The 144,179-nt window shown below is 40.6% G+C and overlaps 3 protein-coding genes and 2 non-coding genes across 11 annotated transcripts; 3 read left to right on the forward strand and 2 right to left on the reverse strand.

Annotated features, from left to right (window-relative positions):
- Nucleotides 1–20,077: 20,077 nt before the first annotated feature.
- NDUFS1 (NADH:ubiquinone oxidoreductase core subunit S1) lies at nucleotides 20,078–49,728 on the reverse strand. 5 transcript variants are annotated; one of them, XM_007089956.3, is made up of 19 exons: nucleotides 49,632–49,728; nucleotides 45,246–45,310; nucleotides 44,631–44,722; nucleotides 42,823–42,930; nucleotides 42,065–42,141; nucleotides 40,915–40,996; nucleotides 40,693–40,823; nucleotides 40,066–40,251; nucleotides 38,126–38,260; nucleotides 37,336–37,450; nucleotides 36,195–36,340; nucleotides 35,361–35,489; nucleotides 34,267–34,396; nucleotides 31,619–31,779; nucleotides 26,654–26,808; nucleotides 24,526–24,701; nucleotides 23,838–23,972; nucleotides 23,664–23,736; nucleotides 20,078–21,837 (listed from the first exon to the last, which is right to left on the reverse strand). In XM_007089956.3, the coding sequence occupies exons 2-19, from the start codon at nucleotides 45,304–45,306 to the stop codon at nucleotides 21,746–21,748; spliced, it is 2,184 nt and encodes a 727-aa protein (XP_007090018.1). In that variant the 5' UTR covers nucleotides 45,307–45,310; nucleotides 49,632–49,728; the 3' UTR covers nucleotides 20,078–21,745. The 5 variants fall into 5 exon arrangements, with proteins under 5 accessions (XP_007090018.1, XP_007090019.1, XP_007090021.1 ...); XM_007089957.3 differs by having other exon boundaries at nucleotides 49,548–49,728; XM_007089959.3 differs by having other exon boundaries at nucleotides 49,474–49,728.
- Nucleotides 49,729–50,024: 296 nt separating this feature from the next.
- On the forward strand, nucleotides 50,025–52,881 carry EEF1B2 (eukaryotic translation elongation factor 1 beta 2). The gene is made up of 6 exons (XM_007089955.3): nucleotides 50,025–50,384; nucleotides 50,835–50,957; nucleotides 51,599–51,725; nucleotides 51,981–52,047; nucleotides 52,450–52,575; nucleotides 52,683–52,881. Exons 1-6 carry the CDS (start codon nucleotides 50,305–50,307, stop codon nucleotides 52,835–52,837), a joined length of 678 nt encoding a protein of 225 aa, XP_007090017.2. The 5' UTR covers nucleotides 50,025–50,304; the 3' UTR covers nucleotides 52,838–52,881.
- LOC122241752 lies at nucleotides 51,823–51,900 on the forward strand. Its single transcript, XR_006221975.1, has one exon. It is a non-coding gene; the product is annotated as a small nucleolar RNA SNORD51 (small nucleolar RNA).
- On the forward strand, nucleotides 52,189–52,321 carry LOC122241755. The gene has a single exon (XR_006221978.1). It is a non-coding gene; the product is annotated as a small nucleolar RNA SNORA41 (small nucleolar RNA).
- A 7,301-nt stretch (nucleotides 52,882–60,182) lies between the features above and the next one.
- Nucleotides 60,183–94,008, reverse strand: CMKLR2 (chemerin chemokine-like receptor 2). 3 transcript variants are annotated; one of them, XM_015541011.2, is made up of 4 exons: nucleotides 90,284–90,435; nucleotides 85,751–85,828; nucleotides 72,695–72,764; nucleotides 60,183–63,445 (listed from the first exon to the last, which is right to left on the reverse strand). In XM_015541011.2, exon 4 carries the CDS (start codon nucleotides 63,413–63,415, stop codon nucleotides 62,348–62,350), a length of 1,068 nt encoding a protein of 355 aa, XP_015396497.2. In that variant the 5' UTR covers nucleotides 63,416–63,445; nucleotides 72,695–72,764; nucleotides 85,751–85,828; nucleotides 90,284–90,435; the 3' UTR covers nucleotides 60,183–62,347. The 3 variants fall into 3 exon arrangements, with proteins under 3 accessions (XP_015396497.2, XP_007090014.2, XP_042851093.1); XM_007089952.3 differs by lacking the exons at nucleotides 85,751–85,828; nucleotides 90,284–90,435 and adding an exon at nucleotides 93,969–94,008; XM_042995159.1 differs by lacking the exons at nucleotides 72,695–72,764; nucleotides 85,751–85,828; nucleotides 90,284–90,435 and adding an exon at nucleotides 65,706–65,828.
- Nucleotides 94,009–144,179: the final 50,171 nt, after the last annotated feature.

Consider the following 144,179-nt stretch of genomic DNA (forward strand, 5'->3'; position numbering starts at 1 on the left):
CCCTTAAATTTATTTTTCTTTATTCATTTTTAAAGTAGGCTTCATACCCAATGTAGGGCTTGAACTCATGACCCTGAGATCTACTGACTGAGCCAACCAGGCACCCCTCCTTTTTTTTTTTTTTAACCTTTTTTGTTCACTAAGCGTCTAGAAAAGTGCCTGGCACAAAATTTGCACCATAAATATTTATTAACTTAATAGTTTAGATTTTGAATTCTTAAATAGTACAATGTCTTCAAGACTATTACATAATTAAGATATGGCTATTTGAGGGCACCTGGGTGGCTCAGTCGGTTAAGCATCCAACATCAGCTCAGGTCATGATCTCGCGGTTCACAAGTTTGAGTTGACAGCCCAGAGCCTAGAGCCTGCTTCAGATTCCGTGTCTCCTTCTTTCTCTGCCCCTCCCCTGTTCGTGCTCTGTCTCTGTCTCTCTCAAAAATGAACATAAAAAAACATTTTTTTAAAGATATGGCTATTTTATAGGTTGAATGAGAAGAGTTCTGAGGAAGCAAATGTGGACTTTCAATCTCACTAAGAGTCCCAAGGTGATTAGTAAAATATCTGTACAATTCTAATGATGCCAATATATTCCAATTGTCCATATTATAGTGTAGGCTAAAAAATCTGGGAGCAGTGGAAAGTATGCTACTTTTTTCTATTGGCTTATTTCTCTTGTACATTTTTTATTGCCAAAAAAAACTTTAAATGTATGCATACTCTATTTTTAAATGATTAATGCCACATCATATTGAAAACTCTACAGGTTAAAAAGTAATATAAAAGATCACCTGAAATAAAAACAAACATACAAGAGAAGAAAAATATGGTTTTATGGGGCACCTGAGTGGCGTAGTTGGTTAAGTGTCCGACTCTTGATCTCAACTCAAGTCATGATCTCACAGTTTGTGAGTTCGGGCCGCACATCGGGCTCTGCACTGATGCTGTGGAGCCTGCTTGGGATTCTGTCTCTCCTTCTCTCTGACCCTCCCCTGCTTGTGCTCTCTTTCTCTCTCAAAATGAATAAATAAATAAATCATTTTTAAAAAAAGAAAAATATAGTTTTAGTTACAGCCTTTTGTATGGAAACTCTGTAGCATACTTGAGGAAAGATCTTTAAGTATTCCCTTCCCCCATTTTGTAGGACATAATCAATTATTCCATCTGCTCTTCTGGGTAACTTAGCATCTGCTAATTGACTAACATTCTTCCCTGAGTTTCCTGTAGTCATAGATGGTTCTAGAACATAAAAACAAAAGATATCTAAGAATAGCTTTCATAATACAAGTTTCCTTTAAATTATAGAGGAAAAAGGGAGGGGGTGGAGGGATGGGTTAAATAGGTGATGGGGATTAAGGAGTGCACTTGACGTGGGGAGCACAGGGTGATATATGGAATTGTTGAATCACGATATTATACACCTGAAACTAATATGATACTGTATGTTAACTAACTGGAGTTTAAATAAAAACTTTAAAAATAAATAAATAAATAATAAAGTATAGAGGGGGGAAAAAAAGAATCAATATTGACCAACTGGGAAGAACTAAATAAATATTTACATAGTCATAAATCATTTTAGTTTTCCCAGAGATTTTATGATGTTTTAAAGTATTAATATATAAAGCAGAAGCAATTAAGCAATTTAATACCAACAGAATTTATACTTCAGATGGGGGAAGAATGGATCATCTCAGTTTGTGGTCAGATACACAGATGCTTCCTGTTACTCTGTCCAGAACGATGTTAACATTAACCTCGGAGGAGGCCGTTAAGCCAGTCTTGAGCTGGAAATGGTAAGCATTGTGTTTCTCTCTATGGAGGAAGGAGGGAAGAATTATGTTACCTAAAATGTACAAGCAGCAAAGTTAGAGTACTTTATACAGTTATCACTGATGATGTGATAAAGCATCATTCAATCCACACCATATGTGTCCATCTCTCTGAAATAAAGCTGACAAAAAATTATAGGGGAAGAGACTCATGATACCATACTTAGAAAGCTCATGTAGGGGCACCTTGGTGAAGCAGTCAGTTAAGCGACTAACTCTTGGTTTCGGCTCAGGTCATGATCTCATGGTTCATAAGTTTGAGCCCCGGGTCCTCTGCACTGACAGGGCAAAGCCTGTTTGTGATTCTCTCTCTCTCTCCTCCTCTCTCTCCCCACCCTCCCCCTGCTCATGCTTGCTCTCTCGAATTAAATAAACTTTGAAAAAAAAAAAGAAAGCTCTTGTAAATACTCCATGTAGTCCATTTGTCCTTTTTTTTTTTTTTTTTTTCCTATTAGAAGGGGGTTTCTATCTTGTCTGAATCAAACTGTTTGAATGGTGTGTTACTGAATTATTTTTTGGTTGCCTCTCTTTATCCTGACTTGAATTCAGAAAATTTCTGAAATGTTCATTCTTTTAAACCGTAAAAGGATTTTGTGTATTTGTTGTTTATGCCAACTCTTTAATTTGAAATAAAAAGAAAATTCAAAGAGCAAAGCAATAACCGCAAAAAGCCTCCACAATGTACTAAGTTGTCCAGATTTTCATTTTTGGATTATATCCATTCATAGTATTTGCTTTCATTAATCTGTATCAGCACATCAAAATCATTACAATGTTAAAGCACACTAAGTCTTCCAAAACATACCAACTCTTCCAAAATTAAGCTTTCTTAAAGGAAAATAGAACTACTAAAAAACAAACAGTAAGCGACTATTTCAGCTAAGAATCTGTTATTTATTTTTTTTTAAGTTTATTTTGAGAGAGAGAGAGAACATGAGCGGGAGAGGGGCAGGGAGAGACAGAGAATGCCAAGAGGACTTCATCATGACCTGAGCTAAACCAAGAGTCAGACACTTAACTGACTAAGCCACCCAGGCGCCCCTCAGCTAAGAATCCTAAAGTACCACTACAAACTCACTGTTTGTAACAACTGGAGAAACCAAGTTCTAGCAAGTGATTTGTTTCCGGTTACATAGCCTAGCCAGTTCTAGAGAGAAATGACTGTGTTTTGTTGTAGTTTTTGTTGTTAACTGCAGATTTCACCAGTTTACCACTAAAGTCCTTTTTCCACTCCAGACACTCAGTCTTTCCTTGTCTCTCATGATCTCAACTGTCTTGAAGAGTACTAGTCAGGCATTTTGTAGAATCTCTCTCCATTTGGGTTCCTCTTATGTTTTCCCATGATTAGATGAGTTAATTTATTTTAGGCAAGAAAATCTCGTATGCGATGTGTCCTTTTCAGAGCACCCTATTGGGGCATGATGTTGAGATATGTTATGGTTGCCTGTATAGTTTTCTTCCGCTGCCAGAGTAAATCACCACAGACCCAGTGCGGTAAGACACCACCCGCTTATTATCTCATGGATTCTGGAGGTGAGAAGTCCAGGCAAGTTGAAGCTGGGCTTCCTGCTCGGGGTCTCACAAGGCCGAAACTGAGGTGTCAGATGGCTGCATTCGCATGTGGAGCTCGTATCCTTCTTCCCAGTTCATGCAGGTTGTTGGCAGAATTCAGCTTCTTGGTTATAGAACTGACCTGTCTTCTGGCTATCTGGCAGCCAGGGATCACTTTCAGTTCCTAGAGGCCACTCTCAAGTTCTAGTTGTGTGGTGCCTCCACCTACAATGGCAGCAGGAACACCTCCCAGACAATCCCTCTCACACCTCGAATCTCTGACTTCTAGGCCAAGATTTAAAAGACTCAGAAAGGGGCACCTGGCTGGATCAGTTGGGAGAGCATGAGACTCTTGATCTCCGAATTATAGGTTTGAGCCCCATGTTGGATATAGAGATTACTTAAAAATAAAATCTTACAAAAAATAAATAAGTAAAATAAAAGGCACATATGATTAGGTCAGGCCCCAACCCATCATCTCCCTTTCTTAAAGTCAACAGTGTCACATAATATAACCTCATTACAGGATTTAAATCCATTATATTCACAGCCTGGAGGCAAGGCATATATATCAAAGGTAGCAAGGACAGAGGAAGTGAGCAGACATCTTAAAATTCTGCCCGACACACTAGTGATTATTGATCTTGATTACTTGGTTAAGCTTCTTCTAGATTTCTCCACTGTAAAGTTATAATTATATTAAAAAAATTGTAATTTAAATATATCATGGGAGGGGCACGTGGGTGGCTTGGTCGTTTAAGCATCCAACTTCCACTCAGGTCATGATCTTATGCTTTGTGAGTTTGAGCCCTGTGTTGGGCTCTGTGCTGACAGCTCAGAGCCTGGAGCCTGTTTCAGATTCTGTGTCTCCCTTTCTCTCTGCCCCTCCCCTGCTCATGCTCTGTCTTTCTCTGTCTCAAAAATAAATAAAAAACAAAAAATTTAAAAAATAAATAAATAAGACTTAAAAAAATTTTTTTAATGTTATGGGAGACATACTTTGAACTATGTAAATATTCTGCTTTTCCTCAAACTTTCTCACATTAATTTTTTCCCCCACATTAACATTCTTCAATGGAATTGTCCACTCTCCTCCATTTATGTATTTATGTATGTATTTATTTTATTATGGACTCATGCATATATATTTATACTTAATTTGGGGAGTTATAATCCAAATTATCATTATTTTGTTGTTCAACTTCCAGCTTTAGCCATTGATACCTTTTTCAGGTAGTGTCTGTACCCTTTTGACATACCCTCAATCTTTTTTGAGCACTTCTTCACTTTCTGATACCAAAAGATGCTCTAGATTCAATTATATTTTTTCCTACCCCAGCCCTGGAATAAATCACTCTTCCAAGGATAACTCCAGTTTTGTTTTGTTCATTTTTTCATTTCATTTATTTTTAAAGTAGATTCTATACCCAACATGGGGCTCGAACTTATGCCCTAAGATCAAGAGTTGCCTGCTCTACTGACTCAGCCAGCCAGACACCCTAAGATAACTCCAGTTTTAATCCAAGAGAACTAGAAGTAAATTTCAGTTTGTACTGACTACAAATTAGTGTCTCCATAAATTAGGTGCAGATTAATGAATGTATAATAGAAACTTGCTGTCCTAACAAAGTGCCACAAATTTAGTGGCTTACAAAAACATGGTTTAGGGTCACCTGGGTTGCTCAGTCAGTTAAGTGTCTGACTCTTGATTTCAGCTCAGGTCATAATCTCATGGTTTGTGAGATCAAGCCCCACATTGGGCTCAGCACGGAGAGCATGGAGCCTGCTTGGGATTCTCTCTTTCTTCTCTGTCTTGCTCTCTTTTTCCCTCCCCCTCCTTTCTCTCTCCCTCTCTCAAAAAATAAACTTAAAAAAATACAATAAAATGAAAACAACATAGATTTTTAACTTACAGTTCTGTGGCTCAGAAGTCCAAAATGGGTTTTACAGGGCTGAAATTAAGCTATCAGCAAGGTTGCATTTCTCTGGAGGCTCCAGGGGATACAATCTGTTTCCTTGCCTTTTCCAGCTTCTAGAAGCTACCTGAATTCCTTGACTCATGATCTCTTCCTATATCTTTAGAACCAACAGCACAGTGTCTTCCAGTCTCCTCTGTCTCTTGTCCTTCCTCCTGTCTCGCTGTATTAGGATCCTTCTGATTACATTGGGCCCCCACTCAGATAATTCAGAATAATCTCCCCATCTCAAGATCCTTAACTTAATCATACTTACAAAATTGATTTTGCCATGCAAGGTAACATATTCATATGTTCAGGAAATTAAGACACAGACATTTTGGGAGCCATCATTCAGCCTACCACATGAATATATTTAGACTAATTAATATATATGGACTAATGGGACAATCAGGCCACATAAATCAAGCAAAAGGGAAATATCTCTTTAATAACAGGTCCCTTTTTATTTTTTCATAGCTCAGTAAGTCACTTTTTTAAAAATTGCAGTACAGGGGAGTCTGGGTGGCTCAGTTGGTTAAGCATCCGATTTCAGCTCAGGTCAAGATCTCACGGTTTGTGAGTTCAAGCTCCGCATTGGGCTCCATGCCAACAGCGCAGAACCCGGAGCCTGCTTTGGATTCTGTGTCTCCCTCTCTGTCTGCCCCTCCCCCACTCACACTGTCTCTCTCTTTCTCTCTCTCTCTCTCTCTCTCTCTCTCTCTAAAAAAAAATAAACACGTTAAGAAAAAGTACGAAAACACAAAATAAAATGTATTTAAAATTTTTTTTCAATAAAAAGTAAAAATTGCAATATGTTTGTAAATATGTCTAAATCCTTCATAAAAGTAAATGTCGGTAATCTTCCATTGGTAGGACATTGGTTTTGATTTGTCCTCCAGCAGGAGTGAAGAACTCTTGCTGATCCATCTATCTGTCTTCCTCCTCCATTTGCCACCAAGAGCACAGAATTTTACAGGATCACACGCAGTTGTAAAAGCAATGATTATAATTTCCTATGATGCATTACTCTGTGGACCAAAGAGCTTGATTCATATAACCTGTATGCACTTTGCTGGTTGGGAATTACATTGCTGGAACTAAATGGAAAAAAAAAAAAAATTAAACACTCTCTTCATACTCTTGGCTTTGTGAATTTACTTTTTATTCATTTATTTATTGAGCTAATGTTTGAATGCCTGACTGTGCAAGGCACTGCAATAGGTACTGGTGATGACTACTACTGGGCATGTAATAAATCATGATTCAAAATAGGGGATATTGCTTTTAGTAGCTAAACCTCAGGGAGTAATCCAGGTATCCAAAATTTATATACTTATTTTCTGTCTGGAAGTTACTTCTAAAGACAAGGTTTCCCCATTCTTATTACTTTCAACTGACTAGAAATAAAATTTTTGATATAAAGCATTATGTGGAAAAAGCCATAAGGCTTTCTACTCTAGTCCTAAACTATAGATGGGTTGCACTAAATCACAGACTTCTAAACACACATTTTTAAAAAAGTAATCTCTACACCCAATGTGGGGCTCAACTCACAATCCCAATATCAAGAGTTGGATGCTCTACCAAACTGAGCCAGCTAGGCATCCCTAAGTATACATTTTCATTCTTTCTTTTTAAAGGATGAAATAACAACTAACACTTACTAAGCACTACTCTTGCTTAGTGCTTTATATATATTATTTAGTTAACTCTACGAGGCAGGTGTAATTATCCTTGTCATTTCCATTTCAATAGGTAATAGTAATAGAAATGACATAGCTGATAAGTGGTCAAGCCAGGATTCAAATCTGGGCAATTAACTGATTCCAGAACTTTCTTTCTTAACACACAAATCAGCGTGTACATTGAAAAAAAAATTTTTTTAACATTTATTCATTTTTTGAGAGACAGAGAGAGACAGAGTGCGTGCAGGGGAGGAGCAAGAGAGAGGGAGACACAAAATCTGAAGCAGGCTCCAGGCTTAGCTGTCAGCACAGAGCCTGACGCAGGGCTCAAACTCACGAGCCATGAGATCATTAGCTGAGCTAAGTCGGAGCTTAACCAACTGAGCCAACCAGGTACCCCACAAATTAGTGTGTACATTATCACATAGTGCTGCCACCCAGTAAATAGTGTTGGATATAATGACTGCCCCAAAAAGAGTGAGCAGAAATTTTAGAAACAGCTTCAATGCTGCAAACGCTTAGTAAATCAAAGTCTTGTTGAGTACACACGCAATAACTAGAACTTAAGTTCATCATTGAGTTCGTTGTCTATTTGATAGCATGACTCAGAAAATATAGGTCCCAGCACAGTTATTCAGAATAAAGTAGAACTTCATACTAGTATCTGTTTTGCATTGGCAATTACTTTCCCATAACTGAGGAGGACTGCTGTCGAGTTGGGTATTTGTTGATTTATTTGTTATGATTTATTCAAACATTTATTTGAATGCTTGTGTCCCTTCAAAAATTTTATGTTGAAATCCTAATGCCCAGTGTAATGATTTTAGGAGGTGGGACCTTTGGAAGGCGCTTCAGTCATGAGGATGGGGCTTTCATGGATGGGATAAGTGCTTTTATGAAAGAGACCTCAGGAGCCCTGTGCTCCCTTCTACCTTGTGAGGCACCATAGGAGGTGGCAGTCTGCAACCTGGAAAGGGCCTTCACCAGAACCTAACCATGCTGGCACCCTGATGGTGGACTTCCAGGCCCTGGAACTGTGAAAAATAAATTTGTTCATGAGCTACCCAGTCCGTGGTATTTTTTTATAGCAACCCCAACAGACTAAAACAATATTATTTTTCCAGTTCTTGGGAAAATCCTGAAACTCTTGAGTATAAAAATTTTGGCTGCTTAGTGATAAATTCTTTAAAAATATTCTAATCTGGGGCACCTGGGTGGCTTAGTTGGTTAAGTGTCTCAGGTCACGAGCTCACGGTTCATGAGTTGGAACCCGTGTTGGGCTCTGTGCTGACAGCTCAGAGCCTGGAACCTGCTTCAGATTCTGTGTCTCCCCTCTCTCTCTGCCACTCCCCTCCCTTGCATTCTGTCTCTCTCTCTCTCAAAAATAAGTAAATGTTAAAAATTTTATATATATATATATATATATATATATATATATATATATATATATTCTATCTATCCCTAATTAGAAAGAATGTTTTTCATGTTTATTTCTACATTTGAGTACATACATGTGTCATTCATAGAAAGGTATAGTTTTCTATTCCAAAACACCTAAGTGTAAAATATTTTCATATTAGGAGTCTGGGTGGCTCAGTCAGTTAAGTATCCGACCCCGGATTTTAGCTCAGGTCATGATCGTACAATCATGAGGCTGAAATTGGGCTCTGCACTGGGCATGGAGGCCAAGATTCTCTTTCTCCCTCTGCCCTTCCCCTGTTCATACATGTGCTAAAAATAAATAAATAATATTTCCATGTTGAAGTTCGTAGATATTTCCTTAGTTAAAAAAATATATAAATCTAGGGGTGCCTAGCTGGCTCAGTCAATAGAGCAAGCAACTCTTGATCTCAGGGTCGTGAGTTTGAGCCCCAGTTGGGCATAGAGCTTACTTAAAAAAATGAAATAAATACACACACACACACACACACACACACACACACACACACACAAGTTGGAAAAGGGGGAAAATGGATTCAATTTATATCCACATTTGTACAAATATTTGAAATATGGATACACTCAACAAGAAAGAACATTATTCAAGATAATTGAAAGTTTTAGAATAAAATAGAAGATGAAATTTATAAAAAGTGACTTATATAGTCCAGTAAAATACACATAATCTAAGATATAATTTGAAAGTTTTGTCAGCATATATATGACTACATATGACTAATTTCTACTAGATTGCTAATCACTTGGAAGTGATTCACAAATAGGGTTGTCTATCAATAAATTTAAAGAAATGGAAGATAGTATCCTGAAGGACCAATAAATTATACAGCATAAGGGTTACTAGTTAATAAATGGATTATTTTTCTACATTTTTCTATTTTCCAAATTTATAGAGAGGCAGTTACTCAACATTTGACAACCTAGATAACTTCAGACTCTGCTCTGGGTGATTTGCTTATTAGTTTACCCAAGACCAAAATTTAAGACCTTAAGCCATATTATGAACATAGTTCTCTTAAAGAAGACATAGATATTCATTATTTAGGGGAAAAACAAAGTGCTAAAAATTCTTTTCTTTTTTTTTTTTTTTTTAAAGGACGTTTGTATTAGCTTTGGAAAATTGATGACCAGCATTGGAAACCAATGCTGTTTATTTCTTTAGGGTTAGGAACCCTAACCCTAGGTTCAGTCGGTTAAGCATCCAACTCTTAGTTTTGGTTCAGGTCATGATCTCACAACGAGCTCCATGTCAGGCTCTGCACTGACAACAGGAAGCCTACTTGAGATTCTCCCCCTTCCTCTCTCTCTGCTCCTACCCTGCTAGCTTGCTCTCTTCCTCAAAATAAATAAACTTAAAAAAAGAAAGAAAACTTTGTTCATTAATTTATCCATAAAATATTTATAGTAAGCCTACCTGCTAAAAGTATACTAAGACTTATACAGATGGTCACACACAATAAATGGTTGAGAAATTATTGTCTCTGCCCGAGTTTCTAATGCACATGTATGAGTGAAGCACATGTATGCATTTAGTGACCCAAAAGATACCAGATCTCAATTTCCTAATGGGCCCTATAGTTCTCTCCCCTGGTTCCTAGATGGGTATCCCTCCATTATAAGTGTTCTTAATGATACATATGAACAATGTATACATTCATATTTGTGTCTCTAAACCCATACGTGGGAGATAAAGTAAGTAGTACTTAATGTCCCCGTTTTACAGATTAAAAAAAAAAATCAAAGACCTTGTCATTTAATTCAATCACTGAACTACCAAGACCCAGGCCCCAGTCTAGGGCTCTTAGGCTTGCAATTTACTTGTGTGCACTCCTAATCAAATAACAGCAATGATAGGAGGAAAGGACCACTTAGATAATCGCTCCCTCAGATAAAGGACTAAGATGACTTTCTAGTACTTCTGCTAGTAAATTTTTATTTTACTTTCTATTTTATTTTTTAATAAGATTTATTTTATTTACTTATTTTTAAATTGTTTATTTTTGAGAGAGAGAGAGAGAGCAAGCAGGGGAGGAGCAGAGATAGGAAGACAGAGGATCCAAAGTGGGTGCTATGCTGATAGCAGGGAGCCCGATGTGGGGCTCCAACTCATGACAAGATCACTAACCTGAGCTGAAGTCAGATGCTCAACCAACTGAGCCACCCAGATGTCCTGCTAGTAAAAATTCAAATACCGTAAGAGGACAGCATGTTGCCTCTGATAAAAATGCTGCCTCCCCCAAACAAATGATACATTTGGAGGAGAAACTTTTCCTGTTCAAATAAAAGTGTGTTGCTCTTTGACCTCATAATGTCATTTCAAGGAATTTGTCCTTACTGATATACTTAGAAAATGGGGCACCTGGGTGGCTCAGTCAGTTGAGCATCTACCTCTTAATTTCAGCTCAGGTCATGATCCCAAGGTTGAGGGATCAAGCCTCACATCAGGTTCCATGCTGAGCATGGAGCCTGCTTGGGATTCTCTCTTTCTCTCCCTCTATCCCTCTCCTGTAGTCGTGCCCTCTCTCTCTCAAAAAAAAAAAAAAAAAAAAAAAAAAAGTAAATATTTATGTACTAGGGTATTCGTTACTGCATTATCTATATTAAAAAAAAATCTAAAGGAATCTAGAGAAAGGCCTAAATATCCCATCAACAGGGAAGAAGTATAGCATAGTGGTTAAGAATTGCCTAGATTCCAATCCCATCTGCACAATTTACTAGCTATGTGATCATGGACAAATTACCCCACTGTGCTTTTGGTTTACCAAAAGCTAATAATAGAATTTACTTCATTGGGCTATGATATTTAGAACAGTGCCTAACCCACAGTACGTGCTCAATACATTTTAGCTATCATTATGGATAGGAATTGGGATAAATTTTGGTAGAGGCACACAATGGAAGACTAAGTAACTAGTAAACTAGTAAAGAGAACCCTATATACTCTACTTAACCAGAAAGCAATCTCTGCCGACTTAGTCTCCCTCCAATGCCTAAGAAAAAAATTTAGCTAAACTTAAGTTGGCTAAACTTAGCACATATATACTGAAGAACAAAGAGTAAATTCTTTGAACTCTGGTGGAAAAAGCATTTGGGGGTTTTGGAGAAGGAAGGTGAGAAGCTTTGGAGAAACTGGAGTGTGAGGAGAGAAGAGGGTAGTCAACACTTTTGATGCATTAGCTTTGTGAGTGGGTTCAGGAGAGAAAAGCGACCAGGAAAAGAACTAGGGGCCTTATTAGAAATTGAGATTGGTATCTTTTTGGTCACTAATTGCATCCATGTGCTTTACCGCATCAGAAACTCTTAGCAGAGACAATAATTTCTCAACTGTTTATTGTGTGTAATCGTGCTGAGTCAGAGAGTGAGTCAATGCAGCTCTCTGGGAGGGAGGTACTCACATGGGAAAAGGAATGACCTCTTCTGGGCAGATAGGCCAGTTTAGGAAAATTCCTTGCCCATGCCCTAATCATTGTATCTTGGTGCCCGGGAAAAATTACCTATTATTCCCAAGAATGAGCAGTTGAGTTGTTCTACTCAACCTTGAGGATCAGGCATAATAACTCAAGTTAACATCAGATGTTCACATATACAGAGCACGTTGGGTACTGCCCAGGGAATAAAATTGAATAGGCACAGTTCTTGCCTAGTAACCTTAATTGTCAAGCTATTAAGGATATTAGCAGGTGACTGTTAAAAGCACAGAAGCTCCTAATAATCTCTTTAGTAGTTCACCTGGCAGAAAAGTTTCCTACCCCTCTTAGGGTGTTTTTCATTTTCCTTGTTAAAATTGCTTTTCTTGGGGCACCTCTGTGCTGACAGCTTAAAGCCTGGAGCCTGCTTCAGATCCTCTGTCTCCCTCTCTCTGCCCCTCCCCTGCTTGCACTCTGTCTCTCTCTCTCTCAAAAATAAATAAACATTAAAAAAATTTTAATTGCTTTTCTTGCACAGGAACTTAATGAACTAAACCATAAAACATGAATGGAAGAACTAATTCTCATCAAAAAGTTCACAGTAGAATAAGATGTGGATTCTTAAGACTCAAATATATTATTGAAAATGATTACGTATCTCTTTTCTGGCCATCAATAGGTTTATACAGGGCACCGCATGTTCCTAAAACCATTCCCTTACAAGATATTTGTCCTAATATTCCAGTTTCAGATGAGGGTTTTACCAAAGGGCAATACATTTTCTATACCGAGTCACAGTGAAGGAAAGATGCAGAGTACAGGGGAGGACAATGATAAATTGGAACTGGTAGAAAATGCATCTCAAGTATAAGTGGGAACGACATGAGAGGGAAATAATAGGTAAGAACACTTGAGGCAAACCACTAGAGATAGAGTGAAAGGAATATGGAACACATCTCATCTCCTATGGAACAAAAGGTTTAAAGGGAGATGGACACACACATTGGCTGGTAAAGTGGATAAAGGAGAGGGCATAGGTCACAAGAGTGAGGACACACACAAGAGTTACTGAGGAATAACCCCAAATTCCCAAGGGAATGCTGCTGCCCAGGGATACACTACCCTTCCTTATCATTCCCTCCGGGTTTGCAGGTACAAAACAAGCCCCAACCCATCAAGAGGTGTGGCTGTTTAGTTCCTGCTTCTAAGTAAATAATACATTTCCACTTCATGCTTTATGGGAATTGTAGTTTGAGATTTGGGGAGCTAAAGGAAGGCATATGTTATCTTATTACTTAACTTTATCCACATAATGTTGCCCTTCAGATAGAGACCAGGTTGCTTCCAGTCTTTTTTTTTTTTTTTTTAATGTTTATTTTTGAAAGACAGAGAGAGTACGAGTGGAAGAGGGGTAGAGAGGGAGACACAGAATCCAAAGCAGGCTCCAGGCTCTGAGCTGTCAGCACAGAACCCGACTGGGGGCTCGAACCCATGAACCATGAGATCATGACCTGAGCCAAGTCAGACACTTAACCAACTGAGCCACCCAGGCGCCCCAGGTTGCTTCCAGTCTTAAAAAAAGAAACGAAACAGGCAAAAAATGTGTGGCCCTTATTCTTCTTGACAGGGGAAAAGGAGATTAATGAAATTTAGTCATGCTTTACTGCTCCTTTTAGATTTCTAACATTATCCCAGGCCTTTCCAGCAGCAAAGTAGATGCTTCTATTCTAGAACAATGGGGTGAGGTCACCCTATCCCTAGGAATACGAGGAAAATCCCAAAATCTTGGAAGAGTTTAAAGATCTCAGTATGCTCAGTTCCTGTCCTAGTTTGCCTTTGTGATTACAAAACTTTCTTTTTTGGGGGTGTCTGGGTGGCTCAGTCAGTTAAGCATTTAACTTTGGCTCAGATCATGATCTCATGGCTCCTGGGTTCAAGCCCTGTGTCGGGCTCTGTGCTGACAGCTCAGAGCCTGGATGCTGCTTCAGATTCTGCCGCCCTCTTTCTCTGCCCTCCCTGTCTCATGCTCTGTCTCTCTCAAAAATTATAAATAAACATTAAAAAAAAAAATTAAAAACCCAACTTTCTTTTTTTAATTCAGAAAAAAATTAATATACAGTAGACTGTTGGCAGGGAGGTTACTTATCCTGCTGAATAATGTAGTAAATCCTTTAAATGGAAATGGAATGGAAGTCCCTAGAAAACTACAGTTCGGGGTCCACTGTGGTGCTCAAACTGTGATACTAAATATGTCACCTGAGGAACACTACTTCGTTTGGACCTAGTACTTACCAATCTATAGCACCCCAGCCTGGACAATCTGCAAGCAACCTAACAAAGACTCATTTCCTCCTATAAATAACCTTAAGCCCACAAAGAACATTTCAGTTACATATGCCAAGGATCCTGAGCTATATTTAAAAGCTTAAAGAATTTGAGCCAAAGGGAAGGGCCTCAATGCTATCTAGTATATAACAAGACACTTACCAACTCTGTAATGGATACAAAAGTACTAGAGTTGTGTATGTAGTAAGTAATTAGAAAATAGTTATGGATTAATTGATATATTATAGAAACTTCATTTTATAGTTGTTAATGGTCTCTGGCTTTCCTTCTCTCTCTCTCTATTTCTCTCTTCACTGCTGTGGTACAGACTCAGGACCTATGGCAGGAACTAATTGTCCCTCAATATTCACCCTTGTGGCAGTTTTAATTCTTTGACACTCCTCCCATGGGATGTATGTTTCCTCCTCCTGAATCTGGGTGCACTCTAAGACTGTGGACAGTGGAAGTGATGCTATAGAACTTCCAAGGGTAAGTCATAAAAAACCTTGCGGCTTCCTCATTGGTCTCCAGGAATGCTCTTGCTCTTGGAGCCCTGAACACTCTACGATTATCCTGAGACTGTCATGCTAAATAGGCCACAAGAGATGCTCTTGAAGACAATCCCATCTGAAACTGTCCTTCTAGCATTCCAGCCCAGGAGCCAAACTTGTGAGTGAAGACACTATCTGGGAACGGAGTCTTCCCGCCACAGGTGCTCCAGCCCCAAGCTGTTTCAGTCATCTTGTAGAATTCCATTCATCCAGCTGAGGATCCAGCCTTATGGAACACAGATCGATCACCCCATCTCTACTGTGCCCTTTCTGTACTTTGCACTCATGGAGTCATCTCATAAGCATAGTAAGATAGTTGTTGTTTTATATAATTAAGTTTTAGGGTAGTTTGTTACACAGCAAAAAATAACTAGAACACCATCTCTTAGAATCTTTGTTTTAGGGCACCTGGATGGCTCAGTTGGTTAAGTGTCTGACACTTGATTTGGGCTCAGGTCATGATCTCATGGTTTGTGGGACTGAGCCCCACATTGGGCTCCATGCTGACAGCATGGGGCCTGCTTAGGATTCTCTCTCTCTGCCCCTCTCCTGATCCTGCTTGCTCTCTCTCTCTCTCTCTCAAAACTAACTAAATTGGAATCTGTTTTAGTTAGGTAGATGGCTTTAGTTGGGTATATTTCCCAGCCTCCTCTCTTGCAGATGAATGTGGCTATTAAGTCTTACCTATAATATATGAGTGGAAATGATGCAATTTCTACGTCAAGTCAATAAAATGTTAAAAGGCAGGGTGCCTGGGTGACTCAGTCGGTTGAGTAGCCAACTCTTGATTTAGCTCAGATCATGATCCCAGGGTTGTGGGATCCAGCCCCACATCAGGCTCCACGCTGAGCGTGGGGTCTGCCTGAGACTTTCTCTCTTTCTTCCCTTCTTTCCAATTTACGCACTCTCTCTCTAAAAAATAAAGTAATAAAATAAAATAAAATAAAACTCCACTTCCTCTCTCTCATCCATCCATGTCTTGCTGGCTGAAACAGTGATAATTGGAGCAGCTATCTAGGATACATAGATATTCCGGATGGCTATCATAGACTGGATTCCCCACGTAGCAGACTCTGAGAAGAGTTTAGTGTACAGAATATTTATTTAATTTTTTTTAACGTTTATTTATTATTGAGAGACAGAGAGACACAGAGCATGAGCAGGGGAGGGGTAGAGAGAGGAGGAGACACAGAATTCAAAGCAGGTTCCAGGCTCTCAGCTGTCAGCACAGAGCCCAACACGGGGCTCAAACCCACAAACTGTGAGATCGTGACCTGAGCCGAAGTCTGTTGCCCAACCAACTGAGCCACCCAGGCACCCCAGTGTACAGAATATTTATTAAGGAGTTCCCTGAAGGTCAACACCTGTTAAGGAGGGAAAGAAAACAGGAATGGGCAGAGGGAAAGGCTGAGCTGTAGTGCAAGCCCAATGACAATCTCATCCAAACCCACAAAGAGCTCAGAAGCTAAGATATAAGAAAGCCCTTTAGAGTTGTCCTCCAGTGGATCTAGAAGGTCAGGCCTTTACACTCCCACATGGGTCAGTCATTGTATGTGAGTCATCCTACCATATGCTTTTGCTAGGTTATAATTACAGCATATTAGTGATCTATTATTACATAACAAAATAACCCAAAACTTAGTGGCTAAAAACAACAAACACTTAGTACCTCAGTTTCTGTGTGTCGGGAATCTGGAAGTCTATGGGTTATAGCCATCTCAACTGGGGGCCAAAGGATTCAGCTTACTCAAGTGGTTGCTGAATCCTTAGCTGATGACTGCTGGTTTCTTAGCACATGGTCCTTTTCATAGGCTGCCTATGTGTCCTCTCAACACGGTAGGTGGTGATCTGAGAGGGAGAGAATAAGAGAACACCCAAGATGAAAGCCAGTCTTTTAAAAACCTAATCTCAGCAGGGACATCCCTAATGATTACAAGTGAATCAGTAAATCCAGCCCACACTTAAGGAGAGGGGATTACATAAGGACATATGGGCATGAATCCCAACAGGCAGGGATGGTGGGGGTCATTTTCAAGGCTGCCTACCACACATAACATGCGCATAATTTTGTATCCTATTTTTAGTTGTCATCGACTTTGATGTTTTGTTTCACTACATATTCATTTAAAAAAAACCTTTTTTTTAATGTTTATTTTTGAGAGATACACTGCGAGCAGGGTAGGGACAGAGAGAGGGGAGACACAGAATTCAAAGCAGGCTCCAGGCTCTGAGCTGTTAGCACAGAGCCCAACGTGGGGCTTGAACTCGTGAACCACAAGATCATGATCTGAGCTGCAGTTGATACTTAACTGACTGAGCTACCCAGGTGCTGCTACATATTCTTCATTTAAATAAGAGTGTTGGGGTACCTGGGTGGCTCAGTTTGTTAAGCACCCGACTTCGGCTCAGGTCATGATCACACAGCTTGTGGGTTTGAGCCCCATGTCAGGTTCTGTGCTGACAGCTCAGAGCCTGGAGCCTGCTTCAGATTCTGTGTTTCTCTTTCTCTCTGCCCCTCCCTCACTTGCACTCTTGTCTCTCAAAAAATGAATGTTAAAAAAAAAATAGTAAAAAAACCAGCTGTTTCTAATTAAAAAACCTGCCTCTAATTTGTCCTTAATTCTCTATTTCCACAATTACAAAATGCATATGTAATACTAGATTTCTTTCTATAGTCCTTTCCAGATCCAAAATTATATGCTTCTAAATAAATGTTATTCATCTTGTGATCTCTTTACATACCAATTCAAATTAAATATTATAAACTAATGACTAGTCGTAAACCACACATTTGCCATGTTTTTCAATACCAACATATGCTTTGTAGTGTAAGTTATTTTTGAAATATTAAGATGTCAAAGATCTTGAATATCAGTCATAGGTAAATCAATCTTCAAAGTTTTTCAATGGTAAAATTCACAAATACTTTAAGCAAAAGGTATTTGTTTCCAAGATCCTTGTTCTCTTAAAATCTAGACCTGAGATCTAGTCATAGTGTTCTCATTAACATGGTCTCTTAGGCTAAATTAAACAAAATAAAGTACTATGCAATTAAGATATTTTAAAATATTCGTTATTAAAAAATTATTAGGGAGTTACTAGCGATCTTCATCATTATTAAAAGGTGGCCATTTTTGTCTCTCTATATTTTTTTCCAATAGATCTTTATCAGATTTTTTCCCACTCGTTTCCAAAAGTTGAGTCAATCACTAACAAGGTCTAGGCATGCTAAGACACGACTAGCCTCACCAAATGTCCTAAAAAAATAGCCTGTAATATTAATGTGTATCATAATTTCTATTTGAACCCTCATTTTCACAGCCATACAAGACCTTTGCTACCAACAGATTTGTAGTATTACCAGGGACATCTTAACAGTAGTCATGACATGTTAACATTAAAAACAAACAAACAAAAAAAAAACCACCTCTTAGCACTGCTTTCTTTTCTCATGTGTTGAATAGTGGCAGTGCAATTGGTTAGAGTAACAATAAGGCTGAGTTTATATTAGCTAGAAGTTTATGTTGGCAAAAGGATCCACTCACCTCCTTTGTGCACATCAATAGCTCTGACCCTCTATTACCTATCTATCTTACTACCCTTACTTTACTAGCAAGTATTTTCCCCCTCTTCTGATAGCATTGTTTTTATGGTTTTGCTCTTAGAAGTAATCTAAGGGTTAGAACGCAACACTCAGTAAATCTTTCTACTTGACTGGTAAAAGTTCTATCAAAATAAGCAGAGTTCTACATAATCAATTTCACAACCTTGGTGGACGGTCTGTAGTAGCAGTGTTTTGTTGATTAGGTTGACCTTGGATAAGTCAATTTAATTCCTTGGAGCCTTAGGAAAGGAATGCATTTCTTTAGAAAAATGTAAGCTGGAGGTTATATTAGGCATGACTTTCATAATCAATAGTTTGAGTTTTTCACTTGATTCATTTAGAATGGAACTTTTAATTTTAGGATAAAGAACTTCCATGGGGGTGCCTGGCTGGCTCAGTCAGTAGAGTGACTCCTGAACTCTTGTGAGTTCAAGCCCCATGTTGGGCAGGGCACAGAGTTTAAAAAAAAAAAAAGAAGGTTCACTGCAACCTCCTGAAACTGAGCAAAATTTTGAGTACACGTTTTCCTCTAATAATGGTCTTCAGTTATTGAGCACATTGAACATTTACTGTGTGTCAGGAAGAAAGCTAAGAGTTTCCTAGGTTTTCTGACCTACTCCTCAAAACAACTCTTTGAGGTCAGAAGTAAATACAATTATTCGATTTTTATCCCCGTTTTACAAACGAACAATATTAAAATTTTTCTAAATACCTTTCCAAAGTTGAACTAGATCTGTCAGACCTGGCAAGAAGTGGTGTTTAAACAACTCAGCAACAAACAATAATGATTGTATACTGAGTATTATTAAGAAGGCATAATACTTTTTATTAACGTATTTGTTATAATACAATTCACAATAAATTTGGGGAGCATTCTGTATGGAGCTTAGGCATTAAGATTCTTCTTGTACGTGTACTCAATTTTCATACTGTCCAAAAGGTTTACATTTGAGGCAACATGGGACAATAAAAATATCTCGAATTTAAACTCCCTTACCTTTAGTCTGTAACTCTGTAGCTTTAGGCAAGTTACTTCATATTTCCTGGGTCTCAAACCTATTAGTTGCAGGTTTTTTTGTGAAATGAGACATAACGTACTTCAAGCTTTAGTGATACATATTTAGAAGGTCCTCTTTTTTTTTTTTTTTAATTTTTTTTTTTTTTAACGTTTATTTATTTTTGAGACAGAGAGAGACAGAGCATGAACAGGGGAGGGGCAGAGAAAGAGGGAGACACAGAATCAGAAGCAGGCTCCAGGCTCTGAGCCATCAGCCCAGAGCCCAACGTGGGGCTCGAACTCACGGACCACGAGATCGTGACCTGAGCTGAAGTCGGACGCCCAACCGACTGAGCCACCCAGGCGCCCCTAGAAGGTCCTCTTTAAATGATATTACTTTTCCCATTGCTTCTTAGCTTCCCTTTTGGCTAAGATCAAGTGTAAATGAGTATCATTCTTCCTGGATATTTTCAGACTGGTTTCTTCACCCAAAGGGACTTGGCCCTGACCCTTTGTAGACCTTCTCACTGCTGACCCTTTCATTACTTAGAATCATAATTCCATCAGCCAGGTTAGTCTCACCTATATATATTTCTTTTCTATCTGGGAGCTCTTCTTCAGAAAGTCTTTTTTTTCCCTAGCAACCACCCTTAATGTTTATGTCCGCAATAACCTTACTATTAAGCATTACACGATTAATAGGCACTCATCAGACAGACTTGCATGTTTACTTTATGTAAAAACAAGCCAATTTTACAGAGCACTACTTACCCCAGACAGAGTATTCTTTAAAGAATTACAAGTTCAACACGCACTGCCTAGATGGCAGCCCAAGGATTCTGGACCAATTTGGTTATATGTCACCTCTTCTCCACTTGAACACAATGTTCCCTCACCAACAAGCCTATGAAATCTACTAACATTCACTGAAAAGTACTGTGTAAAATACAAAACAGCATATGCCACATATGCCCCCTCGAGGTCAGCTACAGTGCTAAGGGGACAGAAAGGTTGTGCTGAATTCAAAGGCTTTAAGCAAGAATTTGTATAATTTCAGGCAACTTAGAATTTTAAGTACTTTAAGCAAAATACATTTCTTAATGTTTTACTAAAGAAGATAAACAGTTCTGAAAAAGCTCTTACAAGGTGACACATTTTGTACAATTTTTAAAGATAAAGTATCGATGACATATTATTATTTTAAAAATCTTATTGTATCAAGAATATTGCATCCTATAATTGGGCTAAGTCTTTAGTGAAAATAGGAATAAGGATTATAAAACAAAAGGATTCTGACCACAGATTGTGAAAAAAATTTAATAAATTAGATTATCTCCTAGGTTAATTGTAAAATTTTTACTTACTTTTTAACAATGAAAATTATGAAAGCTGTCAGGTTTTCTTCTATTATTAGAATAATTTAGTTCATTTAAGACTACAGATGGTGTTAATATAATGAATATGGAACTTCAATAAAGACCTAAATTATATCTCTTCACTCCTTCACTCTAGTGGTGTATATGTGTGTATAATCTCTTACACAAAGAAAAATGTCACATAAATCACCGTGACACAGAAACAGATTCAAGAGAAAACAGAAAAATGGACTATATATTAAGCTTCTCAATGCTAATTCTTAGAAGTAATAACCTATAGGATCTGTATTAATGGGAGGCAATTATGTGTAGCAGGAAAGAACAATGGGCTTTGGAGTCAGAACTAAGCTTGAGTCCTCGACTTTGCTGTGACATTGGGCAAGCTACCAAATACCCCTAGGCTTCAGTTTCCTCATCTGTAAAATGAGAGAACACTATCTCAGTGAGTTGTAGCAAGGACAAAACAAGACAATACACATAAAACCAGAGTGCTTAGCATACAGAAAAAGCTGAATAATCATGATCTACCATTATTATGATTAATTATAATTATTCAAATACATATCTGATGTAGGATTATATTATATATATATTTTCTATTTACCCAGCTTGACAGAATGCTTAGATCATTAGCACTAGAAAACAGTGGCTCCTAATGGAAGGACCATTTTACAAACATAAACGATCAATGAAAATAAACAAAAACTCCTATTTTAAGGATTTTCTTTATATGTGTCACAAAGATTACCAATGCTTTTATGTGAAAGAGCATCTGTAAATATGTTCATTAAACTATTTAACAATGTTTACATACAACACATAAATGTTTTTGAAACCTCAAAATTCACTAATAACCGCAATATCATTTTCAAATAAGCATGGTACAATCTTAAATATTACATCATTCAGATTATTTTTTAAACAGATAAACCTGTAGGAGATCACTCCAACATAATTGTCCATTAATTATTTGTAACAAAACAGGGTTCCTAGTAGATGTTTCAGCAAATGGATGGCTCCTCTACTGCTTGGGCACCTTCTGTGACAGCTTTGACACATTTGGCCATTGTCTGTGAGGCTCTGCTAATTGAGTCTGAAAGATATTTTAAAAAGTGCATTTTGATAATACAATTTTTAAAAAAGCACACAGTAAAACTTTCTTGTTGCACATATTCAGGAACAACAAAAAAAGACTATAAAACCCTATTGAACTATATGTAATGTGAGAGCAACAAATTCAGAAGTCCCTTATTAGCTAATAAATGTTTTTAACAATTACTCCTAGGAATGATTAAATACTTATATATAAACAGCCATGGAGTGTCTGCGTGGCTCAGTCAGTTAAGTGTCCAACTCTTGATTTTGGCTCAGGTCATAATTTCACGGGTTCATGGGATCCAGCCCCACCATGTCAGGTTCTGTGCTGCCAGCACAAATTGGTATTCATTCTTTCCCTCTCTCTTTCTACTTGTGCATGCTCTCTCTCTCTCAAAATAAGTAAACTTAAAATAATAATAATTATATACACTCATACAATGTGCTAGTATGCAACATTAAAAATATTGTAGAAAATTATTAAAGACAGGTAAAACATGTACAAAATACTATTATTGAAAAAAAGTTTATAAAATAGTATGTATACTAAAATCCACTGAATTGTACACTTTATGAGTGAATGTCATGGTATGTGGATGATATTTCAATAAAGCTGTCAACCCCCCTCCCCCCCCATAAATGAATAATCATATCTTTTGTTTAAATAAATATATGTGTATATCCCTGGATGCCTGACAAAATGTTAAAAAAATAAATATAGTTATTTTTCTGGATAGTGGGATCATAGTAATTGTTTGCTCTTTGGGCTTAAGTATGTATTCTATAACAAACATAACTAAAAAACAATTAACAATAATCTTAGATACAAACTTAAAAAATTAAAAAATACACTATCTGCTTTGATAGAAAATTATTTAAAATCATTTTTAAATTACCTCATAACACAGATATTATATCAGGTGTTATTTTATACCAAATGGAAGATTTGCAGTAAATAAGTTTCAGTAAGTCTGCATTCCTTAAAAACATTCCTAACAATATACATCAGAAGCACTGGTTTTTTTTGTTTGTTTTATTTATTTTTTTATTTTACTTTTGAGAGAGAGAGAGAGACAGCGTGAGCAGGGGCGGTGCAGAGACAGTGGGAGACACAGAATCTGAAGCAGGTTCCAGGCTCTGAGCTGTCAGTCCAGAGCCCGATGCGGGGCTCGAACTCACGAACCATGAGATCACGACCTGAGCCCAACTCAGATGCTTAACCAACTAAGCCACCCTAGAAGCACTGTTTAACATGAGTCACATTCAATGTTTTGATATTTCTACTGTATTTCTCAGAAAAACCTTAGCAATTCTGGCTGTCACTTACAAAAATGCTTCCTAAATTAGTATACAATGATTTTATACACAACAGTAAAATTTTATATTGAAAACATGCTTACATTTCAAAAAAAAAAAAAAAGAGAGAGCGTAAAATCAGATGATACAAATTACATTACTTCTGATGTTTGAAAATTTTCAAAGATTAAATAAAAATATCAAATATTCTTAATAACAGGTTGGAATCTTTTTTTTTTTTTTTGGCATTTATTTATTTTTGAGAGAAACAGACGGAGAGATTGAGCGGGAGAGGGGCAGAGAAAGGGAGACAGAGGATATGAAGTAGGCTCCGCACTATGAGCACAGAGCCCAATATGGGGTTCGAGCTCATGAACCATAAGATCATGACCTAAGCCAAAATCAAGTCAGCCGCTTAACAAACTAAGCCACCCAGGCACCCGAAGACGTTGGAATCACGATGCTAAATTAGGTGATCTTCTACCTTCCCACCTTCTATATTTGGCAGGCATGCTGACAAATGCATACCTGTCATGTAGAAGTCTTTTATTGTTAGCTGAGGTGGAACAAGCGGATCAGCAAGAAGTTGCTGGTTCACTAGCTACAACAACAAGAACAAAAAAGCATGAGATCAATAATAGAATTGAAAACTAACACCAGAGGATACACTAGTATGAAAACTGCATACAGGCAAGTTTTTACCTTGGAGAGCTCATTTGCTTGCTGGAAATAATTGGCTCCTTCGACATCATCATATCGGACAAGATTAGGAGAGACTTCCTCCAATCTGTTCCTTACTTGATCCAGAGTATCATATGGAAGAGTCATACCTGCAATCTATACATATCAGGTCCCCAAAATTGACACAAAGCTTTAGTACTTAAAAATTCAAATCATACATAATTGCAACTATAGTGAAATAATGTTGTACCAATGAAAATTCTATTGGCGTTCATTAGCATGTATATTGTGGTTAAGTGGAGAACACAATGGTCAAAAATTTTAATTCATAAACAGCTATCAGTATGTAATTTCTCTTTAGAAATTAGACTGATTATGAAATAAATCATTAAAGAGATAATGGTATGCTAAATCTGAATGCTTTTGCTAACCTGATACTGATCATAAACAAAATCTACAGACAACTGTGTATAATTTTAAATCTCATGATGCCTTTTTTCTTTTTTACAATAAAAAGAGTTAAAAGCAGTATTTTTAGGCAAAAAATAAGCCAAAAATAAAAACACCAATATCAAATTCCCATTTTCTGAACATATTTTTCCAACAGAGATTATTCAAATCATCTCTGCACTTCAGACTTGGATCCGCTTTGTCTTTGACAAGCTAACAAGTCAAACTTCCCATTAGCAACATCACTAAGAACAAATACCTCAGAGAGGGCTCTTATAATTTTCCAGTCTTCTCTTGCCAAGCCAGGAGGTGTCACTGCTACTCTTGTCTGCTGAGCTCGGCCTTCAGTATTGACATAAGTGGCTGACTTTTCTGTGTAAGCAGCGCCTGGGAGAATAACATCAGCTATTGGAGCTCCAACGTCTCCATGATGTCCTGTGAAAAGACGGAAAATACAAACCATATTTTAGCAAAAAATTGATTAGGTACCATACATGAACCCAGAAGATACCCTTTTGTAAATCCCATTAAGAATTTAAAGTGTTAAAAAACAAAAAATAATTACAAAATTGTTTACCAAATTACAATATACAAAACAATATAAAAATTTTTTGGAATAAAAAGCCCACATTTCAACTCCCTTCCCAAAGAAATTACTGATAAGCATTTGCTATGTATCTTCCCACATAATTTTTTGCAAATACAGAAATACACATAATACCGCACATATATGGGCAACTAGCTATATTATTTCTCTTGATAATTACAAACTAGAAATGCTCAGGTATATGTAAGTGAAATTTGGTAAAGTAGATGGAAATGGTGGAGGAACAAAAATGTAGGACAGGAATGACAGTGATAATACTAAAAACACAATAAACAGAAAACTATACAAAATAGCTTGCTGAAAAACTGAAATAGTATAATGAAAGTTTTAATAGTTTAACAAAACTGTAAGAAAAAAGAACTTGAGTTAAACGAAATATATAAAATATTTAGTCTCATTTTTGTACATACATAGAAAAATACATGAAGCACACATTTCAAAACCATCATCAATGATTATCTCTGGATAGGATTAGGAGATGGATGTAATTTATGTATGTTGCTTTAATTTTAACAAACAAATAATACAAAACATTATATAATGCTTTTTACGTGCCATTGGCAATAAAAAGCCTATTAATAAATTTATGGTGTTTGTGTAAAATGAAGTAGAGAGTTATGTAATACTTTTCCCTGTAAAATATCCAGGAACACTCTGGACTCCATCTATTCCAGGGAAACTTGATTACATTTATGAGTAAGAGTTCAAGAAAATGAGTCAAATACAAAGAAGCCAAAGGAGTACTGTCAAATATATTTCATTAAATGTTCTGTAACATAACACTCATGATTTTTTAAACTTTTTATACTGTTTATATAAAAGTGCTTTCCTCTAATTATATAATAATGGTAAACATTCTTTGAAAAGCAGAATTTTAGTGCTACATAATATTTCACTGTATAAATAAACCATAATTTAACCATTCCTGTTACTGAAACATTTAGGCTTCTTTTAATTTTTTGTTATTAGGTATCATCAGGTAGTAATTTTTTTTAATTTTTTTAAATATTTGTTTATTTTTGAGAGAGAGAGAGAGACAGACAGACAGAGAGAGACAGAGTGAGAACAGGGGAGGGGCAGAGAGAGAGGGAGACACAGAATCCAAAGCAGGCTCCAGGCTCTGAGCTATCCGCATAGAGCCCAATGCAGGGCTTGAACTCATGGAGTGCAAGATCGTGACCTGAGCTGAAGTCCGATGCTTAACCAACTGAGCCACCCAGGACCCTTAAGTAATTTTTTTTAAAGTGATCTCTACACCCAACATAGGGCTTGAACCCATGACCCTGAGATCTAGAGTCAGAAGCTCTACCGAATGAGCTGGCCAGGTGTCCCAGGTAATAATTCTTTTTTTCTCCAGGTAATAATTCTCAATTGCAGTATCAACTATGTAACTAATAAAACCTATGATTTGGTTTTTAAAAAATATTGAGGGGCGTCTAGGTGGCTCAGTCAGTTAAGCATCTGACTTCGGCTCAGGTCAAGATCTCACAGCTCATGGGTTCGAGTCCTGCATAGGGTTCTGTGCTGACAGCTCGGAGCCTGGAGCCTGCTTCGGATTCTGTGTCTCCCTCTCTCTCTGTTCTTCCCCTACTCATACTCTGTTTCTCTCTCTCTCTCAAGAATAAATAAACATTAAAAAAATATATTAAAAAAATATTGGGGCGTGTGTATGTAATTCTTGAACGGAAAATATTCAATCCACTAAATATATTGCCATACAGTTTCTAATCTACACAATATTCAATTCTCTTCTGTTTCTGGTATCACAGATGCTACTTACCTTGATAAATAATGAAACAATCCTTTGGCAAATCCTGTCGAGTGATACAACCTCCATCTGCTCCCAGGAGAAATAGCACTTTGGGAGGGCTTTTACGAATTGCTTCCACCCCAGGTTTATAGCCAAGGTCCAAAGCAGCTACTTGGCTTGCAATCCTGTAAAACAATCAGATTTTTAGCACACCTGCAGTGTTATCATTATAAAAAATCAAATGTGATTCTTGAAATGATACTTAATCTCTTTTCTATTCAATGCTGACAAAGACCTTCCCTTATTTTCTTTACCCATTTTAAATAGATGTCAAAACCAGAAACAGCAGTTTTTTACTGTTTTAAGAATGGCAAAGAAACAAGGTGCTTAGAATTATTAGAATAATTGTGGAAACATTATGCCAATTGAAATTACCCTAAAATTGGTTCTTAGTCAACACAGTAAGCCAAAAACTGTCATTAGATAAAAATTAGACGATTTTGAAAACCGAAAGGGAGAAATTAAAACACTACCCATAAGACTGTAACTTGGAGAAAACTATAATTAGTTCATGGGTGTATGTCCTTATGGAGTTCTTTCTATGAACATATACTACTCTTATAAGCAGAAAATAATCCTTTAAAGAACAAATCTGAAATAACTATACTCTGAACAACTCAGTCTTTGGTCTAATTTGCTAATGTTAACTTTCCTTCTAGAAATAGTAGCCATTCTGAGGACCTACTATATATAAAGCAGATTGGTGTTTTACCTATTTGTTGGGGGAGGAGAGCAGGTCAAACCAACTCCTACCAGATGCTACTACTCTGTCAAACTCTGACTGGATAACGTCAAAAGAATGAAACGTTTTTTAAAAAAGTGTAAGATATATATAACGAAAACTACAGAACAACTTTGAAAGAAATTAAAGACCTTACTAAATGGAAAGACATCCCATGTCCATGGATTAGGAGACTTACTACTGTTAAGACAATACTCACCAATTGAACTTATAGATTCAGTGCAATCCCTATCAAAAATCCCAGCTGAATACTTTACAGAAACTGACAAGCTGATCCTAAAATTCATATGGTTTGCAAAGGATCCAGAATAGCCAAACCTATCATGAAAGTAAACAAAGTTGGAAGACTCCTAATTCCCAATTTCAAAACTAATCCCTGTGCCCCAATAGTATTTTTTTAATGTCTTGATACTTCTCTCTCAAAGATCTGAGCAGAGACTCACATTAACTTATGACAGTCTACCTCATCCTGGAAAAACAAACTCAGTAAGCCTAAGTTTTGCCTTTGCAATAAAAGATACGTCCTAATAAACTAAAATGAACTTTCAAAAAAAAGAAATCTTTTAATAATGAAATGAAAAACAAGGTTAATAAATTAAAAATTACATCAAAGTCAGTGCTCTCTAGAATGAAAACCGACAAAATGATGGAACAAAAAAAGACATTTTCTCTAAGGGTGCCTGGGTAGGTCAGTCGGTTAAGCATCTGACTCTTGGTTTCAGCTCAGGTCATGATCTCACTGTTAGTGACTTTGAGCCTCGTGTCGGGCTCTGTGCTGGCAGTGCAGAGCCTGCTTTGGATTCTCAATCTCCCTCTTTCTACCCCTACCCCACTTGTGTTCTCTCTCTCAAAAGTAAATAAACTTTTTAAAAAATGTTTATTTATTTTTGAGAGAGAAAAAGAGCGCAAATGGGAGAGGGACAGAGAGAGAGGAGACACAGAATCCAAAACTGTCAGCACAGAGCCTGACACAGGGCTCAAACCCACAAACCCCAAGATCATGACTTGAGCTGAAGCCAGCCACTTAGCCAACTGAGCCACCGAGGTGCCCCGATAAATAAACTTTTTCTAAAAAGGCATTTTCTCTAAACCCAGAGAAAAAGGAAATGAGAAAAATTATGAGGGAAAAGAATCAAAAGTCTGAAGGTCACCAATGCATAACAAAAGAAGCTTCTGCATGAGAGCAAGTAACTAAGTAAACCAGTAACTATGATATTCCCAGGCAAAGGTAATGACAGCTGAGTGTCACCACTTATATTCTGGTAGAATTTTCTTTAACATCAAAAATAAGGAACCCTTAAAAATCAAGAACCAAAGGGCAAGCAAGCAGACACGTACACCTACACAAAGTCAGGTCATTCTCAGGGACAAAACTGAGATTACAGGAGATTCTCTTTAAAATGTTAAATGAAATGGTGAAAAATTACTGACTATTAAAGGAAAAAAGACTGTCACCTTTGTACTTAGCCAGGTGTTTATCTGTGAGAAGGAACCAGAAATACATTGTTAGACATTCAGGAATTTTTTTTAAGTTATTAATTTTGGTATCCATTCAGAAACACAAAACTGTATGAATAAGGACATGGATGCAAGGGTGAACTAAAAATAAGAAGTAAAAATTGTGACCAGAAAGGATCCAGAGGTGTTGGTTAAGTGTCCAACTTTGGCTCAGGTCATGATCACGTGGTTTTTGAGTTCGAGCCCCATGTCGGGCTCCGTGCTGACAGTTCAGAGCCTGGAGCCTGCTTCCAAATCTGTGTCTCCCTCTCTCAGCCCCTTGCCCACTCACACTCTGTCTCTCTCTTTCTCTCTCAAAAGTAAATAAACATTTAAAAAAATATATAAAATATAAAGTTTTTCAAAGTGTTTACAAGATTTGCAATGCCAAATCAAACCAATAAAGGAGAAATATAACACTGAAATTAATGTTTTAGAATGTATGAAAATACTTCTAAATGAAAACAATTTGCCTATCATATTTAAAAGTGGTTAGCTTTAATCCTTAAACAAATTTGAAAAGTAATACGTGGGGTGCCTGGGTAGCTTATAGGTTAAGTGTCTGACTCTTGATTTCAGCTTAGGTCAGGATCTCAAGGTCGTGATATCAAGCCCTGGGTTGGGCTCTGCGCTAAGTGTGGAGCCTGCTTGGGATTCTCTCTCTCTCTCACTTTCTCTGATATTGCATTATTTTTAAAGACTAGCGCCTCCCCCCAGATTTAAAAAAAAAAAAAAAAAGCTCAACATGACTCTTCATCAGGTAAATACAAATCAAAACCACAGTAAGATACCACCTCACACTTGTGAGAATGGCTAAAATTTACTACACAAAAAACAAAAGGCGTTGGAAAAGATATGCAGAAAGGGGAACGAACACTCTTGCACTGCTGGCGGTACAGCCACTCTGGATTATAGTACGGAGATCCCTCAAAAAAGCCACTCTGGAGAATAGTACGGAGATCCCTCAAAAAACTAAAAGTAAAACTACCCTACAATCTAGCAATTGCACTATTAAGCATTTACCCAAAGGATAAAAAAAAATACAGATCTGAAGAGGTACATGCACCCCAATGTTTACAGCAGTATTAACAACAATAGCAAAACTATATAGAGAGCCCAGATGTCCATCAGCTCATGAATGGATAAAGAAAATGTGGTGTCAGGGCGTCTGGGTGGCTCAGTCAGTTGAGCATCCGACTTCAGCTCAGGTCATGATCTCGCAGTTTGTGAGTTTGAGCCCCGCATCAGGCTGTGTGCTGACAGCTCAGAGCCTGGAGCCTGCTTCAGATTCTGTGTGTCTCTCTCTCTGCGCCTCCCCACTCACACTCTGTCTCTCTCTCCTTCAAAAATAAATAAACATTAAAAAAAAAAATGTTTTTAAGAAAATGTGGTGTGTGTATGTATGTGTGTATACACACACACACACAACAGAATATTACTCAGCCATCAAAAAGAATGAAATCTTGCCATTTGCAATGACATAGATAGAGCTAGAATATATTATACTAAGCCAGATAAATCAGAGAAAAACGACTATCATATGATTTCATTCATATGTGGAATTTAAGAAACAAAACAGATGAACATATGGGAAGGAGGGAGAAGAGAAGAAAGGGAAATAAACCACAAGAGACTTTTAACAATAGAGAACAAACCAAGGGTTGATGGAGGGAGGTAGGTGGGAGATGGGTTAGATGGGTGATGGGGATTAAGGAAGGTACTTGTGATGAGCACTGGGTGTTGTATGTAAACGATGAATCACTGAATTCTACTTCTGAAACCAATATTGCACTATTAACTAACTCAAATATAAATAATAAAATATAAAATGAAATGAAATGAAATGAAATATTAAACTAGGGGTGTCTGGGTGGCTCAGTCAGTTGAGCATCCGACTCATGATTCTGGCTTAAGTCATGATCCCAAGGTTCTGGGATCAAGCCCCACATCGTGTGGGGAATCAATCTCTCTCTCTCTCTCTCTGCTCCTCTCCCCTGCTCACTCTTGCTCTCTCTTAACGAAAAAAAAAAAAAAGACTAGCATCAATTTACATGTTAATAATAACGAAATAGCTAAAAATTTATACATATTCATGATATTAAACAGCCATTAAAGTTTATAAAAAATTTCTAATTACAGGAGGAAATTTTATCAGGTAATGAAAATTGATCAAAACCAGGTTACAAAACTGTATACACAATATGATTTCAACTATATAACTAGAAAAATATTTACACTGGAAAAAAAGGACCAGAAGTAGCAACAGTAATTATCTGTAAATTGTGGAATAAGGATAATTTCCATTTTTGTATACTTTGTTCTCTTTCCAACTTTCTAAAATAAATTTGCATTATTAATATAGTCAGAAAAAAAACTTTCCTTACATTGAGTTCTCATGTTTACATTTTTATCATTTAATTGAAGTCACAGGACTTGTTGCAATTATTGAACCAAGGTATACTAATAGGGTACAGATTTTCAAAATTTTGTCAGCACTGCTTTTTCAAATATTTTAAATATTATTTATTATCTCAGGTTCTTCTCACACAGAAAATAAAGGTTTTAATCTATTTTGCATCTGCTACAGATGCTGCTAAATATTAAGCTGTTTGCAAGTCTAAATGTGACAATGTAACAGAATACATGTACACAAATTACTTGAATTTTACAGTATATAAAACAATTACTCAACATACCTATGAAGGATATTCATAACTTTCCAATCACTGGTAACACCACTACTCATCCGAATCTTTTGAGCAATGTTGGAAACAGCTGCAAGAATTGCTGCCCCATCATTTCTTTGGAGTGCAGAACTGCCTAAAACCACCATTGGTTTTTTAGCTTCATGTAATACCTATTTAAAAAGAATTTTGATTAAAAAATCTAAACAATCAACTAAATCTAATCAAATTTGCATCTACGATATGTGTGTCAAGTTTTAGTTTCAATGCAGAATGCCTTTGATTTTTACTAATCAACATATAGACATACATCCAACCAGATTTAACCAAAAACATGTTGCCAATGCTACGGTGAAATGGCTAAGTGAGAATCAGATAAAACAGACTTTCTAAAACTAAGTACTGAGAATGAAAGACTTTCCCAAATATCCTTTGGTCAGAATGATTATGGGTATGTCCAAGAAAAACTGGGCAACGTCCCTACAGACATTTAGTTGGTACCATCTAAGAGGAAAAACCACACTCAAGTACCATGCTACAGTCTATCTACCCACCATGCCCCAGACAAGGAGGAAGAGGTAGGGAAAGCAACCATCACTAGGATTACAACGCAGAATAGCTAAGACTTTAAGGGCTCTGCTTCCTGAATGTCAAAACATGAAGGGAAGTGCATGCCAAAAGCAAAGGAAACAACAGATTTGGTGGAGGATAGAAAAATTAAAAGCTGAAGACTATATAGCTCACTCTCCTGTCCACCTTCTACATCATTCCTCAATGAATAAGCGGCCCAAAGCAAAGAATCAGCATGAAAATTATGCCTAACATACTAGGGGAGGACATTTATCACAAGAGGAATTTCCCAAAAAATGTGAAGTGTGCAGAGAAATAGTTTTCAATAGCCTCAAAGAAAATGAAAAACACGCTTTTTCTCGCTTGAAAAGAAAGGCTTAGAAGAGTGACAAAACAGAGAGTATTATACAATAGAAGGACATTTTGTCACAGAACTCAGGAAAGAACTGAAAGAGAAACAAATTAGCGATGAACATCATTCCAGAAACAATAAAAAACAAAATAAAACAGGACTTCAAAAATAGGGACAAGAAAGACAGGCAATACAAAATCATATAAAGCAAACTGAAAAAGAATAAAAGAACAAAGGAAAAATGACAGAAAAAGACACAAAAGGGGATCCAGTATCTGCTTTGTTGGTTCATTCTTTTTTTGTTAGCAGCACATCTTAACTAATAGAAAACAGACTTAAATCTAGTATAGAAAAAAAACATACTTATCATCTTCTGGGGCATGGAGATAGGAATTAGAAAAGAGGGACACTTTTAAGTAAGTATTTTTTTTATATTTTTGATCACTGCAGTTGTAATCATGTTTTTCCTATTCAAAACAAAGGAACTGGGCTTAGCTGCCTTGTCCCACTTGACTACACCTAAAGCTACACCATCTTGGAACGATAAGGAGAAGCGCACACGCAAACACACAAGGAAGCAAAGGCACAGAGGATAGTAAAGCAGGAAGGAATGTCCTTCCATGATGACATCCTTGGACAAACACAACATCTGTCAAACTGCCTACCCTCCAGAGCCATTACATGAAAACCAGAAACTTCTTTCATTTTTTTTAACAATCAGCACTCCACCATACACACACAAATACTAAAGTAAAAAGAACCTTGAATCTTCACAATAAAAGGTATACCATGTCCCATAAAAATGTGACAGAGAACCACCATTAAGATATTCTGGTGAAGTTATTAAATTTCAAAGATAAAGATCTAAGTATAAAGTATCAAAAAAAAAAAAAAGTTTCTATGGGCGGCTCAGTTGGTTAAGCGTCTGATGCTTGATTTTCGCTCAGGTCATGATCCCACAGTTCTTGAGATCAAGTCCCACATGGAGTTCTGCGCAAACCCCTGGTTGGGATTCTCTCTCCTTCTCTCTCTGCTCCTCCCCTGCTCAAGCTCTCTAAATAAGTACCTAGACAGTTAAAAAAAAAATTAGGACAGGGGTGGGGGGAAATATGACTGACATCACACTTCTCCACAGTAACAAAAGGCCTTGTTTATAAAGTTCACAAAGAGAAAAAAAAGAGTGTGGCTCAAGAACTCTATATCCTGCCAACGCTCTCTTCAGGAATAAAACAGACACTCCCAAGCAAGCAAGAACTCAAGGTATAGTGTACTTATGAGCCCCTCTTGGAAAAGTAAATTAAGACCTATAAATATCAGACAGCAATGAGATAAATGTAAATAAAGTGCTCAGTAGGAAAGGACTGGTGAAATTTAGAATAACTCTTGCAATAAAGAAAGATTTCCTAAAGTTTAATTGTTTCAGGTTCACTTCAATTTCTTTTCTGATAATTTCAAGTAAAATTAAACCATGGTACATAAAAACAGCATGTATAACACGATCTCGTCTTTGTTTGCCTATCCATCCATCTTGCTCTATACATGAATAGAGATGACTATGATGGTTCATCAATACTTGTTTGGGTTGGTGGAATTTGGGGTAATACTTTACTTTCTTCCATTTTCTTTTCTGTACTGGTGTAATTTTTAACAGTAATCACACATCGCTATTATAAAACAGTAACTTTTTAAACTAAAAATGCAAAATTAACAAAGGTAGGTACATATAACTTGAGAGCACCTGGCTGAACGGATGGTTACCCAAAGCAATCTCCTGAAGAATTTTGGGGGAATCTCCCAGATGGTCATATCTGTAAGTGAGATCCACTGGGCTGCCAATAAGGGCCACTTTTAAGTCATTATGAAGCCAGCTGAAATAAAAACGACAAACTTTTAGAGCTAAATTACTAAATCAGAATAGTCATCAGTCTCATCAATGCTAGGGTCTACATTTATGTTACAAATGTTAAAAACACAAAAACACTCACAGAACACTTAACCTTAACAGATACAACTTATTGTGTACCTTTCAAAATAATAATGCTGTTAAGAATACACACCAAGGTAAGTCAGTGAATTAATTTGCTGTTAGGAACCCTACGCAACCTATAAATAAAACTTTTAATTTTAGAATAAATGATTTATAATTTTTATTTTGCCTTATCACAGCAGAGCCAGTCATCTCCTAATTATCCATTAAGGCCACTTTAATATAGTTCCTGAAAATAAACTACATCATTCATATTTATTCTCTTTGATAGGCAAGTATAGAACCAGCTCTTCTAAAAATAGTTACAAATGCAGTGACCACATATTGTTTGTCTGAGACAGTGCTGGTTTTCATCTGTTACCCTGGAGTAATTAATTCCCCCTTTCACTCTCAACAGTATCACATTATAGACAAATTATACCAACCTATTTATAAATCTCTAAAATATGAAAAGATGGAGGTATTCTACAAAATACCTGGCTTTGCTCTTCAAAAAAATGTAAAAAAAAAACAAAAAAACAAACAAAAAAAACCCTGGAGAGTCATGACACTAATTGCAATGTGTGACTTAAACTGGATCCTGGGCAGGAAAAAAAAATCATTAGAAAAAATTATAAAAGAAATTATGGAAAAATTGGTGCATCTTGAATTATTTCAAAATGAGAAGATAAAGTAAAACGATCAGCAGGAGAAGAGGGAAGGAATGGACTGATTAGAAGCAGCCCTCCAATTATCTTCTGGAGTCTCATTCCGACTAACACTATTAGGAATCAGCTAAGTAGTCATTTTTCAGATGTAAAACAAATTATTATATAACCAGTTTTTAAACCCTGAATATTACTAACCTCTTTCGAATTCTAGCATTAAACAGTGGCGCCTCAAAACGCGGATTTGTACCAACCAGAAGGAGAACATCTGCCTCTTCCACACCAGCAATTGTAGTATTAAGAAGATAATTAGAACGCAAATCTGTGCTAGAAATACAAAATTAAAAATGCAGGTTTACTAATACACAATGACAATCCATGCAACATTCTCATGTCCACAAACCCAAGGTATTCCCAGACAAAAAATTCTTAGGAAGTATTTCTAAATTACATCAAAGTTTCAGATACTTATTATTGATAACTGGATTCTCTAATAGTTCCTGGCTTGACTTTGGCCTATATATGTGAAAACAAATTGGTGGTTATGATGAAGAATCCAAGCGGTCACATATCAGCCATATGTGTATTTTCTCTTTTTTAAATTTATCTTTTTAAGTAAACTCTACCACCAATGTGGGCTTGAACTCAGAACCCCAAGATTAAGAGTCACCTGCGGGGCGCCTGGGTGGCTCAGTCAGTTGAGCATCTGACTTTGGCTCTGGTCACGGTCTCAGAATTCATGGGTTCGAGGCCCGTATCAGGCTCTATACTGATGGCGCAGAGCCTGCTTGGGATTCTCTCTTCCTCTCTCTCTGATCCTCCCTGACTTGCACTTTCTCTTTAAGTAAAAAAAACTTAAAAAAAAAAAAAAAATCAGGAAAAAAAAAAAAAAGAACCACTTGCTCTACCAACTGAGCCAGCCAGGCAGGCGCCCAGATGTACTGATTTATACACAGCTTGTCACAACAACAACAACAACAACAACAACAACAACAACAACGCAAGCCTAGATGCTAGATTCATACTGCTCACCCAGCTCCTGCAGTGGGGAAGACCTCTTCAGTGCACAAGGTGTCAGAGTCCACTCTATTAAGCAAATCTTTGAGAGCTACCAGGGCTTCAGCATCCACCAAGCCACCTGCAATTGCTGCCACATCCTTGCCCTGAACACTCTGCAACTAGAAATGGACGCAAAAGGTATCACCAAAACACCTCCGTTCAGCAAAGACCACTGCTCAGAACACAAAGCAATAGTTATCTGTAAGTATAAAAAAAAAAAAGCAATGAACTTCTGACTTAAAAGGTTTACACTAATTATTAATATAAAAGTGAGAAGCAAAGGTGTAGATGAGGCTAATAATACCACCAGCTTGGAGGGAAGCTGTTTTATATCAGAAACAAAGAGGTCTCATAATGAAGTTTGGAGAATGAAGAGTGAGGAATTACAGCTAAATACAATTTCTTCTGAAGTATCCACTGTTCCCTCAAGTCCTTTGTGTATGTTGCCTTTGTCTCTGGCTAGAAAGCCATTCTCTCCACTTTTGCTCTGGCAAGTTTGCATTCATTCTTAGATTTTGCCTAAGTCACCTTACGTAGGAAGGCATCCCTGATACGCTAGTCGTGGTTAGGCACCCCTCCCACAGGCTCTCTGAGACATGATTTCCTGCACAACTAACTGCAGCAGCACATGATACCTGACTGACTCTGCATCTTTCCTGACTACAAAATTGTGGGAAGTAGGGACCATATATTAGTGGTCTCTATAGCCCTACTTCCAGCATGATATCTGGCATTTGGTTCTTTTGTTTTGTTGCATTTTTTGTTTTTTGATTTTAGAGAAGAGAGAGCAAGTGAGCACAAGTAGGGGAGAAAGGGGCAGAGGGAAAGAGAGAGAGAACCTTAAGCAGGCTCTACATTCAGAGCAGAGCCCGATGTGGGGCTCGATCCCACAACCCTGGGATCATGACCTGAGCCACAATCAAGAGTTGGATGCTCAATAAAGACTGAGCCACCCAGGCGCCCCTCTGGCATATGGTTCTTAATAAATGTTCATTAAATGGAAGGCAATCTTGGTAAAACAAAAGAAGTGAAGAGACATACATGACCCCTCTTTGTTACAAAGATGTCCCTTAAAAATTACAAATACTATTTATTCTATATTTCAATTTTTTACCATTCCAGCTACACGAGAGAGTGCATCTTCCCAGGAAGTGTAGGTTAAAAGCCCCTTTTCATTTCTGACCATTGGCTCGGTTAGTCTTTGACGTTTTAGCCCATCATAGGCAAATCTAGGTAACAGAAAATACACCATTTACGGAATCTTGCTAGAGGCAACTATAGTTTTCAAGTTTAAAATATAAAAGAAATGTTATTTAAATACAGTACTGGTTAAAGTGTCAAACAGAATAAATACCTGAATACAAATAATTACTTCAGGTCTTTTGAAGGATGAACTAATAAATTATTTTATGAACACCATCTGAAACTAAAACATCTAAAAAGTTTGGGTTCTTATGATTTGTTTTCAGCTACCTGAATACTCTTGAAATTGTAACACATAAAAATCTGACAGCTAAAGAAGCCAATCATTTAATCACTTTTTCTTTTTTTTCTCAAATCGCTTTTACTTATAAAACTTGAATACCTCCAGACATTTTATCAAAATTATCACGTGCAAGCTCTAACTTATATTTAGCTTCTTTTCTCCAATGAACAAACTGGAATAGATTAAATATATTAATCCCCTTCAATTTTTCCAACTGGGAGGAAAATGGTATTTGTCAAACTTAGTAAGAAAGCCATTGATATACCTAGGACTATTAACATTAGTTTTGTCCAGTTCTCTATACAAATAATCTAGATTAATTTACAAGAATAAAGACAGTCCCTTAAAATTAAAGTGACTATAAAATTTAGTTTAAGTCAACTGCAAAAGTGAAGGAAAACAATGTAGTAGCACATACCTGGTTTTATCAGAGATCCACTCTTCATTGATGTCCTCATGCATCCTTGGCAAAATCCGCATCACCTCTCCAGTTCTTGTGCTTACCACAATATTACTTCCAACTGCATCCATTACATCAATGGATTCCGTCTTTCTGAGAAAATAAACACCTATGTTTACCACATTTATTTTGGCAATAAGGACAAAGTTTCTGTTACCTGGTTTCTCAAAAACAAAAAAATTTACGATGACTTTCCTTTCTGAATTTCTAAAATTAATGGGACTCAGAGAAACTGCAATAAAAAAAAATACCCTCGTATTTGAATACGTCACATTAATTCCTACTGTAAAAATAAAGCTTTAATAATTGTTATCTAGGGGCACCTGGGTGCCTCAGTCAGTTAAGAGTCTGACTCTTGATTTCAGCTCAGGTCATGATCTCATGGTTCGTGGGTTTGAGCTCCGTGTTGGGCTCCGCACTGACAAAAATTTCTTAATCCGGGCTGTCAGCGTGAAGGCTGCTTGGGATTCTCCATCTCCCTCTCTCTGCCCCTCCCCCACTTGCGCTTGCATGCATGCGCACGCTCTCTCTCTCACAAAAATACACTCTCAAAGAACAAATAAATGAATAAAAATAGGAACTGTTAAATAATACAAAAGCCAATGGTAAGGGCTCCAAATGGACAAATTTGATTATCAAGATAAATAGCAAGAGAGTAAGATTTTTGGGTATGGCCAATTAAAAAGTCTGATAAATCCTCCCCACAAAAAGCAAAAATAAAGCTGGACAAAATTAACAAAAAACAACCAATTCAGCACTTTGGAAATCTTCCAAAGGCAAACACCATCATGAGAAGCTTTTATGTGGGGCAAAACTACTGAACTTCAAGCAAGAAGCATAGAAATCAGTGGTGGTGTGTCTTGGGCCTGTTCTCATCCCCTTCCTACCACCTGAACAGGAGGCTCTGCCAGGCTCAGGGAGGCTGTGGAGATGGAAGTTTCTTTTCTGCATGCATTATGGGAGTTTCAGGAAGCAAAAGAGAAAAATCCCTACTTGAACATTTCACCTATGTACTGTGCCCCATCCCCCCAATCTTTTTATATACATAAAATACATGGCTTAAAACACAGAATTTTGAGATACTCCCACATATTCTAGTGGAAGTCTAAATATGGGGGGCAATTTAATGATAGGCTTTAGAACCTTAAAAATACCCAAATTTGTTGCAACTACCTACTCCATTTCCCAGTTCAGTCAGAAGAATCAGAGATATACGCGAAAATTTATGAATAACAATTTTTATCATAGATTTACAACTATATAGAAACAAACTAAAATGTCTAATAATAGGAACTGATTAAATAAAGGATGATATAGCCACATGTCTGAAAACAATACACAGTGAGAAGAGACTATAAATTTTAAAACATCAAGACAATTTTACTCTTTGGAAGAACAAGTGAATAAAATAATTATGTGGTTAAGTACTTTGGAATCAATCTCCAAGAAAACTATAATTAATTTGCCAGATCATCCTATCCTTTAATCTATCTACTTACTTTCCATTAAGAGGGTTTTACTTAAAGCAAATACATTGGGGCGCCTGGGTGGCGCAGTCGGTTAAGCGTCCGACTTCAGCCAGGTCACGATCTCGCGGTCCCTGAGTTCGAGCCCCGCGCCAGGCTCTGGGCTGATGGCTCGGAGCGTGGAGCCTGTTTCCGATTCTGTGTCTCCCTCTCTCTCTGCCCCTCCCCCGTTCATGCTCTGTCTCTCTCTGTCTCAAAAATAAATAAACGTTTAAAAAATTTAAAAAAAAAAAAAAAAAAAAAAGCAAATACATAAAACCTTAGCAGACCAAAACAATTAGAATACAGGAAGAAAATGAATCTTAAATTTTTTTGAATACTAGCCAATTAAAGGATAAAAAACAAATTGTCAAAAATTACAACACTGAATACCTTGTTTCCCAAGGGCGGGCAGTAAAAGCATAGGGCTTCGAAGTCAGGGCACCTACAGGGCAGATATCAATGATATTTCCAGACAGTTCAGACATGAACATCTTTTCAATGTACGTGCCAACTTGCATATCATTTCCTCTGCCTGTTGTTCCCAAATCATCTACTCCTGCAATCTCACTTGCAAACCTGCAGGATAAAAATATACCATCAAATGGTAAAATCCAGCAAAATTATCTCCTTTCCTATGATCACAGTGAGATAATGATTTTCGAAACACCAAAAAGACACGAGTTTATTTTCAATGGTGAGCAAAGTCCTTGAATAAAAAATTGTTCGATGCTTGCATGTAATTTAATCACAGCATAACACAAACTGCACGAATCATAGGTATAGCTCAGCAAGTTATCAAGGAGTTAATGCTTGTATATTTTTATTTGTAAATTCCACAGAAGTTGATATTCACTGAAAGAGAACAATTCATTTTATTGGCTTATGCAGAAAACATTAAAAACATCCCTCTTCTCCTACCAAAAAAAAAGTTGCCTTTTTTCTCTAGTATTGTTATTCCACCAAATTTTGTGACTATTATCTGAATGATATTGCAGAAGACAGAAGGAAAAACATTACCTGATGCAGCGAGTACACTGTATACATCTAGTCATGATAGTCTTTACCAATGGCCCAATATTCTTGTCCTCCACAGCACGTTTCCCATCTAAAAATCTGCTCCTATCATTTCCAAACATCATGGACTGGTCCTTTAGTAGATTAGGAGAGAGTTAACATAATGCTGCTAATGAAATTAAAACCTGAGATAATCAAAAAGATTTATGAAGTTTGACAACATACCTGCAGATCACATTCACCTCCCTGGTCACAAATAGGACAGTCCAGTGGGTGATTTGCTAACAAGAACTCCATCACACCTTCTCTGTATGAAAAGTTGTAGTACACAAAATGATATAAATTTTTGGCACTCAAAATGGCTATCTAACCTTCAGGGATGTACCTTTTCATATACTATTAACTTTACTTTTATTATCAAAATACCAATGTAACCATCATTCTAGTATTAGACACATAGTCTAAAAAATGCTTATAGAAGTCCAGGAATAAAGTATCATTAAAGAATCTAGAAAATTATGACTTTTAAAAACACAAAATTACCCAAAGTCACTAAATAGTCTTCAGAAAACATTAATTCAAAACAAAATAGGGTGCCTAGATGGCTTAGTCAATCAGGTGTCCAACTTCAGTTTAGGTCATGATCTCGCAGTCTGTGGGCTCAAGCCCTGTGTTGGGCTGTGCTGACAGCTCAGAGCCTGGAGCCTGCTTCGGATTCTGTGTCTCCTTCTCTCTCTGCCCCTCCCCTGCTCACACTCTGTCTCTCTCAAAAATAAACATTAAAAAAAAATTAAGAAAAAACAAAACACCCACACAAATGCACAGCAAAAACAAATATAATCAATGCCTATATAGTAACAGTAATACTTTACTACAATAATCTCAGTTCAATAAGCCCCAGACTCACTATTCATCATAAGTTGAACAGGTTACTATATAAGAGATTCTTTTTCAAGTTTATTTATTTTGAGAGACAGCACGAGCAGGGGAGAGGCAGAGAGAGACAGGGAGAATCCCAAGCAGGCTCTTGCGCTGCCAGTGCAGAGCCCAACATGGGGCTCAATCTCATGAACTGTGAGATAATGACCTGAGCTGAAACCAAAAGTCAGACACTTAACCGACAGAGCCACGCAGGTGCTCCTAAATAAAAGCTTTTTTTTTTTTTCTTTCCCCTAAATAAGAGCTTTTAATGCTCAAAACCATAAATACCTGACTTCACCTCAACATGTACTTAATTCCACTGCTCCTAGAAGTCAAACGTGCCAACTTTTTCAAAACTTGCTACTGAATTTCCCATCTATGGGCAGGTCTAAATACTGAAATGAACAATTTTCTTCTCTAAGAAAAGTTACTATGCTAAATAACATGAAAGTACCTTGCTTTCTTAGATTTCTCTGAGTTTGTCAGGATATTCCAACCTTTCATTACTGGCATGGCACAAGCTGCCACAACCTGGAATTTCAATGGAAAAATGTCTAAGTATTTGTATTTAGTTGTAATTATAAGCAACCCAACATATAAAACATTCAGCTATACATTTGAAAATAAGCCCAGTATCTTTGAAGATTCATTTTTTTACTTTTCATAGTCACGATACGATAATCTGACACTTTACATTTCTCTATGAAAAAAAAATAAGATCTTGTACTTCTAAATTCTATCCTCCTAGTCAATGCAACTCTATATAGAGACTCTGAAACAGAACATCAAATAACTGTGTTTTGATTAGCAGGTACTACTGAATTAAAACTTAGAGGACAAAATGTCCTCTTCATTGTAATCCCTTTCTCTAGTGAAAATGGCCCGGCATGAGCCCTTCCAATGTACTGCCTGGCAATTCCACATCCTAGTTGTCACACAGCCATTTGGAAATACTACTGCCAGCTGTAAGAAGTCACCTTTAATTTCTCAATCTGTTGTAATTATATAGTGCTTGCATTTATAAAGCACTTTCACCAATGCATTTCCAATTTTGAAATGAACAGACTCAACTGCACAAAATAATAAATTTACAGATACAATTAAACAGGGCTAGGTTTCTCCACTACAACAATGATTCTAAGTAAAATTCGCTGCAAGATTTAAAGTTTTCTACCTTCTACAGCATGGTGTGGAATTTTAGGTATCAAGTACCTTAGGAGCTTTCTCAATTTCAACAAGGCACATCCTACAGTTTCCAGCAACAGACAATCTTTCATGATAACAGAATCGAGGGATCTGCATGCCAACCTTCTCACAAGCCTAGAAGACAAAGTAAAAAATTCTTGCATTAGAACAATCTGACCTCATCCTTGCTTTGCCTAAAACAGAAAAAGAAAGGCTATAACCACCTGCCTTATTACTCCTATCTATAAACATCTATACTTTTATACATTCTTCATCCCTAAAGAGACTTCCCTCCTTCTTTGCTCTTGACTCCTGCTCCTGTCTGCTCTCAAGCCTGCTCTAAGGCCTCAGCATGCCTATACCTTATGGAAAAAACTGAATAAATGAACCTCAGATTGTGCTGAAGGTCTGACTCCTCATTTCCACTCTGAACCATTGTCCATAAAGATACCCCTTCAAACTCTGTCCCCGTGGTTTCATATGTGGACTTCCCATGTACTAGATGCAGCGGGTATAGTAATAAGCAAGATCTTGTCCCAACCTTCATACCGGTTCACATTTCAAATAATTATACCCAAACCCTCATCTGGAGCCCTGACAGTTCACCACTTCTCCAAGTTTTAGACTTAAATAGTTCTGTGCATGGATACGCTCTATGGACAGCTAAAATTCAATCTATTTGTGTCCCCTATGATACATCTCCAAATAAGTTAATAAAGCCAGAAACCACAAAAATTTTTCCTGCTTTTCATTGTGCCTAAAGGCCTATCAACTCACTCTCACTGAATCTATCCTTTTATTTTCATTCCCATTGCCACTATCTATTTTAGGCCTTTAATTTTCAGTTCTACTAATGCAAGATACTCTTCCCTTGTGTCTCACACCAGTCTTGTTATTCTCCAAACTAACATCCTCTATGGTCCCTGCGATACAGCTTAACTGCCATGAAAACTACTGATAGGTCAAACTATAAGCTCTTTAGTATGACATATATCTTCTTTCATTGCTGAATCTATTATAGTAATTTGATTTCTTGTTTTCTCATCTTCTATATATACCTTATGTTCTAACAATAGCAAACTATTTAAAGCTTCTTTGTCCAAATATAAACACTTATCCTTTACAAATCTCCTCAGGGAGCGCCTTAGATATCCCTAACATCTCTATCACTTCCTATATACCTGGCAAAAATACTCTCCACTGTACCTTGAACATATACTGTTATGTATTTATTGTTTACAGGTCTATGCCTGGCAGATAGTCTAAAAATGACTGCTAAATGAATAAAGAGCATTTAGTTCTTGGTAACTTGCAGACAGAATGAAGTATCACTTCTTCAAGACCAATTTTGTTAGTTCTGAAGGAATCTGGAGAAATTATATATTTAATGCATGAATTCATTTACCTGCTTTGTAGGACACATTCTTAAAAAATATTACTAAAAATAGAGAAATCACATGAAATGAAAAGCATCAAGCAGGTTCACAACAAACAAAAATTATCTTTTCCCCAAACTTACCTAAATTAACTTGTAATTTATTTTTGGTAACTTCAAATTTTAAATGGGTATATACTTGGAAGGCAGAAGTGAAACAAAATAACTGCCATAATTCACTGAAGAAAGTCAGAAACAGATAAATGATAGCTCACTTTGAAATGCCAACATTTTAAATCCAACTTACTTTCATATAATTTTACTGTCTATAGTTCTTTTATGAGCATTTATCAAGGAATCTTAAAAATTTTTAAAGTAAATAAAGAGTGTAACAGAAATAAATTGATACAAAAAAAAACCACAACTTATACAAAAATAAAGAATTGGAACATATGCCTACTTGGAGTACGGTAGTTCCTGGTTCCACCATGACAGACTGACCATCGACAAATACTTCAATTAAGTTGCTTGCTGCTGTGGCAGTTGTTCGAACTGACCATCAAAAATATTGAGATGAGAAATAAATTAAGAGTTGAATTCATTATAGCAGAGGATAATGGGTTAACTCTAACCTACAAGTCTAAAATTTTTCCTCATTTTACACTATTCCCTTCTATTTCTCTAGATGCAAACTGTTAGAATACTGAATTAAGACAAAAACTTTTCCAAACCTGAATACCAAGGTAGAATATGGCTGCCCACTTTTAATGGTAGTTAATTTAAAATTTTTAATACCATGGAAAGTATGTTCATGGGAATACTACTTTTCAAAAGCAGGACTGCTTTTTCCGTTTTGGGACTGATAGTTCCTACTACTTTTTATTCCATGACAACTTCTATAAACTGTTTAAAGTTATATTTTTAAAATTATTCAATTTGACTAGGGTCATTTGTTTCTATTTTATTTAAAACAAATTATGTTTAGGGTCTTTTAAGAAACATTCCATAAACCAATGAATTGACAAAGACAGTAAATACAAAAATAGTACCCACAAATGCAAAAAAAAATACTCACCACATCCTTTATGAGACTTAGAAAGGCCTACTAAGGCCCTTTTTAGAGGTATCCTTAACATATTGCTAAGAATAAAACAAAGAAGAGTTATATTATCATAGGAAATAATAAAACTCTAATTACAAACTTTTGGGTAATGGTTTTTAAGTTTAATAGCACTTTACATACATTATTTCATTGAACATTCACAAGTCCTGATATTTTTCCTCAAATTCTAGAGATGAGAATACTCAGTCTGAGAGAGAGTAACTAACTGACTTGTACAATGTCAAGGAGCTAAGAGGGAATAGCTAGTAATCAAATTTACGTAAAGGGCAGTGTTGTCGTTTTTAAAGTATAAACAATCAAATGTAAAACACTACTATGTAGTAATATAAATTTTAAGAATAAGTGAGCTTATCATTAATACTATGTAAATAAGACCTTCTGCCTTCATTTCGTAGCAATACTCATTCTAACATTCCATGTTCTTTTTTTTTTTATTTATTTTTTTTAATGTTTATTTATTTTTGAGACAAAGAGAGACAGAGCATGAACAGGGGAGGGTCAGAGAGAGAGACACAGAATCCCAAGCAGGCTCCAGGCTCCGAGTTGTCAGCACAGAGCCTGACGCGGGGCTCGAACTCATGGACCGTGAGATCATGACCTGAGCCAAAGTCGGACGCCCAACCGACTAGGCCACCCAGGCGCCCCTAACTTTCCGTGTTCTAAGCAGTCATCTACTAAATGTTCCTGAGATTCTGAGATGGCTCAGAAGTCCAAGCCTTTTAAGTATCTGGAGAGCCATTTTCCGGGCTTGGTACAATTATTTTACAGATTTGCAATTATAGGTCTGTTCTACCCTCATTGGATTAATGAACTTCTTGAATCTTTGTATCTTTGGTGCCTATTTCCAAGCCTGATACACAGTAAGCTCTAAAATAGTGGTTCTCAGGGTGCCTGGGTGGCTCAATCAGTTGGACAACTGACTCTTGGTTTTGGCTCAGGTCATGACCTCATGGTTTGCAGGCTTGAGACCTGCGTGGGGCTCTGTGCTGACAGGGTGGGGCTTGCCTGGGATTCTCTCTCCCTCTCTCTCTGCCCCTCCTCTGTTCGTGCTTTCTCTCTCACAAAATAAATAAACTTTAAAAAATAAATAAATAAAGGGGCGCCTGGGTGGCTCAGTCAGTTGAGAGTCCGACTTTGGCTCAGGTCACAATCTCACGGCTTGTGAGTTCGAGCCCTGCGTCAGGCTCTGTGCTGGCTCAGAGCCTGGAGCCTGCTTCATAGTCTGGGTCTCCCTCTCTCTCTGCTCCTCCCCCACTCATGCTGTCTCTGTCTCTCAAAAATGAATAAACGTTAAAAACAATTAAAAATAAATAAATAAATAAATAAATAAATAAATAGATAGATAGATAGATAGATAGATAGATAAGAGTGCCTTGGTGGTTCAGTCAGTTGAGCATCTGAGGCTTGATTTTGACTCAGGTCATGATCTCACCGTTTGAGATCGAGCCAGGCATTGGGCTCTGTGCTGACACCTCAGAGCCTGCTTGAGATTCCCTCTCCCTCTCTCTCTGCTCCTCCCCGACTCACACTCTTTCTCTCTTTCAAAATAAATAAAAATTTAAAAACAAATAAATAAAACAGTGGTTCTCAACCAGGTACAGTTTTGCTTCCCAGGGAACATTTGGCATCATCTTTACACACTGTTGTCACAGCTGGGGGGAGGTTACTAGCATCTAGTGGGTAGAGGCCAGGGTACTACTAAACATCCTACAGTACACAGGACGGTATCCCGTAATAAATCTTTGTTGAATTACTGAAAGAAATAGGAATGAATTATATAAATAACACCCATTAAAGACATACGTAAGCAAACAGAATGTTAACTGAACTTTAGAGTTTTCATCCATTCATTTGATCATAAGGGCTTGGAACTGAACTTTTTGTCTACTCACTTGATCAAATGGGCTAAGCGTCTAAATTATAATTTTTCACTTGGAACTTCTAAAAATGGAAATTATGTGATCAGAATGTATCAATGTAGGGGCACCTGGGTGGCACAGTTGAGTGACAGACTCTTGGTTTCCGCTCAGGTCATGACCTCATGGCTCATGAGATCCAGCCCTGCCTGGAGCGCTACACTGACAGCATGGAGCCTGCTTGGGACTCTCTCTCACTCTCCCTCTCCCCACGCGCACGCACACACACACGCTCTCTCAAAATAAACTTAAAAAAAAAAAAAAGTATCAACATAATGACTTTCAAAAGTAAAGAGAGTAGAAAACAGTATGTATACATAAGTTTTAAGCATAAAATTTCACATATCTATTATAGAAGAGGTATAACAAGCTTTCTAATTCAGACTTGTTAATTCATAAAATTCATTAATTCACAACTTGTGATACTGAATTTGCAGACATGAAGGCTACCACATACCAATGAGTGATTTTTGATAAATAAGAGTTTCTGCTTAATGTACAGATCAGGAAGCAAACAATACTTCTTAGATTATGTGGTATTAGGAGTTCAGTAAATGTCAATTAGAACTAAATTCAACATAGACAGAAATAGCCACTGAAAATCAGTTTCAAAGTCCTCTTCCTTGGTACTCCCTCTCTGTACCATAGGCACACATTGTGTACATAACTTTATTATTCCACCTACTAAACTGTAGGTTAGTAATTGATTTTAGTACCTACTAAACTGTAAGCTCCTTGAAGAGGAATAGTGCAATTTGGTCATTTCCCTTTTCCGAAGACCTAGCCCTTGAAAAAATAACCATCAAATAATCTTGTCAAGTTCCAAAATGAGTAAACTGTATCTTATTAAAATGTATTGCTATATAAAGGTAAATCTGAATTTGCTGAATTAAGAGTAGTGACAGAATGAAAATCAATAATATTTCACACAACGTCAACACTTTCTTACTATTATTTTGTCTCCATACAATATAAAAGTATTGCCCACTTTAGCTAGGAAATCAAGCAGCAATAGGTGGTCTCTTGAAAATCCAGCAGGGAAGAGTGCATAGCCCCAACAAAAGACAGTTTCACAAAACTTTAATCTGTACTTTACATGTATTTATCTACCGCGCGGGAATGGAGATAATCGCCTCCAAATGGGAAAATGTTAATGACCAATCATTTCTAAAACTAGACTGGACAATTTTAGCATAGGAACAATACAATATATTCCCTACCATATAGCCTGCATCCACGCACTTCTCTCCAAGGTACTACTCTATTGGAAGCCACCATCGTCTTGCCTGAACTATTATAAAAGCCCCCCCAACAGGTCTCCTGCTTTCTACACTGTTCCTACAGCCTCTCCCGTCTTCCCACAGGCTGTGGCCTCGGACTTCAATGCATTCCTTCAGAGCTTTCTGGCCTCTCCTTGTCCTTCTAATTCGGGCTTAAAAGCCATTCTTCAGGGAGACTTTCCTTAACAGCCTGTCCTAAATTTCCCAACTACTCCCTAGTCCTATCACCCATTTTATTCTTCGTGGACTCGGTTCTAGTTCATAGCAGACGTTCGAGAACTATTTGCTAAATGAATTCTATGTCTAATCTCTGGCCGAAACTTAACTTCCACTTTCCTGGAATTAAAAAGTGCAGGTGCTCTGACAGCCTTATAGCAAACACCCTGCTTAACGATGCACACGCAACTCGGTGGAAAGAAGAACATTCCGTAAAGAAACAACTTGAAGTTTATTCAGCAGACACGATTCACGTTACATTTTCAACGCCCTCTATTCGTTCTCGAGCGGAGCTGGGGCGCGTCCACGGTCTCCCGGTACGCGCGTTAGATCCCAGGAACTTTTAAGCAACGAAGCGGTGTTATCCGCAATGCGACCTGGGGCAAAGCTTTTAAATATTTCCTAGTTTCCCCACCAGGGAAAGGGATAAAAAATGTTCCCCAACGCACTCAATGGACAAAAGCAAAAACAACAAAAAACCCCCGAGGAGTGGATGGTGGCTAAGGCAATAGCGGCCAACAACGTACTGTACCAAGTACGTGTGAACTCGGTGGGGGCAATGCTCAATCCGCGGGCCTAAGTCAAGTACATAGATCCTCTCCCGGGGAACAAAACGGCCTCGGCTCCACAAAGGGGAATGACCTGCATTTCCCTTGCACAGTGAAGGTCACCCACAAGCCTGTCTCCAGGCCAGCGCTCCCAGGGCTTCCTACTCCTCCACCAGCTTTCTGCTCCGAAAGACCAGAGACCATGGCTAACAGCCCTCACCTGCCGGCTCTCGGGGGTGCCGGAGGCGGGGAGGGACGCGGCACCCAGTCAAGGACAAGAGTAGAATGAGTCACCTGGGCCAAAGGAAACAGTCTCGTCAAGAAATCAACTCCTGTGGCAAGAGGCACCTCAGCCTTCTCACCCAAGCACGACCTCACCTTCCCCCTGGAGCCGCCGAAGCCGCTCTGCAGAACTGTCTGCACCGCACCAACCCCCTCAGAGAGACCGGCTTGCTTATTCAATATGGCGGCCTCGGCTGACCTCGCCCGCCGGGCCGGAGAACGGGAAGCCAGGAGGGACTAGAAGCCCCAGATTCGACAATTTCCCCGCTCAGGTTGAGTTCGGCAATTTCCGTCAGCTGGCCAGGGGGCGGGGCGAAGGGCCAGTCGGTTGGAAGGGGCGGGAGCGGGGGCGGGGTGGGGGTGGTACAGCTTGGAACCGCAGTTCCGCCGGAAGTAGTCAGGCTCCTGAGGCCCGGCGTTTTCGGTCACTTCCGGCACTTCAAGGGGCGGTTCCTGTAGTGTTCCGGGGCCGCGCGGTACTTATTCAAGAAACACCCTTTTGTATGAGTTTATTTCTAAACACAAAGGCCTGCTAATAGCACGTGGGCCGTTCAATTCAGAGCCACCCAGTTTTACATTGAGGATGAAGAGATTAACGTACTTTGACCTTTAACCTTCGGCCCCGTGCGGCAGAGGGAAACGCCTACGTCTCTATATAAGGCCTTTTCCGGCCTCCGGCGGCCCCTTTTCCCTTTTAGCGCTAGGCGCTCGCTCCCCGCGCTCGCGTTCTCCCCCCCGCTGCTGCCCCGTTCCGCGATCCGCTGGCGCCATGGGTTTTGGAGACCTGAAAACCCCCGCCGGCCTCCAAGTGCTCAACGACTACCTGGCGGACAAGAGCTACATCGAGGGGTGAGGACGGGCTTCGGGCTGGGGCCGGGCTCCTGCGGTCGGGCCACGTGGCGCGGCCTCTGCCGCCGCTGGGGGAAAGGCAGCGGGGCTGCGAGGGGTGAGGGATTAAACGTGTGCTTTCTTTCCGTTGACGGGGTTCAGCCGGGTTTTCCCGCGGGTTTACTCGGTTAGCGAGTGTAAGCCTGTAGGTCTGGGTTAGAGGTTACAATCTTTGAGGTCCACCAAGTAGCAGGGATTTCTCGGGATAGCGCAGAGGACCAAACACGTGGTCCCTGATCTCAGGGAGTTTACTGAAAAACCGGGCAGCTTGGGTTGCCAGGTAGCAAATGGTCCAGTTCCCAGGAATAAGTTAGACAGGGGTGGCGTTTGTCATTTATTTGCTGGCGTTGGTGTTTTTTTTTTTTTTATTTCTTTTAAAGGCGAGTGTAATTATTTTTGCGTCCGCGGCAGGTATGTGCCATCACAAGCAGACGTGGCGGTATTTGAAGCAGTCTCCGGCCCCCCACCTGCCGACCTGTATCATGCCCTACGTTGGTATAATCACATCAAGTCGTACGAAAAGGAAAAGGCCAGGTAAGATTACCTTGGTATTTGTCTGAAGAGCAGGATGCTTCCTAAACTTAAACCCAAGATTTAACACCTGACCACATGGGACCCAGGCTACTTTAGTTTTGTTGGGATATTGTGAGCTAAGTATCTTTGTGACTTGAGAAGGCCAAGAGACTGAAGTCCTCCGTTTTTTCACAGAACAGGTAGAACATGGACAACAGCAGTTCAACTTTTCCCCACACTGCCCAGACAATGTGCCTCGACCCTGACCTGGGGGGCCCACCTCTGGGGTGAGAGGGTGGCTCATTCATTCAGTACTTGGCCATTCTTCTGAAACTGCCAACAAGGGTGGAAGTTTGGGGAAGTGGACTCCAGTTCACTAAGAATGGAACTGAGCGTACTTAATGAAATCTCAAACTGAAATACTCATACTGAAAGAGTAAATCCTAGTGAGTATTGAATGTAATCACGTCTCACATGCTACTAATGTTTGTTGGGTGAGGAGGTAAAGATGCAAAAGTGTTTATCTGGGAGTGGTTAGGGGTAAATTCGTAGTACAAAAGGGTTCTATTGATAAATAGGGATGGAAACAAGTTCTGGTGTATGGTCTGAAAAAGAACATCGTACCCACCTCATCGTGATCGAACTTAAATTCTTTTTTCAAGCCTTCCAGGAGTGAAGAAGGCTTTGGGCAAGTATGGCCCTGCCAACGTGGAAGACACCACAGGAAGTGGAGCTACAGACAGTAAAGACGATGATGATATTGATCTCTTCGGTTCTGATGATGAGGAGGTATGACCTAAATGGACACGTATGTCGAGCTTAGTTGTAGGCTCTGGTGAAATTGCCTGGATTTGAATTCTGGTTTCACCACTTGGTTACCTACCTGACTTAAAAATGATGAGTAAAACCAAATCACCATCTTTCGGCTGAGCTCGTGATGGATTTGCTTTTTTCTGATGAGACTGGTCTTTGTTGTGGTGGTCCGCTCGCTTTTGAGCTGAGGAACAACCAGCTTTGTGAAATGAATTTAATTTTTCTTCATAGGAAAGTGAAGAAGCAAAGCGGCTAAGAGAGGAACGCCTTGCACAATATGAGTCAAAGAAAGCCAAAAGTAGGTCATCTTATAATCTGTGCTGCTTTAATTTTATAATAATGTGAGTAATTTCATTTGAAGCTTGCTCGCCAAAATAATTTCCTCCTTTGTTGAATAGGTCAGTATTTTGAAACCCGTGTGGGTGGCTCTTCATAAAACTTCCACAGCTACTGGTCTGCAGCCGCTCTTACGGTAGCAGTTGTGGCATTCCTCTGTGGGAAAGAAACTGTCACACAATTAAATACCTCTTTCTTAGCACGACAGAAAGTGGGCATGTGAGTGACAAACAGATGACTTCTGTGGTTTTGTTGGGCTGAGGAGATGACCCACCGGAAAACAGATGACGATTTTAAAAATGTCTTCGACTAAAATGAAAAACGTAATTGAGTGTCTGAGTGATGCTGTTTGTGCTCTTTTTAGAACCTGCGCTTGTTGCCAAGTCTTCCATCTTACTAGATGTGAAACCTTGGGACGATGAGACAGATATGGCAAAACTAGAGGAGTGCGTCCGGAGCATTCAAGCAGACGGCTTGGTTTGGGGCTCTTGTGAGTTCGGTCTTTACTTTCTGAAAATAGCATCTGGAGTTTGCATAATTACCACCTTTGTCAAAGAACAGGCCTTTTCTAAGGTTTTTTTCTTGATGCTCTTTCAGCTAAACTAGTTCCCGTGGGGTATGGAATCAAAAAACTTCAAATACAGTGTGTAGTGGAAGATGATAAAGTCGGAACAGATATGCTGGAGGAGCGGATCACTGCTTTTGAGGACTATGTGCAGTCCATGGACGTGGCTGCTTTTAATAAGATCTAACGTTCGTTGTAGACAATTGCCCTTGAATAAAAGCTTGAAGACAACTGTTGACTCTGACTCTTACATGGGGTGGTTTTTATGTTTTTCCCATTTTGAGGGAAGAAACTCCATGGATGTGTAATTCAAAAATATAAATTTGGGTCAACATTGTTAGTATTTAGCCCAAATTAGTAGAAATGGACTCGATCTTAGTATAGTTTCTGGACCCAATGCATGAGGGTACCACTTTGACCACAATATTGCAAGTTTCCTATTTGCCTTGTTTTCAAAAGAAACTCTATAAACTTCACTTGTGGAAATTTTGGATTAAGAAATTTGACGAGGGGTGCCTGGGTGGCTTAGTTGGTAGAGCGCCCAACTCTTGATTTCAGCTCAGGTTGTGATCCCAGGGTTGTGGGTTGGAGCTCCATGTTGGGCTCTGCCCTGAGCATGAAGCCTGCTTGAGATTCTCTGCCTGGGTGGCTCAGTTGGTTAAGTGTCTTCACTTGACTCAGGTCGTGATCTCATGGTTACTGAGCCCCAGTAGGGCTGTCTGCTCTCAGCATAGAGCCTGCTTTGAATCCTCTGTCTACCTCTCTCTCTGTGCCCCCCACCGCATGCTCTCTCAAAAATAAACGTTTAAAAAAGATTTTCTGCCCCTTTGCCCTGCTTGTGCATGTGTGCAGGCACTTTCTAAAATTAAAAAAAAAAGGATAAATTTTTTGCTAGATTTTTAGCCCTGCAGGTTTATAATGGTTCAGACCTTGGGTACTTTTGCAGGGAGTTAACCAAGTTAATACCCAGGCTGGTTTTCCTCAGTGGGGATGTTGGGAGTATTTTAATGTTGGCTGGAATACTTAATGAAACATTGGAGAAAAGGGAATTAAGTGTTGAGATGGACCAATGACTTCAATTGCAGACGAAGTATAGTAAAACCTTGGTTTGCGAGCTTAATTTATTCTGGAAACATGTTTACAATCCAAAGCACTTGTATGTCAAAGCAAATTTCCCTTTAAGAAATATTGGAAACTCAGATGATTCGTTCCACAACCCAAAAACATTCATGTAAAAAGGGTTACAGTACTGTAATTTAATACAAAATACAAAGAAAAATTAACTTGCATGTACCTTTGAAAACCCTCATGGCTGGTGTGAGGGAGGTGAGAGAGGAGGGTTATTGTGTAGGATGACTTTCACCATCACTAATGAATGTTGACTACAGTACAGTTTTTTTATTTTGAAAGAAGGATCAGAGCGAGAATCCCAAGCAGGCTCCCCCCCCCCCCGCCGTAAGCACGGAGCCCAGTGGGGCTCGAACTCAAAAACTGAGATCATGAGCTGAGCTGAAACCCAAGAGTCAAAACACAATTAACCCACCAAGCCACCCAGGCACCACAACTACAGTACAATGTTGAGAGACTTGTCATATACGTATTTAATGTAATTGGCAATAAGGCAGCAGAGGGTCTCTATCTGTAGGCAGCCTGACCTAGAATGAAGCAAGGCATTCCTAAGCTTACTCTTGTATGGACAAGCAAAGGACTGCCCAGAGGTAGAGGTGCTTTGAAGTGACAAAAAAATACACTAGTGCCAGACACACTTCCAATGAAAAATTGATTTCTGCCAAACACCGCAGCCTGAGAGCAAGCATCTGAGCGTGGGAGACAATCACCCACGGTCCGCAGCGAGAAAGAGAACCATTGGTTTAGTTGTGATTTGACGTTTGGCACCATATACCACTTGTATTGCAAGACCTTGCTCGTTTATCAAGTTAAAATTGAGAAATGTTTGCTCATCTTGCAGAACAAGTTACTCGCAGTACAAGGTTTTACTGTAATTTGTTGTCACCTAAGGATCTTCAAGTCGGGGGTTACTTGAGACTGAAACTTCACACAATTAACAAATTCCACTTGAAAGCAGTTATGATCGGAGATGGGGTGTGCAGTGTTACTAAAGGGACACCTGACCCCGAGGAGGGAAATCAGCTCCAGGGAAAGATTCCCAAATTTGACACAAATTAGAACAACCGTTCGTCAGGCAGATGCTGCAAGTTGAAAACAATGCCTCATTGACTGTTAAGGGAGAGCTTGTTTTAAGGGTTTTTGGCAGTGTGGTTTTTGAGTAGCAGTGTGTCTTGGGAAAGGTGTTTACAGGTAATTGATTCCCAGGCTGTGGTTCATAAGCCTGGCTTGGGTGTGGAGGTGGGGACCGAGTGGCACATTTTACTTGGATTTGGAAATATGAGAACCTGTTGGGAAGGGACTTCCATACTGCGGTCTTGCTGCAGGTAAATACTGAGATGAAGGCAGTATGTCTAAGTCCAGCATACTTGACTTCCTGGAATACCGGAAGCAGCCGCATCATAGTTTGGAATATATGCAACCTTTGGCCTTTTTTTTTTTTTTTTTTTACCGTAGTTTTTATGAAAGAGTTTAGGAATTATATCTTGAAGTCTTATTTTTGTGGTCCCTATAGACCAAAGAGATGAAATGATATGTTTGAGGTCAGAATTTTCCTAGCCAAACCAGACAGTGCTATTCTTTTCCTCTCAGTTGGACTTTCTTTATATGGGAGACCACTTGGGGCGCCTGGGTGGCTTGGTCGGTTAAGCATCCGACTTCGGCTCAGGTCATGATCTCACAGTCCATGAGTTCGAGCCCCGCGTCGGGCTCTGTGCTGACAGCTCAGAGCCTGGAGCCTGTTTCGGATTCTGTGTCTCCCTCTCTCTCTGCCCCTCCCCTGTTCATGCTCTGTCTCTCTCTGTCTCAAAAATAAATAAACGTTAAAAAAAAATTATATGGGAGACCACTTTACATGTGGGAAATTGTTTACATTCGAAAGAAAATGTATTTAATCAGTACTTCTATGTATTGATGACTACAATCTGCACTAAGCAGTATTTCTACCCTCATGAGGAATTTTCCAATTGTCAGTGTTATGAGAGCCAGCAGAGGGCAGTGCTTCATTTTCTGGAGAACCAGAGCCTGGAGATTATGGAACTGTTGCTATGGAAAGATCGAGATGTAGCAACTGGTGAATAGTAGCCCCAAATCATTCACAATCGTTGACATGTTAAAGGGATTGAGCTCAGCCAAAATGTAACATATTGATAAAAACTAATGATTAAAAATTTGGTTAAAAGTAAAAGGAGTTAGTCAATTCAAACTGCAGCTGTCTTGCAAATCTCAAAATGATAAACATGTGACTTTAAAAATCTTCACAGCCTCAAGTATTTTTATTGGTATCTTTTAATTTTTATTTTAAAAAATAGTACAGTAGCATAGTTCAGAAATCAAGGGGTTATACAGTGAAGTCTGTCTCCCTACCCCCCCACCCCCAGGCCTCCTGTTTACCTCCATAAAAGCAACCAATATCAATGTCAACAAGTCCTTAGGTCTTTCCAAAACTAGTCTGAACATAGAGTAACTGTAGCATACAATGCAAGGTGTTCTGCACCTTTTACTTTGTCCATCGAAATAGACTTGGATGTCTTGGAAATTATATCTTGGATATTCCATATTGTATTTATAAAGCTTCCTGGTTTGCTAATAGTTACATAATCCTTTGTCTCATAGCTTATTTCACTGGTCTGTTTATTGGAGCTTTCGATGGCCTTCAGTTTTCTGCTGTTGGAAGCAATGCTCACATTTCATGTGAGCCAATATACCGAGCGACCTGTTTTTGAGCCATGGGGCGCAGAAAGCATATGTATACATAGAAAATGAGATATTTTTGTTTGTTTCTGACTTTGGAGAATTAAGATAAAAGAGGCCACCTTTTTTTTTTTTTTTTTTTTTTTTGACGCCCCAGAAGTGATTGCAGTAACTCAGACCATATTTATTTTTCATGTTCAGCATCCCTAGCACAAGGCTGGGAACCGTGTGGCAATTCAAAATGATTCATTCAGTATCCTGTCAGATGCTATAAAAATACAAAAGAGTTAAGAAAACTACAATAGGGAGTTGTCTCAAACACATAAAATTGTTAAAAATTAGTCATTATGTGATTAGGCAAGTAATCCAAAAAAAAGTTCAGAGGGTCAGGGAAGGCTAGAATTGAAAAGTTTTTTTAAAGAAGCTGGGACTTGAGCTGGATGGACCTTGATTGGTAATTTGTAAAAAAAGGAAACCCACACACACAAAAGAAAGAAAACACGAGAAAATTCCGGGGGGGGGGGGGGGTAAAAAGCAGAATGATAAAGGCAGGAATAAGAATGGACAGTGACACATTTGGGAGGCAATTAGATCAATCTGGCTGGTTTTTGCAGTATCTGTTTGGTATTAGGGTGGGGTCAGGTTGTACATTCAGCCTGGCTCCTGTGAGGGCAGCGTGGGGCAGAGACTTGAAGGTTTCCAAGCCAGATAATGACAAAGGCAGACAGCTTTGACCTGGAGATGGTGTAGATGGAAGCTTCTGAAGCAAAGGGCTGTTAAAACCCTAACATAAGTGAAAACGGCTAACTTACGGCATGTATACTCAATGAAATACTTTATGGACAATATAATTAAAAAGTAACAGACGCTAGCAAGATTAAAAAATACTGGAGTTTTTCCCTATTAGGAAAAGATAGGCTTGTGGACAAATACAAATACAAAAACCTTGGTGTTCATGTTTGGGGATATATGTGTACTCCCCACCCCCCACCCCCCCAAACAAATACAATTTAGCAATGGCAAATTTTTTGTCCTTACAATAAAAAAGTAAAAAAAATACATGCCTCATATACATTGTCCATTTTGAACCCCCTTGCAAGCCTATGAGATAAAGCAGACGCTGTTACTACCATTTTAGATGAGGAAACAACTCTGAGCAATGATTTGCCCGACGACTCACCTAGTGAGAGAGAAACTGAAACGCAGGTCTTGGCCAGGTAACGTGTTGGAAATAGAACGAAGAACATTCTTCATCCCTGCTTTTAGACAATTTAATCCTATTTCATTGATGTGACCCTTGCTGCATATCCTCAGTTAAGGAGAGTGAGAAGATAAAGTCACATAAGGGTACATTTAAAATGGATATTGAGACTGCTAAACATTCTCTCATTACGTGCTCTGTATGGATAATAATAGTTGCATTCCAGAAATGTCCCAAATGACCATCTGTTGTTTGGAAGGCCACTGGCCTGCATAACTTCAGTAAAGTAAAAATCAAAGGAAAATGTCCAGGGACTTCTCAAATTCATCCCCAAAAGAACTGCCCATATGTAAGATACTATTCAAACCTGACACCAACTTGTAAAACTTCTATCCACCCTCCGTCCCTACAAAATGGGAATATTCTCTTTTTTTCTGATCACAGCCTGTTTTCCAACCTCTGTACATCTGCCCTTAATGTGTCACCTATCTGAAAATGCCTCTTTCCTCATCGGCACTTTAAAAAATTGCAGTCATTCTTCAAGATGCACTTCAAATACCTCTTTCAAGATATCTTTTATTCTGCTTCTGACCCTTTGCAGCCTCCGGACGCAGTCTTTTATAGAACTTCTATACTGTCTTGTTTTTAAATTCTCTGTGTAGCTCCCCTATGATTCCTAGGAGATTTTTACGTTCATCCAAGAGGAAAGGATCTAATATTTACTAAGCAGTTACTCTGTCAGAAGGTGCCAAGAATTTCATTGATTAATACCAGCTAATAGTGATCAAGTTATTTATAGAGCTAAGTACCCTTCTAAGTGCTTTACCTGCATCAACTCATTTAATTTCCACAGCAACGTAGCAGGTACCACTATTATCTCCATTTTGAGATGGGAGAAACAGGTCCAGAGATTTGAATTAATGTAGCCACAAGGTCACAGAGCTAGGATGTGTGAGGGCCTTACTTCAAATCCAGATACCCTACTTCTGGAAGCCCTGGGACTTGCCTTCTTCAAACAGCTTCTATCCATTGAAGAGGCAGGTCTGACTCATTGGGTCTCTGCCTCAGTCCCCGAGAGCCTGGATTCTTTACTGTCCTGCCAGCTAGGCACTGAACTCCCTCACTCCCTTCCCTAATTGTTCAGTGCCTGTCCTCTCCTCCAGCCTCTGTCCTTTTAGTCACTCAATCCTGCTCCTAATCATTAGACCCCCGGAAAGCTTCACTAGTCAGATTCCAACTATCCGGGGAGGAGGCTTGGAGTCCCCAGGCCCAGGCCCAATGCTACTTCCTGGATCTACCCTCAAACTGAGAATAAAAAATTAACTCCTGTTTCTGCTGGGAAGTACTTGTACTGCTTGCTACTCTCCCCTAGCAGATTCCTGTTACTATCAGCGATTATCAAAGCTACTAACACTAGAGTTTTTAGCCTGGGATCTAAGAACGCTATTTTATTAATTTTTTTTTTTTTAACATTTATTTATTTTTGAGACAGAGAGAGACAGAGCATGAACGGGGGAGGGGCAGAGAGAGAGGGAGACACAGAATCGGAAGCAGGCTCCAGGCTCTGGGCCATCAGCCCAGAGCCTGAGGCGGGGCTCGAACTCACGGATCGCAAGATCGTGACCTGAGCTGAAGTCGGACGCTCAACCGACTGAGCCACCCAGGTGCCCCTAAGAATGCTATTTTAAAAGCCTGTTTCTAGGGAAGGGCTCCTGGCTAGCTCAGTCTCACATGCGACTTGACTCTTGACTGTAGGGTTGTGAGTTCGAGCCCCATGTTACGTGTAGAGAATTTTTGTTTTTTTAAATTTTCTTAATGTTTATTTATTTTGAGAGAGAGTGCACAAGAGAGCACGAGTGAGCAGGGGAGGGGCAGAGAGAGAGGGCGACACAGAATCCGAAGCAGGCTCCAGGCTTTGAGCTGTCAGCACAGAGCCCCCCCCATGGGGCTTGAACCCACAAATTGTGAGATCGTGACCTGAGCCAAAGTCAGACACTTAACCGACTGAGCCACCCAGGTGTCCCAGATTACCTTTTTTAAAAAAAGCATGTTTCTAGGGAAAGGACCTGAAACTTTCATTAGATTCTAAAATGAATTCAGCATCCCTCTAAGACCTTTGTAGACCTTCTTTAAAGCATTTTTCTTTTTTGGAAGCCCTACCTTTCATATCAAACACTGAAACATATTGAAATCCCATATTAAATGTAAGTTTTTATATAATTACAAAATATTTCATTTGGCCGACATAAAGGTGTATTTTATAGACGTATAATTATTTATTAATTTTGACTTTTCAAGTTTCTCTTTTTGTATTCTAGAACCAATACTATTTTTTAAGATCTCAGATTTTTTTGAAGTTTATTTATTGAGAGAGAGAGAGAGAGAGAAATCCCAAGCAGGCCTTGAGCTGTCCTGATGCAGGGCTCAAACCCACAAACTGGGAGATCTTGACCTGAGCCTAAACCAAGACTTGGATGCTTAACCAGCTGAGCCACCCAGGCACCCAAAGATCTCAAATATTTTTATAGGCCCTTGGTAAGCTCCTGCTTACCAGGTAGTAACATCTCCTGCTCCATAATTTCCTTCTGCCCTTGGTTGCCTAATCCTCTCCCGCGTTCTCACCCTTCCTTTCTCCAACAGCCTTGAGAATCTCTCCATTTGCTCGAGCTAAGGATGAGCCTATAGAGTTCTCTTTGTCTTGGATCCTCCAGCTTTTCTCCTGATCCGGAAATCAAGGCCTATCCCTTGAAGGCAAGTGGAATCTCTTAACCCCTCGTGGTACAGGGGGCAGACACTGACAATGAGTACCTTTCTTCCTACCCTCCCTCCATACTGGGTAGGGCAGAAACCATGAAATTTGGGAGTGACAGGTTGGGATATGCTGAGCTATGCCACACATTTTGGGGGAATAATTTCCAAATCCAGATCTGATTGTTGTATGGGCCAACAGTAAAGGACAGAGCCAATGAAGATCTGAGACTAGCATTTCCAAAAGCTGAGAGATGAAATAAAAAAGGATACTGACTCAAGAAATAATACATCTCCTCCTCCCAATTTTCAAAATAAAATCCGGAAAATATGGAAAGTTAAATGCTTTTAAAAATTGCAGTGAGTAACAGAGTTTGTATTCATAAAAGACAAGGATACCAGCAGAGACAAGGGACAGGAACAGGATCCTCAGGAAACCCCAAAATCAAGCAACCCCAATGTTTGTTCACTTCTATACTGGGTGCTCTTTCCTCTCTGAACAATCTACACTTTTCTTGGCTTTCTTCTGGCACTTATTACTGTCTACCTTGTTCTGGCATTGTTTTCATGCAGGTTTGATCTCTAGACTTTCTAAACTGTTAAGTGCCACATGCCTCTGTATACCCCTTAGACATTCACCTGTTTGCTAAAGGAATAAATGGATAGAAGGCAAAATACCATTACCGTCTAAAATGCAACAGATTTGCACCATGAAGAGGTCACTCACTGACGTAAAGGTATACTTCATTGGTCTTGTACTGGTGCCTACATCAATACAGTTATAGGAATAGAAGGTAGAAATATATCACTATGTCGTCACACATGCTTTCTTTTTCTGAAATCTTTCTGAGATTGGGCTGGCCTACCTACTATCTAGATGTCAGGGTTTTACGTTTACAGCAATGTCATGCATACTTGCACATACCCAGAGTTTTCCAAAAATGTTAAGTACACTGATACCACGAGGGATTAAGGATAGGAGCATATCCCCATTGACAGGTGGGGTCACCTCCCCTTGAACCTGAACTGACCTAGTGGCTACTTGGACCGAGAGAGTACAGTGGACGTGGTACTGCATCAGGGGTCGGACATAGACTTTAAGAGGCCTAGAGATGTCCACCTTGGCTTCTTAGGGCCCTAAACTGTGCCATATAAGAAGTCTGACTACCCCAAGGTACCATGCTGGAAAAGCTGTGAAGAAAAAAGAGAAGAGAAGAAGGGAAGAACAGACAGTAGGGCAGAGAAGACAAGCTGTTCCCAACCTCAGCCACTGGGGTCATCCCGGTCCAGCTAAAGCTCCAGACCTTGTGAAGTGGAGAGATGAACCATCTCTCCGTGCCTTATTTGAATTTCGGACTCAGATTTATGAGATATAATAGTAATAAATTGTAATTTTAAGCAACTAGCTTTTGGGACACTTCACTAGGCATTAATAGTTCACAATGTGTTAAGCTACTATAACCATTACTTTAATTTATAAATGTATATACATAGATTTCATGAAATAAAGAAATTAAGTACATGCTGCATTTTTAAGACACGTCTAATAAGTTCCTTGTGCAAAACTGAAGTGAGCTTAAGCACATATTTTAACACTTTTGAAATGAGTTAATCATATATTTAATATTAAGATTTAGGACTTCCAAATTACTAAGATTTAAAAAAATAGCTGATACTGTGTCACCAGTGGTGACTAATCCAATATGGTATAATTAGCAAAAATGACAGATAATTTAAGTTGCAGGGGGGGAAGAAAATGAAGATCTTTCCTAAGGTTTATACCCACACAAAAATGTAATGCCAATAAATTGACTAAAAATAACAACAAAAAGATAAGGTTAGTTCTGTACCTTGGAACCAAATAACCTGAAAGCATTTGTCAGGGGACCCACATAAAAGCTTTGCACTGATTTGTGGAAGAGTGATAACTCACTGAGTTGTTTCCAGGAGACACAGGTTCTTGGTCTCAGAGTTCCTGAGCTGTTCGCTCACGGTGCCAGAACAGCTGACTTCCCACAGCGTGTGCTTTAGTATCTCAGCAACCGAGGCCCGAAAGCGAGTTTGGAACTTCTTACTAATTAGGACGTAGAGGATGGGGTTCAAACAACTATTGAGGAATGCCAAGCCGGTGGAGAGGGGGATGCCGGCCTGAAGCACATGGTGGAAATAGCTACTGTGGTGGATTGTAAGCTCCCAAATGCTAAACAGGTGATAAGGAGTCCAACAAATCAAAAAGGCCATGACCACAGTGAGGATGGTCCAGAAATGCTTACTGGAGACCAGGATGCTTCGCTTCTTCACCTTGAATATGAGACACAAGTAGCAAATGCTCATTGCTAGCAAGGGGAAGAGGTACCCAACAATAAATTTCACCCAGGTCAGAACATGGTGCCTCACGAAAGTAAGGTCAGGATCATACTCGTGGAAATTGTTATAGCAGAGAGTGTGGTTATTGAACTCCAGAGTGTCCCGGAAGTATAGGGCAGGACCACCCATTAGAGAAGCCAAAAACCAAACGAATGTAATAACTATCAGGGAGTTCTTTAGGGTTCGGTGCCGATGAGATACGACAGGATGGATCAAGTGGATATAGCGGTCCAGACTAATCACCGTCAGGAAAAAAACACTAGCAAACATGTTCAGCTGGGCAATGAAGGAATTGGCCTTGCACAACAAGATGCCAAAGGGCCAGTGGAAATTCATGGCCACGTAGGAGATGTACAGAGGTAGGAAGAGAAGAAAAATGAAATCCGCAATAGCCAGATTGAGGAACCAGAGAGCGGTGACTGTCTTCTTCCACTTGAACCCCGTGAACCAAATAACAGTGGCATTTCCTGGAATACCCAAAATGAATGCGACACAGTATAACACCAGGGAGATCCAGTGAACAAGTCCCAGGGGGGCTTTCTCCTCCAAATCAGACTCTGAGGGGTAATATTCCAGGGTATAGGAGTAGTTCTCAAATTCTTCAAATAATGTTTCGTCTAGATCTTCCATGACCTTGTCAAGTGGAGAATGAGGGTATCTCTAGAAGCAAATTTTAAAAGAAAGAAAACAATGTTTAAAAGCAGAAGAAATGTTCAGTGAATAAGGAACGCCAGGCTAAAAATATTGCATCTTATGAACTGGAAAAAGTATATTTTGGGATAAGATTTGTGATTATATTCCAGACGTCCAAATCTTGGTGAACCTCGAGTTTGCTCCGATTACTCTCAAAGCTGTGAGAATTGATTTTTGTAAAGTATTCAGTAAATGCCAAATTAAAACGACGCAGGTGTAATCCCTCTCTCCGTAAGACCTATAGGCCTGACTAGAGAGAATCTAACATTCAATAGGCATATATTAGGTTCTTACTCTGCACGATTATTTTATGGAAGGTACAAAAGAAAACAGATGAATACTTACACGGTGATGACTTCAAATCCCTTAGTGGTACCCTGACTTCCCAAGCTATGGACAGAGTTTCAACTGCTTCATCAATCCACCCACCTGGATGTCACAGACAAGTGCTAGAGATTTTAATACCTTATTTTGTATCCATTGATGTTTTGATTCTATGTTTATGAATGCAAATATGTCCATAAGAATTATATCAGTATGGAAGGCTTTTCAACCAAAAGGTATCCTTGGGAGTAAACTTGACTATGACCATTTAGTTTCTGTATCAATTTCCCATAGAGTGCAGCTAAGCTTTACTTAAAATTTTGTTTTATTGAAATTCCTTTGAAGTAATTTGAATTAATGATCTTTTACATTTACAACAAAAATCTGATTTTTCTTTAAAGTTTATTTATGTATTTTGAGAGGTCGGAGGGGCAGAGAGAGGGAGAAAGAGAATCCCAAATAGGCTCCGTGCTATCAGCACGGAGTTTGGGTCTCAAACTCACAAACCGTGAGATCATGACCTGAGCTGAGATCAAGAGTCAGAGGCTCAACCAACTGAGCCACCCAGGAGCCCTGAAAAAATCTGATTTATTAATTATTTTATTTTGTTTATGTTTGTCCATACAAAAATGTGTCTATTATAATTTCACCCAAACTTAAGTTCTCTTTCATGAGCTTTTCTCCCCCCTCCTATCAAGGGTTAAGAAGATGGAAAAGGCATCTTTTCAATCAGAGTAAAGTTTTGCTGGGTGCGATTTTAACAACCTCAATTTTATTTCTTGTTATTTCTGTCTGTTATATTCAAAATCAAGTAGAAAAAAAGATGAATAGTTGCATTTAGTTCATGGAGCTACAATCATGAATGGGGCAAATATATAAGATCTGGGATTACAGTAGGGTTAGAATGAAGAGGTCAAAATGTCCCATGTTGCTCAGAGACATCTCACACTCCTGCTAACACTGAATTTATCATCCCACCTAAAATTGTCTGAGGAATCTGGCAGGGCATAATTAAAAAATAAAAGCAGGGGCACCTGGGTGGCTCAGTCAGTTGAGCATCTGACTTCGGCTCAGGTCACGATCTCACAGCCCATGGGTTCGAGCCCCGCGTCAGGCTCTGTGCTGACAGCTCAGAGCCTGGAGCCTGCTTCAGATTCTGTGTCCCCCTCTCTCTCCGCCCCAACCCTGCTTGTGCTCTGTCTCTCTCTTTCAAAAAAGTGAATAAACATTAAAAAAAATTTTTTTTTAACTAAAAGCAATTCATTAGCATCCTCCCAGACCCAGCCACCCTTCTTTATTTTTCAATATTCAGTTCAAATGCCACTTTTTCCTAGAAACATTTCTTGACATCACCTTCCCCCAGATAATTATAATAAGAACTATTATTATAAATAATAGTCAATGTTATTGGGAATTGTTTTGGTGCCAGGCATGTATGATATAACTTGATTCTCATAAGACTCTTATAAAGTGGGTAAGTGGTCCTATTACTATTCCCATTTACAAGAAAGGATACTGACGTTTGAAGAAGCTTAGTGAGTTTCTCAGGATCACACAACCAATAACCGGAGAGTCAGGATGTAAATTCAGATCTGTTGAAAACAGAGCCTGAGCTCTTAGCTACTACAACAGTGTATGACACTGTGCTCTTATTGTACTTAATATACTATATTGTCATTGGTTTATCATTGATTTCTGCCCTACCAAACTCTCAATTCCTTGAGAACAATGCCTGTCACCTCTGAACCCCACGGTCCCTAGCACAAGTCTTAACATATCACAGGTGCTTAACAAGGGCTGAAGAAATGATTGGCTCTGCTACAAACCCCGTTCAGAACCAAAGGCAACAGGAGAGTTTGTGAGTTCACCCCCAAGTCACCGTCATCGCCAGAGTCTCTCTGACCTTGAGCACCCCCAGGATCTTGGCTTTTCTCTTGACACCCGGTCTTTTCCTTCATGTATCCTACTTCAGGAAGCAAGAATTGGCTTCTTTCTTGCCACCCTTTGCTTGCAGGTCTGGGATCTAACTCTGCCCACCGCTTCTGGTCCCTGACCCTCCTCTGTGTCAAATCTTTTCTAGCCTAATGTCTAACTCCCTGTCTTGGTTTTCTGCCTATATACTGGGACACCCTCACCTTCCTGGTGGTTATGACCTTTTAGGCTGTTAGGAATTCTGCAGCCCAATGGTCCACCCAGGTGGCAGTCTAAATCACCTTACAAAATCCTAAGCAGGAGGCAGAAGGAACCTCATTCTCCAAACACAGAAAGCCAGTGGAAGACCCCTAACTGCACCACAATGATTATGTTCACCAAAAGTCAGAAACCTCTCCCTTCCAATGCCATTACTGACCCTACTGGGCCAGAATGATCATAGGACCTGCTGAACGACACCAACCACCTCTGTTCCCAGTTCTCTTGGTGGAGGGGGGCAGCACCTTGCAAATGAGTGCCCTAGCTCGTCCGTTTCAGAATCCCCTCGAACAGAAAACCCTGAGGTTCACAGAGGTTCCCAATCTTCCAGAAAGCAGATGAGTTGACTGGACACAACGTCCAGTTAGTGCAAGCTGGAGAAAGATCTTCAAGAGTTGCTAAATGTTGCCCAGCTGACACCTTCACAGGAAATATAATCTAGGAATTCCCCTACGATTTAGAGCAGATGTTTTTGTGTGGTGATGATGGTGAGGGGTGTGGGTAGGATGGAGAAAAGAGAGAAGTAAGGCAGAGTTCAGCAACTGTCCCCCTGAGTCCTTGGACAGAGAGTTAACCCTTAAGGACGTATTCTTGTATAATTCTTTTTTTTTTTAACGTTTATTTATTTTTGAGACAGAGAGAGACAGAGCATGAATGGGGGAGGGTCAGAGAGAGGGAGACACAGAATCTGAAACAGGCTCCAGGCTGTGAGCTGTCAGCACAGAGCCCGACGCGGGGCTCGAACTCACGGACCACGAGATCATGACCTGAGCCAAAGTCGGCCGCTTAACCGACTGAGCCACCCAGGCGCCCCAATCTTGTATAATTCTTATACCTTGCTGATATGTTGCTTTAGTTTATAGCCACCTCCGGACCTAATTAAGCTTCCAAATCTCACACCTACCCACCTATCTAGCAACTATATTAGTTTCATAGGGTTGACAAGACCAAGTGCTCTAAACTTAAAATCTTAAAATTTTAGGGGCGCCTGGCTAGCTCAGTCAGTTAAGTAGCCAACTCTAGATTTTGGCTCAAGTCATGATCTCAGTTCGTGAGATCGAGCCCCGCAGCGGGCTCTGCACGGACAGTGCTGAGCCTGCTTGGGATTCTCTTTCTCCCTCTCTCTCTCTCTCTCTCTCTGCCCCTCCCATGCTCTCTCTCTCTCTGTCTCTTAAAATAACTAAATAAACTTAAAAAAAAATCTGAAAATGTTAAAACAAATTTTTTGTCTCACAATCTGGAAGCTGGAAGTCTGAAGTGAGGTGCAGGCAGGGTCGTTTCCTTCCTGAAGTGAGGGAGGTCTGTGAGGGAGAATCTTCCCTAGCTTCTGGTGGTTTGCTGGAAAACTTTGGCATTTCTTGGCTTGTACATGTGACACCCTAATATCTGCCTTCATCACCACATGGCGTTCTCCCTGTGTGAGTCTCTGTGTCCAAATTTCCCCCTTTTATAAGGCCATTGGTCATACCGGATTACGACCTACCCTAATGACCTCGTTTTAACTTGATGACCTCTGTAAACACCCTAATTCCAAATAAGATCACATTGTGAGATACTGGGGGTTAAGACGTCAACCTATCTTTTTGGGGCGGCCACAATTCAACCCATAACATTAACCTAGTGCTGGCAGCCACCATTTCTGAATTGTAATCACTCATTCATTCAGTACGTATTTAAAAAAAATTTTTTTAATGTTTATTTATTTTTGAGAGAGAGAGAGAGACAGAGACATGCAGACCATGAGCAGGGGAGGGGCAGAGAAAGAGGGAGACACAGTCTGAAGCAGGCTCCAGGCTCTGAGCTGTCAGCACAGAGCCCCATGTGGGGCTCGAACTCATGAACCACAAGATCATTTCAGTACGTATTTAGTAAGCGCCTCCATTTCTCAGGGACTATCCTAGTTAATTGTGCTTCCTCACTACATGAGACAATTATTTCTTCCCTCTTAGTTTTTAGATTCTAGCAGAAGGGGATAGACAATAAAAAAGCAAATGACATGACGTGTTAAAAGGTGGTAAGGGCTGTAGAAAAAACTGGGGGGAAAAGAACAGAATAAAGGGAAAAGGTAAGGTGCTTTTAACTTTCAGTGGAGTGGACAGAGAAGGACTCTTTGAGAAGATGGCAACCACAAAGGATGGGGGGGCACGGGGTAAGGGAGTTTGTTACGTGGATCTTGTAGGCGAGAGTGTTCCGGGCAGAAGGAACAGCCAGTGCAAAAGCCTACGGCAGAAGTGCCTCTGACACATTCCAGAAACAGTAAAGATGCCAGTAGAGCTAGAATAGGGTGAGTGAGGTGAGCAAGGGGAAGAGTAGAAGAAAGGAAGCAAGAAGGATGTGTGGGAGGTCAGATTGTGTAGACGGTTGAAGGCCGCTGAGGGACTGTGGCTTACACTCTAAGGGAAATGGGACGCCATTGAAGGATTTTGAGCAGAGGTGAAATGTAATCTGTTTCTATTATCAAACAATCCCTCCTTCTGCTCTGCTGGGAACAGACTTTGGCGTGTGGTGGTGGCAGTGCGGCCAAGCGAATAATATAGAAGTAGCAAGACCAGTTAGAAGATTATTGCGAGACGCCCGGTCAGAGATGAGAGTGGATTGGATAAGAGGAGAAAGGACTGGATTCCTTTTTTTTTTTTTTAAGTTTATTTATTTTGAGATCGAAAGAGAGGGGTGGGGGAGGGGCAGAGAGAGAAGGAGAGACAGAATCCCAGTCTCCACACTGTCAGCGCAGAGCCCACGGCAGGACTGAAACTCACGAACCACGAGACCATGACCTGAGCCAAAACCAAGAGTCGGAATCTTAACCGACTGAGCCACCCAGGTGTCCCGGGGCTGAATTCTATCTCTGTTTGGAAGCCAGAATCCATAGGTTCCTTGGTGGATCAGGTGTGAAAGAGGAGCGTCAAAAAGGACCCCCAGCTTTTAAGGGGCCCTCTGTCCCAGAGTCTAAGGCCCTCTACCACCCTTTGTTCCCTCTTCTCCTTGGCTGGGACATGGATCCAATGAGGAGATATCTTGTACCATGTGGATGAGGGAAACATGTTTTTTTCATAAGCTAGAAGAAGCTTGGGCCGTCAGATGACCTCAAGGAGCAGAGAGGCCCTACCTCTTCGGACTTCCTTTCTCTACGTGACTAAGTGAGAAAATATTTGCCCCGCTATTGTTTTGGGCTTCTGGTAAAGCAGCGGGGCCTGTATCCTAACTAACTTAGCTCCTCTAGACCTTGCCTTGAAGCACTGGGCTGGAGACCTAGCAGTGCCCACCTCCCATGAAGGGAGGCTGTAAGAAACCCTCAAGGAAGGAGCTACTCTTAGCAATGGTCATGGCTCCTGGAAACATACTGGCAGAGAGAAAGCAGGGAATCTTCCCTTAGCGACAGCAGAAAGAGGAAGAAGCTGCCTTTGTAAAGGGGGAGTCTCTCTTACCCAAAGCAGCATTTCCATTCCTCTTAATTTTTTTTTTTTAACATTTATTTATTATTGAGAGACAGAGAGAGACAGACCGTAAGCAGGGGAGGGGCAGAGAGAGAGGGAGACACAGAATCCGAAGCAGGCTCAAGGCTCTGAGCTGTCAGCACAGAGCCTGCAGCAGGGCTCGAACTCGTGAACCACGAGATCACGACCTGAGCTGATGTCGGACGCTTAACCGACTGAGCCACCCAGGCGCCCCTCCATTCCTCTTTAGATGAGAAATGTACTTTCTGATTTGCCATAGTCACCACCATTTCCAAATCATTCATTTATGATACTTTCAAGAATACTGTCAGCACTTGAATTTGTAATCTTTGCTTAACACTGTGCCCTGTATCTAGAAAGAAATAAAATGATTGCAAAATAAAACTGTACACATACGAGACAGAGTACAAATAAAGTATGGATAATGCAATCTCAAAATTACACCTGCGATCTCGGGGCACCTGGGTGGCTCAGTCGGTCAAGCGTCTGACTTCGGCTGGGGTCGTGATCTCGCGGTTTATGAGTTCGAGCCCCACGTGGGGATCTATGCTGACAGCTCAGAGCCTGGAACCTGCTTCGGATTCTGTGTCCCCCTATCTCTCTCCCCCACCCCTTCTCGTGCTCTGTCTCTCTGTGTCTCTCAACAATAAATAAATGTTAAAAAGAAGTTTTTTAAAAAAAACAAAGAGCAAAAAGAGAGACAAAAAGAAAGTAGGAAAAAAATGTGTCCTCAATCTAATCATGTGGGTACGTGCACACACATAACACACATGTTTTTTGAGAAGTGATGGAAGGCTGGCAATCAGACTCAGTGGTGAAACTGGAGAAACATCGGGGCAATAGAAATGAGCCTTGCTGGGCAGTAACCAGAAATGGAGATGAATAGCAAGCGAATTAAGTCTTTGAACCCGGGCTTAAAGGAAACCCTGTCATTTATTACATAGGCAGAGGCAAACAGTCTTGGCTGGCAGTGACTTTCCACTGAGACCTCATATAGCTTTCTCAATTTGGAAATGCTTGGAACAGCACAATAAGAATGTCAAGATGAGACGTTCAGACTTGCCTGAAAAGAGGAAATAGCTACTGTATTTGTCTTAAACCATATGTGCTGCTGAAAGGCAAATAAATAACTGTGCCTGAGATAAAGACTAACAGACATACGTGACCGTAAAAGCTTTTGAGTAGCCACTTAACTAGGTGCCAGGCTACGCGGTGGGTGTGCATATATGCAGATCCATCAAGTCTGTTAGAAATGGGTGATAAATGCTCGGTGTGGAGCAAAGGTCGGAGGACTACCCCTGAAGTCTGTGGTTTGGTTTCCAAACAGTATGAAGAGCGATGTTTACTGCAGGGATTCGGATTCTGAGGGGACCCAAGTTATCACATTCCTGGGTCACATTTACCCAGATACTCAAGTGGCCAACGTCTGGTCCTGGAGCAGAGAACTGTATTTTTAATTAAATAAATTGGTCTCTGATCAATTCAGATTTAATAGATAGTAAAGTCTGAACTCTTTTCTGAACAAAGAGATTTCACTGCAAGAATCCTGGCAGAAAAGTGTGGTGATAAATGGTCTGTAAAACCCAGATGATTTGGGGGAAGGACATCTGGTAGAAATGTGTATCATTAAACTTTTAAATATGGCTTTAAACTTTTAAACTTTTAACTGTGGCTTGGCGATAGAGGGAAACATTTTGTGTATCTACCTTGACAAAACACAAGGATTCCTTCTGGCAGAACATTTGGTGAATGCAAGGGGGTTTAATTTAGTTCCACAATGATGAGTTAGATGGATTTTTATGGACCATTGCAAAAATGTACACCTAACAGAATCTTAAGAGAATTTAGTCTCTAAACTCCTTTGAACAGAGAGAAGGATATGGTGTTGTTGATCTTTGTCTATGTGGATTGCCCGTGTAGGGTCCCCTAAAAACCTGGTAAAAAAGAACTGAAGAGCTGAATGTGTCTCCTTTGAAAACCTTGAGGGAACATGTATTTTGCTTCTGAATGAATGACAGAAATGAGTGGAACAGATCAATGGACACGACAGAGAAACTCCGGTGAAAACCACAGATCGGTGACCCAGCAAAACTTTATTTTTCAAGGGCTGTCTTCTTAGGGAAGAGAGATTTTTTTTGAAAAGCATATGTGTATGTGTGTGTCAGTGGGCGGGGGAGGGAGGGGAGCTGGGGGGAGTTATTTGGGAGCATTGCTCAGTATTTTCCACTAGCTATCAAATGTAAACTCTATACCACACCCCAGATTATACCCAAGATGTCTGACACCAGTAGAGTATTTTGCTACCCTTTGGATGAACAGTCTCTGCTTGGAAGATGTTGAAGTATGGCCAAGTTTTTTAAAGGCACCTGTTGATTGTTTAAGGGAAGCCAGGGAAGTTTAAATGGAAATTAAAGGCTGGGCGTGAGACTGATGGCTCCTGCTGTTTGGGAGGTGGTAGAATAGTGATTGCCACAGAGCTTCTCCCATCCCAAGCCCTGGCATGACACACACCCTAATAGAGAAGCATCTTGCCTATCTGTCGTTCCTATGTCGTTTGCTACTACTTAATGTCAGACACGAAGATAAATAACGATAGTCCTTGGCATACTAGGAGGCTGGGAGTATTTTGGTTTGGCTCAAAGAAGGGGAGTGTTCTGGTAATGAAGGCCTTGGAATGTCGTGCTTAAGTATTTGGATTTCATTCCATTGCCAGTTGGGAACGAATAAAAATGTGTGTAGCTGGGAGTGACATCGCCAAAGCTTTGTTTTTGTAAGGATCATCCGGCAGCAGTTTGGGAGAATGTTGCCACGATTGAAGACAAAGAGGGAAGGGCCTTAGGCATGAGAGTGAGAATAAAGATGAGGGAGACATCGTTTGAGAGACGTTCACTTCGGAAATTAATAGAAGCTTTCAGGAAGCCTAGCTAAACTGCGTATAACCTTCACAATAACTTTTTTATTCAGCTGGCATTAAGGTCAACCTCAGACAGAAAAGCCAACTAATTTTAGGCATACAGATGTTTTATTCACTTTTAAAGGCAGTGGGGTTGGGAGAGAGTTCTTCCTTTATGGGAAAAAAAAACACAAGTGAATTGAGTGGAAATGAAATGATACCTATTTCGTTCTGTTGGGATCAAGGTCTTTTCATAAAAGGCACTTGCCGGCTGACTAGAAGTGTAACCCCCACGCTTCACTTGGACAGTTGAAGAAGACGAAGCACATATTTGAAAAGTCAATGCCTACTTACGTTTCAGGTGTTTTAATGCTCCACCCAGAAGTTAATATCCAGATTTGTGCAATCCGTATGGCCCTGTGGACTGCGAGAAAACAGAGAATGGTTAACTTTGGGTCAGGGAGAAACTTTTAGGCTTAATTTCTTTGCAAGACTTTCAGCTAATTAACACACAGATATAATTTAAATATCCAGCAATAAGGGCACCTGGGCGGCTCAGTCGGTTGAGCATCCGACTCTTGATTTCCGCCCAGGTCAGGATCCCAGAGTCACAGGACTGAGTCCCACGTTGGGCGTGCTGCATAGTGCCTGCTTGAGATTCTCTCTCTCTGCCCCGGCCCGCTTACTCTTGTGCTCTCTCTCTCTCGCAAAGAAGTTAATAAAGAAATAAATATCCAGCAATAAAGTGGTCTATGGGCTCTGGAATCAGAATGCCTGTTGTCAGATCCCAGTCCCATCTCTTCCTAGCTGTGGTATCTTAGACAAATCAGCGATTCCCTCAAAACCTCAGTTTCCTCATTTGACAAATGGGCATAGTAATAGCACTAACTCATAGGGTTGCTGTGATAATCACAAAAGGAAGTCCTCAAAAGGTGGTTTGGCTCAGTACCTGGCACATTAAGTGTGTTCAGTAATTGTAGCTATGGATTATCACCAGTTCAGGACTAACCAGAGTGGGAAACTGGCTGGCTCCTGTGAGAAGGGCATTCGACTCCTGGGGCACCTGGGTGGTTCAGTCGGTTGAGTGTCCGACTTTGGCTCAGGTCATGACCTCGAGGTTCGTGGGTTTGAGCCCCGCATCAGGCTCTCTACTGTCAGCGCAGAGCCTGCTTCGGACCCTCTGTCCCCCTTTCTCTCTGCCTCTCCCCTGCTTGCACGCTCTATCTCCCTCAAAAATAAACAAACATTTAAAAAAAGAAGAGCATTCGACTCTTGATCTCGGGGTCCTGAGTTGGAGCCCCATGTTGAGTGCAGAGATTACTTAAATAAATAAAACCTTTAAAAAATATAAATAAATAAACAAACACTTGTTTTGTTTTGTGGGCTTCTTATTTTTCAAAATATTGAATCTGTATGGAGTTCACACATTGTTAGATTCCTCTTTTCTGAAGGTGTTTGAGTTGGGGGCTGCCGTTATTATCCCCAAATCTGGCCAAGAGTGGTGAAAAAATAGAATACCATAGAGCATTATAGTCTTCTTACTTCTCTCGTTTATAAAGCTACTTATTTACCTCTGAATAAAGATATAGTCTAGGTCTTTTACATTTTTCTTTCTTTCTTTTTTTAATGTGAGCTCTATGCCCAACATGGGGCTCAAACTCATGACCCTGAGATCAAGAGTTGTGATCAAGACGTACATGCCCTACCAACTAAGCCAGCCAGGTACCCCAACATAGTCTAGGTCTTTATCTCACTTTTTTCCAAATTTTATTCAGAGTCTGGGAGAATCACCATCATCAATAATGTAATGTTTCAAAGCCTTAGTCACAGCAAAGAGAATTCCTCAAATCAGTATTTCTTTGAAAAGGGATTTTTCAAGTAATTTTTTAGTAGAAAGAATATGGGTACTGAATTTGAAAACCTTGGGGCGCCTGGGTGGCTCAGTCGGTTAAGCGGCCGACTTCGGCTCAGGTCATGATCTCGTGGTCCGTGAGTTTGAGCCCCGCATCGGGCTCTGTGCTGACAGCTCAGAGCCTGTTTCGGATTCTGTGTCTCCCTCTCTCTGACCCTCCCCTGTTCATGCTCTGTCTCTCTCTGTCTCAAAAATAAATAAACGTTAAAAAATAAAAATAAAAAAAGAAAACCTTGATGGCACAGGACTTGTGTAACCTTATTTTTGTAAAGCATATGACTAGACCACTACTGGAGATCCGACTTTTCCCAGTTTTGGGATATTTTCATTCATATAAACAATCAACACCAAAGCTTTAATCCTTTTTTAGTGTCTCCCGGCAGTGTTATGTCTCCTGAAGAATGGATTTTAGAGCACCTCACAGAGTACATAACTTTTCATAAATAGATACCACCCATGGTTTAAATTCAGAAAAGTCTGGGCCACACAGTGGAAGTCTGCAGCTATCATACCTGTTTGCTATTCTATTTCATCATTACTTGGCACTAAAGACATTTTGCTTCTCAATCACATATTGTCAATGACATTTACAGAATAGGGGCAATACTGGGTTTAGGGTGGAGACTGGGCAGCCATTGGATTCTTATTTTAATTTATATTAAGATATTTCCTTTGTGAAGGAAAAAGAAGGCTATTCTCCTGCAGGAGAAGGAACAAAAGTCAAGGGACTTGTAGAATAGACCGAAGTTGCAGCCATTTCACAAAACAATACTGTTTATCATTCAGAGAGGTAGTAAGTGAACTTGGTCTCGGAGGTGGAAGAGAAACTGGTTTTGGTTGCAACAGTAATGTTTTTTTCAACACGACAGCAAAAATGTGCGGGGTGGTGGGAAGGGCAACGGTGCTAGAACTTCCTCCCATTCATGGAAGATTATGCCTTACAATATACATTTATATAATGCCTGACAATAGCTTTGCCTCCTCACCCCCCCACCCCCCAAACAGGGAGGACGTAGGAGGGAGTGTGGGATAAAGTGTAGTCGTGGAAGATAAAATAAAGCCTAAGTTGAAAGTCTTTCCAGTCGGTCATTACCAAACAGTTGGGTGCCAGAATCATTATTTTGATGGTTTGGAGCCATTCGTCATGAACATTTAAAATTATTTCATGCTAATAACTGCAAAGCTGGCAACCTCAGCTCTCCACTTTGTCATGGTCAATCTGTATCAGGAGTAGTTTGTTGAGGTCGGCAAAACAGATTTTGAAAAGACCACCGGAGGGTGAAAGCCGTGTAAAAGGAAGGACCTAGGAGACTGAGGGCACTTGAAAAGTTACATTTTTGCTGGAATGGCTGGAGGAAACCAGTGAGAAGGGAAAACTGAAGGAGTCTGATAGCTGTCTTCACATACTTTAAGATGAGGAAAAAGTAAGACATTACTGTGTTTCTCATGTTGGAGCTAAGACAAAAAAATGTTGGCATAACAGCCAAGAAAATTTGGCTTAGTAGAAGCAAGAATTTATAGCTGTTCAAAACAGAGAATGTTAAAAAATCTACCAAACAGCAAATGGAGCAAACAGATACGTCGCATTGGGTGGGCACTAAGGGGGCTCGGCACAGCCAGGCTGCTGGTTGGGGATGTTCCAGAAGGCACTGATGCACGCACAAAGAAGGGGTCTTTAACACCATTCTTTCTTTATTTAAAAAAAATTTTTTTTGACGTTTATTTATTTTTGAAGGAGAGAGAGACAGAGTGTGAGGGGAGAGGGGCGGAGAGAGAGGGAGACATAGAATCTGAAGCAGGCTCCAGGCTCTGAGCTGTCAGCACAGAGCCTGACGCGGGGCTCGAACCCGTAAACCACGAGATCATGACTTGAGCCGAAGTCAGACACTCAACTGACTGAGCCACCCAGGCGCCCCTTTTTTTTAGTTTTTCAAATGTTTCTTTATTTATTGAGACAGAGAGAGCACAAGCAGGGGAGGGGCAGAGAGAGACAGACACAGAATCCAAAGCAGGCTCCAGGCTCTGAGCTGTTAGCACAGAGCCCAACATGGGGCTCAAACTCACGAGCTGTGAGATCATGACCCGAGCCGAAATCTGACACTCAACCGACTGAGCCACCCAGGCGCCCTACAGTCTGTTTCTTATTAAAACAAATGAGAGCCATTTACCTCAATACACTACTGTGGATAGTTTGTGATCTATCTCTGAACATCTGGATATCTCACTCTATAAATTAATTCAGGGACTCCTTTGCAACTTACAATTACAATAATACTTTACAATTATCCCACTTATGGGAATGTTTCCTTATCGTTTGTCCCCCTTGGTCCACCCAAAAGTTCAGATTGCACGGCACAGGGCCAAGATTAGGGTGAGGCAAGTGAGGCGGGGTCAGACAAGTGTAGGGCCAGATCCTGACTTCACTTAAAATTTTGGTATTTTGTTCAGCAGATTTTTTTTTTTTTTTTGCATTCATTTTGATTAATGCAGTTTTTGGTACTTTGTACAATTTTGCATCAGTTGACTCACCCTGGTGCTGGCCCTGCCATTTAAGTCCGCAGGTACTAAGTAGCCTGGTGTGTTGAAAGAGCACTGGAACTAAGGAGACACCAAGTCTTAGTTCTGTGTGTCGCCAGATGCAGGACTTTGGATGAGTCCCCTTCCCATTTGGGATCCCAGGCATCTCATCTAATTTTATTAAAAAAAATTTTTTTTAAGTTTATTTAACCATTTGTGAGAAAAAGAGAGAGAGAGAGAGTGCTCAAGGGGCGCAGAGAGAGAGAGAGAGAGAGAGGAAGAGAGAATCCCAAGCAGGCTCTGCACTGGCATCACGGAGCCTGACGTGGGGCTCAAACCCATAAATGGCGGGATCACGACCTGAGCTGAAACCAAGAGTCAGACGCTCAACTGACTGAGCCACCCAGGCGCCCCGGTGACATTTAATTGTAGACTTTTATGAGAAGCTGAAAGATGGCAAGACAGTGTATTCTAGGTCTTTTACTACTCCAAGTAGCACCGAATCTGGTGCTTTGCACAGAGTGGGCATTCGAAAAGTGTCTTCTAATAAATGTGGGGGTTTTTTGTTGCACACGGAAACGAAATTATAGACCAAGTTCCAAAACGAAAAGTCCACACAAATTAAAAACATTCTGCAAATAAAAATCAAGCCTCCCCAAACAAGAATATTATCCGTCTTTCATTCTTCCCATAAAAAAAAAAAAAAAAAAGGAATTTGAAATCATTGCTCTTTGATTTATTTAATTATGGCAAATTCTTATTGCTTCTTTTTTTTTTTTTTTTCTGGGAAATATTCTATTCAAATATTTCAGGTCTTTAGTGAAGCAGACTTGTGTAATCATCCAGCCCTCAGGGATTTCTTTCCATCTAAAGATACTAGTACCACCCTAATGAGTCAGATTTTATAAAATGTAACATCTGGGAGAAAAAAATTATAAACATGCAACCGTACCCAAAACAGCTGGAGAGCTGCAGGAGAAATAGAATCTCCACTTCCTAACTAGTTCTTCCTGCCTAAGTTTGCATAGCTAGAAGGTAAGGAGAGAAAGCATCTACATTTTCTCCTTTTCTTTCCTTGACTAAGAAAGAAAGAGAAAAAGAAGGAAGGAGAAAAGGAAGGAAGGAAAGAAGGAAGGAAGGAGGAAGGAGGGAGAGAAGGAAGGAAGGAGAGAAGGAAGAGAGGGTAGAAGGAAGGAATAAGAGAGGAAGGAAGGAAGCAATAGATTGCAGTTCAGTGGTAAAACTTATGACTGTATTTTAAGAGCTTTCCCTTGTTCTTGGCTCATTTTATAATTGGCATCTTTTCCGTTTACTTAACGCTCTAGAGCGGTAGAAAAGAGAGAGGAAAGAACCACTTCTGAGGCCTCTTAACTACATTATTTTTGTAAATTGGTCCCGGACCCAGTAACTATACAGTAAAAGAATTTGAATTTATTTAGTATCTTTCTTTCATATTTGATAGGACTCATGCTTACCCAGAAACAGAGGTGTAGTACTTGAGGAAAAGAAATGGGGTCTTGTGAAGGTCATTAAGCATGGTGGCTCATGAGAAAGAATGGACGTATGTATATATCCACTGTTCCTACTGCTCAGTACTTTGGATAACTCAAAAGCCAAGGGTTTCATAGGTACTCAAATCAGCACCTATCCAAGTAACATAATATATCTTCATTGAAATATAACACAAGCAGTTAATCTCCTGGCAAGGAACTTGGAAGGAACTCAGTAACAAAACACTTGATATAATAATAATAATAAAAAATTTAAATTCTACTTTTAGAACAGGTTCCTGTATCTTTTCTGTTCATCACAGATTTTCTCTAACAAGACAAAGTCAGACAAACTATTTTAAGCCTAAAGTCCAACTATCAAAAATTATTAAAAGCAGAAAAGACACGGCAATTTTAAATTCATCTTTTTTTTTCCTAATTTAATCCTAGTTAACATATAGTGTAATTATGGTTTCAGGAGTAGAATTTAGTGATTCATCACTTACATATAACACCCAGTGCTCATCTTAACAGGTGCCCTCCTTAATGCCCATCACCCATTTAGCTCCTCCCCCTACCCATCTCCCATTTACCCCCTCCCCCTTCCCAACACCCCTCCAGCAACCCTCAATTTGTTGTCTGTATCTGAGTCTCTTATGGTTTGCCTTCCTCTCTGTTTTCATCTTATTTTTTCTTCCCTTCCCCTATGTTCATCTGTTGTGTTTCTTAAATTCCACATATGAGTGAAATCATACGGCATTTGTCTTTCTCTGACTGCTACATTCATCTTCAAAACCGCCATACAGAATCACATTAACAGTAATCATAGATAGCTTGAGTTGAAGACACTTTAGTTTTGTCTCCATTAAGATAATAAAATTTTGAAGGTTCTGAAAAGAGATATCCAGAATGGCCTTTCTATTACTTCTCAAAAATCAAATTCCACCATACACACCTGGAAAATGAGACCATAAGGCAGTGTCCAGAACGTTCGTTAGAAATTCTCTCTCTTCTCTCACTTCAGAATTCACTTGTTAAGCAACACCCACGTTGAACTTTATGTCAGTTACTGTACAAAGCAAATCATCTTCTCTGACAGGTTTTCCTAGCTGGTAATGTGCTTAGGTAGCAGTTACGGGCCCTGAAGTTTTTTCCTAAGATGGATCTGGTAAGCCTACATCAAAGAGATACAGAAGATGGACTAATGGCTTTTGCAGGGCTTTTTTAAAAAATATACTTTTTTTTTAAAGTTTATTTTTATTTAATTTGAGAGAGAGAGAGAGAGCAAGTGGGGGAGAGGCAGAGACAGGGAGACAGAATCCCAAGCAGGCTCTGCGCTGACAGCTCAATGCAGGGCTTAAACTCACAAACCGTGAGATCATGACCTGAGCCGAAGTCAATGGTCGGGCGCTTAACCACCTGAGCCACCCGGGTGCCTTCTTATCACCCAAGAGAAGGGAGTCGATGTAGCCCACCTGGGCAAGGTCCCACTCAACCACCTCCACTCACATTTCCACAGTGTGTGGCACTCGCCAAAGGCATGGAGACTAGTGTCCTGGGGCAACGGGTTCCAACATTTAGACGTGCTAAATTTCTGCACCAACACAAGATTTCTCCTTGACCGTGAGCTCAATGTGAATCAAGAAAGGGATGTGACTGGGGCGCCTGGGTGGCTCAGTCGGTTAAGCGGCCGACTTCAGCTCAGGTCACGATCTCGCGGTCCGTGAGTTCGAGCCCCGCGTCGGGCTCTGGCCTGATGGCTCAGAGCCTGGAGCCTGCTTCTGATTCTGTGTCTCCCTCTCTCTCTGCCCCTCCCCCGTTCATGCTCTGTCTCTCTCTGTCTCAAAAATAAATAAAACGTTAAAAAAAAAAAAGGGATGTGACTGCTTAAAAAAAAAAGAAAGAAGAAAAACAAACAAACAAAAACCCCTGTGATTTTGCCCTCGAGCTGTTTTAATAGAATTGAGGGAGAGTTTGTCCAACTCTGCTTGAACTGGTCAGGTTGCACCCGGGGTTGTTGTATTCTTTTCTGAGAATTACAGTTTAAGAGGAACAATGGTAAACTGGAGCATGTCCAGAAAAGAGAGAACAGGATGGAGGGAAAGCTTAAAACTGTATCATGTTGAGGAACACTGAATGAATTGGTGGAAGCTATTTATTCTGGAAAAGAAAGAACAGGATAACCTTTTTTTAATTTATTTTTTTAGTAATCTCTGCACCCAACATGGGGCTCGAACTCACGACCCCAAGATCAAGAGTGGCATGCTCTTCTGACTGAGCCAGCCAAGCGCCCCTGGGTAGGATCACTTTTTCAAGCGGGTCAAGGTCTGGTATGCAGATGAGGGAAATTTATCTGGCTGGAGAGCAAAACTAAGGACATGAGAGAAAAAGATATTTGAGCTCAACAGAAGGCAAACTTTCTGAAGACTATAGTGGTTAAAAATTGGCATTTATTCATTTAAAAAATATTTCTCAAAAAAAATTATTTTTTAATGTTTATTTTGATTTATTTTGAGTGAAAGAGAGAGAGGCAGAGAGAGAGGGAGAGAGGGCCCAAACAGGCTCCATGCTGTCAGCGCAGAGCCCAACGCAGGGCTCGATCTCACCAACTGTGAGATCCTGACCTGAGCCGAAGTCAAGAGTCAGACGCTTAATTAAACCAACTGAGCCACCCAGGCACCCTTTATCAGAAAACATTTTTTAAAATATTTATTGAGCATCTGCTATGTGTTGTGGGCCCTGAAGAAAGAGTAGTGACTGGTGGTGAACAGAACCCGTGGAGCTTTCATACTAGTACAGAACTGGGTCAGATGATGGCACATTTCTCATACTTGGAGATGTTTAATGAGGCAACCACAAACTGAGGATTTTGTGGGAGGACACCAGGAATTCAGTGTGACTGGGCTTGATGATGTCTAAAGTCCCGCCAACCCTGAAACTCTCTGTTTGGGTTACTCTAACGTCGTACCGGATACAGTTCGATGGCTCTCCTGGCCATTGGTCAGAATGTACAGTTCTGATTCTGTGGCTTAGTGGTAATTTCCCAATCAATGAATATATGCTGTGCTGCCTTCACTAAGCGTTCTTGGAGGGGTGGGGTGGCATGAAGGATAAAAGGAGAGGACAGTATAAAATTTCTTTCGCGTGTAATGTACTGTGAAGGGAAACACTTTTCTTATTTCTCATTTTGACTCCCAAAGATGTGACTGCCATGTCTATTTCTTTTCATCTGTTGCAACTTGCCATTTTTTGTTGGGGAAATGGGAGTGCTCCCTTTACAAACCAATTTCTATTTTTTAATCTCTTTGGAAGAAGGTGAAGTAGGGGCACCCGGGTGGCTCAGTCAGTGAAGTGTAGGACTCTTGATTTCAGCTTAGGTCATGATCTCACGGTTTGCGGGACTGAGCCCTGCGTCAGGGACTGTGCTGACAGTGTGGAGCCTGCTTGGGACTCTCTCTCTCTCTGCCCCTCTCCCACTCCCTCTCTCTCAAAATAAATGAATGAACATTAAAAAGAAAAAGAAAGAAAGAAAGACAGTGAAGTTAGTATGGCTAAAGATCACAGAATTGTAGTCTATTAAAGTGAAATGAGATGTCAGAGACAATTTAAATCTACTCCTTTCGTTTTATACATGAAAAAAACGTAAAGTGGAGCACTTATAAATATCTGAATGCTGAGGAGGATGGGTCGAAATAAATACCTAAATACTAAAGACAGAAGCACTAATATTACTAGGATTTTAGGGAGAACATTTACTTTGGGCCAAGAAAGTTTTATAAAGAACCATGCAGGACTTCTAGAAATTACAAAGTTAATATTGAAATTTATGTTATTGGATGCATAAAATAATAGGGTAGACTCAGCCAAAGGGAGACTGTAAACCTGAAGATATATCTGGGGGCGCCTGGGTGGCTCAGTCAGTTAAGCGTCTGACTCTTGATTTTGGCTCAGGTCATGACCTCATGGTTTCATGGGTTCGAGCCTCTCTCTCTGCCACTGCAGAGCCTGCTTGGGACTCTCTCTCTCCCTCTGTCTCTGCCCCTCCCCTACTTGTGCTGTCTCTCCCTCAAAATAAATAAATAAACTTAAAAAGAAAAAAAAAGAAGATATATCTGAAGCAGGTACCTAAAATGTAGCACAGAGAGACAATAAGATGGAAAATAGGGGAAAAGGCTAAAAAATAAAAGGCGAAGAGGAAAAAGCCCTAACATATTATGGAATCAATGTTGCAGAAGGGAATGAAGCCTTGCGTTAACCAGGTGGTTAAAAGTAGGACCACTATCAAAGTCTAGGTTATATGTGGGTGTTTTGATCATCTAATAATAGGATTATAAATAATGGCCATAGTATTCCTGATCAGGACAAAGGATGACTGATTTGGGGATAATTCAATCTGGCGATTCTCAGAGGTACCAAATGTCTTCTGGAGAGGAGAGGATACATATTGTTCTGCCGTGATAGCATCCACAGACCCGTGTGCCTTCAATTGAGGAAGAAGGGTCATTTTTGAAAACAGGATCCCTGGGGCCTTCACCTAAATACAGAACAACTCCCTAAAAGAATAAAATCAGAAGGACAAAAACTCATTCTAGAAGGAAATCAGGACCATGATTCTAAGACCTTTCGTAAAATTATGAAATGCTTGTAAATTTCTCATATTGACCGTGTTTCTGTTATTTGCTATTCTCTTCTAGCGAGTAACAGTAAAAGATTGAAGATAAAACTAAATGTTTGTGGAGCAAAGAGTATGGCAGTTGGAGAGATGTGCAACAAGAGAAGTGGGCAGAGTCAGCTATGGCGGGAGCAGAAGGTGTCTGAGTTGGTGGGGCCCCTCAAAGATAAGGAGAGAAAAGGAGCTGGTTCGAGCCTGGCTCTGAAGCTGAATAGCAGAAAAAGACCATGGAACTCTCCAACAATGTAGTCACTGCGGTCTACATAACTTTTTGTGCCTTAATACATTCGTTCAGTTGTGAAGTGACCCTGTAGGTAGAACCTTCTTAGGAAGGCTATTAGTAACTCAAAAGCTTGGTGGAGTTATGTTGCTGGCAGTATGGTACTCCAGCTACTCCGGATATTTTTAAAGCACTTTTCACTACAAAACCTCTAAAAACACTAGATTAAACAGGGGCACCTAGTGGCTCGGTCAGTTAAGCATCCAACTTCAGCTCAGGTCATGATCTCATGGTTTGTGGGTTCGTGAGTTTGTGGGTTCGAGCCCAGCATCGGGCTCTGTGCTGACAAAGTTTTATTTATTTAAAGCTTATTTATTTATTTTGAGGCAGACCGTGCACATGCAAGAGGGGGAGGAGCAGATAGAGAGACAGAGACAGAGAGACAGAGAGAGAATCCCAAGCGGACTCTGCACCATCAGTGCAGAGCCCGATGTGGGGCTCAAACTCAGGAACCGCGAGATCATGACCTGAGCTGAAATCAAGAGTTGGACGCTTAACCGACTGCGCCACCCAGGTGTCCCCAAAAATCATCTTTTTAAATGTATGGCTGAACTGGCAAGAAAGAAAGGAAAATTCTTAGTGGCCTGAACTGAAATGGAGGGATCAGGAATCCAGAGAGACATCAAAACTGTAGACTGTCCCATGGCTTATGCAACCTTTCCTTTGTTGTCACCACCATGCAAAGCTCAGAATATATAATGTAGAACCTGGAAATTTCCTTAAATGCCTGGAACCAATAAGTCTCCCAGGTTTTGGTGAGGGGCTCTGTCTGCATGTTGGGGGCACACTTTTCACCTCTGCTTTAGCCTCTATTTTCTGCTTGCAGAACCTTCAAGGTCATCCAGAGGTGAAAGCTTAGGGCCTTTTCCTGGCTTTCTTGGCCATGCACAGAACCCCGGGCATGAGCATAGCCTATTCTTGCATGTGGCCTTCTGGATTCTCAGGTACACATCAGAGCTCTTCAAGGCCTCTCTGTATGTCTCATTCCTCAGTCTTTCTTTTAAAGCTTTTGGTTAGTCTAATGCTTTCCCTCCACTGGTGTCCATCACCTCAGGCAGCTGAAAAGCTAAGTAACTGCCTGTTATTATTTTTGACAAATGCTTCTGGGGAAAAAGCTTTTCACAGTAGGTGAGCTGACTTAGGTCAAATATAGATAGTCTTGCAAGTGAGTTTTTCCAAGAAGCCACCAGACAGGTCATAGAACAGTTCTCTGGGGATGAAGCTTTGAAGGATTTCCACAACTGCTTTCTATTCCTTTCAGTTGCTGCCTGGCTGCTTGCTAGTCTTCATGGAGAACGAATGCAGGCTGCTGGTTTTCAAGAATATTGCAAAGCAGGATGAGACCAGGGCAAGTTAAAAATGCCACACAGCTCACTTCTTTTACTGTGATTGAGTAGTTTTGAATTTTGTTGTTTTTGTTTGTTTTTATGTATCTTTATTTAAAAAAATTTTTTTAATTCATTTTTGAGAGACAGAGAGAGACAGAGTGCGAGTTGGGGAAGGGCAGAGAGAGAGGGAGACACAGAATCTGAAGCCGGCTCCAGGCTCTGAACTGTCAGCACAGAGCCCCCTGTGCAGGGCTCGAACTCACAGAACTGTGAGATCGTGACCTGAGCCAAAGTCAAGACGCTTAACCCACTGAGCCACCTAGGTGGCCTTGTTTGTTTGTTTATTTCAATTTTTTTAATGTTTATTCATTTTTGAGAGAAAAAGAGAAAGAGACAGAGCGCAAGCTGGGGAGGGGCGGAGAGAGGGAGACACAGAATCCGAAGCAGGCTCCAGGCTCTGAGCTGTCAGCACAGAGCCTGATGCGGGGTTCAAACCCACAAATCGTGAGATCATGACCTGACAGAAATGGGTTGCCTAACCGACTGAGCTACCCAGGCACGCCACCCCTTGTTTGTTTTTTGGGTTTTTTTTTTGTTGTTTTTATTATTTTTTTTAATTTGCATCCAAATTAGTCAGCATATAGTGCAATAATTATTTCAGGAGTAGATTCCTTAATGCCCCTTACTCATTTAACCCATCCCCCCTCCCACAACCCCTCCAGTAACCCTCAGTTTGTTCTCCATATTTATGAGTCTCTTTTGTCCCCCTCCCTGTTTTTATATTACTTTTGTTTTCCTTCCCTTATGTTCATCTGTTTTGTCTCTTAAAGTCATCATATGAGTGAAGTCATATGATTTTTGTCTTTCTCTGCCTAATTTCTCTTAGCATAATACCCTCCAGTTCCATCCACATAGTTACAAATGGCAACCCCTTGTTTGTTTTTAATGAACACTCCCAGATTGTTGCAAGCTTTTGGGTAAATATCAGAGTTATGTAAAAGTTGAATGTGACCATTTTGCCAGCTTCTTGTTGCTTTGTGGAGGAGAGAACTTTCAGAGGTCCTTACTCTGCTATTTTTGCTCATGTCACCTGAATAAGGAGTTTGAATAGGCATATTTTGTGCATATGGGAACCACGTGCCTCAAATAGCATGGTGTTCTTTTAAAAATTAGGCTTATGGAATCTAAGAATAATAATGTAGCCCACTTACTAGTTAAGCTCCTATGGAAACACACGTAGTTTTCCACCACCTTCTTCTCCTTCCTAAACTTGCTTTAGTTGTAGAGACCTATAAAAGTGAATGAATGAATAAATAAGTGAATCAATCAACCAGTCAATCAAATTTGTGACTCATCAGAGGGTCCAGTTTAGGGACTTAAACACAATGAATATTCAAGGAATGATGCTGAATCAAAATATATAGGCTCAAAATAGGCAAAGTTGACCAAATCTGTATTATATTTTATCCTACACGTAACAGTAGCAAGTCTGTAGCTTTATATTTATCTCATATGCACTTGTGGCTCCTATATTGAAGATTTCCCACTTCCTTTAATGTTTATGGGATATATCTTAGTTTGAGTGGAAAATGAGCACTATCATATAGTTTTAGCAGTGAATTCTTTCTATTAAAGACAGGGGAAAAAGGACAAAGGAGGGATAGAAGAAAGTAGGGAGGAGAAAGGAAGATACCCCTGTCCCTTTGTCATGGTGGTGGCCATTGACAAATTTTGAAAGCATTTGACTAATACCTAGCAGAGGTAATTCTTTTCCATCAGAAAACTTATAACTAGCTCAATTGAGGGACATTAGTTAAAGAAGCTTGTCTGGAAATAATCTGAAAAGATCCTTGTGTCTCATGTCTTCCTTAATTTGTTATAATGAATGAGTCATAATATTTTAAGAGGATTAGAGCTGCTTATAATGAGTGCTACATTTAAGGGACTAAAGAAGCTTTAGTAACAATATAATATAATGTGATTATGGTACAACATAATATGATGGGACAAGATAATATGATTCTTTCATTTCCTGTTTTCACTTGCAAATTACAAAAAAAAAAAAACCAACAAAGCAGCTTTTTCTTTCATTCTTTGTTAGAGAAGAAAACGTGAAGGTTAAATAGTATCTGGCTATGTATACTCACACACACAGATACTGTGTTAACTCAATTTTAAATATGTGTAATAAATTTGGTGTAATAAATCATTTTATCTCTTTACTTCTCTAAGACTCTCCTTTATTAATAATGAATATAAAAGCAGGCCTTCAATGGCTTTCTAGCAAAGGTAGTGCATATCTTAAAAAATTACTTTATCTGTATTAATACTTAAAATCATCGAATTAAAAGCAAACTGTGTTATTTTCCTCAGTTCTTGTGACATTAAGTCACAAGACTCAAATTTGAAAAACACTGAAAAATAGGAACGTTCTTCAAGACATCAGGCCTGGTCTGATTAGTCTTTGTCAAGGAAAAACAAATAGAAAGATAGTTCCATGTTAAAAGAGAAAAGAGGGGCGCCTGGCTGGCTCAGTCAGTTAAGGGTCTGACTCTTGATTTGGGTTCAGGTCATGATCTCATGGTTTGTGAGTTTGAGCCCCACGTTGGGCTCTGCTTCGGATTCTCTCTCTCTCTCTCTCTCTCTCTCTCTCTCTCAAAATAAATAAATAACCTTAATTAAAAAAAATTTTTTTAAGAGAACAGAGCGGCGCCCGGCTGGCTTTCAGTAGAGCATGCAACTCTTGATCTGGGGTCATGAATTCAAGCCCCACATTAAATGTAGAGCTTTCTTTAAAAAAAAAAAAAAAAAAAAAAAAAGACAGAGGGGCCTGGGTGGTTTAGTTAGCTGAGCGACTGATTCTTGTTTTCAGCTCAGGTCATGATTTCACGGTTTGTGAGTTTGAGCCCCGAGTTGGGCTCTACGCTGACAGTGCAGGGCCTGCTTGGGATTCTGTCTCTCACCCTCTCTCTGTGCCCCCCCTACTCTCTCAAAATAAATAAATAAACTTTAAAGAAAATGGGGAAAAAAGATAAAAAAAAAGTAATCTGTGACTAGTGATGAAACATTTTTTTTGTTTATCTTTTTGTGTTTGTTTATTTATTTTGAGAGAGAGAGAGAGAGAGCACAAGCAGTGGAGGAGCAGAGAGAGAGAGAATCCCAAGAAGGATCCCAAGCAGGCTCCAACTGTCGGTGCGGGACCTCACGTGGGGCTCAGACCCACCAACGGTGAGATCATGACCTGAGCCGAAACCAAGAGTCAGACGCAGGTGTTCCTATCTTTTTTTTTTTTTTTAATTGAGGTATACTTCTGGCACAGTCTAGGTCCCCTTTCCAGGTAAAATGTTGCCCTAGCTCCTGGGGAGCCATCAAGAAACAACGTCCAAAAAAAAAATTAAAAAAAAAAAAAAAAAAAAGAAACAGCGTCCAATTAGCAGCCCTTCAGGGACTGCTGTTACTACACAGAGTTCCCTTCCCAGGGCCATGCCCTTCTAGAGTGGCTCACCTCCAGTGATGGCTGAAATGGAAGTAGGAAGGCCTGGCTATCATGCCCCAGTGGGGGATAATTCTTACGGGTCCATTTTAGCTTCCCAGGTCCACCTATGGAGACGGTCCTACCTTTGCAGCTCAATTTCTCCCCCTGCCCAGTTGTCTCTCCACCTTCTACACACAGGAATGGATCCTAAGGGCACAGCCTCATATCCGATCATTAAGCTGTCCCTGAGTCTTCTTTTAGAAGAACCCAAACTATGACACATGATAGACATCAGACAACCTCCAAATAAGGAACTTTTTTTTTTTATGTTCTGTTTTCTTCAAAAACGTCAATGTCATCAAAGACAAAGAAAAGCTATGGAAATGTTCCAGATTAAAAGACTAAAGAGACATGGCAAGTAAATGTAACATCTGATGCTGACTGCATCCTATACGAGAGAAAAATAAAAGGCCCAAAAGAACATTATTAGATCAACTGACAAAACTGGAACATGGATTAGAGGTTGGCTGACAGTATTGCATCAACTTAAATTTCCTCTAATTATTAATATGCAATGGTTATGTGGAAGAATGTCCTTGTTCTTAGGAAATAGACACTAAAATATATAGGTAGGGGCACCTGGATGGCTCAGTTAACTGTCTGACTTCGGCTCAGGTCATGATCTCGCAGTTCGTGAGTTCTAGCCCCACATAGGACAGCCTGCTTCAGATCCTCTGATTCCCTCTCCCTCTCTCTCAAAAACAAATAAACATTAAAATATATATATATGAGGAGAAGGGGGCATGAGTTGTGCAACTTCCTCTCAGGAAAACTACATGGACGCATACACAGAATATAAAAACAAATGGAACAAAATTTTAACAATAGGTAAAAGGGATTTGAAAGAATTCTTTGCCATCTTCTTGCAAGTTTTTTGCAAGCTTGAAACTATCTTCAAATAATACATTTAAAATACATAAATAATTATAGGTCAACCAGATACAGCAAAATGTTAGTCATCAATCTAGATTATAAGTATGTAATTGTTCTCTGCACGATATTCCTTCAACTGCTCTGAATGTTTGAAATTTGTCATCATAAAAAATTGGAAAAATACACAGACTAGGATATTTGTTATGGCTCAAGTATTTAAGGCTTGCAAGACTATACTTTTTGGAGCATGATGTACTGATTTCAGATAGGAGCCACAAATTGAATGGTTAATATATCTATGATTAAATGAGAGAATACATATCAGCATGCCAATTAGACGCCCTTGTCTAAAGTAGCGCTCTTTAAAAATTTTTTGTCAGTGTTTATTTATTTTTGAGAGACAGAGAGAGACAGAATGTGAGCAGGGGAGGGGCAGAGAGAGACACACACACAGAAGCTGAAACAGGCTTCCGGCTCTGAGCTGTCAGCACAGAGCTTGACTCAGGGCTCGAACTCACGAGCCTTGAGATCATGACCTGAGTCCAAGCAGGCACTCAACCCGACTGAGCCACCCAAGCACCCCTAAAGTAGCACTCTTTAAATCATTATTTACCTCTTCACTCAAGGAAATCCCATTAGATATACAGTGTAAGCTCTGAGTCCCAAAACTCTTTTTTTTCTTTTTTCAGTTTATTTATGTATTTTGAGAGAGACAGAGAGAGCACAAGTGGGGGAAGGACAGAGAGAGAGAGGGAGAGAGAGAGAGAATCCCAAGCAGGCCCCAAACGGTCAGCTCAGAACCCGATGCAGGGCTCAAGCCCACAAAACCATCAGATCAGGACCTGAGCTGAAGCCAAGGGTCAGACACTCAACTGACTGAGCCACCCAGGCACCCCAAAACTGTCTTTTTAAATTCTCCGCTATATCCTTAGTTGCAAGAACAATTCCCAGAACATGGAACAGGCCCAATAAATATCTGTGGAAAGAACGAGTGAGGAAGAGCTTAAATAAAGATGATTTTGGTATAGTTTAATAATTATACCTACTAACCATGAACTCCTGTCATTATGGTCAACATGAAATTTGGCTTTACTTGTTTGGCTTACTTTCTCTTTCTTATTACAGGTTGGGAGAATCAGAATTCTGAAATTGTTTCAGCAACCCAGTAGTTTATCTGGATAAAGCTGAGCCAGGGAAGCTTGAGGTAGTGTTGCTGGGCTCCGGGAGGGAGCAGCAGAGCCTTCAGGAAGCAAGCCCGTTGGGAGATTAAGTGTATAGAGTGACCTTGAGGAACGAGGTGCAGCTGCTCCTGGGGACCTCGGAGGGAAGGACTCACCACACAGGACAGAGCCGACTTGAATCCCGGAGAGCTGATGCTCCACCACGCGTGGAGGAACGAAGTCAGCCGGCTACAGGAAGCCATGCGTCGGAGAAGATAGCTTAGTTCTTAAGCAAAGCATCGACACTCACTCAGTAAGGCCAGAAATAAATAAAGCTGCGGGAGACGGCTCAGCCAGGAGTCAGAATGCAGAAATCAGGACTGGAGCAAGACCCGAGAGGAGCCTAAACAGATGTGGAAATAGAGTGCAGTAGCCTGGCAATCAGTTTCGTCTTATTTGGATGTTTGCCCACGTGGAGCTGGGTGGAAGTGTTAACCACAAAACAACAGCCTTCCCATGATCAAGACCTCCCAGCAAACCACTGGGGCTTGCTGATGGTGCTGGTGGCTAACAGGGGCTCAGTCCCAGCTGGCAAGTGTCACCCTGAGACACAAGCTGCTGTTGTTTGAGGGCACCCTTTACATTTTACTTGACTGTACTGTACTTAACATTTCTACTCCCAGCTCCGAGTTGAGGCAAATTGACCAGAGTATAACCAAGAGCCTTTTTAATTTTTCGTCTTTATCCCCCTGCCCAGTACCCTCCCACCTCATTTTCAAATCTAGAAAGCTGATTGCTCCTTAGGCAACTTTTATTTAAAATCATTTGTTGCGGCGCCTGGGTGGCTCAGTCGGTTAAGCGTCCGACTTCAGCTCAGGTCATGATCTCATGGTTCATGAGTCTGAGCTCCACATTGGGCTCTGTGCTGACAGCTCAGAGCCTGGAGCCTGCTTCGGATTCTGTGTCTCCCTCTCTCTCTCTGCCCCTTTCCACTCATGCTCTCTCTCTCTGTCTCTCTCTCTTAAAAGTAAATAAACATTAGGGCACCTGGGTGGCTCAGTCGGTCAAGCATCCGACTTCGGCCCAGGTCATGATCCCGTACTTCATGGGTTCGATCCCCATGTCGGGCTCTGTGCTGACCAGCTCAGAGCCTGGAGACCTGCTTCAGATTCTGTGTCTCCCTCTCTCTCTGCTCCTCCCCCACTCTGTCTCTCTGTCTCCCCAAATAAACATTAAAAAAAAGTAAATAAACATTAAAATAATTAATAACAATAATTTGTTTAAATTTATAATTAAACATAAAATTATCTTTTCAATTATGTAATTAAATTTAAAATTATTATTTTATATTGAATAATAAAAACGTATCCTTTTAACTAACAGACCCAGCAGATATCTAAAGTGTTTCCAGGGTGACATCTTACTGTTTAAAAAAAATACACACACTCCTCAACCTCATGACACACTGGAGTGAGAATTAAAATCAATACAGTGGTCTTAATACAGAACTATACCGTGAGACATGATTTGTAGGTGCCCGGAAAAATATGATTTATGGCTGGGTTTTATTTCAGATACCTTACCCATTTACAGTGATAGTACCACATAATGTTTCTTCCATTTTCTTCTTCGATCTATTTCATTAGAAAATACCCAACCCGGGGCACCTGGGTGGCTCAGTCGGTTGAGCGTCCGACTTCAGCTCAGGTCATGATCTCATACTCTGTGAGTTTGAGCCCCGCGTCAGGCTCAAATGTGCTGACAGCTGGGAGCCTGGAGCCTGCTTCAGATTCTGTATCTCCCCCTCTCTCTGCCCCTCCCCTGCTCATGCTCTGTCTCTGTCTCAAAAATAAATAAAAACCTTTAAAAGAAAAAAAAGAAAATACTCAACCTAGTGACACCTGTGTGGCTCAGTTGGTTGAACGTCTGACTTGATTTCGGCTCAGGTGATGATCCTAGGGCCGTGAGATCGAGCCTGGCATTGGGCTCTGCACTGAGCATGGAACCGGCTTGAGATTCTCTCTCTCTCCCCCTGTGCCAACTCTCTTTCCCTCACACACTCTCTCTCAAAAGAAAATGCTCAGCCCACTGGCCTGAAAGAGGACTTTACTAAAGAAGTCACCGGTGTGTCCAAAAGCTAAGTTACTGGAGGAGGAGTTATAACTCCAAAAGCGGACTAAATTAGTGTACCAGCAAAGCGAAGGCTTCACTTCCGTGGATTAATGTACAGTTTTGCAGTAAGAAAATTCTGGGGGAAAAAAAAAAACTATTTTAATTTTATTACAAAATTTATGAGTTTTAGTTTAGTATTTATTTATTTTTTATGTTGAATTACATATAAGGAAATGTCCTAATTTCTTCAGGATTTAGGGCCTGTCAGGAGCAACTGTGAGAGACATTGAAAGGGGAAGAAAGATTCTCAGTGTCTTTCCTATCTGGTGTGCCTTCTCAGCTTCTCTCTGCCTGTCGCTGTCTGAGTGTTTGACAATTGCACACATTGTCAACAGCTTAATACAAATGATCCTTGTCCGTAGAAATATGAATGAATTGTGTCTACTGGAATGCAGTTGATTATTGTCCTGTGAATTACTGATCAGTTTTGCCAGTTTTGCGACTGTTTCTAAATTCATGTCAACATTCCTGATGGCCTATATATGCATGATACTTTGAATTCTCATTTCAACCCATGGTAACATCTCACCGAGCCCATCATTCATTAATGAGTTAAAAAAACAAAAAACAAAAAACAAAAAAACCTTGTGACACGTTAATTTTATGTGAGTCACGATTTACCTGTTTAAAAAATTCTCTTTTCATAGATCTTTAGTCCAAAAGTGTTGCTCCGACCTTGGGAGGACAATGAAGAAGGAGGAGGATGGAGGCGTGGTAAGGTTTTTAAAAAGTGTGTATGAAGTTTCTTTCCGGTCCACTCAATTTCCAAGACCTACATTTACCTTCCAGTCCTAGGATAATGATGGGACTAAACATCAAGGTGGGGAAGCACTTCCTCAGAGGGGTGGGGGGCTCAGTGAATTCCAGGCAAGTGGGGAAGGGCTTCAGAGGAGAGAATTCTGATAGCACCCAAGTGTGGCACTGCGGAGGCAAATTCTTTCTTTAGGGATCCCAGACTCTCTTCCCTGCACCCCTATCTGTCCTCTTTAAAGACTGTGTATTAGAAGCCAAGTCCCTAATATGACTGTTGGACTCGAGAGACCGAAAGCGAGATTAATAGAATTGCTTTGCACAGCCAGAACATTAACAGAGTATTCAAGAATGTGCAGCCTTCCTTTTATCTCTCTCTCTCTGTCTCACTTTTTTTTCCACAGACTGAGGCCACTTTAATCGCTGCTGCAGCTACTCAAACAGAGGAAGAGAGCCAAGCTCATGCTCTAGCCATCCCCAAACTCTAAATAAACTGGTGAGATGTGGCGCTTTGCCGGATCAACGCTGCAGTTTGAGAACACGGCAGGCCTTCCTTGGCCCGAGGACACTTACCTGGCTCACCATCGTGGGATGAAGAGAAGTCACAGCAGCCCCCAAAGACACTCCAGTTATGCCTCATCTGTCACTGCCCTCGCCCTCCACTCTCCCTCGGGACATCTAAATATATCAAGGGTGTTTATATGTAGAGTTGAATTCTGGTTCTATGTTTCCTTTCCAGTCTGTCTTCTTTCTCTGTCACCCTCATCTCTTTAGTTGTTAAACTTCCCTCTTTCCCACCAGGCCCTCTTCATCTTGTGCTTTGGTGAAATCCACAAACCATCATAAGCATTTCTGGGCAGTATTTTATGGTAGTTAAGGACTAGGGCCCTGGAGTCAGACAGACCCTGGTTCCAAACTGCAGTTCCACTTATTACCTACCTGTGTGGCCTTGCGAAGTTAGTCAAAAGTTCCAAGCCCCGATTTCTCCATCTGCAAAAGAGGGATCATAATAATATCTACTTGATTGGGTAGCTGTGGGGATGAAATGAGGCAATCACGTGGAGCTCGGTGTCTGAAGCATAGTTATTTGTCACTATTATAATTGTTTTCCCTAGGCCTCCAGACCTCTAAATCCCATCTTCCCTCTATTTCTAGTGTATGTCTATTTCCTATTGTCTTATTTGTAAGTACTATTTCACATTTGTTCCCAATCCAACGTAGAAACTGGTAAGGTTTAGGACATCCTACCCAATATATGGCACCTTGGCATATTAAATAGCTTAAGCTGAAGGAGTTTGAGAAACAGCAGCAGCAGAAAGGACTCTCTGACCTCCCTTGTCTCCCTTGAAGCAGGTCATAGGAGTCTCACGTGACAGATGCCCTCCATAGACCCCGAGGAAAGGGCATCCTTACCTCCAAGGAAGTAGGGACTCTGAGAAGGATCTGAGCAACAAACCTTGCCATGTTTCCCCCACTTTACTCTCTCCGCTCACAACCCTTCGTCTTAACACATTCTCAGAGGTTCTCATTTTTGGTCAGGATAAAAACACTCCAGTATAACGGTTTCCTCAGGTCTTCGTTTCCTTATGAAGGCTCCCGAGTCATGCCAAACTTGTATTAAGCAATCTGTATGTTTTTCTCTCAATATTCCGTCTTTTGTCGCAGGGACCCCAGTTGAGAATTTAGAAGGGGAGGAGGAAAAGATATTTTTTTTCCTCCCCGATAATGGCAAATCAAAGACAGTGGTCCCACATACCACATCTTTTTTTTTTTTTTTTTTTAATTATTACAGCCAACTTCAGTTTCTTCATCTGTGATCTGGGGAGAAACCCCATCGAGAGACCACGGCTGGGTTGTTTAAACAATTATAACAAGATACCTTCTGTACAGATGTAGCTCTCACAAACACGGTGAACATTCCTAAAAACCCACCCGACTTTCTGCAAGAAGCGTGGCAAGCACCAGCCCCACAAAGTGACACATTACAAGAAGGGCAAGGGTTCTCTGTCCACCCAGGGAAAGCAGCATTATGACAGGAAGCAGAGGCTAAGGTGGGCAGACTGATTTTTCAGAAAAAGGTTAAAATTACAAAGAAGTGCTGAGGCTTGAATGTGTTGATCTCAACTGTAGACGGAAGAGAATGCTGGCTATTAAGAGAAGCAAGCATTGAAAGCGATCTAGCTCTAGGGGCGCCTGGGTGGCTCAGTCGGTTGAGCGTCCGACTTTGGCTCAGGTCATGATCTCACGGCTCATGAGTTCGAGCCCCGCATCATGCTCTGTGCTGACAGCTCAGAGCCTGGAGCCCGCTTCATGCTCTAGGTCTCCCTCTCTCTCTGCCCCTCCCCTGCTGATGCTGTCTCTCTCTGTCTCTCAAAAATAAATAAACATTAAAAAAATTAAAAAAAAAAAAGAAAGTGATCTAGCTCTAAATGTCATATTTGTTTTATTATGAAGATGATATAATCTTGAAGTTATGTTCACTTAAAAAAAAAAAAAAAAAAAAAGAGGGGCCCCAGGGTGGCCCAGTGGATTGAGCGTCTGACTCTTGATTTTGGCTCAGGTCACAATCTCAGGGTCATAGGGTCAAGCCCCGTGTCAGGCTCCGAGCTGAAAGTGCAGAGCCTGCTTGGGATTCTCTCTCTTCCTCTCTCTCTGCCCTTCCCCTGCTTATGCTCTGTCTCAAAATAAATAAACAAACATTAAAAAAAAAGAAGAAGAATAGGGGTGCCTGGCTAGCTCAGTGGGTAGAGAGCATGTGGCTTTTGATCTCCAGATCATAAGTTCAAGCCCCACACTGGGTATAGAGTTTACTTAAAAAAAAAAAAAATACACAGGATACATATGTGTCTAGCACAGTGCCTGGTTTATAGCCAAGAATTGTGATATATCATTATTATTATCTTACTTTATTAATCTTTGAATTAGGGTGTATTATGAAATAATTCACATAACTAGCATGAACTTTGTTGACAGGCTGCAAATTCTTAGGCTTCCAGCTAATGTAATGATCACAGGCTGTAATCAGAGGGCTCATTTGATATTATTCAGGATTGGTTTAGCTAACATTTTGGATTTATGCTTCATTCTAAGAAAACATCGGCTGAAACATACCACTGTGAGCAACAAAATAATGGTTTCCTGCTGTTACTGTAAAGCTGCATTGTGCTCATTCCTTCCTTTCCAAAGTAGGACATTCTGATCCTGTGATAATGTTCTACTGAAGGAATTTATTTATTTTGCACCAAATGATTCGTGTAGATGAGTTCATTTCTTGTGCTGAAGACGGGTCTAACATAGCTGGGACTTCTTGCTGTGATCTCACTGACTTGCTGTCATCCAACTGGCTAGAAAACACAGGAATTGTCTGGCTCAGCAAGAAGAAGACCAGCTTTTCAAAAGAAATTCTTTTGGGGCATTCTCTCAAGTTTGATGAATAAGTTATTTACCGATTGCTTAAGAAAAAACGTAAAATGGAAGCAATGGTCATTCTTTAGGAAATTACTGAAGAACACTCAGTGGACTTGAGCAGATTCCATTTCACATGGCAAAAAAAAAATAGATGTAGTTTTTAAAAATCAAGCTTTTGTTTATTTGAGGCTGAAATAAATGAATGTGAATATTCTTTTTTTTTAATTTTATTTATTTATTTTAAGTAATCTCTATACCAACATGGGGCTCGAACTCATGACCCCAAGATCAAGAGTTGCATGCTCTTCTGACTGAGTCAGCCGGGTGCCCCAGAACGTGAAGATTCTTGTAAATATTTTAATAAAAGTTTAAAATGGACAGACACTCTCTACAGTCATTTTCCCCTCCTTGTGTTCTGGGAAACGCAATACCTTTCTGAATAAATCTTTTTTATAGTGTTTGATATATTATAATCCTTCCTCTGATATAAGCAATTTTAAGTGTGAACTGAAGTTCAGAATACTTGCCCTATTCATTATCTCAACAAAACAAAACAAAGAAAAAAAAAAACAAAAGGCAAACTATGGAGAAACGCCATGTTTATACATGAAATATTATTCCAGAGCAAAGCCCCTCTCCCAGATAAGGCAAGAAGAACTCGGTCATTTTACCACCTTCTAAAATTTCCCCCATCTTCTTGGTTAGTGCATGTGAAGGACTATACTGAAGTAACATTTTGTATGTGAGCATGTTGATAATGAGAAAATCACCCCAGAGGTGAAGGGCTATTTCAATAGGGCTAATGAAATAAAAGCCCATGTGGGGCAGAAAGGCAGTCAAACAAAAAAGTCACGTTTAACATTAGCTATCTGATCGGGTAAGAGTAAATAACTTATTATTTGCTTTTTTAGTTTATTTATTTTGAGAGAGAGAGAGAGAGAGAGCGCGCTTGAGGGAAAGGCAGAGAAGAGAGGGAGAGGGAGAGAGAGAGAGAGAGAGAGAGAGAGAGAGAGAGAGAGAGAGAATCCCAAGCAGGCTCTGCACCATCTGAGTGGAGCCCAATGCAGGGCTCAAACTCACAAACCGTGAGATCATGATCGGAGCCCAAATCAAGAGTCAGATGCTTAACTGACTGAGCCACCCAGGCGCCCCAAGAGTAAATAATTTATATCAACTTAGTATTTTTCATTATGTAGCTAAACAATTGATTTGACTAAGCTTTTATTTCCTGAACTTGCTGGTTGTTTTTGATTGGGGAGCAAATCACCGGCTCTACTGAAGGGTAAGTGGTATTTTCAGATGTTAGTTCATTACAGTTCATTCTAAATGAACTCTTCTCTGACCACCACCAGCCTGTCCCTCAGTCTCAATCAAGGTCACTGCTCTATATGCTTTACTTATAACTGTTAGTTATATATTTGAATACATAATAAATGTCTCTCCTCCGACAGGCTGTAGTTTTTGCTTGCCTTTATACCCCTAGAGTCTAGCTCAGTGCCTGGCAAACAGTAGAATTCAAAAATATTTATTGCCTGGCTGAAAGCCTACGTTAGTGGCTTTTGATAGAAGACATTTATGCCCATGGCATCTTGACAATAACTAACAATAATTTTTATCTGAGAGGGCAAAGGTGAGTTTGAGGTGAGAATTTAAATTCTTGATTATCATCAAATTCGTTAGTTCCTGTATTCAGTTCCTCTTTTTTATTAGAGGTGTTAAAAGACTGTTGAGTGCTTAGGAAAGCTAGCTTCCCTCCTGAAGGATGTGTTAAATCTGTTCAGCCACTTAATGAGACAAGGACTTTTGGTTGACAATGGGTCTTACTTCCAGGAAAAGGTGATGAAATTTTCCTCTAAAATCTTACAAAAGCAAACTAGTTCACTATTTCATGAGTAACTCATAATTAAAACCAGTTCACCCAGTGGCGCCTGGCTGGTCCCATCAGTGGAACTCTTGGTCTCAGGGTTGTGACTTTGAGCCTCATATGGGGTATAGGGATTACTTAAAGATAAAATCTTTAAAAAAAAAAAAAAAAACAGATAAATAAAAAAGAAATAAAACCAGTTCACCTAACCACATGCAAAAGGAAGCAAATACCAGGCACTAGACCTATTTATATAATAGCATTTAACACATTGTGGTAATACCTAACATTTCCTGCATATTTTGAAGTACAATACGATGTTAAGCCATTTTATGTGCATTTTCACATTTAATTCTCTCAACAACCCTGTGAGATACTATTATTATTTCCATGAGGCAAAGAGAGCTTGGGCACTTAGCAATAGTGTTGAAACTCAGACAAGAGTTCTGGGTCTGTCTGATTTCAGGCACTTCCTTCTTAAACCTTGTGCACCGTAGTAATTATCTGTGGAAGTGTTTTCTCCCTTACTAAACTGTGAGAGCCTTATAAGCAAAGATTATGTTTTAATCATCCTTTCTTGTTTGTTTGTTTGTTTGCTTGTTTTTGAGAGAGACAGAGTGCTCTAGATAGGTAGAGAGAGGGGGAGACAGAGGATCTGAAGTGGGCTCTGTGCTGACAGCAGAGAGCCTGATGCGGGAGCTCAAACTCACAAACCATGAGATCATGACCTGAGCTGAAACCAAGAGTTGAACGCTTAACTGAGCCACCCAGGCACCTCTTGTTTTACTCACGCGTATGTCTCAAGTACAGAGCAGCCTGCGGAAAACCTAATAGGTGCTCAATAAAAGTTTAGTGTTGGAGGAGAAAGTGCTTTCTCAGTCATCAAAACTATAGTATGTGTACTAAGGTTTCAGTGTTAAACATAGTTAACTATATCGTGTATATAAATAAAATACACAAATCTAACAAATATTTAGATAAAATAAAACAAGTAATTATACACGTAAGTATCCTACTATTTTTTTTTATTAAATTAGTAATCCATATTTTCTGTTGAAGCATAAGAAACTGCCATTTTGTTAGGTCAAAAATGGTCAAGTCAAATAACAGCACTTTTAAAGGGTATAACCTAATTGAAAAATCTATGTCAACTCTTAATTATATAATCAGGCAGAATACTCCATTACCATATTTTTTTTCGATGCAAACAGAAGTGCATCATTATAAACCACCAATGAGAAAGTTCTATGAAAAATTAAGGATGTCATATCCATAAGCACTATGTTCCAGGTCCGGGGATCCAACTGTACGTACAAATTATTTTTCATGAAATTAGGGACAGTGTGGTCCTAATGAAAATTCAACACCACACATATTTTTTTAGATTCGGCTTGAATTCTCTTTTCCAACCTACCAGGTTGCAGACCTCCTTTCAAAGTCCTTCTCCACAAAGTCCTCCCTTTTTCATAGCAACTCTGCCTTCATCCCAAGACCTGATGCACCCCCTAGTGTTCCTCAAACACTTCTGGAATGATTATATTACATGTGTTTATAACGATCACGTTTTGTTGAATATTGAGGTCTGTTATGTGCAATTATGTCAAATATTTGAAATGGCAGAACTAAACCCAACTGACTCATTTATTATTATTATTATTATTATTATTTTAATTTTTGAGAGAGAGAGACAGACAGCACGAGCAGGGGAGGGGCAGAGAGAGGAGGAGACACAGAATTTGAAGCAGGCTCCAGGCTCTGGGCTGGCAGCACAGAGCCTGATGCGGGGCTCAAAGTCGTGAACTGCAAGATCATGACCTGCGCTAAAATCGGACGCTCAGCGAACTGAGCCACCCAGGTGCCCCCATAGACAATTCTTTAATAACATTTGGGGGGGGGCATAAAAAGAAAACACAAAATTAGAACTTCAGAGAGAAACCCTAGAAGCCATTTTAAGCACCAGTGAAATCTGCTTCGCTTCTGCATGACTCCTGAGGGAACACTATGACCCTCCTTATTGAATTCTTTATGCGTTAGACTTTATGAAATGAATTACCTTCTTGGCTTCACCTTAGCTGGAACTTTGTATTCATGAGATTGCCTTTTTGACAGTAACACCAACAAGGCCTCTTGTTTTTGGTGTCCTAAAAAGTCCGCCTAACCCACCCGTGAGCCTGAACCCTTTTCCTACTCTCTTTTCGTCTTCAGTTTAAAAAGAACACTCAAAACAAAGTCCACTTGGGAATGTCCTGGTCCTCGTTGAGTCAGCCTGACTTTGAGCCCAGCTGTATTAATGGATTGGTTAAATTCTGAAATGCTTTATGCAGATCAGCCACACTGGCAATACAGGTTTTCAGGACTTCAGTGAGAGCCTTCACTGCCGGATTGAGTTAGATGTGGATTCCTTAGGAGAGTAGTCAGCAGTATTACTGAAAACAGCAGTGAAAAACATCAAGTGTTATATAAATATATTTCTATTGTAACCTGAAAATCCCTGTTGTTGACAGTGGACACAAATGGGGTCGTATTTAGGGTGTTAATTCGGGATTCATTGGGGCGTCTCCATTTTTCTGATGTAGTTCCACTGTGCTCGCCCGAAAAATATATCACACTTGAGGAGAGTTCACCCAAAAGTATTCCCAGGGCCTCCAGGAGGTTATTGCACGTGTTTGAGTACAAGTTCGCACCCCCTGGGCGCCACAACTCTTATCAGTGCACTGCCCGAGCATGGGAATGCTTGTCGCGTCAAAGGGTAGGGCTTTGGCATGAAGTGAGGGTCGTGGAATGGAGAATTCTCTTTCATTGATTTTTTGTTGTTGTTGTTTTTGTTAGCAGAGACCATAAACAGGGCTTCTTGCGCCCTGGATGCTTTAGTGGAAACAGCTCTCTGCTTTTCACCTGCATGCTGCTCTCACATCCCTTGTCTCATGGGTCAGAAGTCTGTGCTCCTCCCTCCTAGCAAGTGCTTCCACAAGCTCCTCGGGCTCAGGAGGACTTCTGGTGGGTACATCCCATCAGTTACTCAGTCAAGTCCAAATCTTGTCATCTCACTTTGACTGTGTCATGGGACACTGACTCTCACCTCCTCCATGAACTGTTAAACTGAATATGCCTGTTCACATCCCTCTCTGCCTTTCTAAACTCCACCTTCGGTAGGCACCCCATACTTCTTTTTTTTTTTTTAATGTTTATTTATTTTGAGAGAGAGAATGAGCATGCACATGACAGAGAGAGGGGCAGAGAGGTAGAGTGAAAATCCCAAGCAGGTTCTGCCCCATCAGTGCAGAGGCCAATGGCGGGGTTCGATCCTACAAACTGTGAGATCATGACCTGAGCCAAAATCAAGAGTCAGATGCTTAACCAACTGAGCTACCCAGGCGCCCCAGCACGCCATACTTCTAAACGTTTTTAGGTTAGGGGCTCCTGTCTAGCTCAGTCAGTAGAGCATGAGACTCTTGATATCAGGGTTGTGGGTTCGAGCCCCACTGAGCATGGAGATTACTAAAAAAATAAATTAAAAACAGATAAACAGACAAACAAGCCTTTTTGGTTTAATAACTTCATTCTGTTCCCAGGCAGCATAGCTTTAAGCTTACCAAGGGCAAGACTCTTCCTTTAAAATTCTTATGTCTCCTTCTACCAACCTAGCCAAGGATTCCATCAATAACTGTTTGATTGAATAGGATTATGAACAGGCACCTTCTTTTAGCTAATGATAAACAAACAATCCCTTTCTCCCTGGCAAAATGGCAAATAATAATTTCCAACTTCCATCTTTTTTTAAAGATTTTTATTTTTATTCATTTTTTAGATGTTTATTTATTTTTGAGAGAGAGAGACAGAGACAGAGACAGAGACAGAGTATGAGCAGGGGAGGGGCAGAGAGAGAGGGAGACACAGAATCCAAAGCAGACTCCAGGCTCCGAGCTGTCAGCATAGAGCCCCCAACTCAAGCTTGAACCCACAAACCGAGAGATCATGACCTGAGTCGAAGATGGATGCTTAACCGACTGAGCCACCCAGGCACCCCCTGGTGCTGGTTTTATTTTTTTTAAGCAATCTCTACGCTCAACATGAGGCTCGAACTCATGGCCTCGAGATCATGCCCTACCAGCTGAAGCAGCCAGGTGCCCCCCAACTTCCATCTTCCACATGGAGGTGAAACAGAGTAAGACAAAACAAAAAAATATTTAAACCATTCAAAAGTCCTAACACACTTTATTTATTTGATTTTTGAATTCCTTTATCACAAATGATGTGTTTATTTGCACATGTCCTGCAGAGAGCTGCTGCATGCCATATTTCAGACACCGAAGTTCACAGGGGTTCGTTGATTGATGTTTTAATAATGAACAAGAGTGGCCAATGAGGTCCACATCAGATGGCTGGCTTTCCCCCGGGTCAGTTCCCCTCACAGAGAGAAACTCTTCCACGGGCAAAACCAGGCCCTATTTAACCTTTACCCTTCCACCTGCTAATTACTCATCTGACCAATATATTAATTGGGCTGACGGTACCATGGCATAATGTCTTACAAAACACTTGTGCCTGAATCATGTATACTTGGCTCCAACTGGCACGATTTTCTTAAACAATGAAGAGCATTTCTCGGGGCGCCTGGGTGGCTCAGTCGGTTGGGCCTCCGACTTCGGTTCAGGTCATGATCTCACGGTTTGTGGTTTGAGCCCTGCGTCGGGCTCTGGGCTGACAGCTTGGAGCCTGGAGCCTGCTTCGGATTCTGTGCCTCCCTCTGTCTCTCTCTGCCTGACCCCTGCTCATGCTCTGTCTCTCAAGAATGAATAAATGTTAAAAAAAAAAAATTTATAAAAAAAAAGAGCATTTTTCATCTTATTTGAGTATCAACGGAATAATCAGAGCATACTATGATGATTGAAGAATATGAAAAAACCGTCTGAGTGAAAGAGTTGCCTCAATCAGTATTTATTGGGTGTCCACTGTATGTGGCACTGTATGTAACGAGCATCCATTATATAGATCTCACTGAGCAGTGACTCAGCCAGACATTTAAAACGGAGGCAGGGGGAGGTGGATTGTGGTGCTGGAAGAAACCTGGCCCATCAGTTTTATTTGAGAGAAAAGGGAACTGAGGTCCCAAAGGTTTGCTTCAAGCCATGAAACAAGCTAAAAGCTTCGTTGGTGTTAAAGCTCTGCGGTGACAGGCAAAATCAAAATGGCAAGTGTAAAGATGTGCCCTCACACCTCTGAAGCATATTTGGAAACTGTGCAATTCAAGAGAATGCTATTAGGTGTGCCTAATACTACTTCAGACTTCACTACTCTCATTAGAAGTTTTATAAGGCAGAAACCTTTACTAGTCAATGTTATCAAAGAAACCAGCTGAATTAGAACTGAAGAGCCCCCATGAGATCAAATATTTAACTTTTTTTGTGGTTTTTATGAAAGCTGAAGACCGAAGAAAAAATAGGAATTTTCAGTATGATAGAGTTTTTAAATCACTAAAGTAATAGACTATTAGAGAAAGTTCAGGAAAAAAAGAAGAGCTATATCACATGAAGAGGCCCAGCATCCACCAGTGTGGCATAAAAATTATTACTATTGGGGTGCCTGGGTGGCTCAGTCGGTTAAGCGTCCGACTTCGGCTCAGGTCATGATCTCACGGTCCGTGGGTTCGAGCCCCGCTTCGGGCTCTGTGCTGACCGCTCAGAGCCTGGAGCCTGTTTCAGATTCTGTGTCTCCCTCTCTCTGTGACCCTCCCCCCGTTCATGCTCTGTCTCTCTCTGTCTCAAAAATAAATAAACGTTAAAAAAAATTAAAAAAAAATTATTACTATTATTATTATTATTATTTTGAGTAGGCTTCCATGCCCAGCACAGAGCCCAATGCAGGGCTTGAACTCATGACCCTGAGATCAAGACCTGAGGTGAAATCAAGAGTCGGACACCTAACTGACTGAGCCACCCAGCCACCCCTAAAAATTATTTTGAGCAGAAGGCACCTGAGGTCCCCAAATAACTCAATTGTCATAAAGCGCCTCCTGGAGAGCATTCTGGGAAGACTGACTCCTTATTAGAGGTGACATCTGTACACCACCCCTAAACAGACAAGGGCCCAGTCAGTTATCTTTCTAAAAAATCATTTGTTTTCCCATTCCTTTATTAAGGGATGGTATATAAATTAGGAAATCATAACTTATGATTTCCTTCCCTCAACTTCCTAATTAAGATGGTATATAAACCCAAATTCTAACCATCTCTTTTTAAAAAAAAATTTTTTTAATGTGTATTTATTTTTGAGAGAGAGACAGTGCAAGCAGGGGAGGGGCAGAGAGAGAGGGAGACACAGAATCTGAAGCAGGCTCCAGGCTCTGAGCTGTCAGCACAGAGCCCGACGCAGGGCTTCAACTCACAAACCAAGAGATCATGACCCAAGCTGTAGTCGGACGCTTAATTGACTGAGCCACCCAGGTGCCCCACTCCAGTCAGTTTAATTTGCCAGCCTTCAGACCTGAACCTAAGAGAGTAAAGTTTTCCCTCCCTAACATACCATCAGTTTACCATCGGCACATCATAAGCTCATTATAGGCTCATTACCACTACTATTTTGAATACTTCAGTTTTTTTCAACTGCATTTACTTTTTACATAATTAATATTATTAATACTGTTAATATTACAAGCACCCATTCATGATGCTACATAATCCTCTAAATTATGATTTCCTAATGCCTGCAAGATATTTCACTGAGATGCTATATAAGAAATCCTTAACTAGCCTCCTACCATTGGATATTTGACTGCTTCTGATTTTTTAAAAATTGTAAATGATTTGGAAAAAATAATTTTGAGCATACAGCTTTCCTCCTTTCAAAATTACGCGCATAGGTTGTCTCCAAGTGCTGTGGCCTTTGAAAAGGGAATATTCAGTTAAATATCTACCTCAGATGACAATTAGTGGTAAAGTAACAAGATATGTGACATTCTGTTATAAACTAAATGACTGAAGTCCCAGGTAAAATCATAAATAAAGACCATGAGAAAACTGAAAAAGCATCTAGCGTCAGGAAGATGTGAAAACGTGAGGAGAATTTAATTCGGTCAGAGGAATTACTTGAACTAAGTAATTGAAGACCCACAGAAAGGTCCATTGGTCTTTTATTTCTTTCCCCTACACAACAAACAAAAAAAACACTGGTGGATTCATTAAGCAACAAGTTTGTGGAAGCTTGGGCGGATGAGTTTGTTTTAAGCGAAAAAGGGCCAATTTGAAAGAATAATTGCTGGTGAAAGTTATCAAATTTTCATTTGGTTTTCATTAGCTTTTACTGGGAGGAAAGGATAAACTATTAGACCAAAAGCAGCTGGCTCCCACCTCCCAAAAGAACAATCACGTTAGATAAACCTTTTCTCCCAGCAATTTCCCTGCATTTAGTCATTTGTCCTTCATTAGGAGAGCCCAGGTACCAATTATCCTAACAGGCAATTGATTATGAGATTTCAAAAATGCAGCAACAACAAAGAAATGTTTGTTCTGAAGAACCACAAGCTATTCCTCTTTAAAAGGGAGGAAAAAAAACCCACAACAACAAAAACCCAACCAACCACATTTACAGCTCAGTTTAGAACTTTCCCCCCTACCTTGTCATTTAAGGAGGGCGAAATCAATTTTCATCTCAGAGCACCATTTTCTCCTACTAGTTTTCTCTAAGTGGCCTTTCCACAAATGATGTTTGATTATTTCTGAGTCACAACTACTTAAAATCCACATTTATGAGCTGTAATTTTCTAGGTAAAAGCCGAGGAAATTACTCAAAGTTCTTTGTGCCCTCCCACCCCCTCCCCCGAGCAACACCCTCATGTTCTCTCTTTCAGGGTTTGAGGTTTTAATCAGCAGCAGTAGCAAACCTGGTTATGACCTTCCCTAAAAACTGTGACAGGACCAAAACTATGAATCTGCACATAGAACTTTTCCTAAACTATCAGGAGTCCTTTTTCTGGTCTGCCAGCTGGTACTTAGTCAAAATACTGTTTTGTAAATAAATCATCTGCAGAAAATCCTCATCAGGTCGGCTGCAAATGTGTCAGTCTGAGGAAAACAAACAAGAAAGCACTTACCAGCTAATTTACTTTGAGGAGAGAAGCTATTTTGATGCCTGGGTGTGACCTCCCCGCTCCAGAATGAAATGGAGGGTGGTTTTCAGAACGGCTACGTTGTACACTCTTTCCCAGCCTCCTCATTTGGCTTTTATCTGGCTTTTGAAATGACACTGGAGGAGAGTGATGTTGGGTTTCATTTGAATGTGGTTCTTCCCTTCCTCCACCACCCTCCACAAAAATGCATCATGTATTCCAGGAGAAAAGTAAACGATGAACAAACAGCACAGATTAATTCTTTTGCTCAGCGTGTAAGTGTGTATAACTGAGGTTTGTTTTTTGAATGGAAACCATTGCTATTGGCTGCAGTGCCGCAGGCTGAAAAGTGATGGGGGGGCACCCATCCTTCCTTTGTTTGATGGGCTTTTGCTTATGAGAAGTCAAGTTAAATTTCATTCTGACGGTGGAATGAAAAGAACCTTAGAATGTCAAAGGAGAGCTCTTCAATTGCACAGCGAACTGTAGGGCTCATTAGGAGAGATTTTACTTACCGGGTTAAAGTGTGTTTCTGACAGTGGAGAATTGTAATCACACATTAATTAGGTGTTTTAGTTTTTATTTCTTTATCTAGATGGGCTGCCAGAGAAAGCTCTTAGGAGCCGAGGAAATTGACGGATTGGTTTTTTTTTTTTTATCCCTCATCTCCTTCTGTGGTCCCGCAGATGTGAACACATCTGTGTATCTGAGGTAAGGCTCAGAATTCAGAAATTCACAGGATAAGAAACATGGAGGCAAGCCTTGAGGTGGTTAGCTTCCCTCTGCAGAGCTAACGTGTTTTTTGTAAGCTCTAACAGCAGCTCGATCATGTGATATTGGAAATTGAACATTAGGTCACAAAACATTGTTAGGCCAGCTAATTGAACAGCCTTAGGTGAGCTGCCAGAGACGAACGCAATTTTGTATTTGACTGAAGGATAGCAGAATATGCCATCTCAAAACATGCCTCTGTGGCATAAAGATTATTTTGAGCTGATTGTTTTTAAGAAACTGCAGACACACAAGAAGCTCTGAAAACAGAATGGAAGTTACCCTTTTGTAAGGGAAATCTATATTTATAAAGGAAATTTACATTAGAAAGGGGGACTGTATCAGGAAGCGAGCTATTACCAGAGATGACTTTTTCACCTGAGAGACTGTCTGCTTGGCAAGGCAACCTTTGTTTACCAAACATTTCCTCTTCTCACCTTCCCGTGAATTTCCTTCCCCGGCTTTTAGCACCAGATCCCAATCCCTTTCCTTACCTCTGGATGGTATGTAATCCTCAGTCTTCTGGTCTTTCGAGTCTCATATTCTAGTGGGGCTCCCGTATATATGTAATTAAAATAGTGGGTTTTTTTTTCTCCTCCTGTTAATCTTTTTTTTTTTTTTTTTTTTTTTAACGGGGGAGACTTAGCCAAGAACAGTGAAAGGTAGAGGGAAAATTATTTTTCCTCCCTTTCATGACCAAGTCTAGAAAATCTAAAGCAGCAATGCTCGTGGGGGGGGGGGGGCGGGGGGAGGAGGGAACATATCAGAATAACCCTAGGGGATGTGTGCACATGCTTTTTCAATATATATATATCCCTCAACCCCATAAGGATATACCCTCTCCAACATTTGCCCGATCCCTTGATTCCACAGAAAATAACCACTGTTAATAATCTTTGCATATTTCTTTTCGGTATTATCTGAGCATAAATATGGTCTTTGGAGGAGGTAGTCGTAGAGCTCTCTGCTGGAGATTCGTATCTAGTCACCAGTTCCTACTCTTTTGTATCAGCAACATTAGCATTTGTTAGTAGTTGTAGGTATGGGGCACCTGCGTGGCTCAGTCAATTGAGCGTCCAATTTCAGCCTAGGTCATGATCTTGCGGTTCATGGGTTCAAGCCCTGCCTCAGACTCTGCTGTCAGAGCAGAGCCTGCTTCCTATCCTCTGTCCCCTTCTCTTTCTGCCCCACTCCCCATTCTTATTTTCTCTATGTGTCTCAAAAATAAAAATAAAACATTAAAAAATAGTTATATGTAAACTTCTGTAATCATACCAAAGTACAATTTCATCCACAAAAGACATTTTGAGAATTTGGGGAAGAGTTAGTTATTTTACAGAGTTTTGACTGTATTTTTTGGCAATAGAGCAGGGAGCATTGAGTAGCAAACGATAGAGAAGATAAGAGAAAGGACAGTTAGCAAACGCTTACTAGGTACCAAGCACAGTTTAAGCACTGAAATCCAGGAAAGCGTAAGCATTTCTTCCCCCAGGATTTTATTTGTAAGCAATCTCTACACCCAACATGGGGCTCGAACTCACAACTGAGGTCAAGCATCACATGCTCCACTGACTGAGCCAGCCAAGCCAACTGCCCCAGTGTAACCATTTTTGTTTTAATGTTTTAGTTACCTCTGAAAACGACAGAAGTGAAACATACGCTTCCTTAGCTTTGAAACCACAGAAGTGAAACATATGCTTACTTAGCTTTGAAATTGCTACCAAACAATCAGGAGCAGTAAATAAAATCTCTCGGCTAATGAACCCTATAGTTTGCCATGCATTTGAGAGAGCTCCCCTTGGACATCGTAACATGATGCCTTATAGTTGATCCATTATTCAAAAGCAGTTGAAGCTGAAGGGCTCACGTGCACTAGAGATAACTTACTTGCCACCCCACGCATGCGATAGATGCAGTGGACATCAGCCAGGCTACTAGGTGTATTGGCTGAGCTGGTGAGTCACTTCAATGGAGATGGCTTAACAGAGCCTCTACTGGATGTTGCATAGTTGTCCTGAGCATTCAGTCTCCAAACACCATGCTTTTAAGAGACTTAACCAATTGGGGGCACCTGGATGGCTCAGTTGGTTGAGCCTCTGACCTTAGCTCAGCTTATGATCTCCTGGTTCAGAAGTTCGAGCCCCACATCAGGCTTTGTGCAGACAGCACCAAACCTGCTTTGGGTTCTCTCTCTCTCTACCCCTCCCAAGCGTGCTCTCTCTCTTTCTCTCTCAGAAATAAATGAACATTACAGAAAAAATTTTTTTAATTAAAGAGACTTAACCATTAGCCTATCTGTCTATGAGAAGAGATGTTTCTGGAATTGAGTGAGTGGGGGGAAGGGGCAGGAGTAACTTCTGCCACATAAAAGGATTTCAGACCCTCCCCTGTTCATGCTCTGTCTCTCTCTGTCTCAAAAATAAATAAACGTTAAAAAAAATTAAAAAAAAAAAGGGGCGCCTGGGTGGCTCAGTCGGTTAAGCGGCCGACTTCGGCTCAGGTCATGATTTTGCAGTCCATGAGTTCGAGCCCCGTGTCAGGCTCTGTGCTGACAGCTCAGAGCCTGGAGCCTGTTTCAGATTCTGTGTCTCCCTCTCTCTGACCCTCCCCTGTTCATGCTCTGTCTCTCTCTGTCTCAAAAATAAATAAACGTTAAAAAAAATTAAAAAAAAAAAGGGGCGCCTGGGTGGCTCAGTCGGTTAAGCGGCCGACTTCGGCTCAGGTCATGATTTTGCAGTTCATGAGTTCGAGCCCCGTGTCAGGCTCTGTGCTGACAGCTCAGAGCCTGGAGCCTGTTTCAGATTCTGTGTCTCCCTCTCTCTGACCCTCCCCTGTTCATGCTCTGTCTCTCTCTGTCTCAAAAATAAATAAACGTTAAAAAAAAAATTAAAAAAAAAAAAAGGATTTCAGGACAGTGTCACCACATTCTAAATCATTGCAAATTCTCTGAAGCCTGTTGGGGGTAGGATTTCAAGGGGTCCTTTGAGAGGGGCATGTGTGTGTAAGCAGGTCTGTAGGGCCACCTTGGCCCAGAAGAGAAGATATGAAGTGCCTCTATCATATTTTTTGGTTAACGGTATGCCTCTCTTAAAGAACTTTTCTTCACTGATGCTTGAAATTTCACTGTTAGAGAATCGTTCTTTGGAAAAGATGACATTTTAAAAGAAAAGCTTTGTATTAATTTAGTGAAGCTCTAATAGTTAGAATGGGTCAGGCAATTTTAATATGGCCATCCCCTCTCCGCACCCCAACCCCACCAGAAAAAACATTAGGGTCAGCCACTTGGTCTCCCTTCTTTTGATAAGATCAAGATCGTTATTCTTTTCCTTTCTTGTTTGATGTTAAAATAGGTTACTTGCCCCAAACACCCGAGTACTCTGATGATAGAAATTTCAGAAGTAGATATTTGGGAAAATACAGTGAGGCCACATTGATTTTGTTAACGATAATTTCTAAACTTTTTGTTGTCACTGTTTATTTAAAAGAAAAAAAGAAAAAGAATTCAGCCTAGAACATTGGAAAAGAGATAATATACAAGCAGACATTTTCTTATTAAAGAAGCTGATTTGTGGGGCACCTGGGTGGCTCAGTTGGTTAAGCTCTTGCTTTTGGTTCAGGTTCATGAATTCGAGCCCCAGATTTGTATCCTGCTTGGGATTCTGTCTCTCTCCCTTTCTCTCTGCCCCTCCCCCCTGCTTGCTCTCTCTCTCTCTCTCTCTCTCTCTCTCTCTCTCTTTCTCTCTCTCTCAAAATAAATAAACTTTAAAAAAAAAGAAGATGGTTTGTGAAAAATGGGAAAACTTCACTTCTTTTCATTTTTTCTCTGGTCATAGAGAGAGACGACTGTCTCTTTGTTTACATGCCCTTCTTCGGCCTGTTTCTTCAGGGTCAGAGATTAAATTTGGGGGCCTTTATATGTTGAGCAGTGAGGCTGGAACCATGCAAAGCTTTTCCTAGACTCTGAAATGGACTCACAGGCGCAGACTCAGTGGCTCTGAGAGGTCACATTGATGAGCCAGGCTAACCTGACCAAACACGGCAGCTTTTATGCCACTTAAAGCAGAGAATTCTGAAAGGCCATTAAGGACAAAGCCCTTCTCCAAATTCTTGCTTTTAATTCCGTATGGCCCCTGCAGGAACTGAGCCTGGAGGATGCTCAGGAAGTCTGTTGGAGGATTTAGCTATACATCTTTTTAATTAAAATACACAAAGGTCTAATTACCTGCGGAAACGTGGGGAACGGCTTGTATTGTTATCTCTTATTTGAATAAACCTTCTCTTTTAATATGCCAAATGACAAATCAAATGAGATCTACATAGAAGGATTTAGACTGGTTCTCTTCACTACGACATCTCAGATGCTGAGGGCCTGAAGCTTTTGCAGAGTGGAGCGACCCCCTCTCAGAAGGTCCCCGCGTCGAGCTGGTGCAGTGAGGCCTCTGCAGTGAGGCATGTGGGCAAAGGCTTCAGGGCTCTGGGTTAATAATTTCTCTGGGAGAACTGGTCGCAGCCACTCTAATTCTTGGAAGAAGTATTTCCTCTTTTTGTAACCAAGGGAAGTAAATAACCTTGTTCACTTACTGCCCTGGAAAAAGAAATGTGGTTTGCCAGTGGTTAAATCAATCTGCCGTATGTCACTTAGTCAACAGGCATCTGGGTGACACCATGCTTGGTCCTGATTCAAGAGAAAGGACTGCTCTGGGAATTCAGGCCCCTCCCAACCATCTACTCTAATTATGCTACTTTTCTCGTTAAACTGCTGATTATGGGTATGATGTCAGTACATCTGTATTTTTCTAAAATGTCACATTTTGGGGAAGGAAAAGGATCACAGAATAAAGCATATTTTCTCGACTTCTGTAACTGGTTCAATCACTATTTGCATTTTTCATTAGGAAATTGGTAGCCCCGGGGCCTGCTGCAGCTGCACACGCGTTTTGTTCCTGCTGCACAGTGTTTTCCAGAGTTTGAATTAATTTCCATCATTTAAAAATCAGGAGATGTCACATCGCCGTCCTGATGATCATCTCCTCGTGGAAAACTGGACAGAGCCGGGAAACAATGGGTCTGCGTCCCAAAAGGACACCGTCGGAGGAGGCCGGGTAGCGGTGGTTCCCGGTACCATCAGCAAGGCTCTGCTTTCCGGCTCTGTCCCTTTCTCCTGCCCTCCCGACTCCTGGACAATATCCATCTGACCCTCCAGGAATTTGCCCTTTCAACCCGTGCTCCTTTCTAATTCTTTTCCTGTTGAATTTCTTCAATTTAGGGAAATTGAGTACACAGAGAGGTCATCAGGCAATCATTTTTAACCACATGAGGAATTTTAGGTTTGTTTGTTTTTGTAAATAAAAATGAATCCTCTGCATTTCCCTAGTAAAACCTGAACGCATTATAAAATGTGATTAAATTAACACAACCAACTTTAACCTGCTTAACTAGGATCAGCGATATGCCAAAGGAGGGACATGGGGCGCGGACTGCCCAGGTGCAGGCAATAGGGAGGGCACTGTCCGTAGGGAATTTAAAAACAATAATGAAACCAATTAAAGCCCTTCTGCTTTTTGTGTGATCACCGCGTGCCAACAATGCTGAACAAGGTCAGTGATGAAACACTCCTCTCAAAAATCCTTTTGTTGGCTTAAGGTTTAAAGAATTGCTTTGAGAACTATGAGTCTAATTTTACATATATATAGTATATCCAATATATTATGTACATATATATATACACACACACACATTTTATTTTACAAGGTGTTTAAAAAAAATTTTTTTTAACGTTTATTTATTTTTGAGACAGAGAGAGACAGAGCATGAACGGGGGAGGGGCAGAGAGAGAGGGAGACACAGAAACCAAAACAGGCTCCAGGCTCTGAGCGGTCAGCACAGAGCCCGATGCGGGGCTCGAACTCACAGACCGCGAGATCATGACCTGAGCCAAAGTCGGACGCCCAATGGACTGAGCCACCCAGGCGCCCCTACAAGGTGTTTTACATGAAAGTTTATTACTTGTTCTTATTTTAATTTTTAAATTAATAAACTTTTTTTTTCAGGAATAGAATTTAGTGATTCATCACTTACATATAATACCCAGTGCTCATCCCAACAAGTGTCCTCCTTAATGCCCCTAGCCCCTTCAGCCCATCCCCCCACCCAACACCCTGCCAGCAACCCTCTGTATTTAAGAGTCTCTTATGTTTTGTCTCTCGTTACTTATTTTTTAATAGACGATGTAGTTTACATGGAAGTAAACTGGAAAAGCTCCCAATTATAGAGACATCCCCAGTGCCAGGCGTGGCCTCAGTTCTGCTTTCTTTTGAGATTAAATTGGTAATGGTTCCAAATGGGTACAGTTCCTGTTTCCTCACTGTGATACTACGTACGCTTACATTTAAACTATAGATTTGAAACACACAGTGAAAGCACATGGTAAAAATCAAGAAACAGAATTTAAGTCGTTTCCATTTCTACATTCCATGCCACCACTTGGAGCTTTTAGTTATATTTAAAATGGGAAACAGTGAAAGAAAGGGAGAGCTGCAAGGTGTGGTATATTTTGTTCGGCAAATGTAAATTTTTAGTTCAAAACTTTTTCTTTTTTAACTGAATTTGGATAAAACTTTTAAAATAGAAAATCATTACACACACACACACACATATATTAATGTTTATTTTTTGAGAGAGAGCGAGAGTGCACATGAGTGGGGGAGGGGCAGAGAGCGAGGGAGACACAGAATCCAAAGCAGGCTCCAGGCTCTGAGCTGTCAGGACAGAGCCCGACGGGGGCTTGAACTCAGAAGCCATGAGATCATGACCTGAGCCAAAGTCAGACGCTTAACCAACTGAACCACCCAGGCGCCCCATAAAATTGAAAATCGTTTTTAAAAATTGTTTTAAAATGAAAGACTGGGATGGCATGCCTGGGTGGCCCAGTCAGTTGAGCATCCAACTCTTGATTTCAGCTCAAGTTGTGATCTCAGAGTGGGTCGTGGGATCGAGCCCAAGGTGGGGCTCTGCACTGAGTGTGGAGCCTGCTTAGGATTCTCACTCTGCCCCTCTCCCCCTAATTATCTCTCTATAAAAATTACTTACTTGGGGCACTTGGATGGCTCAGTCGGTTGAGTGTCTGACTTCAGCTCAGGTCATGATCTCACAGTTTGTGAGTTCGAGCCCTGCGTCAGGCTCTGTGCTGACAGCTCAGAGCCTGGAGCCTGCTTTGGATTCTGTGTCTCCCTCTCTCTGCCCCTCCCCTGCTCATGTTCTGTCTCTCTCTGTCTCAAAAATAAATAAAAACATTTTAAAAAATTACTCAATTAATTAATTAATCAAAAAAATGAAAGATTGGAGGCACCCGGCTGGCTCAGTCTGTAGAGCATGTGACTCTTGATCTCAGGGTTGTGAGTTCAAGCCCCACATTGGGTGTAGAGGTTACTTAAAAGTAAAATCTTTAAAAAAAATAATAATAATAAAATGAAAGACTGATTCAAGAAGTAAAAGCATTACAGCAATGATGTGATTTAGTAGTTGCCTAAATTGTACCTTCTGCAGACAGATCAGTTTCACTAAAATCCAATTACTAATTGCTGATGTAGAGAAGTATCTTTTTCTCCTATCCATTTAAGTGGGGTTCCTGTGAGAAAAGACAGATTAACAAGAGAAAAGCATACACATTTATTTAATATAAGTTTTAAGGTCATGGGACCTTCATAAGGAAATAAAGACCTGAAGAGTGTTTTATGCCAGGTTTGATGAAGAATGAAAAGTCATGAAAAAAATGTGGTGGGACAAAGAAGGGTATGAGCGAAGTGTATAAACTGGGGGAACAGCAAGGCCCCTTTGTTCAAATTCCTCCTGGTGTCATGGATGTAAAGATGGATATACTTTCCTCAAGTATAGGGAGGGCGCCTTTCCCACAAGGCTTTCAGGACCTGCTTCAGGAGAAGGTCAGAAGGTTCTTCCTGCTGCACACGCTCTTTTGCAAATTCCTTCATGCTTAATATATTCAATATGTCAAGGTGCCATATTTTGGGGTAGCATGTCCTGAGCCTTGTCACTGGATAGCTATTTGCATGAAATATTATTATATCAGACAGCAACCAATGGATGTGCAGTCAAATTGTTAGTAAGACATAAAAAGAAGCAGTTAGGCCTGGGAACTTATATACATTTTAACAAAGGGTGTTTCATTGTGGAGAAGTGAGAGACAAAAGGAGAAGGGGAGGTGGACTTCTAGGGGTGATAAGTTTGGGGAAGCTGACTAAAAATGTATGGTAGATAAGGGTTGTTTTAGTAAGTGCTACAGTCTGAATGTTTGGTCCACCCCCCACGGCAAGATTCATATGTTAAGTCCTAACTCTCCACCCAGAAAGTGATAGGAGAGGGGGGGCCTACGAGAGGTGATTGGGTCATGAGGCAGAGCCCTTGTGAATGGGATTTAGTGCTCTTCCTGGTACATGAAGGGAGACACTTTTTTTTTTTTAAGTTTATTTTTGAGAGAGAGAGAGAGAGAGCATGAAGGGGGGAGGGAAGGGGCAGAGAGAGAGGGAGACACAGCATCTGAAGCAGGCTCCACACTGAGCTGTCAGCACAGAGCCTGACGCGGGGCTTGAACTCACAAACTGTGAGACGGTGACCTGAGCCAAAGTCAGACGCTTAACTGACTGAGCCACCCAGGCGCCCCGAGACTCTTTTATAAAGGGGAAATTTGTTACCTTTACAAAGGCGAATTTACGTCCTGTCTTTAAGCAGAAGGAGGGAGAACAGAGAATCCCTTCGGCGTCTGCTGTTTCTTAATTGCTTTCAACTCAAAATAATCCTTACACCAAAGTGGCATATTTGGGGGTGGCATATGTTTCAATAACCTCATAGACTCAGCAAGATGCGCTCAGAAGCACTCGGTTTTTTCTGTGGCTGTTGGAGCATTTGTTTTTAAAAATATTAAAAAGTTGTTTTTCTAAAATTGTGGTTAAAAAACACGTAACATAAAATTTGCCATCTTAACCATTTTTAGATATACAGTTTAGTAGTTCAGTATTCACACTGTCAGGACCTAGATCTCCAGCACGTTTTTCACTGTTTCGTTTTTTTGTTTTTTTACTTTCGGTGTAGTTGACACATACCGTTACATTAGTTTCAGGCGAAGGACACAGTGATTCAACAAGTCTACGCATTATGCTGTGCTCACCCCAAGTCTAGCTGCCACGTGCTGCCATATTATGCTATTAAATACCATTGACTGTATTCTGCATGATGTATTCCTTTCATCCCTGTGACTTACTCATTTCATAACTGGAAGCCTGTGCCTCCCACAGCCCTTCATCCCATTTTGCCCATCTTCTCACCCCCCTCCCCTTTGGCAACCACCAGTTTGTTCCCCCCATTGGTAGGTCTGTTTCTGCCTTTCTTTTTCAGTTTCTTCATTTGTTTTGTTCTTTAGATTCCACATGTACGTGAAATCAAATGGTGTTTGTCTTTCTCTGTCTGATTCATTTCACTTCGCGTAATATCCTCTAGGCCCATCCATATTGTCGCAAATGGCAAGATCTCATTCTTTTTTATGGCCGAGTAATATTCAAGTGCGTGTGTGTGTGTGTGTGTGTGTGTGTGTGTGTGTATTCCACATCTTCTTCATCTATTTATCAATGGAAACTTAGGTTGTTCTCATATCTTGACTATTGTAAATAATGTTGCAATAGGCATAGGGGTGCCTATATCTTTTCAAATTCATGTTCTCATTTTCTTTGGATAAATACCCGCAGGGGAAAAGAACTTTTAAATCTTCTAAAGTGCAACTATATACCTATTACAGTAGAACTCCTGGTCTCATACTGAATTTTGAAAAGACATTCGAAAAGGGATGCCTGTCTAGCTTAGTCAGTGGAACATGTGACTCTTGACCTTGAGGTCATGGGTTTGAGCCCCACATAGGGCATAGAGATTATTTTTAAAAAATATGTTTCAATGGACAGGTCAGGCAGAGAAGACCTCAGGCTAAGTAGCCAGCACAAAGAAAGACAGTGCAGGGAGCAAGGGACCAACTTCGCAGCAGCAATGTGGATAGAAAGAATGGAACACGAAGGTCCTGCCCAAGACAACCTGATTTGCCAGGAGAGGCAGAGGTCCAGGTGGAGTTACCGGAGAGGCTAGAAAGGGGTCCAGGCCACTAATTTTACTATGGTCTTTGAAGATGCTGGGTATCCTTGGACTGAAACTGTCCATGGAATGAGATATCAGCTGCTTTGTTTAGACTTCGTTGCTTTGTAGTCGATGCCACACCATAATACCTTCCACACCACCCACCCATTCAGAATAATTAACCCATGCCAGAATAATTAACATTTCTCAATTAAAGAATCAGAATGATTATCACAGAATTTTCAGAAAATAGAAAAGAACATGACGATTAAAATCACTCCAATCTCCACCATTTAGAGAGTAAACCCATGACATTTTGGCATAGTTGTATACTTTAATTAATTAGTTAATTAATTAATTTTTGTACATAATCTCTTCCCCCAGCATGGAGCTCGAAGGGACGACCCCACAACCCAGAGATTGAGAGTTGCATGCTCCACCGATTGAAACAGCCAGGTGCCTCTATTTGTAATTTTTTTTAATTTCTATATTTTATTTATTTATTTATTTATTTATTTATTTTTAATGTTTATTTATTTTTGAGAAAGAGAGAAAATGAGCCAGGGAGGGGCAGAGACAGAGGAGGACAGAGGATCTGAGGAGGAGTCTGTGCTGACAGCAGAAAGCCCAACATGGGGCTCGAACTCATGAACTATGACACCGTGACCTGAGCCAAAGTGAGAAGCTTAACCGACTGAGCCACCCAGGCGTCCCCCAAATTTCTATATTTTAAAAACATTATGCGAGATTAGTTTGTACTTGCAATTTTGTGACCTGACCATTTTACTTACACTATGAGCATTTTTCCATGTCATTATATATTATTCAAAACCATATTTTTAATGACTGCATAATATCATACTCTACAGATGTTCTTTAAGGCATTTTAAAAAGTGGCAATTTTACTGCCATCCTAGAAAATGAGAGTTAAAAAGTGGCAATTTTATTGCCATCCTAGAAAACGAGAGTCCTATCTTCAAAGCAATTCCTGGGATCCTATGCTAAAATAAAGCACTATCAAGCTGGATCCCAGAGATAAGCGTATTTTATGAACTACTGAAATGAAATATAAAATCCTAGCACAGGAAATAAAAAAAAAAAACAACCCACAAAACCCTAGCGCGGGCTGCAATTTAAGCAAATAGAAACAGAATCTGGTACTTTTTCTGTCAACAAATAACTCAGAAAGCTTTTCCATAAAATTAAATAATGATGTGATGTGTTATCCACTACATTTGTAGCAGCATAATTACAATAATGAGACACATTTAATATAATGAGACTCCATATTTTTAAAATGCTAAGTCACGCCAAGCATGCTGTTTGGTGTTGCCCAGTTATTAAACCATTTAATATTTCCATTTAAATTTTATGAGGTCCAGGAAGCAAAGTGAGAAGAAATTTTGTTGAATTATAAGCATATTAGGTGGGAAAATGAAAGCTTCTCTTGCATCCTCCAGAGTCAGTTAGCAACAGAGTTGCAAGTTTATAGCTTCAGTTAGAGTTCAGGAGCTCTCGCCAATGAATACAAATTTATGGCACTTTAAAGAGCATACTTAATATTTTATTTTCTTTCCTGTGATTTCAGCTACCAAAGTATTGCAGTAAATGTCACACTTGGGAACTTACCTGGGAAAACTGCCCCCAAACCATTATGGTGCCAGTACACAGAAAGGTGATCAATGCTAAGACCGGGGCACTCGTGGCCAAAACAGAATATGGACATGGTATTGAAAAATCATTCGCTGGGAGAAAAAGCCGAGTCGGATTGATTAAGTAACACTGCACTTTGAGATCAAGAGTCCTGAGAAAGGTGTTGACCACACATTTTCTAGGAGGGGTCTTTGCTCTCTAGAACAGACTCTAGATTTTGTGATCAGTCATTTGATGCAGGGCGAGAGGGGAAACCAGCACATATTGACTGCAAAATCTGGGCTTTAAGAGAACCTGGATTCTAGTTCTGACTGCTCTCCCACTAATTGGCTGAATGGCTTTCAGCAAGTTTCAGAAATTCCCCAAACCCTGGTTTTCTTATCTGGCGAATGATAATGATATTACCTGTATCCCAGTGTTGTCGTCAGGTTCCAATGAGACAGTATCTGTAAAGCACATAAACAGTAAGGTCTCAATACATGCTTATGTTCTTTATTACTCGTCATCTATTATGCCTTGCCCTAGGTACTTTCCAGTTAAATTATCTGTTGATGAGGTGCTATTAGCACCTATTCACTTAGTAGCAGTGACCACAATTGCCTCCTCAAAATCCATTCCTTCCTTCTTTCTCATCACCAGAGCCACAATTTTATTTAGGACAGCAGTGTATCCAGATAAAACACTACATTTCCCAGCTTGCCCTGAAGCTGAGAATGGCCACTAAGATTTATGTGGAAAACATTGGCTGAGGCTTCAAGGAAAGCTGGCTGTGTTTCAGAGGTATGCCTTGGAAGGTCAACAAGATGAATGAAGCTTCAGCCGCTTTTTGGAACTATAATGGAACAAGAAGTGCAGGGAAGAAGTTACAAAAAGTCTAGAATCCTGGAGGTCTCAGCCTTGAGCTTTTTTTTTTTTTTTTAATGTTTATTTATTTTTGAGAGAGAGATAGAGCATGAGGGGGGCAGGGTCAGAGAGAGAGGGAGACACAGAATCCAAAGCAGGCTCCAGGCTCTGAGCTGTCAGCACAGAGCCTGATGTGGGCCTCGAACCCACAAACCGTGAGATCATGACCTGAGCCGAAGTCGGATGCTTAACCAACTGAGCCACCCACACACCCCTAAGCCTTGAACTTCTTTTTTTTTTAATTTTTTTTTTTAACGTTTTATTTATTTTTGAGACAGAGAGAGACAGAGCATGAACGGGGGAGGGTCAGAGAGAGAGGGAGACACAGACTCGGAAGCAGGCTCCAGGCTCTGAGCCATCAGCCCAGAGCCCGACGCGGGGCTCGAACTCACGGACCGCGAGATCGTGACCTGAGCTGAAGTCGGCCGCTTAACCGACTGAACCACCCAGGCGCCCCAGCCTTGAACTTCTTGAGGCACTCAAGGGAAGTCAGCAACATTTTACCTCCCCAAACTTACTGTTTCTTGAGAGATATAAGCCTTGAATGAGTTTAGGTCACTATTACTTTGAGTTTGTTGTTATATGTTATCCCAAGTGTAGCTCACTTTTCCCACACCATATTAGAATCCTTGAAAAATGATGACACCTTCATCATTCAAAGGATCATTATAACAAAGTCTCATTTTGTGAAGTAACCTGAATAAGTTTGTTTGTGAAACAAACCAAAAACCTGAGAATCTACCTCACAGTGTTTTTGTTAGAATGGAATGAAAAAGAAAGGGGTGCCTGGGTGGCTCTGTTGGTTGAGTGTCAAACTCTCTTTTTTTTTTAACATTTATTTATTTTTGAGAGAGACAGAGACAGTGCGAGTGGGGGAGGGGCAGAGAGAGAGAGAGGGAGAGAGAGAAACCCAAGTAGGCTCTGCATCGTCAGCACAGAGCCCGATGCACAGGGCCCGATGTGGGGCTAGAACCCGTGAAACCGTGAGATCATGATGGAGCCGACACCAAGAGTCAGACGCTTAACCAGCTGAGCCACCCAGGCGCCCCCAAACTCTTGATTTCAGCTCAGGTCATGATCTCACGGTTCGTGGGTTCGAGGCTTGTGGGATCCCAGGGTTGTGGGATCGAGCCCCGCATTGGGCTCCTTGCTGAGCATGGAGTCTGCCTAAGATTCTCTCTCTCCCTCCCTCTCTCTGCCCTGCTTATGTGCATACTCTCTCTCTCTCTCTCACACACACAAATAATAATAATAAAATAAAAAAATAAAAAGGAAAAAACACATAAATTGACTTGTCTAATACAGTCCCTGGCATGTGGTGATTATTTGGCTTATAGGGGCTAACACTAGAGGGCTATCATGAAAGAAAACAAACTAGAAGAAAATCTTGCTTTGTCCTTGGAGTAGAAACCAAGGACAATCATTTTTATAGCTCATTAGTCGACATTCTGTATTATTATTATTTCCCTAAACTCATTGTCTGATACATTCATTATTCAGGAGGATTCTAGCTCAGACGTGATTAAGAAGGCAAGGCATAAAGGAAAGTCGGTCGACTTTCTTCAGAAGGCTGGAAGCACAAGAGTGGCCTGTACGTATAGAGAGTGGCAGGTAACAGCTTGTAACCTCCTGAGGTTGCTTCTGGGATGTGAGAGAAATCATGTAATTGTATCCCATCTCACGTTCCGAATGTAGATTCAGAAAAGTGCAGCTGGCGGGGGGCGGGGGGGGGGGGGCGCCTGGGTGGCTCAGTCAGTTAAGCAGTTGACTTCAGCTCAGGCCGTGATCTTATGGTTCGTGGGTTCGAGCCCCGTGTCTGGCTCACTGATGTCAGCCTGTCAGCACAGAGCCCGCTTCAGATCCTCTGCCCTCTCTCTCTCTACCCCTCCCCTGCTTACTCCCTCTCTCAAAAAATAAATAAAAAACATTAAAAATTAAAAAAAAAAAGAAGAAAGAAAAGTGGAGCTTTGCCAGGTCCTGATGGCCTGGCTCCTCGTTTCCTGCTTCTCTACTCGTGCTGGGGTTACAATGGCAGTATCCCAACACAGAATAGGAACAAACTCGGTGGCTCCGTGTGAAGATTTTGAATGGTGGAAACACACACAAGGCCCTTCCCCTGAACCTGTGGCGGCCACGTGACTAACGGTCACTTTGAAACCCTCAGGGGGATGTCACTGCCAAGAGCCCCGAGTGAGGTCACCGTTCACGTGCTGAGGAGCATTTTTGCATCGGGCCAGTCTGCGTTAGCATCAACTTGTTTTTAGTTAAGCTGTAAAACAGCAATAAGATGTCAGAGACAACTCCCAGACAATGCGTATTTGCCTCATCTTCAGTGGAGTCTCACTGGACTTTGGAGACAGGTTTCTCTGAAAATTCCTGGCAGTGTGCTAAGACACCTTCTTGCACAGCAACAGCGTTCAGGATGGTGTGCAAACCATGCTACGGATAAGGTTACTGCTTTCCCAGCATTCCGTCTTGCTTATTCCAACTATGACATAATTTAAGTAGAAGGAAACGTTTTCTATGGCAGCCGTTCACAGAAATGTCATACGTATGTGGCGTAGAACTGGTAACCACATTCCAAAATTATAAACCATTTGGTGACATCGTACAAGCTAACTCAATGCTCTGCTCTATAGGAGACACACCGAAGTCAACGGGATAACGGTGCTTCTGCACAATGGAGTCTTTCGCAGGTGAAAAAGGAAGAAAGAGGATCTCTCTGTCCTCACAGAAAGTGTTCAGCAAGATAGATGTTAGTACTAAAAGGTGGGTCCAGAACTGCATTATAGCATGCTATCTTTTGAGGAAGACAGGGTATGCATGTATGTATGTATGTATGTGTGTATATATTGACCAAGATTCTTTGCTTGACTAAACTTTACTAGGGCTCCCCATGAACCTTTTCCTCAATAATGATTCTTCCTTGTAGAAGTCAGTTTTAGCAAAACTCCTGCTAAGTCACCTTAGGAGAATTCCCCACCATGATAAATAGCTAATACATGTGTGAAACTAGCAGACTCGTCTCCAACATTCAAGAAACCAAGCAATTTCCAAGCCTTGGGACTATGCCCCTAGGTCCCATTTCAAGGCTCTAGACCTTGGCAGGCTTATTCATCCTCCTCAAGGGAGAGAACTTCTTCAGGATGACCTCTAGGGAAGTCATAAAAGAGATCTGCAAGGCCTGAGTAACAACTTCAGTCTCAGAAAGAACTGGATAGGAAAAAGCTGGATGTTTAATCCACTTAGATGGACTTTGGAAACAGCAATATGGCTGCTTGGTTGCTCCTAAGTCTACCTCTCAAGTCCTTGTGTATGGTTTACCCAGCATGACTCACCCTAGAAAGGACAAATTGCATGATATATTAGACAAACAGTGGTTTGGATCCTTCCCACGGAGGAGAGTGGACTCTCGCTAAGCTGAATTAGCAAGGTTCTTGCTAATACCAGATTTTATAAGGAAGTGCACAGATGGGCCGAGAAGAAGTTTCAGGAGCCTGACTAAAATTTTTTTTTATTTTAAATTTTTTAAATGTTTATTTGTTTATTTTTAAGAGAGAGAGAGAGAGAGAGAGAGCGCACACGTAGGGGAGGAGAAGAGAGAGAGAGAGCCACAGAGTGTGAAGCAGGCTCCAGGCTCTGCACTATCAGCACAGAGCCGGACGCAGGGCTTGAACTCAAGAACGTGAGATCGTGACCTGAGCCAAAGTCAGATGCTTGCTTAACTGCTTAACCAAATGAACCACCCAGGTGCCACTGACTAAAGTTTGATTAAAGAATCTTTGTTAAAAACCATATTGTTTTAAACAATTTAAAAACATTGAATCAAATGAAAAGAATATTAAAGACCCAAATATCCTCTTTGGGTCTCTGGCCGGGTCCAAGAGTTAAACTGACATAATCCTGAAAGATTAACAAGAGAAAAGTATAAAATTTTATTAAGTCTTTACACTTACAGTGGAACCTCCACAAGGGAATGAAGCCTCGATGTGACCAGAGCAGGACATTTTTATACCTTTTAGACAACATAAGCAGAAATTTGTGAAAAACTGGGTTTCAGCTAAGGGTGGGAAATGGGGAAGTATTAATTAGGAAGATAAGAGTTAGGTGAACAAGGTTTGTGTGTACCCACCTCTCGGCCCCAAATCCCCTGTCTCCAGTAGGAGTGTCTTCTCTCCTCCTGGCACAGGGAGGGCATCTTTTCACATGAGAAATTTATCTCCTGCTTTCAGGAGGACATAGGAGGGTCAGAGTGTTTTTCTTGTACCGGCTCTTTCTCAAATGCCTTTAGTACAAATTATCCAATATGTCCCTGTGGCATATTTTGGGGTGACATATTCTGGTGGCCTTCAAGAACAATCCTTTAAAATTAAAAATGAACTGGGGTACCTGTTTGGCTCAGTGGGCAGAACACACAACTCTTGATCTCGGGGTCATGAGTTCAAGACCAACACTGGGCGTAGAGCTTACCTAAAAAAAAAAAATCGAAAACAAACTGAAATTAATGAACCTAACTGTATGTCAAGCTGGTAGCATATACACACACAGAAAAAAAAGCACTTTAAGAGACTTTAAAATATAATCTTTTGCCTGCACATCCTTATGGAATATAATTTAAGAGCTTGCAAAGAAGTTTTAAACTGCAGTCTACAATTAATGTTAGTACAAATAATGGCCCAGCATCACTGTGGAATAATCCTGCCTAAAATATATCGAACCAAATCTAATCAAGTCTCTGGATGTAACTATTGCTTTCTAGAAAATGCAGGGGATGGATAAAAAGTTAAATGACATTATGGGAGGGGTGGCTGGGTGGCTCAGCTGGTTAAGCATCTGACTTTGGCTCAGATCGTGATCTCATGGTTTGTGAATTGGAGTTCGAGTCCACGTTCGGCTCTGTGCTGACAGCTCAGAGCCTGGAGCCTGCTTCAGATTCTATGATTCCCTGTCTCTCTGCCCCTCCCCTACTCACGCTCTCTCTCTCTCTCTCTCTCCCTCTCTCTCTTAAAAATAAGTAAACATTAAAAAAAATTTTTAAGTGACATTATGAGAAAGCAATCAGCCACATTCAAAGTACGTTACATTCTAAAGGATAAATGATTTGCCAACAAATCTGTAAGTGTGAGGAAGAAAGGGGTAAGAAAAAATATTATAAAATAAAAGAGAATTAAGGGACATCATAACCAAATAAAATGTGTTGACCTTATTTGAATCCTGACTGCTTTTTTGACAATCAGATTAATTTTCATATGCACTGGGTATTAGATAAGTAAAGGAACCCTTGTTAATTTTACCAGGTATGACAATGGGAAAGTGGGTGGGTCAAAAATCTTATGTTAGTAGTGAGTAAGGTGATGATCATGGAAAAATTGTTGTGTTAGTTATCAATGCATGCTCACGTACTTACAGTTTCAATCTTATGATACCTGGGTAATTAAAATACTCCAGTGTCCTAATACTAAACTAAAAGATTTAAAGAGAAGTAGGGGTGTCAGACTGAAATGCTTCAGAGATGATCAGTAGGTCACAATGGGAAAGGTATTCTTTGGTTTAAGCAACAAGGAAGTCACTGGAAAATTTAAGAAGATGCAGACCAGATGATTTGGAGTTTAATTAGTGAGGGAGGGTTTCGAGCACCGAGATCCGAGACGGTGAAATTTATTTTTGAAGAGCTGGAAAGACACTAATAGAAAAAATTAAAAGCCATTGTAATAGCACTAGTAACTAGTGGGGTTTCAGAAGGTTGGTTTGCTGCCTTTTTTTTTTTTTAACGTGAAGCAAATCTATAGGGAGGAAAGGGAGTTCTCTTTTTTATTTCTTTCTTTCATAATTTGGTCCATAACACCATACTCTCTCTTTTCCTCTGCCAGAGAGACAGTGTTCCAGAGGGTGTATTGTCTTGCCCCCTGGGTCCCGAAGGAAGTAAACTTGGAGCAAATCTTCCAGCCAAGGCAGGATGGATGGGTAGTGAGGTAGGAAGGAATCTTTCCTGTTTTAAGCCACGGACATTTTAAGGTTTGTTATTGTAGCAGAACTCAGCCCATCTGACTTAGGAATACTTTTCTTTTCTTTTCTTTTTTAAGTAAATTCCACGTCCAAGGTGGGGCTTGAACTCACAGCCCTGAGATCAAGAGATGCATGCTCTAAGGACCAAGCCAGCCGGGTGGCCCATGGGATACTTTTTAGTATAACAAAATCTAAAAGATGCTTAATGAATTCTGATAGCAGCTTTTCTCAGGGAGACATTGGTGACAACATGTCTCCTATGTGGCTGAGGGAGGAGTTCGTGTCACCCACCGTGCATTCTCCCTGTGTCCCATAGTTTTCTGTGTCTCCTGTGGCAGGAACAGTGGCAGGTAATCATTGGCTTTTGTCTGTTGACTCCAGGAACAGCTGCATGACTGTTCTGTTTCCAAAGAAGATTTTTACATATCTTTTCACAAGAATGGCTGCAGCCGCAGGATGAGGCACTGCAGAATTAGGAAGTCTCAACAAGAGCCCTTGGTAAGCGTTCAAAGAACATGACTGAGGAAAGGAAAGGTTAGAAAATCTGACTCAGTCCACGCCTGGAAATTCTGAGACGCGAGCGCGATGGAATATTAGGGACTCCTTCCCCATCTGGAGGCAGGATCTGGAATTTGTGACCTGCCCTGATCGTGCTGACGTCATGCAGGCACTGCAGTGGTAACTTAGCAACTCTGCCAGCTCTCCCTCCGTGGAGCCCACTGTGCAGGAATGTGATTAAGTCGCCCATGGCACCAAATCCTAGCTAATGCTTCAGAGGACCAGGCTTTGTCTTAGAAATATTTTCCAGTGGATAGAAAAACAGCTCTTTCTGGCTCACTGCAGGGTCTGTCTCTGAGGGCGAATGGAACTGCTGAGATGGCAGTTTATTCCAGTGAGGTAGCCTCAGCCAGCTGCTGGGAGGCTGAGCCCATTTACCCTACGGGCAGGTTTGCCAAGGTAGCAGGGATCCCTCAACAGCCTCAGCTGGGTTCATCCAGGATTCAGACTTGCTGCGGCATGATCTGGGAGGCTGGCAGGTGCCGGGGGCTGGGCTTTGGGCATCAGGAGCCTCGTGGAAAAGAAATTCACTGATTTGGCTCAAAGACAGTGACAGAGCAAGTGCTGGGGGCCAGGGGCTTTCTGAGGACAGCATGGTGGGTGTCTGTCACTCAGATTGTCCTCTGTGAATGCTCTCTGAGCTGCGCTCCTGAGTCCTGGGAGGAGGAGCTGCACTTAACATCCAGTGGAAATGGACAGAGCTGATCCACTTGTAACCTCAGACGTGCAAAGGGGCAGGAGAGAGTACTCCGAAGCCTCATCTGAGCGCAGCCTGCTCTTTTGATGTCCCACAGGCTCTTCCCACGGCCACCTCTGATCCTGCCCCCATTGCACTCCCTACCCACCCTCCACTTTGGTGGCCAGTTACCAAGAGGGCCCTGGGTTCCACCTCAAGGGCCTAAATACTTCATTGCCTAAAAGGCTTTCTCAGGTCCAGGCCCGGGGGCTGAATGCGTCGGTGCCAACCTCCAACTGATGAGGGACATAGACAGGTACATAACACTCCCCCCACCCCAGCTTTCTAACCCTGCCTTGGGACAATTCTGGGGCAGTTCCACACAGCTCCCCAGGGGTCCCAGCGGGACCCAGACAAACTTGCCCACACCGGTAATCCGCTCATTAGCATATCTTTCACTGGCTGCTCTCTCCGGCTCGGAGCTCCCTTCACTCCCGCCTTCTCTCCTGCTTCCTAGCAACCCCTCCCAAACAAACTGCCTGCACCTACGCCCCTCCTGGGGGGGCTGCTTTTTGGGAAAATGTAAACCAAGACACCCACTCTCTGTATTACCTGCCTCGCCACCAATTTAAATTCTCTAACCTCCCTTCATTCTTCGGGCCTTTCTTCTTGTAGCTGATGTCGAATTCATACCTCCACCAAAGCAATGCACCACCTTCTTTGTAACATGCCGCATAGCGACCTAGAGATGCTGTGTTTTTGAAATTTCAGTCTTCCTTTCCGCTCTCCCCCACCGGCGTCTGCATGTAGAAAGAGGCCGAGGAGACAATTCTTTGTCTCTTGATATGAACAGTGCATGGACACAGCCCCTTGAAAGGTAGAAGTCACTGCTGTGAGCTTGCTTTTCACTATTTTTACTTCCACCCAAAAGGGTATTTTCCTCACTGGATGCTGCTGGGGAAGGCAGTGGACGCAGTGACTCACGGGGTGAGAGCAGGAAGGACATCAGATCTTGGCGACATCGAGGTAGCTTCGGAGGCCCTGGTGCCCGATGTAAATGTGGAGTGAGGCAAATGGAGGGTTGCTTCAAGAATACATTGAAGGCACCCACCAGAGATGAGCAGCACCTTTGGGAGGAATTTGAGGGAGGCCTGGAATTCCCACAGCACGGGCGAGAATGGAATTGAAGCCCTCCTTTTAGACACTGTCTGTCTTGACTGGTGTGGCCCAGAAAATTATGCATTATGCTAAGACAGCTGTGATTATTCCCCATGTACTCTAAATTGCTTAATTTGGCTGAGTGGATACACGCTAATCCATTCCCTGGTGAAGCAGACACAAAGGGATATTTCCCCATAAAGCAAAGCATGATGACAGATATGATGGGAGACTGGGGGAGCCATCATGGTTGAACTTGGGCAGAAACTTACAGTGAAAATGCCACAGAGGTGAGGGCTCCTTAGCATCCTGAAGAAAGCCTAGCATTGGAAATGATTTGAAAAGGTGAATCTGTTAAGAAAAACTCAGCCAGGTGATAGTGTAACTTAATTCTTTAAAGGAATCAAATTCAGAGAGAGTAACTTTAAGACTATGTAAGCTGTTAGAACCTTAGGACTCAGTGAAAACTCAAAGAAATAGCCTTTATTGAATGTGTTCTTAACTTGGGGACATAAAGTGCCTAAAACTGGATGCAGACTGTTTCTCAGGAGAGCATTTCTAGTTATGGGTGCCTGGCTGGCTCGGCAGGTGGGGCATGCAACTCTTGATGTTGGGGTCCTGAGCTTGAGTCCCACGTGGGGCCTAGAGATTACTTTCAAAAAATAAATAAAACGAAAAAAAAAGAGAAAGGATTTGTAGTTTCATCAGATTCTTATTGGGGAATCTGACCCCCAAAAGATCAAAATCTATTGGTATACTTTAAGAATACAGAAACCAAGGCATCATATAAAGCTACCTACATGCAACCTCTGTCCTGTTTCTAATCTCGTGTGGACTGTACTTAGAACAATAATGGTAACAGCAACAGGCGTCACCACCACCTTAATGAGCCTGAGGAACGTGACAGCCAAGCGGACTTAACGTGCTATTGTATATATGGAAAGCGTGGGTTTTATACTCAATGGTAATGGACTCAAATTCCTATTTATATTGCTATTTAATAATTATATGACCTTCACCTGGTAACTTCATCCCTTTTTGCCTATTTTCTCATCTCTAAAATGGAAATCCTATCTCATATGTTGCTGTGACGATTAGTATGGATATGCGTGGCCTCCCTGGAATTCTTTCTTAGAAATTTTTTTTTTAATGTTTATTTATTTTGAGAGAGAAAGAGAGAGAGAGCAGGGGAGGGGCAGAGAGAGAGAGAGAGGGAGACAGAGAATCCCAAGCAGGCTCTGCACCGTCAGCACAGAGCCCGACCTCACAAACCGAGAGAGCATGACCTGAGCCCAAATCGAGAGTCAGACACTTAACTGCTTAACCGACCGAGCCACGCAGGCGCCCCTGGGATTACTGCTTTTACTGTCAGAGCCCTCTGTCACAGGATGTAGATGGGTTGCCATAAAGGTTGGGGTTCGTCAGGGAGATCAGAATCTACTCGAGCTGGTTTCGGTAGAAGAGTCACCACAATTTGGAGGGCTGAAGAAACAGATTGCATACTGAGCGTCTAGAAAGGAGTCTCAAGGGGCGCCTGGGTGGCACAGTCGGTTAAGTGTCCGACTTCAGCCAGGTCACGATCTCGCGGTCTGTGAGTTTGAGCCCTGCGTCGGGCTCTGGGCTGATGGCTTGGAGCCTGGAGCTGTTTCCGATTCTGTGTCTCCCTCTCTCTCTGCCCCTCCCCCGTTCATGCTCTGTCTCTCTCTGTCCCAAAAATAAATAAAAAACGTTGAAAAAAAAAAATTAAAAAAAAAAAAAAAGAAAGGAGTCTCAAAGCCAAACCGCAGAACAAGGACACCCCAGAAGCTGCTGCATATCCTGTGGGCAGGAGGCCATCTACTCAATCGGGAAGCTGCACGAGGATTGCTGGCCAGGAGGTCATGCCATCGTTATTTCCATCATGAAGGCGTCGCGAATTGGAGGTCGGCCTCCACAGCTACTGGCTTCAGAACCACAGCACACCTGTGACAGTAGACCCTGCCATCTGACGGCAGTGCCCAGAGAGAAACCACATACCTTTGCAGATAAACCACATACCTCTGCGACCACTTATGAAACAGGAGCATAGAAACAAAAGCAGGGCTCTTACTTACCTCATAATCTGATTTGAGGAGCCTAAATCATAGCCAGGGCTTTAGCTCAAGGGGGTTTGGAAAATGTAGGATTTTTTTTCTTTAATCTTTTCATCATCTCATATGGGGGGGGCACACTAGAGAGAGATTAGAATGCGTGCTTAGCGCTAATCTGCCACATACACTCCGGAATGTTTGGTCAAGGTATTTTTATGTTTATTTTTTAAAAGTTTCTAATGTTTGTTACGGAGAGACAGAGCATGAGCCATCAGCACAGAGCCCGATGCGGGGCTGGAACGCAGAGACCGCGAGATTGTGACCTGAGCCAAAGTCAGCCTTTAACCCGACAGCCACCCAGGCGCTCCCAGGGCATTTTTATTGTTATCTTTTTATTATTTTAAATTATAAAAGTAATACACATGAATATATTCACTTTGCAGAAGATGAGAACAAAACAAACTTATGGAGTAAAAAGTGAATGTTCACCTCAGTTCCTGCCTTATTTCCTGTCAGGAAATTACTGACACCAATTTACCTTGCCTCTGCGTTACATTTTGACTGTACACGTATCTCTCTCTATAGGTACAATACACGTATCTGAGATGAAAAGCAAACAAACAAAAAAAACATAAATGGGGCACCTGGCTGGCTTAGTCAGTAAAGCATGCGCTCTTGACCTCAGGGTCACGAGTTCAAGCCCCACATTGGGTGTAGAGATCCCTAAAAACAAACAAGTGTTAGTGTCCCATGGTATGAATATATCATAGTTTCAGTGGTGGTGGGGGGGTCAATTTTCTTGCTGAAATATTTAGAGATTTTACAATTTTTTTTAAATTGCAATGTTTTAATTTATTTACTTTTTTTTTTTTTTAAGTTTTTATTTATTTATTTTGAGAAAGACAGAGACAGTGTGAGCAGGGGAGGGGCAGAGACAGAGGGTGAGAGAGGATCCCAAGCAGGCTCTGCACTGTAAGCACAGAGCCCAATGTGGGACTCGAACTCATGAAACTGTGAGATCAAGACCTGAGCTGAAACCAAGAATCGGACGCTCGGCCAACTGAGCCACTCGGGTACCCTTAATGTTTTTTGAATGTTTATTTATTTTTGAGAGAGAGAGACAAAGTGTGAGCGGGGGAGGGGTAGAGAGACAGGGAGACAGAATCTGAAGCAGGCTCCAGGCTCTGAGCTGTCAGCACAGAGTCTGACAAGGGGCTTGAACCACAAACTGCAAGATCATGACCTGAGCCAAAGCCGATGCTTAACCAACTAAGCCACCCAGGTGCCCCTTTAATTGCAATGTTTTAGAAAAAAAAAACACCAGCATAGGCGCTCCTGGGTAGCTCAGTCGATTGAGCATTCGACATCAGCTCAGGTCATGATCTTGAGGTTCATGAGTTCGAGCCCCACATCAGGCTTGCTGCTGTCAGTGTGGGTCCTCTGTCACCCCCTCTCCCCACACCTCCCCCGCTCATGCTCTTTCCCTCAAAAATAAATACAAAAATTTAAGAAACCACACCAGCATATATTTCTCATGAATATGTGTGTAAATGTTTGTACCTATGTCTCAGAAGTGGAATTTCTTGATCAAAATGTGTATTCAGCCTAAGGCTTCATATACACCATCAAATTCCCCTTCAAGAAGGCTTTTCCAATTTAGACTGACACCAGCATTACATGAGAATACTTGCTTTCTATCACTCTTCCCAGTCCATAATATTATTCCTGTTAAACTTTCATTAATTCGATGGGAAACAAATCACACAGAAAGTATAATATTCTTTTTCTCAGTAGTATATTGAATTTTCTTAAAGATAGCTTTATTGAGGTGTAATTGATTTACAAAAAAACTGTACATATTTAACATATATAATTTCATGAGTTTGGACATTGAACACATGTATGCACCATGGCAAAGGTAACAAACATACCCATCACCTCTAAGTTTCCTCGGCTGCCTTTGTGTGTGTGTGTGTGTGTGTGTGTGTGTGTGTGTGTGTATGATCAAAACATTTAACATGACATTTACCCCATTTCTAAGTGCACAATACAGTATTGTTAACTATAGGCACTATAACACTTACTCATCTTGCATAACCGAAATTTTCTCTATTCAACAGCAACTCTCATTCCTGCCTGTCCTCAGCCCCTGGCAATCACCATACTGTCTTCTGCTTCTATAAGTTTGATGATTTTAGATACCTAACGTAAGTGGAATCATATAGTATTTGTCTTTCTATATGTGAATTATTTCACTTGGCATAATGTTCTCCAGGTTAATCCATGTTGTTACATATCATGAGATTTCCTTCTTTTTTTAAAATTAATTAACTTATTTTGAGAGGTACAGAGAGTGGGCAAGTGAGGGAGGGGCAGAAAGAGAGGGAGAGAGAGAATCCCAAGCAGGCTCTACACTGTCAGTGTGGGGCTCGATCCCATGAACCTCTGAGATCATGACCTGAGCTGATGTCCAGAGTTGAGCACTTAACCGACTGAGCCACCCAGGTGCCCCTCCTTCTTTTTTTAATGCTGAAAATGTATTTCTTTGTATGTGCACACCACATTTCTTTATCTATTCATTTGTCAATGAACATTTAAGTTGTTTCTATGTCTTACTATTGTCAATAAAGCTGCAATGAACATGGGAGTGCACATGTCTCTTTAAGATCTCAATTCCGGGGTGCCTGGGTGGCTCAGTTGGTTAAGCATCTGACTTCAGCTCAGGTCATGATCTCGCAGTTCGTGGGTTCTAGCCCTGCAATGGGCTCTGTGCTGACAGCTCAGAGCCTGGGGCCTGCTTTGGATTCTGTGTCTCCCTCTCTCTCTGCCCCTCCCCCGCTTATGCTGTGTCTCTCCCTCTCTCTCTCAAAAATAAACATTAAAAAATTTTTTATTAAAAGAAGAAGATCTTGATTTCAACTCTTGGATATGTACCTAGAAGTGAGATTACTGGATCTCATGGTAGTTCTATTTTTAATTTTTGGAGGGACACCCATACTGTTTTTCACAATGACTACACCATTTGACAGTGTGCAAGGGTTCTACTTCCTTCAAATCCTTGCCAACACTTGTTAATTTTTATTATGTTAATAATAGCCATCCCGACAGATATGAGGTGTTATTTCATTGTGGCTTTGATTTGTGATGATTAGTGATTTTGAACATCTTTTCATATACTTGTCAGCCATTTGTATGTTTTCTTTGGAGAAATGTCTATTCAAGTACTTTGTTTTTAATTAATTAACTAATTAATTAATTAATAAGTTTATTTATTTTAAGAGAGAGAGAGAGCGAGTGGGGAAGGGGGGAGAGAGGAGACAGAATCCCAAGCAGGTTCCCCACCTTCAGCACAGAGCCTGACGTGGGGCTCAAACTCACAAACTGTGAGATCATGACCTGAACTGCAGTCAGACGCTTAACCTACTGAGCCACTCAGGCACCCCTGCCCATTTTAAAATCAGGTTATTTGTTTCTTTCGCTATTGAGCTGTGGGAGTTCCTTTTCTAGTTTGGATGTTAACCTTTTATCAGACCGACGGTTTGCAAGTATTTTCTCCCATTCCATAGGTTGCCTTTCATTCTGTTGATTGTTTCTTTCGCTCTGCAGAAGCTTTTTAGTTTGATGCTAGTCCCATTTATTTTTGCTTTTGTTGCTTGTGTTTTTGGTGTCACATCCAAAAGGTTTTGGTGTCATATTCAAGACGAATATCAAAGAACTTTTTTCCTGTGTTCTCTTCTAGAAGTGTTATGGCTTCAAGTATTCAAGTATTACATTTAAGTCTTTAATCCATTTGGAGTTAAGTTTTGTGAATGTTGTAAGATAGGGGTGCAATTTCATTCTTTTGCATGTGAATATCCAGTTTTCTCAACACCATTTATTGAAAAGATTATATTTTCCCATTCAGTTCTTGGATCCACTGTCAAATATTAGTTGATCATATATGCCTGGATTTATTCCAGTGCTCTGGAATTTATTCCATTGGTCTATGTATATGTTTTTACGCTGGTACCATATAGTTTTGATTATCATAGCTTTGTAGTACAGTATGAAATCAGAAAGTGTGATGCTTCTAGCTTTGTTCTTCATTCTAAAAATTGCCTTGGCTATTCAGGCTCTTTTCTTGTTCCATACGAATTTTAGGATTGTTTACTCTGTGAAAAACAACATTGGAATTTTGATAGAGATTTCATTGAATCTATAGATGATTTGGAGTCGTATTGACACTTTAATAATATTATTTCCTCCTATCCATGAACACTGGATGTTTTTTCCATTTATTTCCATTTTTTTCTCAATTTCTGTTATCAGTATCTTACTGTTTTCATTATACAGATCTTTCACCTCCTTGGTTAAATTTATTCATAAATATTTTATTCTTTTTGATTCTATTGTAAATGGGATTATTTCTTTATTTTTCCTTCAGATATTTCATTATTAGTGTATAGAAATGCAAAATTTTTGCAACAAATTTTTGTACATTGATTTTGTATCATGCAACTTTACTAAATTTGTCGATTAGTTCTGACAGTTTTTTTTGGTGGAGTCTTTAGGCTTTTCTAGATATAAGATCATGTCATCTGCAAACAGACAATTTTACTTCTTTCTTTCTGCTTTGGATTCTATCTATCTATCTATCTATCTATCTATCTATCTATCTTTGCCTCATTACTTTGCCTAGGACTTCTAGGACTATGTTCAATAGCTGTGGTGAGTGTGGACACCTTTGTCTTGTTCCTGATTTTTGAGGAAAATCTTTCACTGTTGAGTATGATGTTGGCTATGGGTTTGTCATACAGGGGCTTTATTATGTTGAGATATAATCATTCTATACCCAATTTTTAAGAGCTTTTTATCATGAAAAGGTGTTGAATTTTTGTGAAATGTTTTCTTCTGCTCTGTTGAGAAGATAATATGATTTTTCATCTTTCATTCTATTAAAGTGGTGCCTCATGTTGACTGATTTGCCTGTGTTGAAACATCCTTTTATTCCAGAGATAAATCCCACTTTATCATAGTGTATGATACCTTTAGGATGTAGTTAAATTGGGTTTGGTAGAATTTCATTGAGAATGTTTGCATCTATACTCATCAGGGATATTGTCCTACGCTTTTCTTTTCTTGTAGTGACAACTGACTTTGGTTTCATGGTCATGCTGGCTTCATTAAATGAGTTTGGGAGTGTTTCCTCTTCTTCAAATTTTTGGAGGAGTTTAAGAAAGATTGGTGTCAATTCTTCTTTAGATGTTTGGTAGAATTCACCAGTTAAGCCATTTGGTTTGAGTTTTTCTTGGTTAGAAGGGTGTGGATTATTGTTTCAATCACCTTAATTGTTACTAGTTGTTCAGGATTTTGATTTCATCATGATTCAGTCTTAGTGGATTGTATTTTTATCCATTTCTTCTAGATTATCCAATTTGTTGACACACAATTGTACATAGTCACCTCTTATGATCCTTTGTATTTCTGTGGTGTCAGCTGCAATGTCTCTTTCATTTATAACTTTGAGTCCCGTTCTTTTTTTTGGTTAGTATAGTTAAAGGTTTGTCAATTTTGTTTATCTTTTTAAAACCCCAACTCTTAGTTTTATTCTCTTTTTTTATTGTCTTTCTAATCTCTATTTTAGTCACTTCTGGTCTAATCTCTATTATTTCCTTCCTTTAGGTAATTTTGGGCTTAGTTTGCTGTTCTTTTCCTAATCTTCAAGGTGTAATGTTAAATTGCTTTATTTGAGCTTTCTTTCTTTCTTTCTTTCTTTCTTTCTTTCTTTCTTTCTTTCTTCCTTTTTCTTTCTTTTTAAATAAATATAAGCACTTATCACTATAAACTTTCTGCTTTGGGGCAAGGCTGTCTGGAGCCATGGGAACCCAACCCCTGCCCAGTAAGGCAGGCCTATAACTTCAGTGGATCCAGAAGGTGGGACCACCTTCCCAGTTGGCCTGGAGGGCAGAACACGCAGCCAAAGATTATTCATGAACCTTGAGTTTTAATGTTGTTTGCCCTGTTGGATTTTGAACTTCCTTAGGAACTGTCACTCCTTCCTTCTTTCCTTTTGGAATGGGAATGTCTACCCTATGTCTGTCTCACCATTGTATTTTGGAAACACTCAACATGTTTGATTTCACAGGATCACATTTGGAGAGGAATTTGCCTCAGGCTGAGTGTTTTTTAAAGTTTGTTTTATTTTTGTATTTGGTGGGGGGAGGAGCAGAGAGAGAGGAAGAGAGAGAAAAAATCCCAGGCAGGCTCCATGTTGAGCCCCATGCGGGGCTTGAACTCATGAACCTGTGAAATCATGACCTGAGCCAAAATCAAGAGTCAGAAAGCTTAGCCACCTGAGCCACCCAGGCGCCCCACCTCAGGCTGATTTATATGGTATTTAGAGGAAATTTTGAACTTAGACTTTGAGCTGATATTTGGTAAGGATGTGGATCTTTGGGGTCCAGAGACTGAATGCTTGTGCCCTCCCAAAATTCATATGTTGAAAGCTAATCTCCAATCAGATGGTATTTGGAGGTAGGACCTTTTGGAGGTGATTAGATCATGAGGGCTGAACCATCATTAATGTGGTTAGTGCCCTTATTAAAAGTTGCCCCAGGACTCTGTGCTGACAGAGTTCTCCCTCTCTCTACCCTCCCCTGCTTACGCACGCTCTCTCAAAATAAATAAACATTAAAAAAAAAAAGTTGTCCCAGAGAGCTCCCCCTGCCCCACTTCTGACACAAAAGAACACAGAGAAAAGATAACCGTCCAAGAAGCAGGAAATCAGCTCTCATCAGACATCTAATTGGCCAGCACCTTGATCTGGACTTCCCAGCTGCCACAACTGTGAGAAATAAATTCCTGTCATTTATAAGCTACCCAATCTATGGCATTCTGTTATAGCAGGCTGATTGGACTGAGATAGGAGTTATGATGTTTTCCAGTCCAAGCAGCCATCTCTATTCTCCCCTGGGATGCCAGACTGTGCTGGACTGGTCAGAGCTTCAAGATTGGCAGATAGAAGCTAGTCTTTGGGGAACACCGTTGGAAAACTTGAGAGCTGGGAGTTTCTTTCTGATTATATATATGTATGGTGCTGCACAGGGGACAGGGTCTCTGGCACGAGGATGTCCTGAATCTCTTAAACAGCTTGATGAGTGTGGCTTTATTCTCTCAAGCAATAGGAGACTTTCAACTAGTTTCTGATTTCTCACAAAGGGAACTATTGACGAATCAGTGTGTTTTGGAGGGGAGGAGGGTCCAGGACTTCTTACTCCTCCATGTTGCTGATGTTACTTAGTCATTTAGTTTTTTAATTTTGATGTGAATCTGGCAAGTTCTTGATCCTCTTTGAGCCTCATTTCTTTTTATGCATCTAAAAAGTGGAGGTGGGGTTGTTGTGAGTACTAAGTGAGGTAACGTATGTAGGTCCTGTGGGCTTTACTGGCTTCCATTCCCAATGGAGCAGAAGCCCGGCTCTGCTTCATGGAGTGGCCAAGGGCGTCAACATCGGTTTGACAACCACACTGATGAATTCAAACATATTCTCCCTCTCCTACTCTGAAAACCACCACCTTGGCCGAACTGCTGACCTTCCTCCAGCAACTACTTTCTCCTCTGCCCCCATCCCCCAGGCACAGGCTGTCCTCCAGGCACTACTGATGTTCTGCACTGGCATGTGAACCTTCATGTCACCCACAAACAGGCACTCTCCAAGGATCAGAGTATGGTCTCATGTGAGGTGGCAGGTGGACAGAATGCTGTCTCCTTATGTCTGTTATTAGGGGTACGGTAGGAAAGCAGGGTTACTCCTGTGCCCGAATCTTCTAGCACATATAAAAGCTCTGTCTCCTAGTACTGTCAGCTTCCTCAGGCTCCTCCCTCAGTGAAGGACTAAGTCCGGGTAATTCGACAAACCCCGTCATCTCTGCTCCCTTCCTTGTTAGGCTCAATGTTCTCCCAGAAGTCTCTTCATTGCCTTCTGCATATATTTTCTGGCAAGAAGTGTCCCATGGTTTTCTAGATGTGAATGGGCATGTACGAATCAGAGCACAAATGCACTGATGAGGCTCAAACGGCGGGTTCTGCTGTACAGGTTAAGCACCCAGCCTTCAAAATTGGTAAAAACCACTAGCCCTGAGTTTGGCTCAAATCATCTTTAACTGAGGCACAACTTTAACTGAGGCAGTTTCAAGGTCATTTGCAACTGGATTTGGACTCCAACTCTACTGATTTCCTGATTCCATGTTCATTGATTTCCGTTCTAATTCTTATGATTTCTTTTCTTCTGCTTACGTTGGATTTAAGTTGCTCTTCTTTTTCTAGTTTCCTAAAGTGGAAACTTAGGTCACTGCTTTTAGATCTTTCTCTTTTTCTAATCTATGCATCTGCTTTCACTGCATCCCACAAACTTTGGTATGTTGTGTTTTCATTTTCATTTAGTCCAAAATATTTTTAAATTCCCCCTGAGACTTCTTCTTTGGCCCATGTGTTATTTAAAAGTGTGGGTTTTTGTTTTTGCTTTTACTTTCAGAAACTGTTGATATTCTGTCAACCTTATTTCCATTTTCAGTTTAACCGTCTGTGGAAGGACAGGCTAAGCACACTCAGTGGCTGTTCCTACACATCCAGGAGCCTGAGCAGTGGGAGCCAGACCAGACCTCAGCGGCGGGCTGTATGCTCCTGCCTTCCTGAATTCAGGGAACTGCTGAATAAGTACAGAGGGCACCTCACATCCATCCATGACCTTAAGTAGGGTACCAGTAAATTCGGGACCTGGAGCAGTCTATTCACCCTGACATTTCTCCTTGGCCACAGCCTTTTCAGCAGTGGCTTGCTCTTCCTTTCCAATCTCCTTAGGATCTCTGTGGAAGTAGAGATCAGGTATGACCTCCCGTGGGTGCTCATGGGAGATGGTGCCACTCATGCATAGAATTTCCTGGGTCAGCATCCCCTACATCAGACCCATGGAGCGAGGACTCTTGTTTGCAGGGGGTGACAACACTACTTAGCTTAGAGGAGAGTCTGTGTTACACAGAGCGGTGGTAGGCAGGTAGACATTTGACACCTCGGTCAAAAGGCTGGTGGTCAGTTCTGGAATCAGTAACCTACAGAAGTCATGGCTCCTAGAAGGCTGTCTGGATGTGGTTAGTGAAGGTTCCAGGAGTGAAGCACCAGCAAAGGGGTATCTCCAGGGCAGCAGCAACTGGGGCAGAGCTCACTGGCCAGTATTCTTGGACGAGATGACTCTGACATCAGCCGGGTTTTCAATGGCACAAGCTGCCGGCAGAAGCTTCTCTCAGGTTCTCTTCAGACTTATGATGAAGGTGCTGTCACTTTTCCTTTTACAGATGTACTGTTCCATTTGGGAGTCATGGTTGGTGTCACTTAAGTGGGTCTGTGCTGCAAGGAATTTGAGGGACTTCCGTCTCTTCCATCTGCAGGGTATCAGGGGCTCCAGACATCGTGAACGCTTCCCTTTATGTTATAATGGAAACCTACTCTGGGTAGTGCAGAGAGGCTAGAAGTGTATTTTTTAATCTCCCTACACGTTGTAATTTTCCAGGTATCTTTGTAATTGATTTTCATTTTAATCCCATTGTGGTCTGAGAGCAGACAATACATAATTTCTTTTTGATTTTATTTTTTAAATTTACATACAAGTAAGCATATAGGGCAACAATGATTTCAGGAATAGATTCCTTAATGCCCCTTACCCAGTTAGCCTATCCTCCCTCCCACAACCCCTCCAGCAACCCTCAGTTTGTTCTCCATATTTATGAGTGTCTTCTGTTTTGTCCCCCTCCCTGTTTTTCTATTATTTTTGTTTCCCTTCCCTTCTGTTCATCTGTTTTGTCTCTTCAAGTCCTCATATGAGCAAAGTCATATGATTTTTGTCTTTCTCTGACTTATTTCGCTTAGCATAATACCCCCCCAGTTCCAGCCACGTAGTTGCAAAGGGCCTGATTTCTATTTTTTTTCAGTGTTTAAGGTATGTTTTATAGCCCAGAATGTGGTCTATCTTGGTCAGTGTTTCATGTGAGCTTGAGGACAATGTACACATTGCTGTTGTTGGATACAGTAGTCTACAGATGTTGATTATATTCAGTCGATTGATGATGTTGTTGAGTTCAACTATGTCCCTACTGATGTTCTGCCTGCTGGATCTATCCATTTCTGATGGGAGGGTGTTGAAGTTTCCAACTACGATAGTGGATTCATTGATTTTTTTCTTTGCAATCCTGTTAGTTTTTGCCTTAGCTAGTTTGATGTTCTCTTGTTAGGTCCATACTTGTTATGTCTTCTTGAAGAATTAATCCCTAATGTTCTTCTTTATCCCTGATACATTTTCTTGCTTTGAAGTCTACCCTGTCTGAAATAAATATAGCTGTCCTTGTTTTTCTTTTTTTCAGGGTGGGGGAGTGGTGTTAGCTGGTATATTTTTCTCCATTCATTCACTTTAAAAACAAAATCTTTACTTATTTCTTAAATGACCTCTAGGCCCAACGTGGGGCTACAGACCTATGCGATTTCATGATCCTGAGATCAAGAGTTGCACACTTACCGACTAAGCCATCCAGGTGCCCCTCTGACAATTTCTGTCTTTTAATTGGTATATTTATACCAATGATATTCAAAGTTATTATTGATGAAGTGAATTAATATCTACGGTTTACTGGTTTCTATTTGTTATTCTTGTTATTTGTTCATATTTTTGTCTTCCACTCTTTCTGCTTTTTGTGTTTTTTGTTTGTTTGTTTGTTTGTTTTGGTGCAAAAAGGTCATTTTATTAAAGAAAGGGACAGGACCCATGGGCAGAAAGACCTGCCTACCTTTTGTGGTTTTAATTGAGCATTTTATGTTTTTGTTTTCTCTGCTTCTGTACTTAACATATCAGCTATACTTCGTTTTTAATGTTTTTAAATGTTTATTTATTTTTGAGAGAGAGAGACAGAGAGAGAGGAGAGGGAACATGTGTGCGGGGAGTTGAGGGGGGCCAGAGAGAGGGGACAGAGGACCCAGAGTGGGCTCTACACTGATAGCATGAGATCATGACCTGAGCCTAAGACAGATGCTTAACTAACTGAGCCACCTAGGTGCCCCTAATGTTTTTTTTTTTTTTTAATTTTGATTAATGAATTATAGCTTTTTCTGGTGAAAAGTTTATTGACTGGATTAGTCCTTTAATAGCACCAAGTTTTGGCTCTGGGATGCTGTATTACATATAATTATTCAGATATAAGCAAGAAAGCAGAGGAACTCCTGAATGCACAATAGAAACGGGTTGACCAAGGTGGGAAGAGAATGGAGGGGAATTAAAATTATCAAACATTTTAGAGTAAGAATGTCAAGCAATCACATGAACTCTTCATTCATGCAAGTGATTATCTAAATACCTCAGGCTGGGCTTTTATTTATTCATTCAATAAGTATTTAAGATCTATTATGTACAGACATATATTTCTATTCCCATAGATACATCCAAGGACAGACACTCTATTGCTTTCCTTGCAAACTCAAGTAAATTTCAGTATCCAGTATGCTTTTTTTTTCATTCATTTGGGATTTTTTTTTAAGCTTTTAACGATAGCCCTAGACTTTGTACTATATATTTACAACAAATCTAAGACCACTTTCCAAAAACTCCAACTTAAGAAGTAGTTTAACAAAATAGTCTTAATTCCATCTTGTCCCTTGGATCATTGCTGTCATTCATTTCACTTCTATATGCATAAATAAACATATGTGTGTGTGTGTATATATATAAGCATACATACCTGAATACATTGTTGATGAATATTTGGGACAAATTGTTATCTGTAACCTCAATTAAAAATAAGAAAAAGTTACAAAAAAACAAAAATAAAAAGTTTTTATTTTACCTTCACTACTTTGATGTTCTTCCTCTTTTAACGCTAATCTTGACCTTCCATCGGTTCTTCTTTCTCTCCCTAAAGAAAACTTTTTTAAAAAAATGATTTTATTTTTAAATAATCTCTACACCCAAGGTGATGCTGGAACTCCCGAGCCGAGATCAAGAGTGCCGCTGTCTAGGCACTGAGACAGGCGCCCCACTAAAGAAAACTTTTACCAATTTTTCCAGGCAGGTCTACTAGCAACAAATTCTCTCCATTTGTGTTTGAGAGTATCTCTATTTCTCCGCTAATAAACCCCATATATCGCTGGGCTGGAGCGCAAATCCTGACCTTAGCAGGCTCGAGCCCCGGAAGAGGAGGCCTGCGCACGCGCACAGCAAAGGTCCCGGCCGCTGGAAGGAATGAATGGTGGGGAGCGCACTCTCCTACCTCGGGTAGAGCCTGATGTTTGACTCAGAACAACTCGGAGGCAAGGGGGGAAGTGGTATTTCGAGTGCGCCCGTGAGCACAGAATGTGGAGAAAAGGTTGAGTTTCAGATTCTAGACACTGTAGCCTCTGCGCCGCGTGTGACAACGTCCCGGACATCTCACGCAGATCCCTGCGCAGGACCGGGCGTGGCACCCCAGGCTGCGGGCTGCGTAGTAGCTGCCCAGCTTCAGGCTGGGAAATCATGACAATTCTCAGCAAAAATCAACACAGCGCACTAGCCATCAAGGGGCAAAGGTGCCAAAGATCAGAGCGGGACCCTTTGGGCGGTGGCCCTTGCCCGAGGGTCCAGCTGGTGAGCCCACGCAGCCCAGGGTGGATGTATCATGTCCATCTAGTGTAAAGTACCTCCGCTCGCTGGGTCAATTGTTCTAAAAACGTGCCCTGGGCTTGTTTTGAGGAGAAATAGTAAGACACACGACACCAAAATGATCATGACTGAAGGAAGAAGTTTTCTATTATAATCATGGTCCCCTAGAAACAGGAGGCAGTGGCCGTTCATGTAGGGCGACCAAAGAAACGTCCTGCAGGCAGAGAGAGAGAGAGAGGAAGGAGATCTGTAGCTGGGAGCCGGTCCCGAAGTTTATCTTGGGACAGAATGAGCGAAAGAGGTAAGCCAAGGGTAGAAACTTACAATTTATCCATTTCTCTTAGGTATCCGATCTGTTGGCATATAATTGTTTTAATAGTCTCATAATCCTCTGTATTTCGCTCATTGCACTTACACTGTCTGCTTTTTCATTTCTGATTTTGAGTCCTGTCTCTTTTTTTCTTCGTCAATTTAGCTAAAGTTTTCCCAATTCTCTTTTCAAAACATCAACTCTAATTTTGTTGATTTCTTTTTCTGTTGTCTTTCTATTCTCTACTTTCTAGTCTCTAGTATCTACTGTTAAAACCTGTATTGTTTCCTTCCTCTGCTAACTTTGGGCTTAGTGTGTTCCTCTCTCTGTTGTTCCCTGGGCTAAAGTTAGGGTGCTTATCTGAGATCTATTTTTTTCCTAACATAGGCATTTAGTGTTGGAAATGCCCCTCTTAGAACGGCTTTTGCTGTATCTCCTAAGCTTTGTTATGTTGCATTTCGATTTTCATTTGTCTCAAGATACTTTGTGATTTCCCTTTTGATTTCCTCTTTGCCCCATTGGTTGTTCCGGAGTCGTGGTTTATTTTCCACGTGTTGACGAATTTTCCAATTTTTCTCCTGCTTGTAATTTTTTGGCAATACCCAACGAAAACAACAAATGCAGAATAGCCATCAAGCAGCAGGCGTGCCAACAGCCAGTGGTGCCCCTTAGGCAGTGGCCGCAGCTGTTGGGTCCAGTTGGTAAGTCCAAGCAGTCCAAGGGCTTATCATCTCCTTCTGGGGAAACCACCTGCTGACTGTACCAATTGTTCTAATAATGTACCCTGGACTTGTTTGGAGCAGAAGCAGCAAGAGACACAGACATGAAAATGATGGTCATGAAGGAAGAATATTTTTATTATAATCGTGGACCGGACCGGAAGCATT

The sequence above is a fragment of the Panthera tigris genome, chromosome C1 (assembly GCF_018350195.1).
Source record: "Panthera tigris isolate Pti1 chromosome C1, P.tigris_Pti1_mat1.1, whole genome shotgun sequence".
Classification (NCBI taxonomy): Eukaryota; Metazoa; Chordata; class Mammalia; order Carnivora; family Felidae; genus Panthera; species Panthera tigris.

Coding starts and splice junctions, on each gene's coding strand:
- NDUFS1 (XM_042995157.1), bottom strand. Junction 44,723..45,245: donor TAAGTCTCATAAAGGATGTG/GTGAGTATTTTT, acceptor TTTGATGGTCAG/TTCGAACAACTGCCACAGCA. Junction 23,737..23,837: donor AAGCAAATGAGCTCTCCAAG/GTAAAAACTTGC, acceptor TTGTTGTTGTAG/CTAGTGAACCAGCAACTTCT.
- EEF1B2 (XM_007089955.3), top strand. CDS start 50,305: ATGGGTTTTGGAGACCTGAAAACCCCCGCCGGCCTCCAAGTGCTCAAC. Junction 50,385..50,834: donor GACAAGAGCTACATCGAGGG/GTGAGGACGGGC, acceptor CGTCCGCGGCAG/GTATGTGCCATCACAAGCAG. Junction 52,576..52,682: donor CGGCTTGGTTTGGGGCTCTT/GTGAGTTCGGTC, acceptor ATGCTCTTTCAG/CTAAACTAGTTCCCGTGGGG.
- CMKLR2 (XM_007089952.3), bottom strand. CDS start 63,415: ATGGAAGATCTAGACGAAACATTATTTGAAGAATTTGAGAACTACTCC.